The sequence below is a fragment of the Microtus oregoni genome, unplaced genomic scaffold (genome assembly GCF_018167655.1).
Source record: "Microtus oregoni isolate MIOR12 unplaced genomic scaffold, Mior012 000004F_ref0000308, whole genome shotgun sequence".
In the NCBI taxonomy this organism is placed as follows: domain Eukaryota; kingdom Metazoa; phylum Chordata; class Mammalia; order Rodentia; family Cricetidae; genus Microtus; species Microtus oregoni.
The window spans coordinates 5,087,250-5,213,497 of NW_024543063.1; the positions used below are offsets into that span (position 1 = coordinate 5,087,250).

General features: G+C 49.7%; 5 protein-coding genes across 6 annotated transcripts; 3 read left to right on the forward strand and 2 right to left on the reverse strand.

Annotated features, from left to right (window-relative positions):
• The first annotated feature begins 3,054 nt into the window (after nt 1-3,054).
• Nucleotides 3,055-49,238, forward strand: Per2 (period circadian regulator 2). Its single transcript, XM_041650315.1, has 23 exons — nt 3,055-3,183; nt 11,931-12,165; nt 13,106-13,168; nt 14,229-14,383; nt 18,425-18,546; nt 19,315-19,516; nt 23,237-23,288; nt 24,100-24,242; nt 25,826-25,904; nt 29,584-29,690; nt 30,168-30,321; nt 30,614-30,722; nt 31,396-31,515; nt 32,053-32,137; nt 33,711-33,873; nt 33,968-34,074; nt 35,432-35,596; nt 36,435-36,674; nt 40,323-41,128; nt 42,420-42,606; nt 43,459-43,651; nt 44,350-44,500; nt 47,140-49,238. The coding sequence occupies exons 2-23, from the start codon at nt 11,936-11,938 to the stop codon at nt 47,266-47,268; spliced, it is 3,762 nt and encodes a 1,253-aa protein (XP_041506249.1). The 5' UTR covers nt 3,055-3,183; nt 11,931-11,935; the 3' UTR covers nt 47,269-49,238.
• A 3,727-nt stretch (nt 49,239-52,965) lies between these two features.
• On the forward strand, nt 52,966-54,635 carry Hes6 (hes family bHLH transcription factor 6). 2 transcript variants are annotated; one of them, XM_041650222.1, is made up of 4 exons: nt 52,966-53,154; nt 53,232-53,318; nt 53,403-53,484; nt 53,717-54,635. In XM_041650222.1, exons 1-4 carry the CDS (start codon nt 53,074-53,076, stop codon nt 54,127-54,129), a joined length of 663 nt encoding a protein of 220 aa, XP_041506156.1. In that variant the 5' UTR covers nt 52,966-53,073; the 3' UTR covers nt 54,130-54,635. The 2 variants fall into 2 exon arrangements, with proteins under 2 accessions (XP_041506156.1, XP_041506157.1); XM_041650223.1 differs by having other exon boundaries at nt 53,403-53,444; nt 53,717-53,996.
• Nucleotides 54,636-72,232: 17,597 nt separating this feature from the next.
• Nucleotides 72,233-98,674, forward strand: LOC121447519 (ILK associated serine/threonine phosphatase). Its single transcript, XM_041650804.1, has 12 exons — nt 72,233-72,414; nt 80,803-80,868; nt 81,331-81,387; nt 83,614-83,733; nt 84,799-84,925; nt 87,585-87,691; nt 88,264-88,357; nt 89,658-89,745; nt 90,651-90,772; nt 96,184-96,303; nt 98,156-98,237; nt 98,428-98,674. The coding sequence occupies exons 1-12, from the start codon at nt 72,360-72,362 to the stop codon at nt 98,566-98,568; spliced, it is 1,179 nt and encodes a 392-aa protein (XP_041506738.1). The 5' UTR covers nt 72,233-72,359; the 3' UTR covers nt 98,569-98,674.
• Nucleotides 98,675-101,272: 2,598 nt separating this feature from the next.
• Nucleotides 101,273-107,700, reverse strand: Erfe (erythroferrone). The gene is made up of 8 exons (XM_041649483.1): nt 107,539-107,700; nt 105,542-105,664; nt 104,562-104,664; nt 103,671-103,933; nt 103,492-103,600; nt 103,315-103,405; nt 102,521-102,599; nt 101,273-101,371 (listed from the first exon to the last, which is right to left on the reverse strand). Exons 1-8 carry the CDS (start codon nt 107,698-107,700, stop codon nt 101,273-101,275), a joined length of 1,029 nt encoding a protein of 342 aa, XP_041505417.1.
• A 3,761-nt stretch (nt 107,701-111,461) lies between these two features.
• On the reverse strand, nt 111,462-122,098 carry Klhl30 (kelch like family member 30). The gene is made up of 8 exons (XM_041650573.1): nt 122,015-122,098; nt 119,501-120,346; nt 118,347-118,482; nt 115,989-116,075; nt 115,521-115,676; nt 114,406-114,594; nt 113,898-114,043; nt 111,462-112,862 (listed from the first exon to the last, which is right to left on the reverse strand). Exons 2-8 carry the CDS (start codon nt 120,272-120,274, stop codon nt 112,605-112,607), a joined length of 1,746 nt encoding a protein of 581 aa, XP_041506507.1. The 5' UTR covers nt 120,275-120,346; nt 122,015-122,098; the 3' UTR covers nt 111,462-112,604.
• Nucleotides 122,099-126,248: the final 4,150 nt, after the last annotated feature.

A 126,248-nucleotide genomic window follows, 5' to 3' on the forward strand; every position in this document is an offset into this window, starting at 1 on the left:
ATTGGTTTATAAAAAGTTTATTTTGGCCAATAGTTTAAAAAATTTCTGTTCATAGTTGGTTATCACCACTGATTTTTGGCCTCAGAGTGATTATTGCACCAGCATATGTTCCACAGTTCCTTTAAAGGCCTAAAAACTCCCACTAGGCTCCACCCCTTCCCAACAATATCACCTTGGTGACCTACTCTTTAATATATGGGCAAATTCTAGATCAAAATTATAGGAGGGCTTCACCTTGAGTATGGGGGAGTATGAGTATTACCGTGGATGTGTAGAGATCAATCATCTCAGACATGGGCCATTTTATAACTGGAAGGTAAAATGTCTCTCACTGGCTCGGGTGTTTGATTACTTTGTCCTTGGCTGTTGGTGCCATTTTGGAGATTGCAGAATCTCTGAAGGCGCCAAGCACATACACGATGTACAGATGTACATGTGGCCAAAATACCCAGATACACAAAACAAATGAAAAAATTAAGAAATTAAAAGTAACTGATACAGGGCATTGCCATGGACATTGGGTGTTATCTTAGACATGGGGAGCACATCAGATCTGGGGAGTATCTCACAGGTTATGCATCACCCTGGACACAGCTTTCTTGTTAACAGGCTGGCTGCCTTTCTGTGGGCTCCTTCAAAACTGTGAGGGTTACGAGTGGACCCCACCCTGGGAAGAGTCTCAAACCTCCAGAGACCAGAAAACCTGATCCACAACTCAGTTTTCAAGGCACAAACCCCGAGAGCCATGGCTACCCATCCCTCACCAAAATATATAGCACTCATCTTAGCCAAGCCATTGGTTTTTCTTCTAATGTCCGTATAGCCAGAAAGGTTGATGCTTTAATCATTTCTTACATGGCATGGTAGCAAATAGTTATTTTGGTAGAGGAGGGGGCTTCTGTTAAAACTGTGTCTTCATAGCTGGAGAGGTTGCTTAGTAGTTAAGAATGCTTGTTGCTCTTACAGAGGACCCAGCTTCCCAACACCCAAATGGCAGCTCACAACAATCTATAACCCAGACAAACCTGGGATATAGGGCAAGACCCTGTCTTAACAACAACGACACAACAACCTCAAAGACCAAGGAGGTGCATTTTTTGCATTTCTCTCCACATGCAGGGGTTAGCAAATATTTGTGGAGTGCAAGTTCCTTAACAAGAAAGTAGAATTCAACTGAGTGAGACGCCGAAGACAAATTAGATCCCAGAGAGGCCTAGAGTCCCACAGTATTGAATTCCTAAAGGAAATGATTTCTATGTCTTTCTAGAGGATTTACTGGTGGACATAAAAATGCTCAATTTAGGAGGAACTGTGACATTAGGCCGAATATGGAGCAAGGCATGAAGAAGCTGAGAGAACACGAAGAAAACTCTGCAGGCGGATGAGCTGTGTACTCTTGTTTCCAGAACAATGCACCTGCCATTGACGTCAATGTCAGCGAGGAAACAAAAGGCCCTTTGGGTGTGTGCAGGGTGCAGCTTGGCCTAGCTTTGCTGTTTGTGTGTTGGGGAGCGTGGTGAGGTGTCCATGTCAGCGGAACTAGAGGTACTGCCCTGCTCTCCGTAGTGTGGGGCAACATCTGGCTTCCCAGGGCTCCTTCAGGGAGAGCTGCTGAGGTGAACTTAGTATCTGCTCCATCTGCATCTGAAGAATTGTGTGTGCCTGGCCTGCCCAGGCAGAGAGAAAGAAGTGGCTCACACCCAGGAATTCTTCAATGTGGGTTAGCTGGCTGTGTAGACAAGTGGCTCAGTTTATTCACAGGCTCCTGTTTATAATGGTTGCTTTGTTTCCCATCCCTGGTTCGTAGGAGACCCCAGGGGAAGATCCAGAGTAGTGGATACTGCTGGGCTTCAACTCCTGGGCAGTGCCAAGTGCCCTTTTCACCCATCAAAGACAAGACAACCTCGATTTCCCCCGTCACACCCTTACACTTTCAGAGTCTTTAAATGGTTTTGTGTCATACAAGTAAATCTCGGGCCTCAAACCAGTCCCAGGGCAGTTCTACTCCCTCCTTTGCCCTTTGAACGGGAGCCTGAATGGTTGATATGCTTTCAGACACTGCTCTTGAAACAGCAAATAGCCTAAGCCGAGGTGCCACAGGGGCAGGGCTGCCCTATCCCTGGCGAGTTCCCTACCCTTTCACGCGAGCGTCTGCAGCTTCCACCTTGGAAAAGTTCTGATTTCTCAGATGCGTTCCCCATTTACCCATCCTCAAGTGCCTTGCCTCCATAGGGCCTGTAAGGTTAATAAACAACACCATCCCATTGGGTCACGTTCCCCTTTAGAACGCCAGTCTTTTCTCTCTATGCAATTGAGGGCAGGGGGAATCACTTCTTTTTATCTCTGTCCAGTTATCATGACCTTAATTCCCGAAGACATCCTTGCAACAAACACAGGGCTTCAAAAACAAGAAAGGTTACAAGGAAGCGTTGTGTTCCGGCCGACGGTCAGCCTGGGGCATAGGATGTCCTAGGTGGGTGTGCAGCAGCAAATCCAGAGAGGCCGCCCTGTCTGTCTTCCGGCGCCTCGCCGTGAATGAATGAGAAAGGAAATGAATGAACTGGGCTGGGTGAGCGAGGGGTGCCAGTAGAGAGCTTTCTCTGTCCTGCGGGGCGCCCGGATTGGACGTGTCGCCGCAAGCGGTAGGATGGTAGGCCCGCAGGCTCGCGGCCCCAGGACTCCGTGGGCGCGAATTGCGTAGAGGCCCGGCATAAATCCCCCCCGCGCCCGCACTGGTACGCGCCACTCCGCGCCGGACGAGCCGGCAGCGGCCGCGCCAGGTGAATGGAAGACCCGCGGGCCGGAAGTGGACGATCCCACTCGCCAGGATGCGGAGGGGCGCGCGAGCCGGCCGCGTCTTCATTGAGGAACCCGGGAGGCGAACATGGAGTTCCATGTGCGTCTTATGTAAAGGGAGCGACGGGCGACTCAACCAATTGACGCGCACCGCTCTCAGGTTCCGCCCCGCCGGTATGCAGATGAGGCGGCACTGCAACCAATGGTGCGCGCAGGGGCGGGCGCAGCGCGCGCGGTCACGTTTTCCACTATGTGACAGCCGAGGGCGACCCGGCGGCGGCGGCGGCGAGACAGGGACAAGCGGCTCCTGGCGGCTGCGGCGCAGGCCTGGCGCACCGAGTGACGGGCCGGGAGAGGAACGGACGCGCGGGCGGACGTGGCGGAGCGGTGAGTGGCGCGGCGCCGGGCGGTGGCGCGAACCGGGACGACCGCGGGCGGCTTACGTAACCTGCGGCTCGGACAGCTGGAGCTGGGGTCCTGCGCCAGAAGTAGGCGGCCGTGAGGATGGGTGCAACTCGGCAGAATGCAGACGGGACCACGCGCTGACCCTCTTCCAGCCTCACACTGCTGCCCCTATTTCTCAGGTCTAGGCACAGAGGTCGGGAAGGTTAGTTAGGCATCTTGTCGGAGGGAGCAGAGCCGTGGAGAGATCGCCACACCAGACTGCGTTTCTTTAAATGAGTTTCTTTATCCGCCACCCCGCCTCCACTCCCGTTGTGATGTCCAAGGGGGCCGGGGTCACTGCAAATTGTCACTAGGATACAGAGGGTCCCTTGAGAAGGGACTTCCTACTCTGAGTCCAGAGAGTCAAGTCTGGCCCTGGGGAAGGACCGCTGCTAGGCCCTGACCCCCTGCCGTGGGGGAGGGGTTAGCAGAGAAGAGAAAGCCCCCAGTGCTAAGTCACGCCTGGGGACCCCCGAGGTCAGAGGGACCACCTTGTCCACCCACTTTGTCCTCTGTGGCATCCTTGCCGGTACCGCTGTCTCCAGATGGACTGGGCGTGTGGCGGAGGGAGGGGGTCCACTCTGAGTTGGAGCAGTCACGTCATCCTTTGGGACATCATACCTTGGCTGTCAAGCACAGACATGGACCAAGAGGTGGGCGGTGGCCTGCTTCCCCTGCAGGAACCCTGGTTGCCAGGGTTTCTGTAACGTATACACAAGGAACCAGTTTGGAAAGGTGATTCATACAGAACAAGAGAGCCAGAAGGCTCCCTGGAAATCTTCCAGGGTAACCCCTAGCTCAGCGAGGCACAGACACAGGCTGGCAGGCTGTACCACTCTAAAACCAGGTCTGGCCGTCACAGGATCTGTTTCTCCTCCTTGGTCCACATGCTTCCTAGAGGTGCAAGCGGGAAGAGGACTTGTCCATGCTACCTTCCTCTACTGGGTCTAGGTGGGATTTGGCTGATAAGGGATGAGAGTCTTCCTGAAGTCTTGAATTAATAAATCGGGATTTTAAATCACACAGTCGCTTTCTGTTAAGTTGTTGAAATCGAATGAAGCCAGGGACTTCTTTGTTTTAATGGTAGCTGTGCAGGGTGCCAGCGTGGAGTGGCACTGTGGGTGGTTGCAGTTATCCGTCGCTGTCATCTCGGTGTGATTCACTGTACAGCACTAATGCAGCTCGCGTTTTCTGTGGAGGTCGGAGTGTTGGGGGGGGTGGGAGCCCCAAAGGGGGGAGCCCCACATCAGCCAGCAGGCAGCTACTGGGTACCTTGACTTACCCTGGGCCTCAGTTTCCTCATCTGAGGCAGTCTCTGAAATCTGATTCAGTTCAAGGGTTTGGAGGAGTTCCGCGTCTGTGGACTGTTTCCTCAGTGATAAGACGTTTCTGAAACTCTCTGCCTTGTGTTACATCGCGTCACGGTGTGAGGCATATCTGGTGTGCTTAAGGGAAGTAGGAAAGGCTCCTGTTGCTATATGGCTTCTCTCAAACACTGAACCTTCTAGAAAACCTTGGGAGGTGTGGGGCTTATCATAATGGTATGATTTCATTCCATCTCAGCGGCCCCTCAGCTCCAGCTCTGGGAAGTCGATGAATGACTGATGGGCCGGGAGCTTAGAGGCAGAGGAAAAAGCCACACTGGGTGTTGGTGCTGCCCTTGAAAATGGCTGATTAGGTGACTAGAAACACGTAACCCACCGCCCTGTGGAGCCCCTCTTCATCTAACCCTTGCGGGAAGCTGCCTACCAGCAGACTCCTGGGAGAACAAGCAAGGGTAGAGCCTCTGCTGGCCTGTTCCCAAGCCAGGGTCCTCCCCTCCGGGGAGCTGGCCATCATGTGAAGTATAATGGTAACAAACTGGTCACTGTAGGTAACTCGAGAGTCTAGAGCAAGACAAAAGTAGGGAGAGAGGCCACACAACTGACTTTTTAAAAAAGTGATGTGTGTGTGTGTGTACGCGCACGTGTGCGTGCGTGTATTGTGTGCATGTGGAGGTCAGAGGGTAACTTGAAGGAGTCAGTTACAGGGATCAAACTGAGATCAGCAGTCTCTGCAGCAAATGTCCTTACCCACTGGGCCGCCATCTTGCCATCCTCACATCATTATCTTACCACAGTGGGCTGTGTGAAGAAACAGGGCCTGTTCACTGCGACACCTGGTCAAATAGGATCAGCACAAGTCCCCAAGGGCAAAGGCCTGGGTTCAAGTAGCTTTTCCTACCTCAGCCATCACCAGGGCCTGCCATCCTGGCACATTATTGTTCTACAGCTTGGTACTTCAACATAGGTAAGATTAATAAGCATGTGGGGGAGTCCTTGTAAGGCAGCGTCCCGCCCGCATGCCTCCTTCCCCTCCTTATTTGGACAGCCCTGGCCACATTTTCCTCCGTTACCCAATCGTCACCATGGAGAGCGTGGCTGTTTATTTAACAGGACAAACATTTTCTCCAGATTACAGCAGGCAGGCCCCAGGGAGTTGGCTTCTACCAGGAAGTAGAAAACATGTTATAATATTTGAGGTTGTAAAATACCATGAGGCTTGCAGACTTGAGGTCCAGGCTGTCAGGTCCCTGTTATATAAAGTCAGGAAGCATTCAGAGTTTGCTGGCCTATGATTAGCCAAGTTCAAGCTGTTCTTGCAGACTAGTTAGAGGGGCGTGTTTAGTTCAGGGACACAGACCAAGCTGGGACCTTAGACGTCTGCATCTGTACTTTCAAGGAAGTAGGTTCTTTACTGATTTTCATTTCCCTCAGAAAATGTATTTATTTTCCTCTTAAGCAGGGGACAGGGAGTTGATAATAGCACTGGAAGCTGGCATTTTGTCCAGGCTCTGCTTTCCAGGACCTGTTTTTTCATGCTTGTTTGTTGTTTTTTAAAACTATTTATTATGGAAAATATGGCTAGCTACGATACTGTGAGCTCCCAGCAGCCAGCCTGAGGTACCCTCTCCCACCCTACACTCATGACCCCCTGCAGTTTCCTAATGTGCCTCTGTCTGCCTGAGGAGAATGAACATGGCCAAGTGACCAGGTCAACAGCCCAGCTTAACTCCTGGCCTCAGGCTGGCTTCTGTCCATAGGCGAGGCTAGTGGGTGGCTATGAGAAGGTGTGGGTTCAGGCCAAGAGGGTCTCAGCCAAGGTCTCCTTCTCCCTCCCAGAATCCTCCCTGAGACTGTACCCTGTTTCCCAGGGGCTGCTGCCCACCCAGCAGGGCTGGGACAGAGTGCTTGACCAGAAGGCAAAGTCTGCTTGGACCAGCAGCTGCTTCTGCCAACTTGGCAAACTGATGTCAGCTCATCAGAGCCATTCACGCTGAGCAGTCCATTTTCTGGAATAATGAGGTCTTGGAAGATTTAGCTTCAGTTTGTTGCCTTACATTTCTGCCATTCTTGCCTGACCCTCTTTTCGAAAAAATTTATCTTCCTCTTTAAGGTAACCTGGTGGCAACAGTGACCTTGTTCACACAGACCCCACCACCACCACCACCACACACACCCCAGGAATTGATACTGCCAGACACAAACTAGGAGTCCCAGGAACTGAGCAACACAGAACACCCATGGTGCACCAGGGGTGCGGTTGGGTAGAATGGGGTCTGTGTCCCAGTCCTTTGTATGCAAGCCAGAGGTGCTACCAGCTTGCTCCACAGTGAACTCCCTCACCCTCCCCCAGTTACTGTGTGACTTGCCTGTGCTTTCCTGTCATGACTTAGCTCCAAGATGGAAAGCTGTCCCTTGTCAGCCATATATTACATTCCAGATACATCAGACCGTTTAATCCTCCCAGCGCCAATGAGAGGGAGGGATTCTTTTTATTCCCATCATAAAGGTGGGGAAACATGGCACGGAGGCTAAGGAACTTGTCAAGACCACATAGCCTGGAAGAGCGGAGGACGACAGAGAGCTTGGCCCCCTTGGACTGCTCACTCAGATGCCATGCCGCCGCTGCTGCTCCGCCACCTTCAGAACCTAAGGCAAAAAAGATGGGCTGCTCACCTGTGGGGAGGACTGTGTGGATGAGATGGATGGGGTCTAGAGTCCTAGGGGTCAAGAGAGAACACATCCTGGTGGCTTCACAAGGACTGCATGCCCACTCGGAAGGCCTGGAGTCAACACAGGCGCTCAAGTGACAAGTCTTCATCAAGGGTGCCCTTGCCGCTAGGACCGCCTGCCCCTCTCTCCCAGTCCCCACTCACAAGCCCTGACCCACTGCTCCTGTATGCCTTCCAGAAAATTTTCATATCCAGTGTGCTCTAGTTCCTTGTTGGTCCCCAATGTTCTGGGTAAACCCCAGGAGCACTCTGTGCTCTAGTGTGCCGGAAGGTGGCCCTAGAGGTCACTGGGAAGCCGTGCCTGCGTGTGTGTCCTGGTGGTTTTAGTGTGATTACCTGGGCTCGTCCTGGACTCCTATAGCACTTTTATTGTGGGTGCACAAATTTGGGTGTTCCGGTGTTCCAGGCTATACTGCTGTGCCTCTTTCAGTGGGAGCACGTGCCCTGTGATGCAGAGTTCTAGACTATGCCAATCCCCTCTTCCTGGCAGTCCCAGGCTCTCCTGGCAGGTGCACAGAACTCCTTGGTGCAGAGTCCCAGGCACAGTACGTGCTATGCCCTAGGGGTCCAGCAGGAAACACTCGAACTCTCGCCTCTTATACACCTTGCTCTCTAGAGGGAATGGAAGCATCATCCTGATACAACCCCCCAACAGGGAGACAGAGATGAAGTTACCCGAGTATCTGAGGAGAGTGCTGTGGACCAGAGGCAACAACAGTGCGAAGTCTTTGGAGTGAGACTGTACACACAGGCCAGACTGGAGGGTGGCTGTATCGGTAGCGGAGATGCCCAGGCACAGCTGGACTTCAGAGTCTGCAGTGCCTTTTACAGACACAGTCTGTCCTCTGAGTAAGGGTCCCATCTCAAGCCTAGTATAAGAAACACACCGTTCACCAGAATCACTTCTTTCTCCCATTGTGTTGACTGCAGTGGGGCCAGGTGGAGGCAGTAGTACAGTCTGGAAGCTGAGGCTGGCATCTGGCCAGAGTGGTCACGTGATACAGGTATCACACAGAGACACCCCCCCCCACACACACACACCTATGGCACTGCTTGGGTTCTGTTGTCCCACAGACTAAGCACTCACAACTTGTTGGGGCATTTCTGTGTTTCAGTTCCTAGAAGGAAAGGTCACACCCTCCTTTCGGAGTCTCTGTGATAACATTTCCAGGTCCCCGTGGCCAGCTGTTCTCCACCGTGCCATCACTATGCAGTGGGTCAAATAACTTCTTCCTTTGCATTTTCCTGGTGCTGGTGGTCTCTCCATCAGTTCCTGCATCTCTGTAGGAAGATGCCCTCCATGAAGCCTGTGTGTAGCCACGCTGAAAGTCTCCTCCCTTCCTCTTTCCTCAAACTAAGCCTAACTTCCAAACTGCTAAAATAAAGTGAAGTGAAGGCCAGAAGTCGGTTTGTTCTGACTTGAGCTACGTTTATGTTGCCTGTGACCTGGGATACTGACAAACTCACTCTCTCTGTGACACAGCAAGTAGGTCCCTGTCTGGGGTGTCCTCCCTTCCCTGCACAGTCCTTCCTTACATTGGGCATAAACAGAGACTCCTGGTGCCTCAGCCTGGCACCCTCCTGCCTCCTCTACAGGTCGCGTGTTTGTTTTTTCCTCCTTGGGTACTACTATCGCTCTCTTTGCTCTTGAAAATACATCTTCCTCTGGGGTTGCTAGACTTTTATTACATGATTTTGCTGGCACCCAGGGCATTTGGAGATTGGTAGATTCAAACCTGTCTTTATCTCAGTATTTTAAGGCTTTTCTAGAAAACTATTTTCTGTGGGCAAAAATGGCTGTTTTCCCCGTGATTTCTCCTCCTGCTAGGCAGTGCCACCTTTCCCTTTTTAGAGAGGTTTGGTATGTGCACCCATAATCTCTATAATCCCAGCACGTGGATGGCTGAGGCAGGAGGGTTACAAGTTCAAGACCATCCTGACCTACATACCAAAAGGAGCAACAGGACAAATTACTTTCTCAGACCTCCCCTTGCCACCCCCCCCCCCCCCGTCACCACAGACATTTCTCCCGTCTTAACAAAACTGTGTCTTTTTTTTTTTAAATCAGTTCTGATGTGTTTTTGTCTTGGCCAGTGGCATTATCTCAGTTTTAGTTGCTTGTTTCATCAAACCTGTTGACTGTAGAATTTTTGTGCATGAGGAGAACTAGGCGCTGTCTGCTCTGATTTGCTCTCCTCTCTGTTGGTGGCTGTGTTTCTTTGTTGGAGATACATACATATATGTGTGTGTGTGTGTGTATATATATATATATATATATATTAATGTTATTATATATTTATCTCCATTCTCCTCTCTTCCTCTCCCATGGTCCCCCTGCTCCCAATTTATTCAGGAGATCTTATCTTTTTCTACTTTCCATGTATGTGTCTCTTAGGGTCCTCATTGTTCTCTAGTTTCTCTGGGGTTGTGAATTGTAGGCTGTCTTTCTTTGCTTTGTGACTAAAAGTGAGTATATGTCTTTCTGGGTCTGGGTTACCTCACTTGATATGATGTTTTCTAGATCCATCCATTTGCATGCAAATTTCAAGCTGTCATTATTTTTTTCTGTGTTTCATTATGTAAATGTACCACATTTTCCTTATCCATTCTTCAGTTGAGGGGCATTTAGGTTGTTTCCAGGTTCTGTCTATGACAAACAATGCTGCTTTGAACATAGTTGAGCACATGTCCTTGTGGTATGTATGATTGAGCATCCTTTGGGTATATACCCCAAAGTGGTATTGCTGGGCCTTGAGGAAGGTTGTTTCCTAATTTTCTGAGAAATCTCCATACTGATATCCAAAGGGGCTGTGCCAGTTTGCACTCCCACCAGCAGTGGAGGAGTGTTTCCTTTACCCCACATCCTCTGTTGGAATCTTCTTGAAAGCCCCACTTTGGCCTTTGTTACTTGTGGACAGACAAAGTCTCATCATTCAGCTGGTCCCCAGAAGCAACATAGCAGATTCTGTGTGGTTCCCATGTCCCTGGAGTTAACCCTACAGTGAGTAAGACCTGGAGAGGTGCTGGGTGAAGGATCATGCTGGGCCTTATGATGCCATCACCAGGATACTGACTGGATGCCACCTGCTTTGCTTCCTGCATATATGGCCACTTTTTTGGTGTGGCCCTTAGGTGACCTCAGGCTGTTGTGGCCCACAGTTGTCTGTCAGCATCTTCTCAGTGTTTATACTCTCCACTTGTCCTACTGGGACATGGGGGAGGAGGGGAGAATCTGTAGTGCTAGCCACTAGATCCTTGGGGTGTGGGGCAACCCAGCAGGATGTGAGACCCCAGTGCCACCCCTGTGAATTGCTGCTCCCATCTTTGCTACACCTGGATATGCCTTTGCTTGGTGGCAAACAGTAGGACCCTTTTGGGATTTCCTGGGCTCCTGAAAAACACACTGTTTTTCCGGCAGTTTTAAATGTTTGGTCATTTTACATGAATTATGGGGGAAATGGTGTGGAACGTGAATCTAGGAGGTATTCCTGTCTTTGTCCCACCCTGAGAAGGTTCAGCATGTACCGCTGCAGACAGGCAAGACCATGGTGGGCTTAGCACAGAGAACCTCTAAGCCTAGGATGGGGACAGGACAGGAGCGTCCTGGGTTAGCCTAGTCTGGAGCTGGCTGTGACCTGATCTTATGCAGCCCTGGGTGAATGTCCTCCCCTATCAGCTCACCTGCAGCATGTAATCCTGCATGCAGCACATGCACTGACTGTAATGTGACCTGGCTTGTGTCCGCCTTGCATTGGCAGCTTGTGTTTTCCTGACTGCCAGGAAGCCGGTGGAGATGCTGCACCTTCAAGGTGAGCCTGCTGCCACCACTTGGCCTCCTCACAAGAGTCAGCATGTCCCTAGTTTCTGGCTTCCTCATATGCTTGAGAGTAGAGGTCAGGAGGAGAGAGTGGCCAGGCATTTCTTCCTTAATCTGCAGTGGTCTGCATTTCTTTAGCTCTTTCTTCTTCCCTTAACCTCTTGGGTGGTGGTAACCACATCTTCCAGGCCAGCACCCAGCCCTTAACTGCTTTTATCTGTTTGCATAAATCTGATGCGACCCAGCCTAAGTGGCATCTACTTCCTGCCAGGATCCTGTTAGAAACATTATCCCTGGCCCTCCCTTCTTCTCCCAGTGACACATAACAGTCTCTTGTCTTTGAGCTGTGGACCAGCCTCTTGGAGGCCCTCACCCAACAGCATTCTCTCCAGAAGACCCTGCTGCCCTCAGCTTCTCTGTAACGCATGATGTGCTGTGGTGAACTTGTTGCTGGACCACGGTGCTTAACGTCACCTGGGGAGATGGAGATTTTCAGGCCCTGCTTACCATTTAGCATAACTATATGTCCCCCCTACCTGGGTGACTGTCAGTGTCCTTGTCTGTCTGCTGACAAGGTGTTAAGCACTTCCGTGGCCCAGCTAAGGCTCTCAGGTCAACTGTCTTCCTGATCCAGGGTCAGTAGGAGCTCAGGAATTGGGAACACATGAGCCCACAAGTAAATGACAGTTGTGCCATTGATACTGGAAATCAAACCCAGGGCCCCACACATACTAGATCAATGCTTTATACTATTGAGTTTCATCCCCGGCCTCACTGGTGCCTTTTAATGTTTGACCGCAATATTCTCTTCTTCACCAGCTGACATGAACGGATACGTGAACTTTCCCCCTGGTCCCACCAGCCCCACCAAGGAACCAGGGGAGCCTCAGCCCAGCCAGGCTGCGCTCCAGGAAGATGTGGACATGAGCAGTGGCTCTAGCGGAAATGAGACCAATGAAAACTGCTCCACGGGGCGGGACTCTCAGGGCAGCGACTGTGATGACAGTGGAAAGGAGCTGCGGATGCTAATGGAACCTTCCAGCACTCACCCGAGGTAGGTTCAGCCTCAGGCCAGACCCTCACACACAGAACACCTGTGGCTTCCTCCCTATTTTTCTGTTGCCCATCTTCCAGCAGCAAGTACTAGTACTGACTTGCAGGATTGCTGCACAGCTTAATTCTGTAGATGATATTTATTGGGGTCTGTCCTTCTGAATAATGATACTGCCGTCACTGCATTTCTGTGTCTGATACCACTTTGACAGACTGTCTGGTGAGATCTAGGAGGTGCCTGCTCTCACACCTACGAAGCAGGTCACAGAAAATGATTGCTCCTTTTGCATTTCCATCTCTCAATTCGCAATTCTCCTGCTATCTGAAGATCTTCTGTTCCAGTTTTAACATAATTTTCCCTTTTTTAAATTTTAATGTGGCCGGGCGGTGGTGGCGCACGCCTTTAATCCTAGCACTCGGGAGGCAGAGGCAGGCGGATCTCTGTGAGTTCGAGACCAGCCTGGTCTACAGAGCTAGTTCCAGGACAGGCTCCAAAACCACAGAGAAACCCTGTCTCGAAAAAAACAAAAAAAAAAATTTTAATGTGTATGGGTGTTTTGTCTTTATGTATATCTGTGCACCACTGTGTGCTTAGTGACCACAGAGGACATAAGAGAGCATCATCAGACCCCCTGAAACTGGAGTTACACAAGGGTGTAAGCAGCCATGTGGGTGCTGGGAATCAAACCTGGGTCCTCCGGAAGTGCTTGTCACTGAGCTGATTCTCCAGCCCTGATTTTTGTTTTGTGGGAAGACATGGAGACCATATATCAGGCATCAGGCATGCCTGGCAGGGACTTTATCCCAAAGCCATCACCCTATGCACCTGCTATTCTCTTAAAAGTCTCTGGTGTGATGTTCCTAGTCTGTTGTCACTGGCTGGATGCGGGGAGAGGCATATAGCGGTCTGACCCTGGGACTGTCATTATCTCTTCTTGCAGCCCTGATGCCTTCAGACTGATGATGACGGAGCCGGAACACAACCCCTCCACAAGCGGCTGCAGGTGAGACCCACCACAGCTCCCACCTCATGCTCTTTCAACAAGTTGCAGGACTTCCTCTCAGGCCAGGTTTGAAAGTAATGCGACTCTTTTAAACTTGGATAACTCTGTTGATTTGACCGGGCAGTCAGTGTGACTGGTGGCATCTGCCTTTCATAAGACCGCTGGCCCGGTCCCTCCCTGAGCCGGTTGTTCTTGAACACCTTGTTTCTCCCTACCTCTATTCTAGGCAGCCTTGCCTCAGACCTGGATCTTCAACAGGAACTTCCTCACTCTTTTGCAACAAAGTATCTGTGTGTTCACAGACACTTTCTTTTTTTTTTTTTTGGTTTTTCGAGACAGGGTTTCTCTGTGGTTTTGGAGCCTGTCCTGGAACTAGCTCTTGTAGACCAGACTGGCCTCGAACTCACAGAGATCTGCCTGCCTCTGCCTCCTGAGTGCTGGGATTAAAGGCATGCGCCACCACTGCCCGGCCACAGACACTTTCTTATCATCTGTGGGGCTGAGATCTCTCTCCCAAGGCCTGTGGGCACTTGGCTGTTGAAGACCCATCATTCTTTGGATACCGTCTCCTCTGCATAAACCAGCAGCAGTTCCTTGCTTTCGCTCCGATCTTCCTCTGCTCTCTCTCTTCTCCCTGGAATCCCCTTCTTAAAGGTCCCCTTTCCTCTCTTCTGTTCTCATGGTCCATACTCATGTCTCCAGGAGCACTTTTGTTGTCCTCACACTGTCCTTGTCCTTCTACATGGGGTGGGGAAGGAGACAGCCCAGTGGTAAAGCCTATACCACTATACCAAGGGTTGACTAACATCCCTCCTAAATGAGGTTCAGCCTGACCCCAGGGGAAGGATCTTGTTGAAAAGACTTCTCTCTCTGGGTGAGAACGGGGATTCTTATCAGTCTGTGGTTTCCTGGAAGGAGGGCATTTAGTCATGACTTCCTTGGTGACCACAACTGAGAAGGTGTTGCTGGCCTATGGTAAGGGAGGCCAGGGATGAATACAGCTCTCTCTGTCTCCAAACACTGCCTTCACATTTGCTTGTCTTTTTCTTGAATTCCACAGTAGCGAACAGTCTGCCAAAGCTGACACACACAAAGAGCTGATAAGAACACTGAGGGAGCTGAAGGTCCACCTCCCTGCAGACAAGAAGGCCAAGGGGAAGCCCAGCACGCTGGCAACCTTGAAGTACGCCCTGCGGAGCGTGAAGCAGGTGAAGGGTACGTGCACTTTGCACGTCTGCTCAACCCACTGAAACAAGGGGGGTTTTGTTTGCTCACTTATTCTTTGTGTGTATGTGTCTGTGTGTCTCTATGTGTGGTGGTGGGTGGCATGTGTGTTGCACATGCGTGTGTAAGTCAGAAGACAACCTTGTGGAGTGGGTTACCTTCTTCCATCTCTATTTCCAGAGATTGGACTCAGGAGGTTTGCACAGCAAGAGCCCTTACCCTCTGATCCATCTTTCCCAGCCCTGGAAACACATTTTTTGGGGTTTTTTTTTTGCCCCTAAAAATTTATTTATTTATTATGTATACAGTGTTCTGCCTGCATGTATACTTGCATACCAGAAGAAGACACCAGATCTCATTACAGGTGGTTGTGAGCCACCATATGGGTGCTGGGAATTGAACTCAGGACCTCTGGAAGAGCAGGCAGTGCTCTTAACCTCTGAGCCACCTCTCCAGCCCCCAGAAACACATATTAAATGTCCCAAACTATAGTATAAATAGTGTCAGCTTTCTAAGATCCAGCCCTGAAATGGCAGAAGGAAGCAATAAAAATACAATGAAGTTAATGTTGGTTGAGAACCATGGTTCATTGCTATATTCTATTAAACCGGACTTTTAGAGACAAAACCAAAAATAGGCAGAAACCATGGTGAGGGAGGCCAGAGATGAATACGGCTCTCTCTGTCCCCAAATGCTCTCTTCATAAGGCTCACATTTGCTTGCCTTTTCCTTGAATTCCACAGAAGTGAGCAGTCTGCCAAAGCTGACGATGGGTGGGAGAAGTCCATTTTCCTCATAAGCTTCCCGTGGTAAGGTCAGGTCTTCTGCAGAAGTCTTGCATAGTCTAGACTCTGAGATGTGTTTGGGACAATGACCATGAATTCAGAATGTTGGTCACACGCTACCATGAGCTGCATGGGTCAGAATTGAAGTACATTCCTGAGGTCTTATCCACCTCTAACCTGTCGCCTGAGAAATGATACAGAGGGGCTTTCTAGCTCTTCACGCTGGCTTTTTTGAAAGCAGGATCTCAGGCAGCCCATGCTGAGCACAGACTCACTACACTTGCAGTGTAACTGAGGATGATCTGAAATTCTAGATCCTTTTGCCTCCACCTTCCAACTGCTAGGATTATAGACTGTACTACCATATCTGGTTGTATGTGATGCTGGGGTCTAACTTAAGGATTTATGTAGGCACTCTACCAACTGAGCTAAATTCCAGGCATAGCACTCTGTGTGTGTGTGTGTGTGTGTGTGTGTGTGTGTGTGTGTGTGTGTGTAGTGTGTGTACCTGAATATATGCACCAAGTGTGTGCAGTGCCAGTCAAGGCCATAAGATGGCATCAGATCCTCTGGAACTGGAGTGCCAAGCAGTGTGAGTCACCCTGTGGGTGCTCGAATTTGAACCCTGGTCCTCTTAACCAGATGAGCCACATCTCCGGCCGCTTCCTCCAAGGCACTTTTTAATTCATGAACTCAACTCAGATGACTCATTTCCTGTTTATCTAAAAATGTTTACCTACGAAACCTTTTCTGCCCTGGTGATTATTTCAGCCAAGAAGGAAAGAGACAGGGCACAGCAGCACCACCCATCACTGGGTTCTGTCACAGGACAGCCCTCACCGTCATGCATGCAAGGTCAGGGGCAGCTCACTTAGCCATCGTAGTCTTGGGCCTTCAAAATGCAGAACCTGCTGCTGTTTGAGAAGACAGAATATGGCAGAACATTTTAACTGGTCCTGAAGTCGAAGACTGAGGCTTCTAAATAAGAACTTGGTCTACAGAGCTAGTTCCAGGACAGGCTCCAAAGCCACAAAGAAACCCTGTCTCGAAAAACAAAAACAAAAAAACAAAACAAACAAACAAAAAAGAACTTGGAAAAGAGCTGAGGTGATTCCCTATGTGGAGAGGCACTGGGTCATAGCACCCCAGCAGACTCAGCCCTCCTTCAGGTTGCTCCTGCCCAGCACCTGCATGGGTCAGCTTCCCCGTCTCCTGTTTCCCAGGCCACTGCAGTTGCCCTTGACTCCCAGACACCTGGGCACACTGCCCAGGCGGAAGGCAGGCAGCCCCTCCTGAGGCTGAGCCCTCAGTCCCTTGGATGGGCCATTCTAGGAAGGCTTAGCTGTAGGCATTGGAAGAAAGGCCCAGAAGCCTTCAGTCGGTTGCTAGGCACAGGGATATGAGCTTTGTGGCTGCTCCACTGGGGAGAAAATATCTTCCTATAGCCCTGGCTCAGAGTGCTGAGTGCTTAGACCCTTTCCTTAGTCCGTTTTCTTTCCAGCCACTGATGGTGGGGGCTGTCGCTGGCTATGTGATCCTTTACGATGAACTGGTAGAGGTTAACATCCCATGGGGGCAGGGAAGGCAGGTGCCATGGACAGGTGATGCGAAAATCAAGCCCCCCACCACCACTTCACCCATGTGTGGTGCCTGTGCAAACACCACCCCACTGTGCCATTGGCCACAGTCACACACATGTGCTGAAGGCTAAGTACTACATGTTACAAGCACACCTCAAAATAGACAAAGTCGAAAGGCTAAGATCTAGGCAGTGTGGCCTTCGCGGTTAGTATTACTGGCTTGTCTGAAGCCGGCAAGCATCTAGGCCAGGTGTGTGTCCAGCAGTCTAAGTATGAACTTGTACTTCAGACGGTCTTCTGTTTCTAAGTCTCTGGACAGCTTTTTGTCCATAGCAGGCAGGTTGCTGCTATTGATCTGGTCCTTGGAGCCAGCTGTAGAGGCATTATTCTCTGCGTGCTGGCCTCTGGGCACGTTTGAGTGCTCTCTTCAAACCTCTGTGTACCCCTTCCTAAGCTGCTGTCCCCTTTGGAAGATTGATGTGTTCTAAACAGTGCTGCCTGCTAGCCAGTGCTGGTTAGGCTAAACCTGTCTAGGAACCTGGTGCTCTAAGGCCAAACCCCACAGTAGAGACCCTGGCCTCTGCCTAAGGAAGACCCTGCTCTCTAGAAAGAGCAGCTCCGTGAGTCAGTCTGACTTGGAGGCAGCTCGCTCTCCAGGGACTGTTGGTTTCCATGCTTCATGCTTGGCCTCCGCAGTAACTTCAGAACGTGGGAGCTCTGCCAAATCAAGAACTTTCCTAAGCCTTCCAGCAAAGAGGACGCTCAGAAACCTACTAGGCTGTGAAGGTCGAGTAATCAACATCAGATAAGACCCAGCCATGGGTCCAAAGACCTCACCACCACACTGCAGGGAACACTTGCTTGGCTGGATCCCAGGGTCAAACTCCATCCAGGAAACTGCCACCATGGGCTCCGTCTAGAGTGCACGTGGAGCTATGGGGGCAGGAGTGGACTGACTGTTCTTGCTGCCATCAGAAGTGAGAGCTGCTGTGACTTGGCTCCCCCAGGATCCTACCAGAAAGGAACTCATGTCAGTTCATTTACAGGTGCTGCTCAGAGCAATTTCTTTCCAGTCTGGCTTCTGATAGCTGTTCCTCTTTCAAGTAGTGGGTTTCACCTGCATGGAAGTCCCTAAAAGGACCACTGAGGCTCAGTCAGGTACAGGGGCTGCTGCTGTGGTCCTAAGTAAGATCATTGTGGTTGTATCACACTTCAGAGCCATATGGACCCTTAGGACTTAAAGTAATGTATTTGTCAGTTTTTTTTTTTTTTTTTTTTTTTTTTTTTTTTTTTTTTTTGGTTTTTCGAGACAGGGTTTCTCTGTGGCTTTGGAGCCTGTCCTGGAATTAGCTCTGTACCAGGCTGGTCTCGAACTCACAGAGATCTGCCTGCCTCTGCCTCCCGAGTGCTGGGATTAAAGGCATGCGCCACCATCGCCCGGCCTTATTTGTCAGTTTTTAAATTTGTAAGAAGACCTGACGTGTCAGAGAACATCTCCGGTCTGCTCTTGAGTGTTGGTCACTCATGTTTACATTCTCTATATCCAGAATATTCTATCTCATCCCACTTGTTCATTTGAGAAAAATGGACCCCACCTGCAGGGGCCAGTGAGCGTGTGCTGTCACGTTGGTTTCAGCTGCTGAACACGGCTGTCATTTCTCCTGTAGCTAACGAGGAGTACTACCAGCTGCTGATGTCCAGTGAGAGCCAGCCCTGCAGTGTGAATGTGCCCTCCTACACCATGGAGCAGGTTGAGGGCATTACCTCGGAGTACATCGTGAAGAACGCTGTGAGTGTTTTGACGGCGTGAGTTCTCCCTTGGGTAAGCCAGCTGGTCCGCTGTCAGGAAGCAGGCCTGTTCCTCCCAATAAAATAAAGTCACGACGCTGGTGATTCTGGAGTGAAGTCATGTTCTAGACTTCTGCTCTTTCCTGGGAGATTGTCTTCGTCTCTGGCTGACTCTGACTCATAGCTCCCAGTCTTAGAGAAGCCCAGTCGTGGTGAAGCTTGAGGCTCCAGCTTTCTGTGGCTTCGGGATGAAGAGACAGATTCGGTGACCATCTGTTTGTCCAGGCTTAGTGGTAATAAGGTCCGGGTCAAAGCCCACATTTCTGAATATGTAAAGGCCTGGGGGGGGGGGGCGGGAGAGGCCACGCTCCTGAATTCTCAGTGAGAACAGACAGTAATACTGGGAAGAATAGTGGTGACCCTTGCCTCAGCCTAGCGTCTCAAACCTGCCAGCCAAATCCCTCCAAGGGGGCTGGCCTGTGATCAGAGGGGCAGACAGCTCTGCAGGCCACCCACATTACCTGAGAGAGACCAGCTGTCAAAGGTCACTGCTGTGCCAGGGGAGCACAGGAGCTGGGCAAGGCTGGCCTGATGTGCCGTTCCTGCTGGTGTTATGTTGGATGTCGGCTTCGGAACAGGAAAGTCAGCTTGGCCAGGCTTGAGGAGGCTCAGACACGCCCTGGTCGTCGTGTCAGGGTGTTCCCACTAGCCTTATATAACCGATCAGTTTCTACTGCCTATAATCACTGCTCATGTTCTCCGTTTCCAGGATATGTTTGCTGTAGCCGTGTCCCTGGTTTCTGGGAAGATCCTGTACATCTCTAACCAAGTTGCCTCCATTTTTCACTGTAAGAAGGATGCCTTCAGTGACGCCAAGTTTGTGGAGTTCCTGGCTCCTCATGATGTCAGTGTGTTCCACAGCTACACCACCCCTTACAAGCTGCCACCCTGGAGTGTGTGCAGCGGATTAGGTGAGGTCCTGGCTGCAGTGCCTCGTTCCCGCTAAGGGGGAGTGTGGAGAAGGCTGCTCCCCATCTCAGTTATGTCAGAATGCCCCATGGAGCCCTCCAGAGGAGCTAGCGTTCACTGATCTGTCCAGGGTAAGAGGCGAACAGTTGTTTGTCCCTAGAATAAATAGCCTTTTAGTAAACCCCAGAAAAACTTCAAAATTAGGCATTTTAAAATGAAGATACACTGAGTAGGACTCCTCGTATAACTGCAGTGTGGGGGGGATGGGGTGCATCCTGCAGGCAGAGGGATGTTAAGTGGAATGCCAGCTTCCTTCAGGCAGTTAATTCCCCCCATGACCTCAGCTGCCATAATGGACAGGTGTGACATTCATTGGGGTGACGTCTCAGGGATCTTCACCTGGACTGGAGTAAGGTTCATAAGTATAGATAATAAAGCTCTCTGAGCTTATGCGGCACTTTCCCTGCTCATTAACAGCAAGTATGTATGTCTACTGTGTGATCCACCTGTGTCCAAGCCCTTGCCCTTGCCCTTGCTCAGCCCCTCTCATCTGGCGTCCACTCTGTGCCTCCTTTCCCTGGAGCCAGTTTTGGCATTCTCCTTGAGCTCTTCCAGCTCCACCCCGAGCCTCGTCAGTCAGCTGTAGTTTGTGATTTGTCCCCTCCAAAATTTGTGCTAGAATTTGCTGATGTCACAGTACTGAGGTGGGACCTTGAGGTGTTGAGGTCATGAAGAGGGACTAATGCCTTTCTCCTGGGTCAGAGTCTCGTGTCAGGACTCAACTAGCCCCGAGGGGATGGTTCACTAAAGCAAGGCTGCCCCTTCTGCGTGTGCCCTCCACCCTGTTTCCACCATGATTTGAAGCAGTATATGGCCCTCCCCAGCAGCTCTTTGAACCCTTGCAGTGTTCTGTTGGACTTTCCAGCCGTTAGAACCATGAGCTATCATCTCCTAAGTCATCTTGACACGTTGTCATAGCAACAGAAACAGACTGAAACAGTACTGGTGCCAAGAACTGGGTGCTGCTGCAGTGGAACTCGGGAGTGGGGAGCAGCTGAACCGTTTCAAAATGCAAACCAGAAAAGGCCTGAGTGTTGAGGGCAGTTCTGGTGTGGGAGCAGGGCAAGACGGAAGGACTGGGGATAGCTCTGATTTGCATTCGTGGCTGTGACCAGCATGCTGATGGTAGTGTCGGGAATGGCTATTCCGGAGAGTGATCGCAGTCTGACCACATGCAGAGTAGAGAGGAATGCAGGGGTGCAGTCAGGCAGATTGCTGAAGGATTCCACAGGTAGAAGATGAACAGCAGGGGAGACCTCACCACAGGGAAAGCCCCAAAGGAACATCAGAGATCTTCGAGGATGCCTCTGATCCCTGCATCCACACATTGCCCTCTCCAGCTCCGACTGTGGTCCCTGTGCTGAGGGTGCAGCCCTCACTCCTCCAGGGAGTGTAAGCCCCAGAAGACACACTAGTGTGTGTACCCAGAGATAAATCCCTGAGTGTTTACACCGCCGGTTCTGAAATGCTTGGCAGCGTCCTCGTGATGCTGATTCTGCAGGCAGGAAGGCACAGCTTCCTCGGCCACAGGGCAGAACTACTGCAGAGAATATCACCAAGACTGTGTTAGGCAGTGCTGACGGGGGCTGCCTGCCACCCTGGGAAATCAGAGCAGCAGAGCCAACGGAGGCCAGTCACACTTCCCGGGAAAACCACAGGCAACCCTGACAGCTAACATTGCACTGAGCCCAGCAAGCCATGGGGCAGGGCTACTTGGTGCTTTGAGGGCCCATACCAGATGTGTAGGGGGTGGTCCCTGGGATAACATGATGATCCTACAGCTTTAAGACAAGGTCTGTGGGCCCTGGTTTCAGACTTGCCAGAGGCCTATCACCCCCTCCTTCTGGCCAGCCTTCCTCTGGAACAGTGTGCCTATCCCACACCTTCTCACTGTAGAGCAGATGATTGGCTTGAGTTCACACCTGGCCTTTGGACTTTCAGGTTTACACCAGAGATTATGGGATGGAATTGATTATAGTTTGCATTGGGAGAAGAACATGAGCTATGGCAAGCCAGATGGACCATCTGTGGTCTAGATGTGCACTGTTCTTTTTAAACTCATGCTGAACGCTAGGGTCACTTGTGGAATGCTGAATGACTTCTTTAAGGTAACTGAGTCACTCGGAGGGATTGGCAGGTGTGCTTTTGTTCTCTTGGGACTGGATTACTGTGACCTTTGGGTACCATGGCACTGGCAGCCCCTCTCTCCTGCCCTTCTGGCTACAGGCCTCTTGTGGTTAAACTTTGCAAGTCTGTTCTGTTTTGCAAGCTTATTGTAAAGACTCTGACCCTGGGAGAAAAGGGGCTGCAGTGCTTTCAGGTCACAGCACTGCCACTGGCAGAGGGTTGAGGGTGAGCTAGCCTCCACCATCATAGACAAGGCTAGACAGCAAAAGTTCCTTAGTGTCTATCCACACATGCCTGCTGATCACAGCCTTACGGGCTTTAATGCCCAGAGCTGAAGCTGTACTAAAGGCTGTAGCTTCCGAGGAGCCAGAGGAACAAGGACAGCACTCTGATTGCTCTGGCCTTGTCCCTGGGAGCTGGCAAGTCATTGATCTCCGCTTACACAGCAGCTTCTCAACCCTTGTCATCACCACCTAGACTCTGTGGCCAGCTTGAGGACCACTCCCGTCATCAGTTCCTCTCCTCCCCGTTCCCATTCTGTCAGCATCAGAGGTGGACACTGCCACTATGTCCTTCACCAGCATGACAAACGAACCCCTTCAGTAGGCAGCCTGGGGTTGATGCATCTTTTGTTTGAGTGTTTCCTCCGAAGGAGGTTGTCTACTTTCTTCCTAAACCCAGAGACTGGGCAGACCGTTAAACATTTGCCATGTGAGTTATGGGGGCATGGTCAGAATTGTGGAGAGGAAGTGGCTTGGCAGGTGGATGGACAGCTTAGCAGTCTGGGCCACCTCTCCAGAAAGAGATGAGCAGAGTATGGCTAACTAGGAAAGAGGGCCTTTTCTGGGGGCCTCTGCAGGCTGGTAATTCTGGATCATTTTCTATAACCAGTCATTTCCTGTGTTTCTTTATTTCTTTTAAATGAAAGAAATACTATGTATAAGCTGAAGTCTAAGGTCTTTTTAACCTTCAAACTATTACAGAGACACCTGCTTCCCGTTCCCTGACGTGAGGTCCAATGAGCTCACATTTCCCAAGACACTGTAAATGTTAAAGTGAAGTTGATATTTTCCAAATGCCTTGAGTCAATTCTATCAGAAGCAAGCATTTCAGAAACAGCAGTGTAAATACTCAGGGATTTATCTCTGGGTACACACACTAGTGTGTCTTCTGGGGCTGAGCTGCCAAGTGTGTCAGTAATACCACTGTGCACCATTCAGGAGTTTTAAACACATTTTGTAGCTCTTGCCAGAAATCCTAGCACTAGAGAGGCAGAGGGTGAAGGATTGCCTCAAGTTCCAGGCCGACCAGGGCTTTTAATAAAACCCTGTCTCCCAGAGGAAGAACAAAACTTCTCTAGAGTCCTGACTGTAACTTGTAGGACAGTCTGATTTGGTGCCCAGCACACTTCAGAACTGTATCGACTAGAAAAGCACTAGAAGAACTCATTTGTACTAGGGCCCACTCACGGTTACACCTCAGTCTGAGCCTGTGTTTGTTGACTTGGGTAAATGACTTTGGTTTTTTTCCTGCAGATTCTTTCACTCAAGAGTGCATGGAGGAAAAATCCTTTTTCTGCCGTGTCAGGTAAGTCTAGTCTAGTGTCCAGTCTTCCTGACTCAGAAAACAATAGACAGTCCCCTACCAGTACTTGTAGGAGAATTAGAGGTATATGCGTTGCCTGCTCCCCAGATCTGAGAGTGAGATCTGATACAGCTTCTATGGAGCCTATGGGAATCTCATGATATCTGTGCAAAGGGAGTGGGAAAGTCAATCTGCTCTCTGTCCCCCCCCCCCAACACACACACAAAGAGGCTCCACACTGGCCCTCTGTTGCTGAGGAAGACATTCCCTAGGACCATGGGCCAGGCAGTGTTTGTAGCCCTAAACGTGCGCTTGCATTTTTTTGGGTTAGAGTCACAGTGTTCCTTGCAGGCTCTTTGTAACTACCTGAGCATCCAGGACAATGTCAGCCGTGACCCCGAGGACAGTAGGGTCCAGAATCCTTCTAAGGACGCAACTTGCCTTTTCCAGTTGCTTTGCCCTAATCTAGCTCCAAATTGCTCAAGAGAAAGGCTGGAGATCTCCTACTGCCCGTTGTGTGGACTCTGACCATTGACCCCTTAATGTGGGTCTAATGGAGAAGGCTTAAGGGTGGGCACTCACCAGCTTCTCCAGTGGGTACAGATGTGTGCTGCCTTTGGTATGGCCTAGGTTCCCACTAGAGGCTTTGCTGTGGCAGCCTGGTTCAGCATCCTTGGCATCTGGTCCAACAAATGGAAGAATTGCTTAGCTCTAACTACCAGCCAGGGGTGGAGCTAGCTAGCAGGCCAAGACTTTTCTTTGTCCTGACTCAGAACCTTGACCCTCACTCCTCTCCACACTCCTCTCTCTACAGTGTTGGGAAACACCACGAGAATGAGATTCGCTACCAGCCCTTCCGCATGACACCCTACCTGGTCAAGGTGCAAGAGCAGCAGGGTACCGAGAGCCAACTCTGCTGCCTGCTACTGGCAGAGAGGGTACACTCGGGCTATGAAGGTACAGCCATGCCTGACCAGGGAGCACTCATGTTAGCCCATCCTTCTTGCCTTGATACATGATGTCTAAAAAGTACCTAGCTGCTCATCCGCCTTGGCCTTTCCCTAACCTTCTCAGCCTCCATCTTCCCTAACTTCCTCTTTTTACTATCTGGCTCTCCCCACAGCCGCTGAAGGTAGCTGTATCCATTTCCGTGTCCCTCTCCCATCCCCTAGCTATGCTGTCTTTGATCTACAAAGTGGTACCAGCTTTGACAGGTCTGAGGCTCCATATCCCTCCCTTCTTTGTCCCTCATCCTTGCCTCTGCTTCATGACATCTCAGTACCCCCAGAACCGTACTTAACTCCCTCAGCCTCCAGTGCTGGGCCATCTTTGTTCCTGCCTTGGCCCATCCTGACTCCATTTGGAGTGCCTCCCAACTGTGGTTTCTGTTGACCCCTGAGTCTTCACTCTGCACTTCCCTCTGCCTGGTTTTCCCTGCAGCTCAGCCTATGGCCATCCAGCCTTTCTAATGCTGTCCCACCATTAACGGCTCCTTAGGCTACCCTGCCTCCTAACAATCAGGCTTCTCCCGTGGAGCCCAAGGGAAGCTGTGCTGTCCTGGTGATCACCTTCTTGGGATCCCTCTTAAGCAACTGTTTTGTTTTTGTTGTTGTTGTTGTTTTTTTTTTTTTTTTTGATTTTTCGAGACAGGGTTTCTCCGTAGCTTTTTGGTTCCTGCCCTGGAACTAGCTCTTGTAGACCAGGCTGGCTTGCCTCTGCCTCCTGAGTGCTGGGATTAAAGGTGTGCGTTACCACACCCGGCAGCAACTGTTTTCTGACACCAGGGGTCCTTGTGCCTAATCCAAGGCCTAGCCAGCAGCTATTTATTTTCTGTGTATCAACTCAGGGATCACAGAACTTCAGATCCCCTGAGGGGTAGCCCCACCCTACTCCAGGAGCATTTAGACTGTTTTCCCTGAATTGTAATCTTTTGATGTTTTGTTCTTAAAAGTGATAGCTTACACTTTTCTCTAACACGGTGATGTATACCTACATCTAGAACATTCTCTTCCAAATGTGCATTAAGAATGTAGAGAGGAGGAACAGCTTGTAACCCCAAATTATAAGGGTCTTTTGAGAACCAAGGATTTTAGAATCTGATGGTGAGGAGCACACTGGATACATGACTTCGGTGTGGAATGTATTGTCTTTGGCCTCCCTGGAAACTGGCAAGTTTTCCAGGGCAAGGGCATTGGCAAACTCTAAGTCCAGACTTAGGACTTGTAACTCATTTTCTAAAGGCAGTTAGTTCGGGTATTGTAGTTTCATCTTACAAACCATGATGGCAGCCTTCAGTCCTGGGTCCACGTGTCTCAGGTAGCATGGCAGCTCCCATTGGCCACCCCAGAGAAGTTGAGGAGGCTGCGAGTGGCCAGCTGGTTGGGGTTCGCCTTGATGCTTCACGGCTTCACCACAGTGGCTCTGTTGTTCAGTCAGCCTTCTCATTTTCTCAATGGCTGCACGTTATTCTCAGCCCCTGTGGTTTCCCTAGTCAAAACACAACTATGTGTTTCTTAGAAGTGGAAATTCTGTTCTTGCAGCCCCGAGGATTCCTCCTGAGAAGAGAATTTTTACAACAACCCATACACCAAACTGCTTGTTCCAGGATGTGGATGAAAGGTGAGTCGTGTTCCACTGTCCACTCACAAACCCCTCTGGTGCTGAGTTTTCTTCTGTGGCTTTCTGGGGGGCCCACCACCCAGCTCCCAAATAAATCACACACGGAGGCTTATTATACATGTATGTGTGTGTATATTTCATTTATTTCATGTGCATTGCTGGTGTTTTGTCTGCATATATGTCTGTGTGAGGGTGTCAGGTCTTCTGGAACTGCAGTTACAGACACTTGTGAGCTGCCATGTGGTGCTGGGAATTGAACTGGGTTCTCTGGAAGAGCAGTCAGTGCTCTTAATTGCTGAACCATCTTTCCATCCAGCCCCTGTGTATTCTTACTTATTAATGCCCTGGACTTAGCTTGGCTTGATTCTTTCTAGCTTTTCTAACTTAAATTATTCTCACCTCACCCACCCCCACCTACAGACAGGGTTTCTCTATAGCTTTTGAGCCTGTCCTGGAACTAGCTCTTGTTGACCAGGATGGCCTTGAACTCAGAGATCCCCCCCCCCCCCCCCCCCCCCCCCCCCCCCCCCCCGCGCGCGCGCGCTCTGCTGTCTAGTACTGGGATTAAAGGCTTGTAATGCCACCACCTGATCCAACTACTTTTTGTCTCTGGGCTTTTTCCTTCTCTCTCTCTCTCTCTCTCTCTCTCTCTCTCTCTCTCTCCTTCCCCCCCCCCCAACGCCTTACTTTTACTCTTACTCTGTGACTGGCCCCTAATGGCCTCCTCCCTCAGTTCTCCTTTTTATACTCTCTGCTGGCCCTGCCTATACTTTCTCCTGTCTTGCTATTGGCTGTTGTTCAGCTCTTTATTAGATCATCAGGTGTTTTAGAAAGGCAACTAATCATAGCTTCACCTAGTTAAACAAATGTAGCATAAGCAAAAGCAACACATCTTTACATCATTAAACAAATGTTCCACAGCATAAACAAAAGTAACACACTTTAAAATAATATTTCCCAACACCTCCCGCTATCATTTGTCTGGGAATCAGTACTGTGATCTTCAGGTTATCAAATCCTGGGACAGGTGTTCAGTGTTTTGGATAAAAACGAACTTTTTTGCTTTTTGTGTTTGTTTGTTTGTTTTTCCAAGACAGGTTTTCTCTGTGTAACCACCCTGGTTGTCCTGGAGCTCGATCTATAGACTAGGCTGGCCTTGAACTCCGAGATTCACTTGCCTCTGCCTCCCAAGTGCTGGGACTAAAGGTGTGCGGCTGAACTTTTTTGCTTTTGACATCACTGCTGAAGACAAGGTTATGTGTCATTTTTACTTACCTGGCAGTCAACTAAAATATGTGACGGTACTGTCCTGTGACATGGTGATGTTTCAGTGAGACCACATACACTGCTGTGATTCTTTTACCTGTGACAAGGCTGTCATGATGTCATCCTATAGTAGTGTAGTAGCCACAGCTGTGCACAGCAGCACCGTGCTTCTGGCTTATATATTTATAACTTGTCACATTAGCAAGCCTTCCCCCTTGGTGCCCCACAGCAGCCTACACTTCTGTGTGCCCTGTGTTTCTTGATTACATCAGCAGTCATGCCTGGTGACCAACCTGTGCCCTGTGGGTTGGGCTTTGTTCGCCTGACCCTGCCGATACAACAGAATTGCCTAACGGTGCATTCTTCAGACTGTGCTCCGCTGATACAGGACATGTAACTATACAGGCGAGGAAGTGATTTGAAATCACACTCAAAATTTATAAGATTCAGTTGTGGTAGCACACACTGATCTCAGCATGTAGGAGGCTGAGACAAGAACCATTGGGAGTTCAAGATTCTACGTGAAAAAAAAAAGTGAAAGCAAGAAAACAAACACCAGAGCTTACAAGAAGTGAATGCTAGAGACAGGGCTTTCTGGAGACCTGGAGGTTGTTTCAGTTGAGCCCGCCTCTGTCCCCCTGTTTAAGCTCTGTCTCGTAGGTGATGGTACCATCAGGGATGGAGGAGATGCCATTAGCAGGACCTCAGCAGGAGCCTGGCTTCTGGGCTGCCTCCACATCTTTCCTCAGAGCTGCTCAGGCTTCTCACTGAGTCTGTCACGGAGGGTGCTCTCGCTGGTGTGAGCGGTCCTGGTGGACTCAGAAGGGCTTGCTTCTGAGCAGGTTGTCATCCACTGTGTGCCTTTCCCAGCTCTTTGACATGCGCAGAGCTGGAAATCAACCGGCTGTTGGGAGTGGTTTGGAGAAACGTGTCAAAAAAAAAAAAAAACCCACGGGAAGTGGACAGAGAACCAGATCAAGTCACCCCCTAGATTTTGGGTCCTCCTCCTCTGTCTACCTGGCCAGGGACATGGGTCCCCGCCTCAGGGTCATGCCACACTGCCTCCAGGAAGGTTCTGCTCTGTGGGCAGCCAAAGACCTGCCACCTCTGGCCTGGGGTATCCCAGGGACAGTATCAGATGCAGAACCTGGGACTGAGTGTACAAAGCCATCTAAGAGGCTGTCATTACTGCTTAGGTCTAAGGACTGTGAAAACTGCCATGTTTTGCTCCAGTTGTGAGGCAGGTAGGCAGGCCAGTGCCTGTGGGAGGCCGTCTGCAGAGTTCTGCCTAGTGAGTGGAACCCACAGGCAGGCCCCTTCAGGGAACCTTGTAGTCAGGGTCAAGTATCGGGCCCTTCCTCCTTAGTGTTATTCCTCCTTTCCTCTCCCAGCCTCTTGTCCTCTTCCTCTTTCCTCCTTCTTCCTCCCCTCCTGCAGTTGCTCCAGCCAGGCTTGTATTGGGAAGGCGCCAAGAACATTCTGTACTCTCTGTCTGAGAGGAAACAGGAGGCCTGAGAGTATGCCTCAGACACTGAGGAGGCAGTCAGAGTCAATCCAGATCCCAAGGAAGTTCTAGTCTAAGTGTTGTGCAGCAGGGCCTTCTGCTTGACAGAGGGGAAACACCTGCAGGAATGTCTAGGGGAAGATGAGACTGCCAGCCGAGCTGGATTCAGACAGAGCCATAGACCGCTGCTTTGGTTCCATCCCTACAGTGACCAAGGACCAGCCCAAAATGCCAAGGGGCCTCCGCTTTATAGAAGCACAGACAGGCACTCAGCAAAGGGTTCCAGCCAGTAATGGGGACTCCTAGGGGAGTCATAGGAAATCACCTGATCTAGGGGTCAGAGTGACAGACGACCTTCTGACTGAGAAAGGACAGCTTTCAGACAAAACCTGTTCAACCGAGACTCACATCAACTGATCAATATTAGAAAGATATCAGAAAAAGAAACATGGGCTGGAAAGATAACTCAGAGGTTAAGAACACTGGCTGGGTCTTCCAGAGGTCCTGAGTTCAATTTCCAGCAACCACATGGTAGCTTACAACCACCTATGATGAGATCTGTTGCCTTCTTCTGGTGTTCAGGTATACGTGCAAACAGAACACTGTGTACATAATAAGTCTTTTAAAAAAGAAAAAAACATTAACATACCATCGTGATGTATTCTGTTGGGAGGACAAACACCAGGCTGTAGCTGACAACAGCCTCCTTCCTGTCATACCCACAAGGACACTAGAGTCCTTGCCTGCTGCGAAGCTGAAAGACTGGCTGTCTCTGCTATGTTTCCGTTTGGGGGAATTGGGAGCCATGTCTATCGCTAAATGAGGAGATTCCCTAAGATGGCCCTCCCTCAGAGTCTGCCTGACATCTGTATTCCATACCCTGACTGCCTGCTGTCCCTCTCCTTACAGGGCAGTCCCCCTCCTGGGCTATCTACCTCAGGACCTGATCGAGACACCTGTGCTCGTGCAGCTCCACCCCAGCGACCGGCCCTTGATGCTCGCCATCCACAAGAAGAGTAGGTCGTCTTCTTTAAGCCCTGAGACCGGTGTGCTCTGGTGTTGGAAGGGGTCAGACCCACTGGGGATGCTGAGCCCTAGCGGATGCCCTACTTCCTTGCTGAGACCTGGTGTCATCAGCCCTAGGTGGGCAAGGGAGAAGAATACTCATAAAGGGCCTTGGCAACCCATTGATAGTATTGGTGTCCATGAATATGAGGAGACCAGCTGAGCTGTGGGGAAGGAAAGTTCTGACCATCCCTGGGAGTAGACTGCACAGGATCCCCCCAAGTGGATCGCTTGCACACGTGGGTAACACAGAGAGACACGTGTCTTGAAATAGGTGACGAAACTACCTCTGCTGGAAACCACCCAGGGGTGTTTGCCGCAGACACAGCAGTTGGAAGCAGTGGCTTTGAGGAGGTGACCTTGGCTAGCCTCTATGTGTCTGTTTTCTGCTCACACCCCAGCCCTAAGACCTGTTTCTTATCCCCTAGTCCTGCAGGCTGGCGGACAGCCTTTCGACTATTCCCCCATTCGATTCCGCACCCGCAATGGGGAGTACATCACGTTGGATACCAGCTGGTCCAGCTTCATCAACCCCTGGAGCAGGAAGATATCTTTCATCATTGGGAGGCACAAAGTCAGGGTGTGAGTGTTCCCAGGGTTCCACTCTGTGGGTTTTGGGGGATCCTGGCCTTCTCTCACTTCCCACCAGCAGGGGGGCAAAGCTGGGGTCATCTCCCTATTGAGAGCCACTGGCCATGTGGGCAAGGGATGACGTGCCCAAGTGGGAGGAACTCATCTAAGCAGAGCTGTGTCGTAGCTTGGGAGGGAGGGTGTCTGTGGGCTGGAAATGGAGATTCCAGCCTGAGTGGACAGTGTGGGTGCCACATTCAGGCTAAGACGGGCCCTTCTGATGAGACAAATTAAAATCATTCAGGGGCCCTTTGAATGAGGACGTGTTTGCAGCCTCCCCGTGTCCTGAGGAGAAGACTCCGCACCCCAGCGTTCAGGAGCTAACAGAGCAAATCCACCGCCTGCTGATGCAGGTGAGTATCACACTAGGAATGCTCTATTCTGCTGGTCTCCATGTCTGCCCAGAAAAGCCAAGTGTGGACTGTGTGGTTGGCCTAAGAGCTACCAAGTGCCCCCAAGTTTTCCTAGCCTTAGAATCTTTCGTGTATGAGTCATGACCTTGAATGAGCGGTTGAAGGCTGCCCATACCCCATAATTTCTAGTGCAATTTCTACTGGTCTAAGGCTCACTCTTCCCCAAAACACGATCACCCGCACCGGGGACTCAGTGACATCACCCTGCAGCAAAATCAGTTTAACTGCAGTCAGTCCCACAGCTGAGGTTGATGTCCCCTTCTTGATTATGGGAGACAAGGTATAACTAACTCTAGGTGAATCAGTCCTGGAGCTAGCTAGCTCTTGTAGACCAGGCTGGCCTCAAACTCAAAGAGATCCGCCTGCCTCTGCCTCCCGAGTGCTGGGATTAAAGGCGTGCGCCACCACCACCTGGCTACATTTCTTTTTAATGGGGTCTCCTTGGTAGCTGCATGCCTAGAGATGAAGGCCAGACAACCCAGGGTTTAAGCTCCCTCCACTATCTTCTCTGTGTGACCTTGGGCAAGCTGAGACCACTGTCTGAGCTTGGCTGGTGGTGACTCTTCTGTACTGTTCCACCATGTCCGCAGCGATGTGTATGCTCTTCCTGCAGCCTGTTCCCCATAGTGGCTCCAGTGGCTATGGGAGCCTGGGCAGTAACGGATCCCACGAACACCTTATGACATCATCCAGCGACAGCAATGGCCATGAGGAGTCTCACCAGAGGAGATCCGTACGTCCCTCTCTGTTCTTCCCCCAGGAGTGCAAGCTCAGCAGTGCGGGTCCTCGGTTAGGAAGCATGATCGGAAATAGCCAGGCAGTGTCTGAAGCCGGTGGCTCCATCACCTTCTCCCAGAGAAGGCTCTGTTCCCAGAGGTTTACTTCATGTTTCATGTTGAGGCAGCTACCCTGTAGTTAAACACATAAAGGAAAATGACTTCGGTGGACAGAGCAGGGGAAACAAGCTTAACTGGAGGGTGGTGAAGAAGCATCAGCATCCCCTTGGCTCTGTGTTATCCTTGGGGATCGATCATGAGAGCTGTAGCCAGCTCCATCTGGCTCCTTCAGGATTTCCAAATCCATGTTGGCGTGTAGTAAGTACACTCCGTGATGGGCATGTGTGCAGCATGTGCGAGGCCCTGCGTTCCACTCCCGAAGAGTCACTCTCCGTGCTCCTCGACTGGTGTCGGCTGTTCTGTTCTCACTGCGGGGATGGAGGGAAGAAGGTCTCCTAGAATGAATAACGTGTTCGTTATTGTTTTTCTTCAAGGGAAATTTAAAAAATGGTGGCAAGATTCAAACCAAAAGTCACTTTTCTCATGGGTCTGCAGAACAAAAGGAAACATCCGTTGCAGGTAAAAAGATGTCCTCTGGCTACTTCCTCACTCCCAGGAGGTTTTTCTCACTTTTTCTTAATAAATAAATATATTTCTTCTTTTCAAGAAGAAAACAAAAGAAACCACACATTCTTTTGCTTGTGTCTTAGGATGGCAGAGAGAAAGACATGGGTCTTATTGCTCTATTTGAGGACTGGGGAGGTCACCTCCTGGGTGTGCTTTACCCCATTGATATAGAGATGAGAGATGATGTGAGATCCTTCTGTGTGTTTGTTGCTTTATTGGTTGATAAATAAAGCTGTTTTGGCTAATGGCTTAGTAGAGTAAAGCCAAGGTGGGAAATCCAAACAGAGGGGGGGGGGGGGGAGACACGGCAGAGTTAGAGAGATGCCGTGTAGCTGCCAAAGGAGACATATGCCAGAACCTTACCTGTAAGCCACAGCCTCATGGTAATATATAGATTAATAGAAATGGGTTAATTTAAGATGTAAGAGTTAATAAGAAGCCTGAACTAATAGATCAAACAGTGCTGTGATTATATAGCTTCTGTGTGATTATTCAAGTCAAAGCAGTCTCACTTACACCCCATCCTTGTTTAGCAAAGAAATAAGAGCTGCTCTACTGTGTATGACCAACAGGTTCAGATCCTACTGTTCAGAAAGTCCTTGTTACCCTATGGACCAGTAGGGCATGGAGTGTGGGTTTCCTTTCCTCAGGACAGCAAGCATGTGGCTCCTGTGAGCACAGACAGAATCCACAGCCTGGTACCTGGGCAGCAATTGCTGTTTCATCATTGTCACCATAAGTTGTGTTTGAAAATTGGCCCTGGTGGTTCAGTGGTTTGAGTCTTGTCACCTTTCTTCCCTAGATCCTAAAGCAGAGAGATCACAAATTCCAGGCAAGCCTGGGTTCCATAGTTTAAGGCCAGCCTGCCTCATAGGTGACTTAATGAGACCCTTTCTCAAACAAACAAACAAACAAACAAGCAAATAAAGCCAGACGTGATGGCACATACCTTTAATCCCAGCGCTTCGGAGGTAGAAGTAAGCAGATCTCTGTGAGTTTAAGGCCGGTGTGGTCTACGTAGCAAGTTCCAGGCCAGCCAGGGCTGTGTAGTGAGACTCTGTCTCTATGTAAATAAGTATCTAATGATGGGTAGGCTACAGAGCGGTTCATGGTAGATTACCTGGTCCGCATGTGCAAGCCCCTATGTCCCTATCTTCAGTCTCGCCTACCCTGCTCAGGAGACTAAGAGAGCTGGGTTCTGATTGGCCACCAAGCTCAAGATGTTAAGATCCACCCTCTTCCACCTAAGCTCTGAGCCCTGAGAATGGCCCTGGCATGTGTTGTTAAGGCCAGAGAGAAACAAGCTCTGCCTGAGTAACAGATGACTCCAAGCTCCTTCTCAGAAGCCCTGCAGCTGCCAGCTGACGGGGCTTCTGGATGCAGACTGTCACTGGGTTCCGTGTCAGTACGTTATGGATCCCTACCCCTGCCTTCGAGCAGACTAAAATGCTTTATAAATACGGGGTGGTTTCTTTGGGCAGATGAAAGGTATTAAATAGAAAACTTTTATTTTGTTTCATTTCAGAAATGCCAAGCAGCCCCCCAGCTCAGGTGAAAGCTGTCACTACCATAGATAGGGACTACTCAGGGGCGAGCGTACCCAAGGGCAGCTTCCCAGAGGAGCTAGCCTATAAGAACCAGCCTCCTTGCTCCTACCAGCAGATCAGCTGCCTGGACAGTGTCATCAGGTACACAGGGCACTTATGACCTTCCCCGCCATTGCTATCATCCCCACCCACACCTTCCCACCCACACGGTGCCTTCCAACCAACCCTCCTCCAGGTACCTGGAGAGCTGCAATGAAGCTGCCACCCTGAAAAGAAAATGCGAGTTCCCAGCCAACATCCCATCCCGGAAGGCCACAGTCAGCCCTGGGCTGCACTCTGGAGGTATACTTTCCATTATGGGCTATCTAACCTGGGACCCCTTAAATCTTTTTGTGGAGTCAGAAGTCATCATAAACCCTCATGTGTCCCCTTTTTCCTCCTGAATTAAGTTTTCATGCATTGTAGATAAACCAGCAAAGTTTTTAAATGACCAGAGTGGCTGGAAAGTCAATACCCTCCTTCAAGGTCAAGGTGATGTCTAGACACAGAGTACTAAGTGTTGACAACAGGGTCCAGAAAGCCTCCTGGTGGCCAAGGGACAACCCTGAGTTCCATTCCATTCTATGGATGTGCTAGCCTCTGTTCTGGGAAAAGCACCTTTCTAGCCTGTCTATAAGATCCTATCCCATCTAGAGGATCTCTGTCCTGTCTAGAGGATCCCTATCCTGTCTAGAGGAGCCCTAGCCTGTCTAGAGGATCCCTAGCCTGTCTAGAGGAGCCCTAGCCTGTCTAGAGGATCCCTATCCTGTCTAGAGGAGCCCTGGCCTATCTAGAGGACCTCCGTCCTGTCTAGAGGATCCCTAGCCTGTCTAGAGGATCCCTAGCCTGTTTAGAGGATCCCTAACCTGTCTAGAGGATCTCTGGCCTGTCTATAGGATCCCTGGCCTGTCTAGAGGAGCCCTCGCCTGTGAACACTAGTGTTCCCCATGGCTATATGACAGCTTGGGCTACTTAAACACTGTGAATCATGACCAGGGTCAGAAAGGAACCCCACTGGATGTAGTGGCACATGCTTACAATCTCAGGACTCAACAGACCAAGGAGGATACTGAGTTGGAAGCCAGTCCTGGCTACAAACTAAGACTTTGTCTCAAAAAAGTACAAAAAGAAAAAGAAACAGGGCTGGCAAGATGACTCTGTACATAAAGGTGGTTGCTGTGCAAGCCTGAATTCAATCCCCGGAACTCATGTAGAGGCTAGGAGAAACTGGCTCCACAAAGCTGTCCACACACAACAACAACAACAATAAAAGTTTAGAGAAGAAATAGGGTATCCCATTTATAAAATGAAGCAAAAGAGAGTGGAAGGTCATGCATGGAATAGAGTGACCAGCCGGATCACCCCTGACTCCTGCTTATTGAAGAAGTCATTGCTCTACTCCAGAGGACCCTGGCTCAGTACCACCACAGCCATCTAGATGCTTCCTTCCCAGAGGTCCTGGGCTCTTAGTGTGAAGTTCAAGTTGTTCCTATGTCATCATTTCCTCTTCACCTCTCTCCTGAGGACAAGCTGTCATCAAGTATTGTGGGGTGGGGTGTAGCCAGCATGGGCCCCACAGGACCCTTGCATCTCCAGATCCTTAACCAGGCAGTGGCTTTAATCCTGCATATGTGTTTGCATCTGTTTTTCTCTCATCAAGACGCAGTTCGGCACTCCAAGGTGACCAGCCACACAGAGGTCAGCGCTCACTTGAGCTCCCTGACGTTGCCAGGCAAGGCAGAGAGTGTGGTGTCCCTCACCAGCCAGTGCAGCTACAGCAGCACCATCGTCCACGTGGGCGACAAAAAACCACAGCCGGAGTTAGGTATGCCAGAGGTTTTAGGGGAATATCAACAGCAATCTGAGTTTTAAAAAGAAACTTCGGAGGCTGGGGAGATGGTTTAGTAGGTAAGAGCCGTGCAAGCGTGAGAACCTGGTTCGCATCCCCAGCACCCACATAAGAAGTGGGCCGTGGTCAAGAGCATGCCTCTGACTCCACTGTGTCCGGTAAAAGATATTGGGTACTTAAAATTCAGAGGCGACATGTGGCCAGCTAGGGCCCAAGTACAAGCCCTTGCTGTGCTCTGGTGCCACCTGGTGGCAGTTATCTGCCCTAATGTCTGTCCTTAAGGTGCAGGCCCTGCTTGGGACCTTTTCTCTGCCCAGCCTTGCCTCCTAGCAAAGGTGAGCCTAGCAACCATTGCTATGTAGGGAAAAGAGCCAGAGCACATTGTAAGAAGGCTGATCGTGACTCAGCGTTCTTAATAAAATGTGTCTTTGAGGCTGGAGATGGATCAAGTTGGTAATGTGCCTGCTGAACGGGCATGAGGTCCTGAGTGGTCACCATGCAGGGCCCTGAGCCTTGGAGGGTGTAGCACTTTGGCCCTATCCCTTGTGTAGTGAAGCTGAAGGCAGCTTTGGAATGTCTTCCAAGTGGAAGTCCACAGCTCCCAGTTTCCTGTTGCCCGTAGGCCTGATTCCCGACCCAGTGGATCATCAGGTCTCTGCTTGCCGCTTTCTGCCTGTTGCTGGGACTTCCTTGGAAAGCTGAAGTAGGCATGGGGAATGTTGCCCCCGGCTGTGGGCATCAACTGGGTGTGAGTGATCTGTACTGCAGGTTCCACTGACAAGCTTTTGCTGACCGAGTCTGCTTCTTGTTGCAGAGACAGTAGAAGACGTGGCCAGCGGGCCTGAGTCCCTGGATGGTGCAGCCGGCGGCCTCAGCCAGGAAAAGGGGGCTCTGCAGAAGCTGGGCCTCACCAAGGAAGTTCTGGCTGCACATACCCAGAGAGAGGAGCAGGGCTTCCTGCAGAGGTTCCGGGAAGTGAGCAGGCTCGGTGCGCTGCAGGCTCACTGCCAGAACTATCTCCAGGAGAGGTCCCGGGCCCAGGCGAGTGAGCGAGGTGAGTGCTGACCTGAACTGAGTGTGCCATCTCTAAACTTTATTCTTTTCTAAGACAGGGTCATGCTGACCTGTTACAATAGTCCTCTTGCCTCTCTGCAGTTACGGGTGTGGGCCTCCTTGCCTGCTCAGCACTGTCTTGAGAGTGCTGCATCCAGTGCTGGCTTCACACTGAACTGCGCCCAGGTCGGAGGTTCATGTGGAGTAGCCATCGCCACTTTGGTGGCGATGCAGCCTGGGAACACTTTTGAGGATGTAGCCTCGCGTTCCCAAGCAAACAATACTGTAGACAGTTGCAGAACCCTAGGCTAGCTTCAGCCATTTGTGACTTGGGACTTTTATCTAAACCCTGAGATAAAAAGCTAAGTTTAGCCTGCAAGGACTAAGCATGGTGCTATGGAACCTTAGCAGGCAGCTCTTGGAAATGGAGGATAACTGTCCCCTCCGGTAGACTCACCCTTCTGACCTGGGACTGCCCTGTGGACAGCCAGCCTCAGCCAGACCTCAGCCAAAGCCATTAATGTAAAACTGCTAATAAATCCCTGGGGTGGTTATGTTCAGGAATGGAATAAGATCCACTCTTGCTTGCAGGTTTTCTGTTCCAGGAGCCTGGTTCTTGAGTCTGGCCACCTGTTCACACACTCACGATAGGATCAGGCTCAGGCCACACTCCCACCTGGCTCCTGTGCCTGACCACTTTGTTTGTAGCCCCAGAGACAGGGGCTGCACTGGCCAGACATACCAGGTCTTTTGGCTCTGGAGCTCTGGTCCAGGGTCACAGTGACCCCAGGAGACACACTGCAGGGAACTGAGGAAGCTGTGATCTCTTTTAAGGATTTTATCTTTTCTTCTGTCTTTCTTCCTTTCTTCTGAAGGTAGGAATTGAACCAGGGTCTTCAGCGAGCCTGCTGCTCTGTTCCTGAGTGATAACCAGACAGGGTTGCTTTTCCACGTTTCCTTCTCACTCTCTTTCCCCAACTCACAGTACTGCCACATCTAGGAGCCTTGGTGGAAATGATAGGAGGATACCCTCCCCAGCCCTGAGCAGACCCAGTGTGCACAGTTCCAGTTCCCACCGACCCCTAGACCCAGCTGTTTGTACAGTACATGAACCACCCAACGTTCCAGGCAGCCCTGACACCGCTGGAGCTTAGCATTTTAGCCACTGTCCTCTCTCTCTCTCTCTCTCTCTCTCTCTCTCTCTCCCTTTTTTAATGTTTGTTTGTTTGTTTATTATGTATACAATATTCTGTCTGTGTGTCTGCAGGCCAGAAGAGGGCACCAGACCGCATTACAGATGGTTCCCATGTGGTTGCTGGGAATTGAACTCAGAACCTTTGGAAGAGCAGGCAATGCTCTTAACCACTGAGCCATCTCTCCAGCCCCCTAGCCACTGTCCTCTCTTGAGGAAAAAACAACAAACAGGGGCAGAATGGTACAACCTTCCCTTACGGGGCAGTGTGCTTGTGGGCTGCTTGTCTCAGTATGCAGTAAAGGTGTGGGACCCTTGTCCCAGCTCATAGATGCCCCTGCATACCTATTGCCTTAGACCTGTTGTTCTGCTGAAGTGGGAAGAAAGCAGGCTCCCGGGACGCCCCCCAAGGAAGGCACTAGGAGTGCACAAAGTTCCTCCTGCCACAGTTGCCCCCCTTATCCTCTCTCCAGACACACCCGTGAGGCGGGGTGTGTTCCTGGGCATATGTGACTGTTGGTCAGCGTCAGCACTGTGACAGAATACCGAAGAGGAACAATCGATAGGGAGACAGTGTTTATTTGACTCACGGTTCCAAAGGTTTGCAGCCATCGTTGCTTAGCCCCGTTGGTGCAGAACAGCACTCCATGGCAGGAGACAGTGGCTGAAGGGCTGCCCACCTCACAGAGGGCAGGATGGGTCCTGTATCTTAGGGCATGCCCCAATAGCCTAGCTTCCTCGCAACTAGGCCCCACCTCCTAAAGCTGCCACCTCCCTCCCTCCCCCAGGACCAGCAACTGAGCCTTCAGCATGGATTTTCAGGGGTACTCTAGACCCAGGCTACTGCTGCCCCCCAACTCTCCAGGGGCAGAAGGAACATACAGGATCTCTTTGGGAACAGTAGTGGTAGGCTAAGTGAAGCCAGTCATTCTGCTGTTTAGGGTCTGTCCATCAATATGTATTTTTTTCCTAAATATTGGGCTAGCAGAGAATGCAAGTTTTTGTTTTTCAATTTTGTTTTTGCACAAAGAATCTTTTGATTCTAATTTTTTGAGAATTCCATAAAATGTTTTTTTATATTCACACCCCCACCACCACCGGCTCTCAGAGCCATCCCACCACCCTGCACACACCCTGTGTCCTCTCCTCAAGTCCAGTTTGTATTCTCATGTACCCCTAGGTGTGAGGCCATCTGTGTGAGAGTGGTGGCCTACTGTGGGCCACACCCTTAAAGAAAACATGCTCTCCCTCCCAAAAGCAGTCAACTGTCCGTAGCTCCTCATTAGGACCGGAGATCCATTTGAACCCCTTCTGCCTCCATGATTGCCTGGCTTGATGTTGTGCAGGCAAACACAGCTGCTATAAGTTCATGAGTATAGTGGTCCAGAAGACCTGTTTTGTCTAGTCCTGCCCAACTTCTGGCTCTCTCAGTCTTCCCATCCCCCTATTTGATCTTGTTCTCCGATCCTTGGGGTAAGGTTTATGTAGATGCCCTGTTTGTGGCTGAGCACTCCACTGAGTCACTCCACTTAGTTGTGAGTTTCTGTGTTAACTGCCAGACAAAGAAACTTCTGATGATGTCTGAGAGCTGTACCCGTCTGTAGATACAGAGATACGAATTTGGAGGTCAGTTTGTTACTATATATATTTAGCAAAGCAATAATAGTAAGTTTATAACTGGGACCTGGGATCTCACCAACATGGGTTCTTGGTCAAATCTGCAGTATCAGACATACCTTTCCTCCTGTGGAGGGGACCTTAAATCAAATCAGAAAGTCGTGTTTGAGCCGGGCGGTGGTGGCGCATGCCTTTAATCCCAGTACTTGGGAGGCAGAGGAGGCGGATCTCTGTGAGTTCGAGGCCAGCCTGGTCTACAAGAGCTAGTTCCAGGACAGGCTCCAAAGCCACACCCTGTCTCGAAAACCAACAACAACAACAAAAAGAAAGTGGTGTTGGTTGCCCCCAGAACATTCATGCCAGTATTGTGCCCAAGGGCATTTCTTACCATACTGGTGATTATGGTAGTTCATGGCTAGATTAGACTGTTGGTAGCGTTCCCCCCAACAACCTACATAGCACCTCCTAGTACTGTGAAAAGTAGGCAGCAGGGAGGAGGCTTCCTGATCCATTTCAACTTGATTTCTCCAAGGACAAGGGACCTTTAAGCCCCTCACATGAGAGAGGACGTGGGACTTTGAGGGGAAAGAGAGGACTATGACCTATGAGTAAAGATGCATCTACAAGTTGGTGGAATTTGGTTTTATGAAAAGCCTCTCATTTTACGTCTGTCAGTTCCCCTCACTGGCTGTGGATTGAGAAAAACCAAGTGTTGTCTCCAGGTCTGTGGAACTGAGAGGTGCCATCAGTTGCCTGACATCCTACACTCTCTCTGAGTAGACGCAGTAGGGCTTGCAACTACTTTGCAATCTTTACTCTGGTTGTTTTTCTGCATTTTAGCTACCCCAGGACTAAGAAATACTTCTGGCGTGGAGTCATCTTGGAAAAAAACTGGAAAGAACAGAAAACTGAAGTCCAAGCGTGTCAAGACTCAGGACTCTTCTGAGAGCACAGGATCTGGGGGACCTGTATCCCACCGTCCTCCTCTCGTGGGCCTGAATGCCACAGCCTGGTCCCCTTCTGACACATCCCAGTCCAGCTGCCCCTCTGCGCCCTTCCCTGCCTCAGTGCCAGCTTACCCTCTGCCTGTGTTCCAGGCACCTGGAGTAGTATCCACACCAGGGACTGTGGTGGCCCCACCTGCAGCTCCCCACTCCAGCTTCACCATGCCTGTGGTGCCTATGGGCACCCACCCTGAATTTGCAATGCAGCCTCTGCCATTTGCTGCCCCCTTAGCTCCAGTCATGGCCTTCATGCTGCCCAGCTACCCCTTCCCACCAGCAACCCCAAACCTGCCTCAGGCCTTCTTCCCCAGCCAGCCTCACTTTGCAGCCCACCCCACACTTGCCTCTGAAGTAGCTCCTGCCACCCAGGCTGAGTTCCCCAGTCGGACCTCGATGCTCAGACAGCCATGCGCTTGTCCAGTCACCCCTCCAGCGGGCACAGCAGCCTCAGGCAGAGCCTCCCCACCGCTCTTCCAGTCCCGAGGCAGCAGTCCCCTACAGCTTAATCTGCTTCAGCTAGAGGAGGCACCTGAGAACAGCATTGGAGCCATGGGGACCTTGGGGACCATAGGGACAGCAGTTTCCGGTCTGGAATGCACGGCTGGCACTTCTTGGGATCGGCAGCCAAAGACACCTCCAGCTGTAAGGATGCCGTGCTCTGCCTCCTTCCTTCCAGGCAGTAGGCTGGACCGCACGGTGGTCAGCGCACACCCTCATATCGGGGCTTCTGGATTGGGTGCTTCCTGCCAGCCTCAAGGCCTGGGTTCAGGCTACGGTGACTTTTCTGGAGTGTGCGATTCAAGGTTATGAGGTCCTACCATGAAACATTCTTTGAGCCCTGTAGGGAGCACAGGAAGATGGCAGATAAACAGATGAGGGGACCAGGAATAGTGTGTGACTGTGGGGTGCATTTGTGAGCCTCACATCTCTAATGAATCCTAAAACTACTTTAATTTTGGGGAATGCAGTGGTAGTGCACACCTTTAATCCCAGCACTTGGGAGATAGAGCTAGGTGGATCTCAGTGAGTTCGAGGCCAGCCTGATCTACAGAGTTAGTTCTAGGACAGCTAGGACTGTTGTGCAAAGAAACCCTGCCTTAGGGGAAACAAAAGTGCCTTTAAAAAACAAAACCTTGAGACAGTTTTTATCCCTGGCTGGCCTGTTTGCTGTGTAGACCAGGTTGGCCTCAAACTCAGAGATCTGTCTGTTTCTTCCCTGAGTGCTGGGATTAAAGGCATGCTCTTGCCTGGCTAGGCTTCAAAGTTTAATGAAGCCCAGCATGGGGAAAGGGGACAGGCTCCAGCCTGCAGTGTCCAGGAGCCTGCCTTGTGGAGTACAGGCCTCTGGGGCTCACAGAGATGAGGAGGGAATTTCTGTTTTTAGCTCAGAAGCCAGTGTTCTCTGGTGTAGTAAGGACCCTGTCTAGTTAATGGTCTCTGGCCATAACAATAGCCAGAGCCAGCCCCATGGACATTCCAGGGGGATGGCTGCCTTTGCAAGGCGTTGATGCTACTGTTCAGAAAGTGGAGCCGGCTAAGCTGGCAGAGGGTCTCCCAGAGCCTCTCTGCCCTCTTAAGACACTAGAACGCAAGATGCTTCCCAAGCCAAGCAGCTCCACTGGGGCTCAGGAGGCTGAGGAGCATCATGGTGTGTTTCCACTGAGTCCAAGCCCTGCCGTCTGCTGTGACTCTTCTCAGAGGCATATTACATTGGGTGGTGTTCATAGAGTATCAGCGCGACCCTCTCCCCACACCCGTAGCTGTAAAATCTGCTCACCTGATAGGTAAAGAAAAGGCTTGCTCTCCGTGACTGATCTTTGCACAAAAGCCACCCAAGGCATTCCCTTGGCTCCACCTCACCATATTGTGTGTTGTGTGCCATGCTGTCCCTAAGCCTCTATGAGCATCGGTGTCTTTTTTCCTGTTCCTAAAGTGCAACGAGCCCTCCGACACCCAGAACAGTGATGCCGTCTCCACATCCAGTGACCTGCTCAACCTCCTGCTGGGTGAGGACCTCTGCTCAGCCACAGGCTCGGCACTGTCTAGGAGCGGGACCTCTGCCACCTCAGATTCTCTGGGCTCCAGCTCGCTGGGCTGCGACGCATCCCAAAGTGGGGCAGGTATGTTTGTGCTGAGGGCACAGGTGTGTGCTGGCCAGTGTGGGTTTGGGTTGTGTCTAGAAGATTCTCATAGAATGTTCGGTTTCTGGCCATTCTGCATGGATGCAGCGCTGCCTGCCCTACTTAGCAGAGCAGACAGGCCTTAGCCATCAGAATTCAGGATTCTATCTGTTAGCTTCCAATTTCTGTGTCAGTGAAGACCTCGTATCCGTGCCAGCCCTTGTTGGGCCAGTCGGTGGGTTCCCTGGACATTGGTTCAACCTCCTGAGTTGGGTACACATATCCAGACATGACTAACCATCAACTTCTGCTGGCAGGGATCATCCACACGTGCCCTCAAGCCTCCAGGGGCAAACCTGCACATGGCCATCCTCAAAGTCCTGATGCCTTTTCTGCCCTAAAGTGAATGTTCCCTAATCTGCTCACAGGCTTCTTTGCCTATGGGTAATAGCTAGGCATTAATAGACCAGTAGTACCCCTTCTTAGGACACTTCTGTGAGCCTAAAGATAGACCAGAGTCCACAGGCAGTGAGAACTTGGGGCAAAAGTCAGGGTTCCAAGACAAAGCCCTGTCTGAGCTCAGCTTTGCCCCAGGCAAGAATCACCTCCTTGGTGCTGGCAGGTGTCCTGAGTTCGAATCATTGAGGTTATTGAGATTGGAAAGCCTAGGGGAAGTTGGGCCAGCACAGGCTGTCATTACCCAAGGAACCCTGCTCTCCAGACAGGCTCCAGCCTGCAGTAGCCAGGAGCCTGCCTGGTGGAGTACAGGCCCATGACTTCATGTAAGCACATTGTACAAGAGTTGCTTTTTTATGTCAAGGTTGTAACGATTTGCTTTTCACGTCTTTGAAGGCAGTAGTGATACAAGTCACACCAGCAAATACTTTGGAAGCATTGACTCCTCAGAGAATAATCACAAAGCAAAAATGGTCACAGACACGGAGGAAAGTGAACAGTTCATTAAATACGTCTTGCAGGACCCCATCTGGTTGCTGATGGCTAACACAGACGACAGCATCATGATGACATACCAGCTGCCCTCCCGGTAACTGTTGGCACCTCCTGGGAAGCCTGAAGGGCTGGGTAGGAGTTTCCAACACCAGGGTCATCCAGGCAGGAAGGATGTCTTGTGGAACGCTGTCTAGATACAGCAGAGGCAGTAGAGAGATACGAAGCTCCTCCATGATGCCCCCACTGGGCCTGCAACAGCCCGCTTACTGACCTGGGGCAGTTAGAACCCTGGAGACCACCCTCCTGCCAACAGCACACTGCACTTTAGCCGTACATTGTTGCCATGTTGAGCTGTGTTACCTCACCCACCTTCGGGGTAAATGGGATGTGTCTGTCTAAGTTGAAGAAACCGAGAGTCCGGGTGGGTGATCAGCCCATGTCTGTGTTGTTTCTGGACCCGCACAGATCCTAAGTGCAGGTCAGCCTTCGCTGTGAAGCTGCTGAAGCTACTGCCTTTGCAGAGCAGCCCCAGACAGGGGGCTCAGAGAAAGGAGGGGGAACCCTGAGGTTCCTAAAGGCAGCAGGTACTGGTTAAGGAAATCGTGACCTTAGTTATCATTAAGAGAAAAGACTAGAGAATGTTTCCTAAAGAGACTAAGTTAACCTTAAACAAAGTGATTTATCTCAACGGTAATCCTCTGCCACGACATTATTGATATTGAAAAAATTGACAGAAAATGAGTATATTGTCACTTCAATCTGTGGCTCACCTACACCTAACTCTTCATGAAGGGATCTCCAGTCGGTCTTGAAAGAGGACCGGGAGAAGCTGAAGCTGCTGCAGAGGTCCCAGCCCCGGTTCACAGAGAGCCAGAGGCGAGAGCTTCAAGAGGTTCATTCATGGGTCCAGACTGGGGGTCTGCCTGCGGCCATCGACGTGACAGTAAGTTTGCAGAGCCCTACTTCTCACACAGCACTGAAAGGCTGCAGCTGGGGTCAAGCATGGTAGCACATGCCTATCATCCCAGCACTTGGGAAACTGAAGCAGGAGGTTGGAAAACCAAGGCTAACCTACCAGACATAGCAAGCCCTGGTCTCGAGAAACAAACAACAGAACTTCACTGAAGAGAACCCTTGTACTGTCTTCCTGGTTTATCTGTAAATATCACGCTTCTAAATTTGAAATTGATTAAAAAAAATAAGGCAGAAATCCTTAATAAATAAATAAATTTAAAAAATAAAAATTAAAAAAAAAATAAGATACAGTAGAACACATTTGTAGCCAGCACTTGGGAGCCTGAGGAAGGAGGGGCGCAAGTCTGGGTCTCATCTGGACACACAGGGAGAGCTGTCACAGAAAAGAGGAAGAGGAAAGAAAAGGGAGGAAGGGAGGGAGAGAGGGAGGAAGGAAGGGAAAAGGCTCTAGGACACTTAGGTGTGACTCCTTCGAAGGTTTGAATGGCTAGCCTGAACAGCTCACTGAAGGGAATGGCCTCCCTTTCTACCATTCTGATTTCTGTTTCCCAATACAAACATCTCTCCGCCCACCCTGCTCTTCCTGTCCTGGCCCCTGGTCCTTGGAATCCCAGAACTGTATGTGCTCCCCCGGCTTCTGCTGCTACCTGCTGACTCTCAGGTAGAGTGTCCCCACTGCAGTCCAGTGGTATGAGAGCAGCCACCTCCGTCTCCAGGCCATGGCTCTCAGTCTACAATGCTAACAGCTCTGGTTCCTGGGCACCAGGACTCCTCTCTGGCCTCCGGGTTCCCAATGCTCAGCTTGGTGTAGGTTCCCTTGTTGATGTTTCCCACCACTGACTACAGCTAGGGAACACTGACTGTATCCTGACACTCTCAGCTCGCTGATAGAGGCCCACCTTTCCAGGCTGCTAACCCTGGAGCTGTCCAATACGCCTCTCCTACTCCCTCTGGTCATTAGCAGATCACATCACTCAACTTTGAAAAACATGGCCTGCATGACAGGGCAACCTCGCACTGTGCTCTCTGTTCACCCTTCTCCCGGAGACAGATGATAATAGGCGCCTAGGGTGGTTTGAATGAGAACGGCCCCATAAGGCTCCTGTATTTGAATGCTTAGCCATTAGGAAGTGGCACCATTTGAGAAGGATTAATAAGTGTGACCTTGTTGGAGTAGCTGTGGCTGTGTTGGAGAAGAGTGTGTCACTGGGGGTGGGCCATACCAGGCCAAGTCCCCATCTCTCTATTGGCCTTCAGATCAGGGCTGGTCTCAGCTACTTCTCCAGCACCATGTCTAATGGTCTAACTCTAAAACTATGAGCAAGCCTCCAGTTAACATACTTTCTTTAATAAGAGTTGCCTGGGTCAAGAGAGCAGTGACTAAGACAGTCTCCACTTAAATCCCCTCTAGCGGTGCCCCATTCTTAGCCAGAATAAGTGGCTTCACCGTCAAGCTGACCCACCACCTCCTATCTTACCTCCCATTTCCCTGCTTTCTCTTGGCTATCCTGGATCAAGCAGGTAGATACCTGCCCCAGGACCTTCATACTTTCCGTTCCCAGAATGGGATTGTGGGAGTCATCTTTCCTCAAAGGAGCCTTTGTTTTGCCATCTTCTTGGGTCAGGAACTTGAGAGCAGCTTAGCTAGCTGGTTGGTTCTGGCTCAGGATCTCTTGGGAGGGTTTTTTTGATGTTTGCATGCACTGTGGAGGCTAAGGGACAACCTAAATCTACTTGAATGAAGCCTGCTGTCTCCTATTAATCCAGAGCTTGACAGGAGAACTAGAGTATCTGGGCAGTAAGTCCACCTGCCTCTGCTTCCCAGCTCTGGGATTACAAGATCACACTGCTACCTCTAACTTTTTTTTTTTTTTTTTTATGTGGGTTCTAGAGAATGAACTCAGGTCCTGAGGCTTACAAAGCAGCACTTCACCAGCTGAGCCATCCCTCCAGCTCTTTTAAGACAGAGTCTCACACTGTAGCCTAGCTGACGCGGAACTCAGAGCAGTCCTCCTGAGGACATCTGTGTCCCAAGTGCTGGGATTATAAGCATAAGCCACACGCACGATTTGTGAAGCAGAAGGCAAGGTTTGGCTGAGGCTCCTATAATCTGAAGGCAAGAGGATCTGCCTCTTGGGAGGCTCCCTCACAGGCCAACTGGTGCTGGCTGCAGCAGGCCCCATATCTCACTGTGGGTGCTTAGATGTCCGCAGGACGAGATGTCCACAGAACGTTCCTGTCGTGCCCTGAAGGCCCAATCTCAGATGTCTCATGTCCCAAGTCGAAGTACTCTTGAGGAGAGAGAAGTGAGGTTCTATCCGTTGAGGGAGGAGTGGTCTTGACAAAGACTTTGGGGTCACTTGACCACCGCACATTTGTCCTTCGCACTCACGTGCCCTCTTCCGCTTGAGCACATGCCAGGGAACACATTTGATGGAAGTCACTGGTAAAGGACTCATGACTAGGAGCCAGCTTCCTGGGCCAGGGGGTGCCTCTATGATCAGCACCCTCCAGGTCACGGCTACCGTTCCACCTACCTTGCTGAGTGTGAGTGATGGCAAATTGCAGCTGCATTCTTCTTACTCACGTCGCCTTCTTTCTTTGAAGGACTGCGTTTACTGTGAGAGCGAAGGGAAAGGCAACATTTACCTGCCATACGAGGAAGACAGTCCTTCCTTGGGACTCGGTGACGCCTCAGAAGCCAAAGAAGAGGAAAGCCCCAGGAAGGAGGCGTAGACATAGCCCCATCCCCAGCCAGCGATCTCCATTAGATGGTGCTCGGAAGAGACGGGGATCTTCTCATTGTTTCTAATGAAATAGATGTGTACTCACATTGCTTTTTTTTGTTTTAGAAAAAAAAAACCAAGCCACCATAGTTTTCTGAAGGTGTAACAAAACTGTGGGGAGGTTTAGGAAGAAATACGTTTTTGTATTGAAATATAAATATGGAATTTGGGGAATGGGGTAAGATTTGTCATCAAACTTGTCATTGAACTTGGGGGAGACTGAGATCTGTGTGTCATGGAGTTTGCCTCAAGGCCCTCAGAAGTCCCTTGACCTCAGTGAGACCCCTTTCCAGTGTACCAATGTCCACTGGCCCCTATGGGTTGTACTGAGTCATCACACCATGCTGTGACACATAGCTGGGAAGTCACATGAAGCTCTCAGCCAAGGGCCTGGCTTTCTAGAACTTTCCCACAGTGTGACTGTATCAGATGGAGGGCTGCTTTTTAATCTAAATTACTGTGCAGTCCTGCTGCATGCTTGTTCACCCACCAAGTGGAGAGGACATCTCTGCAGGCCTCCTGGGTGTATTCCGGTAGGTGGTTTGGAGCACAGGGTGGCAGCCTTGGCTTCTGGCCCTGCAGTGGCCAACATTCCAGTCTGATGTGCTTCTGTTTGTAAACAAAGTTGAAATGCCTGCTCTGGACTAATGGAGCTTAGTGATTTCTGTGACCAATGCCATCAGACTAGCGCCCTCCCCACTCCCGTACATTTCTGTGTCGTTCGTGCATACATTTTAGACCGTTACAGCCAGTTTGCAGGGAGGTGTGGTATCAGTCTTGTCACCCTATCTGCATGGTGGCCTCTGCAAACCAGGCTTTGCTGTCGCGGGGACAAGACCATATATATTCTTTGGTTGGAGTCTCCTTGACAACAGATCCCAGCAGAGAGCAGCCATTGAACACAAGAAGGAGGGGCAGATGGGGGAAGTGGCCTCCATGTCCACCTTCAATGTTCTCCGATTTACACGGAGCTCTGCCTCCCCGCTCTACTCCTGGCTGACCCTCTAGCTCCTGTGGCTTCAGGTCTCTGTCACCACATCTGTCTGTGCTGCTGGCTTTCAGATCACTGGAACCCTTGGGGAGAAGGGAGCCTCTCTGCTCAGTTCTGCAAAACACTATACTGCACCAGACATCCAAAGATTATTCCGACAGACTTCTCTTGACCCCTGGTGTGAATGAGAAGTCACCAGGGAGGAGTCATTGACTTAAGAGCAGACAGAGTGCATCAGAAAAAGCAGAGTTCCTTGGATCTGGAGTGGCTGCCAGAACATTGTCTTACTGCAGTTGGTTTTCATAGTAAAGCCATTTGATGCCTGAATATTAACCCTATTTTTCATAAAAACAAGAACTCTATTTTTTTTTTAATTAAGACAACACCACCTTTGACTGAGATAAGGTAGTAGCCATAATTTAATGGACGTTCGGGGTTACAGACAGCCGCCTCCCTTAGCAGTCGGATCGAAAGGGTAGATAGATGGTGGTCTAAGCCTACGCTTGTTCCTTAAACACAAAACTGCCAAAACCTTCTCTCTACTATCGTGAATGTTTACCATCAGCATTATTTTATGATTATTTAATATATAGTCCTCGATTGTTAACTGCTAAGAAGTTGACTTCCTAGGATAATTTTGTGACTTTGTTTACAAGATGCTGAGCATCCAGTCCTGTTTCCTTTAGAGTGTGTGCTTACACGGGTGTCATGAGACTCTGTTTTAAACTGAGCCGCCTTTTTAATGTAAATAAGCTCTCAGAGTTTGTGCGACAGTTCGTGAGCCTTGCCGGACAAGCGGTTTGTTCTTGTGCAAACCAAACGTACCTTCCTTCACCCAGTGCAATATGTTTGTGTGACTGCTTGTGTCTTTTTATGACTTTTTTTGCCTTTTAGAGAATTGTTAAATAAAGCAAGTATATTTTTATTTTCAATTGTATGCTTTGTTTGTTGTGATGAAAGGGATCAACCGAGGACCTCATGCAGATTAAGCGTATGCTCTACCACTGACCTATACCCTAGCACTGTATATATTAACATAACATAGACCAATAAATAGACCAATAAACCAAATAGAATGGCATTGTCAAAAAATGTTATTAAGAACTTCAAAATGGTACATTAAGAAATCTTCAGTCCCAAAAGCCAACTCATCACTCCGTGCATGGTGTTCTTACCTGTGTGTCTCTCATGTGCCCGCCTCCCTGGCCCATTCAAGCCCTCAGAAATTTCCCATCATGCACTTCTAGCCAGGCATTCCACGACACCTCTTTTCTTTTGATGTCTTTTCACCTGGACATAACTTAGCAAATCCACTGGGCTGACCCTCCACTTAGCATGACTCCCAGGCACCAACTCTCTCTTTAATCCTAACCTTTGGCTGGTTGCTTATGTGCCAGCCTCAGGACTGAGAGCAGAGAACTCACATGGGTACCATGCTAGAAAAGTCTTATATACCCTTCGGATCTGTATGTAGGCATCACTGGGGCACAGGCCTCCTACCCTGGCTATTCCTGACTGACAGCTTGTGAGAACTACTCTGAAGAGGCCTGCTTCCCTTTCCTCTCTCCATACCAGGGTCCCAGGGACCTGAGCAGAGGGACAACATGACACTGGGCCTCATGCTCAACTTGGGGGGGGGGGGTTGGTCTGAACATGCCCCCTGACTGTAAGTGCTGATCCAGCGGTCAGAAACAAAGTTTTCCTGGCAGGTAAGGCTGTTTCACTGACTGAGTCTTTGGAGGGCTCCCATTGTGCCTTGCGGTGTAACCCGAGGGGCAATCCCTCTCCTTTATTTCCAAACCAAAAGGAAATTCTCTTGAGTCTCTGGGCAGATTGCCCACAAAGTACTTGGATGTCTGCAGGCCGGCTGCTGCCTTTGTCCCTCTAGGGATTTATAGCCTGTTATTTCTGCTGCTAACTAGTTACCCTGTGGCCACTACGGCCCTGCCCGGCCTCTACTGGCCTCTGTTCCTGGCTCTAGGGGATCAAAAGGCCCTAATGCTCAGGAAGTCTGCATGCAGGCAAACTTTGAAGGTAGGTTATGATCCAGAGGACAAATGGCAGGAAGTAATAGGTCAGCTGAGGGAGGTAGACAGGAGAGGGGGAGTTTTGTAGGCTCAAGATGGGGTGGTCAAGCTTCTGGAACAGCAAATCTAAGCCACCTGGCCAATGAATTCACTAAAATAAATTGAAGCCGGCTTAGCAGGTAGGACCTCAAGCAACCCCTTTCCCCCAGCCAAGCCAAAAAGCATTTCCTGACTCATACATACCCAGCCCTGTTTCTACCCTCTTTCCTTCCAAGAAGACTGTCCAGTCACACTGAGGCATACCCCCAACTACTTAATTTCTCTTCCCCTCGGTTCTACACGGCATTCTGCAACACACCGCAGCTCACACAGCACTGGACAAAGCCTTGTCATCCATGACGGATTCCCACACCTAGGAATGGGCTACGGTCCCATTTCTCTTCCTGGGTAGCTTTGCTTCCCCTGGAGTTCTTAGTTGGTTTTAATTCCTTGCTTGCAGTTTGCCTTTTGTGGGTCTCCTTTGGCCCCTCACTTCAAACTCTCCAATCAGGGGTCCACTGGTATTTCCAAGAGCCTGTCCGCAGAGACCTTATGCTGTACCAATAGGAGCTATCTTTTGGCCTTGCTCATTTGGATACAGGGAGAAGTACAAAACCGTTTGTGAACTAGGGAGCACAAAAACAAACAAACAAACCAAACAACTACCAAAGGTTGTTTTTGCCTACCTCAAAGTAGTAGAAACTTAAAGTAATTATTTTAGAATCTCCTTTACTTGGAAGCTAATAGCTAAACAGTAGTTTCAAACCAGCTGTGGCTAACTCCACTGGGCTCATTCTCACCCCTACCCCTGTCTAGGAGTCTTACCACTAGGAATGGAGGACTCTCAGCAGCTCCTGGAGGGTAGTGGAAGAGACCCAGGCTTTTTAGCACGTCGGGAATATCCAGATGAGTGGTACTTGACTGGGGGAAGCATCAGGAACATTTCAGAGGTAAAAGTGAGAGAGAGCAGGAGTGGTCACTAGAAGGTGACTGTGACCATCGAACTTCAAATCTCTCAGCTACCTCATGCTACCTGACACCTTTGGAGGCTCCTCTGTAGTAGAGCCACAAGGTGTCTGCCAGACCCATCTTTAAGAGGGTAGAGGTTTTCCCTGCCCAGCCACTCCAGTTCCTGCCTGGTCTTCCCTTCTTGGGAGCCCTTCCAGCCAGGCTGATGAAGACCTAAAGAGAAGAGGCTCCTACTGAAGCGGTGCTTAGTGGTGCCCAGGCCTAAGGATGGAGTACCCAAAGGACCGGTGGGAGCCGGCCCTGTGTTCCAGCTCCGAAGTAGCTGCAGAAACCAAGAACAATGCAGCAGAACCGGGATTCCTAGGGTGCTGCCTGAGGGCGCGTTCTCGCCGCCCTTGCACACCGCCACCCCTCCCGCGCTGAGGCAAGGCCGGCAGATGGACCGACGACGACGCGGGGCTTGGGCGTCTGGCCGACACAGGCGTGCCTGTCGCTGCCAGCGGGACAAAGCCAACGAGACAAAGGCGCGGCCAACACCTGTCGCTCCTGGCCAGGCTGACGCTTTTCTCTGCCGAAGCGGCTGCAGCTGCCAACTGTCACGGGCATCAAGTTACCGGGGCCAGACGGCAGCCTCTGCCTGTAGGGCCCAAAGATGGAAGAGGGAGGAGCCGAGAAGGGCTGGGCTCGGGGCAGAGGTGGGGGTAGAGTAGGGGGACACGAAGGGGTCTCGCGGGGGAGGGAGGTGGGCATGAAAAGGGGTGGGGAGCAGGGAAATGTGAGCCCCGGATGGGGGTGCGGAGGGACTAGGTGGTACTGGGTGGTGAACCAGGAAGGAGAGACATGGAGCTGGAGTTGGAAATAGAGAAAGGCAAGGTAAGTAAGTGATTGGGTAGGTGACTTAGAAAGAGCCCAGAGAAAGAGAGATTGCGGCCAGAACGACTGCGGACCTCGGTATAAGAAAGTTACAGGTGTCCCCATAAGTACACACACACACACACACACACAAAAAAAAAAAAAAAAAAAAAGAAAAGAAAAGAAAAAGAAAACCTCAAAGGGCCAAGGACTGTCCCTACTCCTGCTGCTAGGTTGGTCCCCACTTTTCCCGGACTTTGCACTCTCGCCACCCGTGTCCAAAGCCCCTTCCAGGTCCCCCTTCCAGGGCTTGGACTTGACTTTGGCACTGCCCCGCCCGAAGCCCACTTTGGGGCCCCAGACTGGACTGCTGTTCTCGAGAGGCACTTTCGGTGAATCAAAGGAAGCGAATGCACTGTAGGGATGGATGGGTGAAGGGGTGGGTGGGATGGATGGCGATGCGGACCGAAGAATGGATAGCTAGGTCCCAGCTCACAGGCTGGCAGATATGGGCTCACAACTCAGCAGAGGGAGGTACAAGTACACAAGCAAGACAAGCCCGGGGTCACTGTCCCGGAGTCCCGCCCCTGCGGGAGTGGCAGGAGGTCGGGCTGTGGGCTCCGCCTCGCCAGCTGCCAGAGGCCCGCGGGGCCTGACAAAGCGGGCCACTCTCATTGGATGCGGGCAGCCTCGCGGCTGGCAGCTCCGGCCACGCACAGCCAATCGGTGCATTGACATGTAAATAAGTTGCTATTAAAGGGGCGGGACACCGCGGGCCGGAAGACTCCGAAGAGTTATTGAGGCCTCCCGGCTGCCACCCGCCTAGCAGGGTGGTTTGCACTCAGCTCCCGGCGCCGGGATCCGGGCGCTGCGGACCATGTCTCCGCCCCTGGCGCCCAGCCGGGACCGTGCTGGACACGAGGATGAGGATCGTTGGGAAGGACGGGGGGACCGCAAGGTGCGGACAGGGGCCGCGGGCGGATGGGCTTGCGGGAGGCTGCGCGGGCCCGGGGCTCAGTGGCCCGCTTCCCACAGGCCCGGAAGCCCCTAGTGGAGAAGAAGCGGCGCGCGCGGATCAACGAGAGTCTGCAGGAGCTGCGGCGGCTGCTGGCCGGCACCGAGGTGCGGCGGGAAGGGCGCCGCGGGAGGTTGCAGAGTGCTCGCCGGAGCTCTCGGAGAGACTCAATTCCCTTCCCCTCTGCGCAGGTGCAGGCCAAGCTAGAGAACGCCGAAGTGCTGGAACTGACGGTTCGGCGCGTGCAGGGCGCGCTGCGGGGCCGGGCACGAGGTGAGTGGTGGCGGGGACCCGAGGGCTGGGGTTCTGACAGGACACGCCTGCCAATTAGGAGCGCAGACGCCACGGCTCCCGGAGCCCGGGGCCTGGTCCAAGGCTAGAGCTCCCCCATCACCCAGTAGGACACTCCAGTGTGTCTCCTGCGTGAGTCCCGGATCGTCGGAGTCATAGTAGTCCCTGCTCATGGTGGGGGACGCTGCTCTCTTCTTCCCACCCTCCTGCACAGAGCGGGAGCAGCTGCAGGCGGAAGCAAGCGAGCGCTTCGCTGCTGGCTACATCCAATGCATGCATGAGGTGCACACGTTCGTGTCCACGTGCCAAGCCATCGATGCCACCGTCTCTGCTGAACTCCTGAACCACCTGCTAGAGTCCATGCCACTACGCGAGGGTAGCAGCTTCCGGGATCTGCTGGGGGACTCCCTAGCGGGGCTGCCTGGAGGCCCTGGGAGGAGCAGCTGGCCTCCTGGGTCCCCATTGTCCAGTCCCCCAGGTCCCGGGGATGACCTGTGTTCTGACCTAGAGGAGGTCCCAGAGGCTGAACTAAATCGAGTGTCTGCTGAGGGGTCGGAAATTGTACCTACAACCTTAGGCAGCCTGACAGCAGCTCGCTTGGCCCAGAGTGTGTGGAGGCCTTGGTGACCAACAACACTAACCAGGGACCTGTGGAGGGTGGGCTGCCCTCCGTAAGTCTACTCCCTCCCTGGGTATCAGATGATGGTGGAGACAGCCCACTCTTTTAATGGATGGCTTGCATGCCAATCTTGATGGCCAGCCCCTGCGGTCCCCTAGACCTGTTTCTTGAGGGAATCAACTTCATGGACCCTGTAGCTCTGGATGGGGGGAGGGAGGCTACAGAAAGGAGGGAAACTCCTACAGAGTTGCCACGGCTCCCCCAAATCCTTTCAGGCATTCTGAGGGACTTAGGGCAGAAGTGGTCAATCCTGAGGCTGAACTAAGTGTCCTGAGCAGGGACACCCAGGCCATAAATAGAAGTTCAGATTTGCTGCTTCTGCCAGGAGACCAGGGGAGGCAGGCACATTCCTCAGGGTCACTGAGAGCTGCTCCCTGTTTGTAAGACACTTCAGGGTATGAATTGGGTTGCCGTCAAATGCTCCAGTTGCATTAAATAAAGAGCTTTGGAGTTAGCCGCCGCGGTGTACTGTCATTGATGTGTCAGAAGTGTGATGCTCTCTCCGCACGCAGTTCCTGCCTCCAACACCCGTGAATATCCATTGAAAGCATTTGCCCTTTGTCAGCCAAGAGCACTCACCCTTGTGCTGATAGAGACACCCCCCGCTACCGGGCAGGTCCTCTAGGTTGGTCCACTTTCCAAGGAGTGTGTCCTGGAGGATCCCACTAGCATGGGTTCTGTCCCTGGGCTGTTCTCTCCTGAGCCCCAGGGACAGGGCTAGTGACTAGTTGTCATTCTTTGCCTTGGAAGCCTCTTCCGAAGGCCTGGTTTAAGGTTCAAGAGTATGGTGTGGATGTTAATCTTCCTTAGGTTGTCACTTTTTTAAAAATGCCTTTTGTGCTGGGCAGTAGTGGCACACGCCTTCACTCCCGGCACTTGGGAGACAGAAGCAGGCAGATCTCTGAGTTTGAGGCCAGCCTGGTCTTGGAGAAATAAAGGAGTGTGTGTTTGCATATGTGTATGTTTGCATGCATATGTGTGTGCGCACACATGCGTGTGTGTGTGTGTGTGTGCATGTGTGTGTTATAGGCATGCATGAGGTAGAGGATGATTATTTTGGGGAGTCCTGTCCTTCCCCTGTGGTTTTCAAACTTGGGTCTTCAGGCTTGTTTGGGAAGCCTTTTTGCTATCTGCGTCATATTGTGGACTCGGCTTGTCACTCTTCTTGATCATAGGAATTTCCCCTACAGCCTGTACAGAGACAAGGAGCGCCAAGCCAGTTGTCTTGAAGTAAAAGTGCCCTGGCTCCAGGCAACTTGGGCCTGAGGTTAGGCCAGACCGTAGAGGTTAGAATGCTCAGATAGGAGGAGGAAGCTGATGGTGGGCAGCTAGTATGTCTAGAGCACTCCATAATCAGTTGGCATCAGTCACTGGCACCAATAGAGAGCCTCCCCGCCCCTCTCCAAAGTAGATGGTTTTCAATGGGCTCCAAGTAGGTAGGCTGACATATTAAGGTTTAGGATTGTATTCTGGGTATCTTCTTAGAGACCATGTGCCTTTAAGAGAATCTTCATCAAAAGCTGAATAGCAGTTTCTGGTCCCCAGAGTGTTTCAGCATTTGGGGTTCACTTCTATGCCAGGATAGAGTCCATGCAGCATTGGGACTAAGCTGTGGACAGCTGGAGGAATGGAAATGTTATCCCTGGGGTTATTTCCATCAGCCCAAACTAGGGTAGAGTTCTATAGGGACATGGATAATGGGTCCTCTTGCATGGCTTCTGTCACTGTCTAGAGGCCAGAAGTGCTGTGATGCCACCATTGAGAGCATTGCCCAGGGACTGCCCAAGGAGCATCTCAGCTCTCGTAGCAGTACTTGCATCTTCTCACAGGCCCCTGGACAAGGGAAGGGCCTTACTCCGTTTGCAAGGTGACCTGGGATAAATGTGCCACCGGGCCTGGGACCTGCTCAAGGTCAGAAGCCACCTAAGCATAGGGCTGTGAAATCCTCAGGCACAATCTCTTTCTCAGAAGCGGAAATAGCTTATGAAGTGACAATCAGCTGGAGAGTGTTATTTGATAGGGCACACGGGGTGGGGGGGGGGATGGGGGGGGCACAGTTTCCCTTTCAACGGTGGCAGCGCTGTTCCACCCTGCCTTCTTTCCCTGCGGCTGCCGGGCCCCTTGGCTTCTTCACAGACATCCTGCTAAGGCATTTGATGGCCTGGTTTCCCCTTCTCTGGAAATTGCCACCATAACCCAAATCTCTGATTCTGTATTTTCTATAACAGCCACAACAAGTGACCATGAACTTGGTGGCTTAAAAGAGCACACGTTACCAAGCATTCCCAGAGGTTGGGAGTCCAAAGCAAGATTCATGGAGCTCACACCAAGGTCTCAACAGACAGGGCTGTGTGCCTTGTGATGGTTATTCTTGGTTGCCAATTTGACTACATCTGCATTTAACTAAAACACCTGTAAGGGATTTTTCTTTTCTAGCGATCTTTAAAAAAATTATGTGTATTTTTTATTTATGATGGCTCTATCTGCATGTATGCCTGGATGCCAGAAGGTGGCACCAGATCTCATTATAGATGGTTGTGAACAGCCATGTGGTTTCTGGGCTTGAACTCAGGACCTCTGGAAGAGCAGTCAGTGCTCTTAACCACTGAGTCATTTCTGTAACAACCTGGGATTTTTTTTCTTCCCTCATCTTCTCTACTGGTTTCTCTTCCTTCCTTCCTTCCTTCCTTCCTTCTTTCCTTTCTTTCTTTCTTTCTTTCTAAATGTTCATTGGTGTTTTGCCTGCATGTATGTATGTTGGTCAGTTTGTGTGAGGATCTTAGAGTTACAGACAGTTGTGGGCTGCCATGTGGGTGCTGGGAATTGAACCCAGGTCCTCTGGAAGAGCAGTCAGTGCTCTTAACAACTGAGCCTGCGAGCCATCTCTCCAGCCCCAGGATTTTTTTCTTAATTAAATCATTTGAAGTGAAAAGACTCACTTTTCACGCGGGTCTTTTAGAGTAGGAAGATACACATTTAGTTTGAGCCGCATTTCCTGCTGGCAACCTATTTAAGGACATGGAAGAAGGAAGCTTGCTTGCTTTGCCTGCTTGCTCTCGCACTCACTGGTAAGTCCACTCCTTCACTAGCACTAGAACCTACTTCTTCAGGATTCCAGTGTATACTGAAGACCAACCGAAACATCCAGCCTCTTGGACTGAACAATTACTGGATTCTTGGACCTTCCATTGGTAGACAGCCATTGTTGGACTAGCTGGGCCACAGCATGTAATATATTTTTTTAAAATCCCCTTTAAATATCTGTATCAATTTATATAGCCACAGATTCATTCTATAAGTTGTGTTCCTCTAAGCCGGGCGGTGGTGGCGCACGCCTTTAATCCCAGCACTCGGGAGGCAGAGGCAGGCGGATCTCTGTGAGTTCCAGGCCAGCCTGGTCTACAAGAGCTAGTTCCAGGACAGGAACCAAAAGCTACCGAGAAACCCTGTCTCGAAAAAAAAAAAATTGTTCCTCTAGAGAGCCCTGTTTAATACGGATTTTGGTACCAGAAGTGGTTATGGAGCAGCAGAAGTATAAGGCTGAATTCTTTAAGTCTCTGGAACAGGGTTTTCCGATTTGCCAACAGCTATAGTTACCAACGCCTCTTTAGCTACCAATGCCTCTCCCAGCAGCTTGGAGAGCACTGAAAGCCCATGGTGGGTGTAACCTATTTTGCAAACTTAATGAGACAAATGTATTTGATTATCCTGACTGACCAGTTATGAGAGGCAACAGATTTGGTAAGTCTGTATATAAAATTTTGACCAATTTGTGGGAAAAAAGGAAAATGATGATGTTGTTCGATTGTTCCTAGTATCTTTGGATAAACTGACCAAAAAGGAGTGGGTTCTGTGATAGGATTAACCATGTCTACCATCTCCTGCCTAGCTATTGACCGTTAAGCTTTTTATTAAGCCAATCAGGTGTCTTAGGCAGGCAAGGTGAAACAAATGCAACATGTCTTTACATAATTAAACAAATGCAGCAGAAACAAATGTGACACAGCTTCACACAGTTATAGTAATATCCTGCAGCATAAACAAATGTAAAACGCCTTTACCTAGTTAAAGTAAAATTCCACAGCAAATGGGCTTTAAGGGTGTGTGATAATGGTGGAGGGAACATTAGAAACTAGACCAAACTGAGCTTACTGATATGGCCCCACTGAATGAAGAGTCTAGGTTTAATATGGAATTTTGCACAGTCAAAAAAAAAAGGTGTCAAATTTTTGTTTGAATAGTTGGCCGAAGCATTTGTCAAAAAGATGACCTACAGAAAAGAAATTGGAGATGCTTGGTATCTCTTGACCTGGTGTTGATAAAATGATTTGAAGGCTCAGGAAAATTGTAATACTAGAGTAGGGACACTGTGTAAAACCTGATCCTTGCCGGGCGGTGGTGGCACACGCCTTTAATCCCAGCACTCGGGAGGCAGAGGCAGGCGGATCTCTATGAGTTCCAGACCAGCCTGGTCTAGAAGAGCTAGTTCCAGGACAGGCTCCAAAACCACAGAGAAACCCTGTCTCAAAAAACCAAAAAAAAAAAAAAAAAACAACAAAAAAAAAAACCTGATCCTCCACATGGGAAGGCCCAGAAAAGCCCTTCACTAACCACACAAAACAGAAAATGGTGAGTGGGGCACCGGTATACTAGATCTTTGCTGCCACCCTTTTCCTTGTGCCAGACCTTAGGGTTGAAGATGCCACTGCTCAGTTGGGTGGATTAAATGCAATGAGTTTAATTGGGCCCCAAAATAGCAGGGGCCAGGGGCCAGCAATGAATCACCAAAGGCAAAGCCATTGTAGTCACCATAATGGGCGACAGAGACAAAGCAATGTCCATAATAGCTTGACCTGGTCAGCACAGGCAAAGTGATTTTCATGGTGGCATGATTCATATGGATCTTTTGTACTGGCTAATCAATCATGATGTAGATAAGAAGCCTGCTATATTTGCTTTGACCTATAAAAACTCTTGGACAAATGAAAGGAAGGCTCCATTGGATCACAGCAACAGGTAACCTTGGCCGGTGAACCAGTTTCCAGACTTGAGCCAGTTTGCAGATTGAGAACCCCTTGAATGAAGGGGTGGCCAGGTTCCCCTGAGGAAAGACCTTGATAAAATTCTTAAAATGTTTTACTGTTAGTCTTTTCTCCAATCCTTCCCCAGAGGGACCTATCACTTTTTACAAGGATAGTTGTACACTAGGAGAAAGAAAACCACCAGACTTTCTGGGGCCTATTGGTGCTAAATTGACACTGATTCTGGATGATTCCAAGAAACATTGTGGCTCTCCAGTTAAACAAGTGGCTTATGTCAGGTGACTAATGGCATTTTGGCTGAAATCTGACTCATAGTAGGTCCCGTGGGTCCCCAAAGTGATCCTGTGGTTATTTCCCCAGTCCCAGAATATATAATTGGGATAGAGATACATCTCACATTGGTTCTCTTACCTGTGAAGTAAGCGCTATTATGGTTGGAAAGGGTAAATGTGGCATTTACCCCAGAAAATGGTGAATCAAAAATTAGTATTGCTTCCCCGGAGTAACTGCAGAAATTAGTGCCACCATCAAGGACTTGAAAGATGTAGGGGCAAGCCAGGTGGTGCTGGCACAGGCCTCTTAGTCCCAGCGCTCAGGTGAAAGGAGCAGGTGGACCTCTGAGTTCAAGGCCAGCCTGGTCTACAGATCGAGTTCCAGGACAGCCAGGGCTGCACAAAGAAACCCTGTCTTGAAAACAAGCAAACAAAAGGAAACCTAAAAGATGCCGTGGTGATGGTTCCCCACCATATCTCTCTTAGACTCGCCTTTCTGGCTAGGTTAGAAGACAGAGGGATTATGAAGAATGGCAGCTGACCATCAAAAGCTCAAGTCATGATTTCAGTTGCAGCTGCTGTACCAGATGTGGTTTCCTTATTAATACATCTCCTGGCACATGATATACAGCTGTTGATCTAGAAAAAGTCTTTTCCTTAGAACCTGTCTGTAATGACCACAAGAAGCAGTTTGCTTTCAGTTGGCAAGGCCAGAAGTTTACCTTTACAGTTTTACATCAAGGATATATTAACTCCACAGCCCTGTGCTGTATCTTAGTTCGAAGTGGAGGATTTCAACAATCAAGTAGATAGGACGACCTGGGGGACAACCAGCCTCTTTCCCCAGCCATTCTTGTCATTGCCCAATGGGCCCATGAACAAAGTGGCCATGGCGGCAGAGATGGAGGTTATCCATGGACCTGACCATGTAGACTGTCACTCACCACGGCTGACCTTTCTAAAGCTGCCACTAAGTGCCAGATCTTCCAACAGCAGACACCAATGCTGAGCCCCAGATATGTCGCCATTCCCTGGGGGTGACCTGCCAGTGACCTGGTGGCAGGCTAACTCCATTGGAAAGGACAGCACTTTGTCCTTCCTGCAGTAGTTAGCTCTTCTGGTTATGGATTGACTCCTCCTGCACATAATGCTTCTGCCAAGGCTTCCATTCATGGGCTTCCAGAATGTCTTATCCACCATCATGGTATTCTACACAGTATTGCTTCTGACCAGGGAACTCAGTTCACAGGCGGAGAAGTAGGACAGTAGACCCACGATCATAGAATCTACTGGTCTCACCATGGTCCCCACCGTCCTGAAGCATCTGGCCTGAAGAAAGATGGAATGGTCTTTTGAAGGCACAATTTTAGCACCAATTACGTGGCAGCAGCTTGGAGGGCTAGGGCAGGGTTTTCCAGAAGGCAGTATATGCATTGAATTAGTGTCCAATATATACTACAATTTCTCCCATAGCAGGATCCATGGGTCCACCCACTATCACCTCTAGTAAAATCCACTCAGAAAATGTTTGCTCCTTGTGCCCACAACCTTAGGTTCCGCAGGCCTAGAAGTTTTGCTTGCAGTTGAAGGAGCCATACTGCCAGGAGCCACAATGGACAATGCATTGAACTGGAAGCTCAGACTTCCCCTTGAACACTTTGGGCTTCTGATGCCCTTAAGCTCACAGACTAAGAAAGAATAACCGTGTTAGGAGTGACTGATCTAGATCACCAGGGAAAACTGGACTGCTTCTCCACAATGGAGGTAAGACAGTTTTTGCAGTTAAAAGCTTTTTCTGAGAAAGACTACACTGGGTGTTGGGGATACCAGTGTAGTCACCGGGAGCTAATAAAGACTTTATCTATCTATCTATCTATCTATCTATCTATCTATCTATCTATCTATCTTTTATGTGCACATTTGTCTGTGTGAGGGTGTCAGATCTCCTGGAACTGGAGTTACATTACAGACAGTTGAGAACTGTCATGGGGGTGCTGGGATTTGAACCCTGGTCCTCTGGAACAGCAGTCAGTGCTCTTAAACACTGAGCCATCTCCCCAGCCCAATAAAGACTTTCTACTGGCTTACACCCACATCTGACTGGTTTCTTTGGTGGATACCTCATGATGCTCTCATGTAGGGAATGTGAGTGTCACAGTTCTGGCGTTGCAAAGATATCCTGACTTATGGGGAAGCCAGGCTATACTTGAAGCTGCAATAGGACAACCCTGGAGGCAGAAGTCACAATAGGACGGCTCAGCCCTGGAGTAAAAGGTGTCCTGACTTGTCAGGAAGCCAGGCTACCTGAAGCTGGGGTCAGGTGGGGGATGGTCTCCCCACAGGATATAGCAATCCTGCTCTTCTTCTGGAGAGCCACTACAGCTGAGCTCTGCTCTGTTATCTTAAGGGAACACCCTAGCAGAGTTATCTGCTGCTTCTTCTACTGCCCAAGATGTTACTTCTGTTGCTAACACTCTGCAAACCGGGAAGCCCCTGCAGAAATACAGCAATCTCCTCCGGCTCCACAAAAAGTTACTTTTTCTGCTCAGCCTTGCTAAGCACCCCCTTAGGGAGTATCCCAGCAAGGTTCTTCTGTTCTGCTCAGCCTTGCTCAGCCCCCCTAAGGGAGCATCTCAGCGAGATTTTTCAGCTCAATCCCCTAAGGGATGTCCCTTAGGTTCTTCTATTCTGCACCAGCAAATAAAGATTGTCACCCAAGACTCTTTTGAGAAAGGGATTTATTTGGGAATGAGGAGTCCAGGAGAGTGGCTGCCTCTGCCAGGGGAGTAAAGGATACCCTCCCTCCAACGGAACAGGCAGAGAGGCTTATATAGGGCTTCTTAGAGGTGGAGCTTTCCCAGGGAGAAGAGAGATTGGTTAGTTTTCCCTGCTCAGGGATTGGTTAATTTAGTTGGTGGGGCAGAGATGGCTCTGATTTCAGGCTCAATCTGTGTTTCTTTCACTGGTTCTTTTTTTAGCCTTTTGACTCTAATCTTAGGACCAGGGGATATTTCTTTTACTGGCTCTGTTTCTAGGGACAAAGTGTTGGACCCTGGAGTCCAATCATGGAGGAGGAGTCGCCCCAAGCGACCATTCTCACACCACAGTTGATGTAAAAGCATGAGGATTTTTATTAACTCTGTCGCGACAGGGTCTTTCAGCATTTGGGAAGCCAGAAAGACTGCGAAAAGCTGGTACAGGCTACTTTTAAAGCAAAATGCCACAGAAACAAGGGGGGAGTCTGGATGTTGTTCTTTAACTATTATGATTGGCTTATTTAAAGGGTTTTTACCAATAATTGGCTGGAGAGAGGTTGCCAGATCAGGTGAGGTAAGAGGAAACATTTGAGGGTTACTTTGCTCCTTTCCCAGGGACTGAGTCAAAACATCTGTGGACATCTGTGGGTTATTTTGTCTTAATTTCAAGAACAGAGCTCTATTTGGGTAACACTCACAAGGACTCAAGGAGTTCCCAACAGTTCAGTATGTGCATGTATAGTTGCTAAGTCCTTGGTTCCCAGGGGAGGGGGGAGCATTACTACTGAGAGGCCTCAACTTAAAGTTCTATAAAAGTGTATTTCTTTGGCACTGGTTTCAGAGTCAGGGCATATTTCTTTGGTCTTGGATTCAGGGATAAAAATGTTTCTTTTCAGATCTCCTGAGTAAATTGGAAGCATGGGGATCTTGGGAGAGGGTTGAAGGGGAAGGGCAGGGAGGAGAGCAGAGAAAAATGTAGAGCTCAATAAAAATCAATTAAGGGGGGGGGGAAGATGTTTCTTTTCCTGGCTCAGGTCTCAGATCCAGGGTGTGTTTCTTTTACTGACTCTGGGTTCAGAGTCAGGGTGCTTAGTGATTGGTTGGTTTCTTGTTCCAGTTGGTCCTCTTACCCTACATCTCTGACCTTCATCATTGACTCTTCCAACTCTCCACTACTTTCTACTTTTCAGAACTCTTGTAAATGCCTTGGGACCATCTGGATAATCTCCCTAATTTTTAATATTTGACTTAATCTATAAATGTAGTAACCAGTATCAGCCCAGAACCCCCAAGACAAAGTTCTCAACACAAAGGAGATTTATTTGCCCCAGAGGTATAAAGGGCAGGGAATAAGAGACCAAGACAGGAGATAGAGGACAAGAGAAGGGGCGAGGGAACAAGGGAGAGGGGGAAGGGAGACAAAGGACTGCCTCTGGATAGAGAGGAGACAGATGTGGGCCATAGGTAAATGACAGTTTGTAAAGGTAAAAGGGGAAACCAGTGTTAGGATGAGTTTGTTAATTTTACTTGGGCATGTTAATTAAGGTGGCTTAAAGGGGGTTTTTGATTGCTGGACTTCAATGCTTTGATAGTTGGACCTTGGTAGTCAGCCTCAGGAGGAGGCAGTGGCCAAATGAGGGAACAGACCTTGGTGGCTAGCTTCAGGAATGGAGCAAGGCAGAGGGAATGGGAGAGAAGGGCAAGGCCTGCAAAGCCATGCTTGCTGTGCTCCAGCCTGTGTTTGCTTTGCTCAGGCTGGCCAGTGTCCCTTCAATAGTCACATCTGCAAATCTGCACTTTCTTTTCTTTTTTCCAATGATAGAGATGGAACCCTGGGCTTTGGTGATGCCGGGTGAGTGATCTATGATCAGGCTCCAGCCCCAGCCTTTGCACAGTCTTCTTTTGCCATGTGAAGTAACAGATTCATGAGTTCTGAGGATGAGGGTGGGAGCACACTCTGCCTGCCACATCCAACTATGTCTTGGTTCAGGTACTCTTCCTTCCATGCTAAAGTACTGTGGCACCAACTTCTCACAGGGACACTGGGTCTTGTCCCCTTATTCGTGCATTTTACATGGCATAATTTCCCCTTTCTGGATTGTTGCTCTTACTGACATCTGGAAGAAGAGTAAATAAAAATTCCTGGACACACTATCCCTTGCTGGTCTTGACTTTTCTGGCATAGGAGAAGCAAACTTCCCTGAAAGAGGCTCCTTTGCATCTGCCACTGGCATTTCTGAAGCCAAGACTTCTCCACTCCTTCACTGACAGCACTGTCATGATCCTCAGAGGATGGTGACGTGGCTCAGAGGTTAAGAGCACAGGCTGCTCTTTCAGACTATCCTGAGTTCAATTCCCACAACCACATGGTGGCTCACAACCATCTATAATGGGATCTGGTGCCCTCTTCTGGCCTGCAGGCATACATGCAGGAAGAACACTGTATACATAAGGAAATAAATCTTTTTAAAAATTAAAATAGAAAAGATCTCCAGAGAAAACTGTTTCTTTCATTTAATTTAAGAAAACAAAATGGAATGTTTCACAAGATGGAGGCACTTCTGCTCAAACTCCTGATATCGGGATGTGCTGAAAGCAGAATCAGCACCTGGTTGTGACCAGCAACACCCTGGCAGCAGGCAGCTTCCATCAACCAGGAGGAGCTGGAGCCAAAATGTTTGCAGGGACAAAACAAGCCTCAGAAGGGTCATTATGGCCAGGCTCTAGGCTTCTCAGCAGAGGATGGTCTCCAACATACCTCACCACACACAAGTCACATATGCAAGCATCAAGGGACTCTTCCAGTGACCATGCCTCCCACCAGGATCTTCTGCCTCTGGCTTGGCTCTGACCTTGGTGACCATTGAGTATCTGACACCCTGGTTGAGCTGGCTAAGCAGAACTGAGCCAGTGACTAGCTCGCCACCATTCCTCTCAAGGAACATGCACTGCAGAGTCAGCACCGACTCACTGCCCTTCCTGGGATTTGCTGGGCACTGGACATGCAGAATTGCAATCTTATTTGTGCAGCCTCTGCTCTACTCACTGTGAGCAAATCCTGCCTCCAGGGAGGAGAGAATTGACTCCACAAAGTTGTTCTTTGACTTCTACAAGTGCGCCATGGCATACGCACCACCCACAACTTGTCAATCAATCATATATATATATATATATATATATATGATGTAGGATTCCCCTCTGTATGCTTTAATTACCATTACTGAATAAAGAAAACTTGTCTTGGGCCTGCACAGGGAATAGAGGTAGGCGGGGAAAACTAAACTGAATGCTGGGAGAAAGAAGGAGGAGTTAGAGAGAAGCCATAGAGCCGCCGGAGACAGACATGCTGAAACTTTGCTGGTAGGCCACAAGTTCGTGGTGATGCACAGATTAATGGAGATGGGTTAAATTAAGATGTAAGAGGGGCTGGAGAGATGGCTCAGCAGTTAAGAGCCATATGGTGACTCACATCCATTTGATCATTAAGATCTGGTGCCCTCTTCTGGCCTTCAAGCATACATGCAGATAGAACACCGCATACAAAATAAATAAATCTTTAAAAAAATTAACATGCAAGAGTTAGCCAATAGGAAGCTAGAGCTAATGGGTCAAGCAGTGATTTAAATAATACAGTTTCTGTGTGATTATTTTGGGGCTAAGCAGCCGGGAACTAACAAGCACCCCCCTCCTCGTCCAATATATAAGCCAGGGGTAGTAACACATGCTTTTAGTCCCAGCACTGGAGAGGGAAAAGGGAGAAACTCAAGTTGTGTGAGTTAAAGGCCAGCTTGTTCTACACAGAGTTCCAGGACATCTAGGGCTAAATAGAGAGCAGCCTGTTTCAAAAACAAACAAACAAACAAATAAAAACAAAATAATCTTAAGAGGCTGGAGAGATAGCTCAATGGTTAAGAATACTGGTTGCTCTTGCAGAAGACCCCCAATTCGGTTCCCAGCACCCACAAAACTGCCCACAAATATCTCTAACTCCAGTTACAGGGAATCGGATACCTTCTTCTGGACTCTGACAGCACCAAGCATGCACCAGGCATGCAAATGGTGTGCAAACATGCAGGCAAACACATTCAATATGTATAATAAAATAAATAATACTTTTAAGCTAAAGTAAAAATTAGTCAGGCAGTGGTGGCTTACACCTTTAATCCCAGCACTTGGGAGGCACAGGTAGACAGATCTCTGTGAGTTCGAGGCCCTACCGGCTATGGGACTCCGCGAAGGTCCCTCTCGAGCCATATCTTACAGCTGTCACCCCTGATTTCCTTCTTTTCCTGTCATCCCACTTCCCATTAGTACACCATTAGTAAATTCACATCCCACTGTGGTGTTCCTTGCCACTAGGGGAGTCTGCCTTTGGGAACCCGGAGGACCTACATAATCACTGTGCCAGAGCCTAAGTCTTGGCAGGAGGGGCAGCCGCGCGCGGGGCCTCCTGGGAGATGCAGTTCCCGTGTGCTCCCAGAGGCCTGTGCGCGAGCAGGTGCCAACGGTGCCAACGACGCCAACAGTGCCAACGATGCCAACAGTGCCAACGACGCCCGAGGGGTTGGCAACCGAAAGAGGAGCAGCCGCATCCTGCTGAGCTGCTGAGGGATCATTAGGCTAGCCTGAGGCAGGGCCTGTGTTTCCAGAGCCCCTGGCCACCATGGCAGTGGTTTACCACCATTGGTGAGTGCCCCTCTTGTCTCCAGCCCCAACCTCCTTAACCTCCAACCATCTTAGCTGTGCCTGTAGCTGCCTAGGTTTGTAGCCACACGGTGAACCTTCCCCATGCTACACCAGAAGCCCCAGCTTTCTCTCCTACGCCCCCACCTAGAAAGCTTATTCCCAAGCCTCCTCAACCCTGCTCGCCCTCCAGCACACTATTCCCCACCCCCGCAGTGGGAGCCTAGTGCAGGTAACTTCCCCTTGTCCTTCCGTTGCAGGATCTGAGTTTCCCACTTACTGGACAACACCTTAGTTGCTGTATTCACCATGCTGAGGGAGGCTGCGGACATCCTGCCCGGAGAAGCAGGATGCCCACAGGAGCATGCCACCTTCACCATGGTGAGTGCTCTGTGGGAGGGGGGCCAGGCTGAAAAACCTGGGAATGGGAGGCCAAACGCCCTTCCTTCCGTCTCTTCCCCTAGTGCTCCCAGATAGTGTCTGCTGGTCTTAACTGGTAGTTGAAGAGAAACCACCCAGTTTGCAGAACTGAGAGCCAGCCCCGGGGCACTGCTCTTACAGGGGGATATGGGGATGCTGGACAAAGTAGGGGGAGAGAAATACCATTGCCTTTGGGATGGAATGTAAAAGCTTCAGGGCTGGCGTTGAGCCCAAACTCTTATTTGTTTTCTAGCTAAGGATGCGGTGGGAATGAGAAATCTGAGACTTCCAGAAGATCCTGGCTACCAGCTGATGCCTCACCCAGAAACCCCCCAGGTCTTGCCAGCACCTGACCTTGTTTTTTGTCCTGTAGCTAGGCCTTGGCCTGAAACCCATCTGCACCAGTGCTCTGGTCCCCGGGAGCTCTTTTGGAGGCCTGGCTGTCCCTGTGCTCTGCAAGAGCAGACAAGATGTGAGTCTTGCTGGGTCCCAGTCAGTCTTGAACTGGGAGGAGAAGACTGTGGAGTCTGGACATCCAACTTTAAGGGTGCCGTGAAAAATCACTGGGGAACAGCCTGTGTCCCTTTGTGACTAGGAGGAGTTTCAGCAGGGAATTCAGCCTTGTCCTGGGGCCCACAGCCTCTGACTTAAGAATGTCTCACTCAAGTGTCAGGGTGTCAGACACAAGGCAGGGACGAAGGTATGAGCCTGATTTGAGGAAAAGCTGAGATGCCCTGAGGAAGGCTACCTGAAGGAGGTAGCCATGAGCCAGCCCCACAGGACAGGGAAGTCTCAAGGGTGGTGGAGGACTCAAGGGTGGTGCAGGACTGGATTTGCCTTTCAGAACCCAATGGTCTGATTTTCACAGAATATTGCTATAGTAATTTGATCCCTGAGATAAAGCTCCTGTCCTCCAAACATGGACAGGATGAGATGTGGGAAGGGTAGCACAAAGCTCCTCCTCAAAGATGGTTGTGCTAGTAGGGCTCCGCAAATGCTGTCTTCCTTCTGTGGTTCCACTGGCTCTCCTCCCTTCCTCCTGGGTGCCGAGCCTGTGCGTCCTGCATCTCGATCCTCTAAGGCTTCCTGGCAGCAGCTTCCTCAGAACGGGAGGGTTAGGCATCCCATCCAGTCACGCTCCCTACTGTCCCTTGGTGAGGGTGCCAGGGGACAGCACCAGAGCAAAGGTGGAATGTGGTGCTTGCACACCCTCCAGGGTTCACCCTGTGTAAGAAAATCAGCCAACGATGTCTGTTGCTGTGTAACAAACTACCCCACAATTTAGCAGCTCAAACATATTACAGGTTCGGTGGTTTAGGAGTCCAAGTGGTTCATGGTATCTCTGCCTGGTGGGGTCTCACAGGCTAGAGTCTGTGTGTGCTTAAGCTGTGGTCTCAGGTGAAGGCCCAGCCAAGAGGAGATGCTGTCACAAGTGCAGTTGACAAGATTCAGCTCATCTCTGATAAACCGACAAAGGGTCTCATTTTCTGCTTTTTGGCTGGAGGTCTCACTTAGTCGCTAGCATGGGCTTATCGACAGTATATATCTCCAGTGCATTGCCCAGTGTGCCAGGTGCTTCTCACCTGATCAAAGCAAGGGAGAGCAAATGAGGAAATGACCTCTTTGTCATCTGATTTGGGAAATTCTGGGATGTTTTGCTCTTTGTGAGAGTTCAAGCCCATACTTAAAAGGGAGCAGGTCCACACTGAGATGTGTATACCAGGAAGGGGGAGGCATTGAGGGTCACCTCATGGTTCATCTCTACAACTTGCCATGATATCAAACTCTTTTGGTGTCCTCGGCTGTCTTGTAGACACAATACTGTGTTCAGTATCTTGTTACCCTAGTGTCTGACTTTTTAAATACTGGAGTCCTTTTACACACACCCTGAGAAATGCCCAGAGAGTCATAGGCACATGCTTGTTAGAGCTGTCTCTGGTCTCATTGACCCCTTTTCAAGTCAGCTACTTTTCTTGAATTTCCTTATGACATAGAGTATCTAAAGCTGGGTTGCTAGGCTGCCTCCTCAAAGAGTAAGCTTAGGCCCTCAGTTGATGCTTCAGAGGTCCCTTAGGAGTAGACTAGGGGAAATGATGAATACGCACGAGGAGAAGTCTGCCTTGGTGCCCTCGCCTGTATCCACAGGGGCCACACAGATAAGGAGGCTTGAATCACAGCAGAGCCCATTAGGAGAGCATACCTCTCCTGTCTAACTGCTCTTAGTGAATATGTAGGTTCAGACTTGTCTGGAGCTGTTGCCCACAATGCTATGAACATTTCTAGCCATCTGGTGAACACAGATTTTTCTTTCTGCTGGGAGATGCCCAAAGATTGGATTATTGGGTCAAAAGCTATCTTTATAACAATAACGAGCTATCTTAACTCAATACTCTATTTTGCTGAGATTGAGTCCTGCTGTGTAAGCCAGGTCAAAATTTACCATGAAGACCAGTGTGGCCTGAAAGCTGGAGTGATCCTCCTGCCCCAGTCTTTCAAGTGTTGGGATTACAGGTGTGCCACCATCTCAACTGGTGAACAGTGATCAAATACACACCATAGAAAGGTTACAAATTCAGCTGGCGGCGGTGGCACATTACTTTAGTCCCAGCACTTGGCGGAGACAGGCAGATCTCTGAGGTCAGCCTGGTTACAAAGCGAGTTTTAGAATGGTCAGAGCCACACAGAAAAACCCTGTCTTGAAGACTGAAAACTCCCAAAAGGTTACAAGTGTGGATCATGGTGCTAAGCACACTCGTGTCTCAGACATCACAGAAGGAACACGGTGGAATGGAGTTCTGCGAGAATTCTGAGGACTTTAAACACAAGCCTTGGAATATATTTTGATAACACCTCCAGAATACCAAGAACAAATGCTGACACGGATATGGAGAGCGTGCACTCCCATTCTCTGATGGTGGGAATGTAAAAGGCAACAGCCATGTTGGGACACACTTCCAACACTAGGTATATTTTCACTGTATAACCCAACAAATGCACTCTTGTTGTCTGAACCAAAGAGAAAGAACATGGACGTTATGATGGTTGACATTGGGGGTCAACTTGACTGGGTTAAGAGATGTCCACAAAATTAATAAATCACATGTTCTGAAGCAGATCATGAGGCTCTGATCTAATGAATGATTTAACTCATTGGCAGGTTTAACATTTTGATTGTTGGCAGGGAGTGGGTTGGTGGAAAGTGGGAAGTGGAGAAAGTAGGCCACTGGGGGCTTGTCCTTTGGGATTGTATCTTTCCATGGCTCTTTCCTGTTTCTGTTCTACTCTGCTTGTTCACCGTGAAGAACCTCCTCTACCACATACTCTCATTGCCATGACTTTCTTCTGCCCAAACATGTTAGTCCAAGTAACAGACTAAAGGAAAACTATGTAGTAGAGAAAATGGAATCTGTCAGGGACTTGCGGTGCTCTGATCACCTATAACTATTTCTAGGGACTTACTGGAGCCCAGAGATCTAGAGACGGTAGGAAAATTAACACGTCATGTCCAAAGGGGTAGTAATCCAAGCCCATTGGATGTGGATGAAATTATGAAGAGAGAGAATAGAAGAGAATTTAAGATCAAATCAGGGCTGGGCGGTGGTGGTGCATGCCCTTAATCCCAGCACTTGGGAGGCAGAGATAGCTGGATTGCTGTGAGTTTGAGGCCTGTCTGGCCTACAAGAGCTAGTTCCAGTCTCAAAAACCAAAAAAGTCAGAATTCCAGTTACCAGGAGTAGTGACACAGACCTATAATCCTACCACCAGGGAAGTAGAGGCATTGTGAGTTCAAGACCAGTCTGGTCTACCTAGCAGGTTCTTGTCTATACAGAAGGAGATAATTCCATCAAATAACAGAAGTTGAGTCTGTGAAGAAATGAAGTAGTGAATAGGAGGAAAACCTGAAGAGATGTCCATACATAAAAGGGAAAGACAGGCCAAGTGGCAAACACTGCCAGAATTCATGTGGAACAACGTCTGTTTGCAGGAGAGGGCAAGTTATCAACAAGCTTAGCAAGAGCTGCTTTGGAGACATAGTAGGTGATGTCGAGTTGGGGTGGCCCGAGAAGTGGGTGAGAGGTGAGGACAGGAGACACAGTGCTGTTATTTCAAAACCCTGCAGCTGTCATGGAGGAGGTGTTTCTGAGAGCAGTGGCCCGGAGGCTTGCTGGGCAGATCTACCTACGACAGTCAGACAACACTGGAACAGATTTGCAGTGGAGCCATGATTTATGTTGCCTGCTGCACCAAGGGAGTCCACACAACACGAGAAACACAGGTAAGGGGTTGTTGGAAAGGACTGGTAGGATCTGGGTGTGTGGCCAATTGATTTGAAGGTGCGTTTAAGGAAGTGAGGTCTTTTGTGGGTTGTATGTCAGGAAGAGGGGGCAATTCTATGACTGGATCTTTTCTGAGACCAGAGAAAATACACAGAGGACATAATTGGTAAAGCAGCAGCAGTGTTCGATGGCTGAGATGAGGGATGCTTGCTATTTTTGTGGCTTGGCCTGTGTTGGTGTCTTCTCTGGTCTCTATCCCAGTGGAATAGCGGAGACTCATCCTGCTCCCGGTCGGTCAGAGGCTGCTTTGCCTGCTCAATCACACTGGGAACAGCGGACAGGTGCGGACCTGCCTCCCTTCGTCCTGCATCTTCCAGGGTTCACTCCTGACGCCCCGGCCGCAGCACACGAGACGGCGCGAGTGCAAGGATGACTGCCATTGTCATGTGGGACCAAAAGCGGGTCTGAACGTCAGGCTGGGCTTCACTCCGCAGCTCCTCCCGGGAAACACCATATCAACTGTCAAGAGGATCAGACGCCCAGGCCAGAAGCGCTTTTGCGCTTGCGCAGCCCAACCACGCCCCCCGCGCGTAGCACTCTGGGGCGGCGGCTGCGCGGCGCGCGATTGGCAGGGTCTACCGCGGTGACTGACGGCGCTGCCGTCGCCGCCGCCGCCGCCGCCCAGGGTAGCGCGGAGCCTTTGCTCCACCGCTCCGCCGCCCGCCGCCATGGACCTGTTCGGGGATCTGCCGGAGCCCGAGCGCGCGCCGCGCCCGCCTGCCGGTAAGCGGCGTGGGGAAGAGGGCGGCACCGGGGTGCGCGGCCTCCGCCATCTTCGCGCCACTGCCGCCTCAGCCTCGGCCTGTGCCTCCCGGGGCCTCAGCGACCGCGCGGTTGTCGGGTCCCGGCCTCGCGTGGGCCACGCACGAAGCCCCGCACCGAAAGATCGGGGCACCCTGAGTTGAATTTGACCACAGCAAGACCCAGCCGGGTGCTCTGGTCCCGGGCCTAACTGCGTGCTGTAAACCCCGAGAACTTAGAGAACAAGTTTAGACTCCCGTTCCCTCGGTGCGGGACTTGCACGGTCAGTGCAGGGCGGTGTGGTCGGCCAGCCCGGGAGGCGTGTGCAGCCCACGTTTTGGGAACGCCTTTGGCGGGGAATAGGAAGGTAGGGAGGACCCAACCTTTGCCTCCGGAGCGTTCAGAAACCCTGAGCGCCTAGTGGAACGGTACGTGAGGTCTGATCAGAGAGACTGGGGAAGGAGGCGGCTTTTAGGGAGGGCTGCCTGAGATGGAGAGCCTGATGGTTTGCAGAGACTCCAGACAAGCAAACAGTGTGTTCACAAGGGAGGGAGGGCTCACATCGCCAGCTTGCCGGAGCGTGGCCGGCTAGCGTGGGGGAGTGCTGGGGCTTGGGGTCACGAGAAGGCATTGTTCTGTCCTCTTCAGGGCCTGTGTTTTGGCTTCTCACCTGCGCACCCCCAAAGCTTTATTGAGATGCTTTGTAGTGTCCTCTTTTTGCCGTTGCTCCGGGCTAATGGTACCGTTACTTGCTCCCACCAACCATTCTGATGGTAACAGGCGCTTCTAAGTAACTAGGTCTTGAGTCTGTGAATTTGAATGTGACTTTTTGAAGCTAACCACCGTGAGAGTTGTGAATAAAGCTGGCTTTATACGGGTAGTCTTACATCTGTCATTGGAGTAGATATAACCTGTAACTGAATGCGCTTCGGGCAGAATTTAGATTACCAGGTGTGCCTGGACATCTCTCATCATGGTAGTTCCTGTTGCTTTTTATACGAAATTAATTTGGGTCTTTTCCTAGGTCAAGGCTCTCTTGACATAAAACCTTACAACTCCTTATAAAAGCTTGGGATTTAGTAGATGGAGTGCAGAGGGCCCTTCCTGCCTCCCTCTGCCCCTTTGCCCTCCCAAGCTCAGCTTTCAGCCCAGGCTGACCTACTTGCGTAGAGGTGGTGGGGTATTTAAGATCCTTTGTCCCTAGGAGTGCCTTTGGGAAGTGCTTCTTGTTTACCAGGAGGATGCTCACACTGTAACCGTGTATTCTGAACTTTTAAAAACAAGACAGGCTTTCAGAATTTGTGGCCTCAAAGGAAGCTGGGGGCTAAATACTAAAGAGATTGGCAGAATTGAGATTCAAAGTTACTGTGGCAAGCTGCTAAAACAGACTAGATGAACCTAGCCCTGGGTAAAGCATCTGTAACCCCAGCACTCTGTAGAGGCCCAGACAGGAGGATCTTGAGTTTCAGGCCAGTCTGGACCTCATAATGAGACTTTGTTTAAAAAAAAACAGCAACAGTGCCCACAAAATAGCTACCAAACACTTTAACAAGGGAAGGTTTTGTTTTAATGTGTACAAGTGTTTTGCCTGCGTGTATATTTTCACCACCTATGTGTCTAGTACCTGCAGAGGCCCAGAAGGGAGTAGGAGCCCCTGGAATAGTTAACAGACAGTTGTGAATTGCCGTGTAAATGTTGGGAATTGAACCCAGGTCCTCTGAAAGAGCAGCCAGTGCTCATGACTGCTGAGCCATCATGTCTAGCTCCAAAATGATTTAAATTTTAATATGATTTAGATTGTTTAAAAATTAATTTGCATACCATGCTGTTTATCAGTCTAGCTGGTGGTGGTGGGACCTGGGAAAATGGAGCCAATAAAAGAGGCAGACGAAAGTCTCAACTTTGTTCAGCGCATCAGTCAGTTTATACTCTGAGGGTTAAGAAGAATCACATGAGTAAAGTGTACAGTCACAAGGACAAACTGCACATGGCAAAAATGTGTTTTCCATAGAGGCATAGAAACATTTGAGTAGTAGCAGCAGGCAGTAATCTGAAGTAAAATCACTCCTGTCCACTACACCTGGAAGGAGTATGGAAACACATTCCAAGAACAATTCTGTGCCTTAAAGAAACTGAGGTCACAAGACTCGACTTGTTTTCTTAGAGTGCTTTCTCACAGCACTCAGAATTCTCACAGGGCTCCATTCTGAGACCATGTTCCGACATCATACTTTGCTCCAGTAAATCATGTGAGTTGCTAAGGTCAGAAGGGTGAGACTGACCACACATGATCCATCCATGCATAATGGATCAGTGTAATAGTTTTCCAAAATAGTACTGGGATCAAAAAAAAAATCCACCCGTTTTCACGAATTGTGTGGAAGTGGAGCATGACTGTGTCTTCAAATCTGACTTTGTACTGCCCTTTTGCCTTCAGGAACTGTTGGCTTGTGTGTGTGTGAGCCTCCTATAGCTATTGTATGGATAAAGTACCAGTACATGGCCCAGGTTGGAGCACATAGTCAGGGTGTTGTAGAAGTTGGCTAGTAACATCCATGAGATGTGCTCTGTAACAGCAATTTAAAACCAGTTGAAATGATTTTGTAAAAAAAGTACCAAGTGTATGGTGGAAGATGATGCCACCACTCAGCACATGGGCATGTTATGTTGAATTTTTGGTTTGTTTTTTAGTATCACATCTTATATTCACACCCACAAGACTTACATTTTTATGACCTGTAAAACATGTAGAAAGTATGTTATATGTTTTCAGTTGTTGCACTAAATTAACAGATTTTGCCGCAGGACTTAAAAAGATTTTGGTAGTTGAATATATCAATTAAAAAAAATTTCCCTAAAAGATGTTGCTTATTTATAACAGTAGTGGAACTTTTCTCTTAGGTCCATAAAATGCTTTCATGAATTGTTTAGTTATGTAGAGTGGTAAACTTGTTTGGTTGTTACACCAGTACATTCAAAACTGCTGGTCAGAATGGAGCTAGAGCACTTGCCTAGTATGTGCAAGCCCCTGGGTTCAGTCAGAATTGCTACCAAAAAGCAAAACCTGATTGTCAGCCTGGGGCTATTGCTCAGTGGTAGAGCACATATTTAGCATGAAAAGTCTTGAGTTCAATTCGCAGCTCTTCAAATAAAACTAATGTAAATTGTTCAGGACTATTTGTTTGACAAGCTAACAAATTGTGTGTTTTAGGGACTGGTGTAAAGACACATGTTTGTAATCTCAGCAGTGGCGAGGTAGAAAAGGCAGATCTCTGGAGTTCAATTGCTATCAACCTAGTCACATGGATAAGCTCTAAGTTCAATAAGAGACCTGTCAAAAAAAAAAAAAAGTAAGATAATGCTGGGTGGTGGTGCATGTCTTTAATTACAGCACTTGGGAGACAGAGGCAGGTAGCTCTCTATGGGTTTGGGACTAGCCTGGTCTACAGAGTGAGTTCCAAGATCGCTAGGGTAGCACAGAGAAACATCATCATCATCAGATAGCATAGAAGGTCATCGCCTTCTAAGCCTTCACACACACTAGTACACATACCTGCATACACACATGCATACACACCCACAGACAGGTATAGTACTTACCTCCATGGGTATTTATTTTAAAAGTATTGGAAATACAAACATAAAGGTTGAAATATCAGAAGTCGTATTACTTCTAAAACTTAGTTCATAAGCAAGAAAAAATGCCAGTCATAAAAAGTTAAACTGAGAAACTAATAATATTTATTATAATGGATTAATATGTTAATATCTAATGATTGAAAAATTCACAAAGACAACCCCTTAGTGCAACTTTTAATCCCAGCACTTGGAAGGCAGAAGTAATGAACCTCTTTGAGTTCAAGACCAGTCTGGTCTAGGTCTACAAGTTCCAGGACAGTCTGGGCACATAGTGAGACGCTGTCTCAAAAAAGAAAAAAACAAGAAAGAAAAGAAAAGAAGAAAAAGTCTCATCATAATATATAATATCCAGTAGACATAGTGCCATGCCTGGATATAGAGATAATGGGGAGGAGGGAATGAGTGACATTAGCTATGACTGGAAAAGTTCACAGTTCATTCTTTATTAGTGTTATGGATCAAGGTTGCATCGTGTCTGGTGGAAGCTGACAACTATATCACATACTTTGGATTTCTATTTATTCAAAATAGTGCAAGGTTTTGGCTAATGAAAAGTTCCATAGTATAGTGTTTATGACCTGTATCTCTTCCTGACATTTTGTGTAAGCCCAAGTGTGGTGTTTATAACTTACAGTACATTTTAAAGGATTCGAATACAAACATCTGTTTGACCATATCACTAATATGAAAGATGGCCAAAGAGATCCTCATGAGCCTGGGGTTATGCTGTAGGAGAACTGTAAGGGTATGAATTGGTCTTTGTAAAGTCCAAGGCAGGTGCCCAGCAAGAGCCTACACTGGGAAATTAGCCAGCTAGGTTTGAATCTTCATTATTGGCCTTGGTATCTCAGCTTCCTCTTCATCGAGTAGTATCAATACCTTATAGTAGAATTATTATAGTAATCAATTGATTTAAAATATTTAGAAACCTCAGTATAGTGCTTTATAAGCACCGAGTATTTTGTTTTATATCTAATTCTTATTTGTGGGCAATGAAACGTGAGGTAATCTCACCATGTTTAATTGGTGTACTTCTGATGGTATTCTAGAGTGAGAAAGAACAACATACTGTTCTTTGACAGTGCTGTTTGAACACTCTCAGTGTTATGGCTGAAGAGGAGGACTAGGCTAGCATGAAGCAGTAAATCTGCTGGGAGGAGTGTCTGTAAGGACTGAAAATACACGTTACCTGTATAAAGACAGCTTTCTCTATTGGACAGTGGTAGTGGAAAGACCATGTTTAGATGAGAAGGGCTGGTTGTCAGGTTGGCCTCTTTGCTGTAATATACATGCCTCTCAAGAGGCGGCCAAGCTTGGCCTGGTGGCTTGGCCTGCTGGTGTCCTGGCCCGCTGAACAGGGTGTGGTTGTTCTAGATTATCTCATTTTTAAAAGATTTGTGTGTATGGGCATTTTGCCTGTATGTGTGTATACCACATGTATCTGGTGTCCCCAGATGTCAGAGGACAGTGTTGGATTCCCTGGGACTGGAGAGTTATGAATTGTTTTGAGTCACCTTGTGGGTGCTAGGAATTGAACCCGGGTCCTCTGCAAGAGCAAGTGCTCTAACTGCCAAGCCATCACACCAGCCCCCTAACCCAATACAGTTTTGAGTGTCAGGGGAATGGGCATTTTGATTGTTGGGCCTTTGGAAGTGAGCTGATAGACTATTAGGGGTTTGAAGAGGAATTCTTACATAGAGAAGAACTCTTTAATGCTCTGCTTCTTAGGATAGAGTGGCTCTTTGTGTCTGTAATCCATACTTGTCAATTCGATGTACCACAAATTATAACAGGTTTTTTTAAAGCTGTACTGAACATGTGCAGGCTGGTTTCTAGTTATACTTGCTTAAATGATACAATCTAGGAGCCATTTTTGCAGTATTTATTGTGTTTTGGGTACAGATATTCTAGAGACATTGTGAAGTATACCGGGCATTGTTGGTGTGTTTGGGTGAGGTGACCTGTATGTATGAAGCAGTCCTTCACTAGTACCAAGGGGGCAGCTCTGCTTTCTGCTTCCATACACTTTGTGTCTCTTGAGAAAAATGAAATCATTTGTGATTCCTCAGTTTGTTGGAATCCTGACAGAGCATATCTTCTCATTTGTAATATGGGAATAAAGCAAAAGAGATTTTGTTAGCTTTAAGGGGGTTGTATATATTAAGGTACTTCTGACCTAAATATCCCCAAGACATTCCTTTCCTTGGAATTGATAAATTCTAATTTTTGTTTTAAAAGAGGAGAATTGGGCTAGGGAGATGGCTTGGTGGATGAAGTGTTTTCCATGCAAGTATAAAGATGAGTTCAGATCCCCACTGCCTATGTAATTGCAGGGTGGGTGTGATGGTCTAACTGTAATCCCAACATTGGGGAGGCAGAGATGGATTTCTGAAGCAAAGTGTCTACCTAGATTAGCTAAATGAGCAAGCTCTAGGTTCAAAAGACCCCGTAGAGAGAGATCAAAGAAGACAGCTAGCATCTACCTCTGGCCTCCATGTACACATATGGCACTTGAGCACACACACTTAAACACATGTAGTCATAGGGTAAAAAGGAGAATTGATACTCATCTGTCTTAGTTAGGGTTTCTGTTGTTGTGAAGAGATAGCATGACCATGGCAATGGCAACTCTTACAAAGAAAAAAAACCATTTAATTGGGGTGGCTTATATTTTCAGAGTTAGGGTTAATTGGGATCCAACATGGTGACTTGCAGGCAAAAATGGTGCTATAGAAGTAGCCAAGTGTTCTATATCTTAACTTGCAAGCAACAGGGAGTGGTCTGTCTCACTGGGCATGGCTTGAGCATATATGAAACTCAAAACCCACCTCCACAAAGGTACACTTCCTCCAATAAGACTGTTCCTACTCAACAAGGCCACACCTTCCTAAAGTGCCACTCCCTGTGGGGGACCATTTTCTTTCAAACTACCATACCATCTCATCTTTATATGGAGACCAAATCATGATATTGATGAACCTCTTGAATATAAATTTATTTAAGTGAACTGACTTAAATGAGGACATTTTTGCATATGGTCTAAGAAACAAGCAATAGAACAAAGGTTTGAGTGTTAGGTCTGTATATGATGGGAATTGAACCTCTGGAAGGGCACTGTAGGAGGTAAGCATGCTGTATAGTGGTCATCTATACCCAACCATACATTCTAAAAACCCATGTAGATACTAAAAATGTAAAACTCTATGTTCTCGTTCTTTTTGCATAGTTTTGTGATAAAGCTGAGTTTTAAAATGAAACACAGGAAAAGATTGACAGTAACTAATAATAAAATATTCATAATATATCATTAGAAGTATGTGCTTTGGGGGCTTGAGAAACTGGCTCTTGCAGAGGATACAGTTTTCTATTCTCAGCACCTACATGATGGCATGTAACCATCTGCAACTCTAGTTCCAGAGGACTCAATGCCCTCTTTTGACTTCTGGGTACTAGGCATGCACATGGTACACAGATATACATTCAGGCAAAACAGCTGTACACATAAAATCAAATAGATGTAAAAAAACTTTTTAAAGAATTCTATGCTTTGGGGACATTATTAAGTAAAATAAAAGTTGCTTGAACATAAATGGTGTAATTCTATGGCTGTCAATCTGATAACTAAGATGGCCACTAATCACTAATGGCTTTTTAGTGGTTAAGTGACAGGCAGCATGGAGAGCAAGGATTCCTGGATGAAGGGATACACAGTGGGTGAGGCTGAGGGCAGCACAAGGGTTCATAATGCTAACTTAGAGTAATGTGCAGTTGAAAACAAGCTGTTTTGGGAGTTTCCCACAGAGTGTAGTCAGGGTCTGCTCACCCCACTCCATCAGCATGTTCTCCCCAGATTTTTGTCTTAGTTCATATGTTTAGTAGTTTAAGAATTTTGGAATACTTTTAGAAGCTGGGGAGTAAGGAATAGTGGTCACATTTTATGTGAAAATGGTAATGGGACATAGATATTTAGAATTTAAATCTTCAGATTCATAGATTGATCAAACAAACAAAAAAACCCAAACCAGAAACATTCCTTGACTTTTTTGGAGGCCTGTCCATCTTCAGCTGTCTGAAACTTCTGTTTTCTCCACTGATTCACTTTGCTGGTGACACCAAGTTATAGTAGGTTCTCCTATTGCAGAAGTCATCAAAATAGCATTCAGTAATTGGGGGCTCCCTCTGCTTCTCAGCTCCACATTGAGGTACAAAAATTGTCTTCTCTTTTAAGAGAAGATTTTAGGAACAAGGGTACATTATGTGTAGTTTAGTGGTAGAACACACTCTTAGCATGCATTCCATGGGTGCTGGGGTGGGAGGAAAAAGGGAAGAAGAGCTAGGAGTGGTGGCACTCATACACCTTTAACCCCAGTACTCAGGATGCAGAGGCAGGAGCTCTGTAAATTTAAGGTTAGCTTGGTCTACATTGAGAGTTTCAGGTCAGGGCTATATGTTAAGACTCTTTCTCTCCCTCCTACTCCCCCCACAAAAAGAAAAAAATTAATTTGACACTTACTAGGGTGCCATTTCATTGTTTTTATGTTGACTGTGATTGTTGGAAACCGGCCCTTCCATAGTAAATAGCTATCCAAAGGAGATTTTTAAAAAAGTCTGTTTAACCGAAAGGAGAAAGTCTGGCTCATAGTAATCAAACTCAAAGCAGGGAGGGCACAGAGTTCCTGTAGAAGTCTGTCCTGGATAACCGTCTGCTCTCTAACACGTCTTCTCTTTTAGGGGTAGAAGCACAGGAAGGATCCATGCTCTCGGAGGACCTGCCCCCAGCCGGCAGTACTGATTCAGGTACAGTCTTCAGGCTTTCCCAGGTGTGTGTCAACATCTACTCATCCTGGGATTGTAGTTGTTTCAATCTTTCTCCCTTTCCCCCATTTTTAACACACAGATGTTTTAGGTGTTGGCTGTCTTTAAGTTTTGAACCCATGGCCTCAGGTAAGGCAGAAAGACCTGCAGTAGCTAACCCTGAGAAGTGCTGCACAGACATGATGAGCAGTTTTCTCTGTTCAGTTCAGTATTTTACTAGTTGAGTAAAATTCAGCTCTTTAAGACAGAATTTCTATTTCCTTTGAAATTATAGGACTTTAAAATAGGTTCCTGATATTATTCCCTGCAGAATGAGTTGCACTGGATTGACACAAGTATTGAGTTTGTCTCAATAACCTGTTGCATAGGTGTCCTGGTGGGATGGATTCTGAAACTGAAGCCTGGTTGTTCATTTTGGACTCACTCTGGGTTCTTCTGTTTCAGGATCTGGGGGACCTTTACTATTCGATGACCTCCCACCTGCTGGCAGTGGTGATCCAGGTAGGCAAACAGATTCCAAGGTATGGATGGAGATAATCCTTCCTTTGTGGCTGTGTAAACTGTATCCACAGGTTTCAGCAGGAATTTGAATGACATTGAAATATAGAATAGGTAAGGTCTTTTAAAAGTGAACAGGCACCCTCAGGTAGAGACAAAGATTAGAGACCTCAGCACTGCATTGCTATATTGTTTCTTGTTTTTAACTTTGGCTTCACCTGCTAGGTTGACTTTTAGAAATTGAGATCCAGGCATTGAGATACCTGCCTGGAATCTCAGCATTCAGAAGGCTAAAGCAGAAGAAACTTGAGTTCCAGACTAGCCTGGGCTGCATAGTGAGCCTGTAGATGATGATGGTGGTGATGAAAAAGGTCAGAAATTCACTCTGAACTTTGATATTAACCTTTAAATTTTTAAAATATATTTATTTATTTATTATGTTCTGTTTGTGTGTATGCCTTCAGGCCAGAAGAGGGCACCAGACCCCATTACAGATGGTTGTGAGCCACGATGTGGTTGCCAGGAATTGAACTCAGGACCTTTGGAAGAGCAGGCAATGAATGCTCTTAACCACTGAGCCATCTCTCCAGCCCACCCCCCCCCCTTTAAAAATTTTTTAAATCTATCTTTTGTTCTCCACAGACAGATAGATGACAGTGTTCTGTTCTTTTTGTGTCCTGTTAGGGAGGAAGGAAGAATGATGGGTATACTGTTAGGTTATAGACAAAGACTGGTTATTCGTCTAGTTGACAGCCTCTTGCTTGGAGTTGTTGTGGTATAGATTGGGGAGAGACTGTGGGTGATCCTGTTTTGTGGATAAAAGTTCCATTTGTTGCCGAGTAGAAAGAACACTTGTTACTTTTTCAAATAAGTTTTTGTTTCACAGGTTTATCCCTGTAAAATCAGTAGGCTTACTTAGAAAAAGCATTTAATTGTCTTATATAAAAATGCCAAAGTTCTCAGGGCTGTAGACTCATACCAAAAAGTTATAGCATGTTTGTATTAGTCAGCCTTGAAAACTTCCTAACAAACTCAGTGCTGTTAATTATATAAGGGTTAATATGCAAAACAAGTGTTTTAGAGATTTAATTTAAAGATGATTTAAGAATACTAATGTCTTAGTTATTCATGGGACAGAAAACAGTACCAACTAGAAGAGTTGCACAGCACTGTTTTGCATATATAATCTGTGCCCAATTTTTGGATTGCTTGGAAGACTGCTCAAGTGGGCAGAAAGCATTTGTGGGAGTTGACCATGTGCTAGACTGTAAGGTAAGTCCTAGTGAAGAGTTTTCCTGTACAGACATGTCCTGTGGTGCAGTGGACTTCACCTGGAGGTCAGTAACAGCAGCGTAAAGTAGAAAGGGTGCAGAAAGGAAAACTGGGGCTCAGAAAGGGAGCAGCATGATGCTGATGGAGAGACATTGGGAAACTCTTGTAAATTGCCATGACATTTTCTCATTAAGGTGCTCTTTTATGCAGGGTGTCATGTATTTTGTAATACCATTGTGGAAATATGCTCTTTTTGAAAGTCGTTGAATCTTAGCACAGAGCTTTTTCATTTTTGGTGAAAAGTAGGTTGAATGAATGGCCATAGAGAACACTTAACAGACATTTGACATAACAGACACCACAATAGATGGTTTGTTTCTTGTCCTTATTGACATTCACGTAGTTCCTGAAGATGGTATACTCTCACCATGTTGTGGATGAAGAAACTGTGGCTAGAAGATTGGGAACTGAAGCTAGACCTTATGTATTCCAAACACATGAGCACTGCAGGGGCAGTTAGGTATGGCCTGAGTAGAGAGGTAGGGACAGCTCTAGGAACACTCTGCCTTTTAATCTCATTTTGAGCCTCCTAGGAACCTGTTACTTGTTTGGGAACATATGAGTTTGCATACAGCTTTTGGAAATTTCCCTATCAGTCTCTAAGGGTCTGTGGATGTAACACATCATGAATCTGCTACAGGCTATAAGTTTAAGTTTGTATACAAAGTTCTGCTGCAGAGAAGTCTCTGGGACAGAGATTCTCAGGTTCTTCATTCTGCATGGATGTGCCCTGTCTTCTACCTCCCCAACCAGAAGCCCTAGGCCTAGGCACTGTATGTGCTGGTCCTTGTCTAAATGCCTTGGTGTGTCTAGGGCTTGACTGGATGAAGCCTGGTCTGCTGGTGACTCTTTCTGCAGTCTATAGCTGTCTCTGTCTGGCTTTTACTTCATTTCTAGGTTCTCTTGCCACATCGCTTTCCCAGGTGGTGAAGAATGAGGGGAAAGGAGCAAAGAGGAAAACTCCCGAGGAAGAGAAGAATGGCGGTGAAGAGCTTGTGGAAAAGAAAGTTTGTAAAGGTTTTCAGACAGTTTGAAAACAAATGTATTAGATTTCATACCTTAAACATCCCAGAGCAAAACAGTCCTGGCTTCCTAACTGTAGTACTTGTCTGAGTTTAAGAAGTGGGCTCAACCTCCTTTTGCAAATAATTTCTAAGACTGCCTTTGCTTTTCATGTACTTGCCTGACCTGACAGGAAACCAACCACTTTGCTCCTCAGAGTTGAGAAGGACCTATGCTTTTTCCCCTTATTTTTCCTCAGAAATGACTGACTTTTGACCATCCATTCTGACTACCAGTCTTTGTTTTAAAACTCTTGATTAGCTTTGTATGAGAGAAATGGCTGTGGACTTTCTCTTCTCGTGCTGACTGAGAAATGGCTATAGACTTTCTTTTCTCGTGCTGACTGAGAAATGGCTGTGGACTTTCTCTTTTTTCATTCTGTCATTCTCCACAAGTCACCCCAGTGAGAGTGTAGTAGTGTGGTGGCAGTGGCCAAGAGCATCTCTTCTAGAAGTGCTCCAGGAATCAACAGAGAACTTAAACTAGCCGGAGTCTGCATTTGACACCTTCCATACTACAGCAGACTCCCTGCCCCTTCACTTCCTCAGGTGGAATAAAGTGACTATTACACTGTTGGCATCCTAGAGCATGCAGATGTACGTTTTTCAGGGTCTCCAGCAGAGTATTTGGCAACTCCACTGATTTGAATTTCTTAGAAATGGGAGTTTTCTGTCCTCATTAAATTGTCACCAGATTAAATTTACACTTAGGGATCTTTCCCTGGTCCTCAGTCCCACCTCTGCATGAGGCAGCACTTGTTTGACTCTCACCGCCTTAGGTGGAGCTCTTCTATGCTTGCTACTGACTTCACATGTCTGCCACAGCTCCTTGCTTTCTGGCAGAACTTTGGTTGTGGCTTCTGACTTATAACTAGGGAGATTCCCTGAGGTCTATTGCTTATTTGTACCACCATGATGTTGCTGAGCAAGGCCACCATAGTACCTCTTATTTGCTCTGGGACTAGGGCTTCTAAAGGGTAAGGCACAGTTTTGTATTGGCTTTTTGTTTTTCTTTCCTCAGCCTCTTCAGTGATCTTTGGTCTGAAAGGCTATGTGGCAGAGCGGAAGGGTGAGAGGGAGGAGATGCAGGATGCCCATGTCATCCTGAATGACATCACTGAGGAGTGTAAGCCTCCATCATCCCTTATGTGAGTATTTGTATTCCCACAAACCTGGTTGACATTTGTTTCTCCTCTGTTCTACTAAGCTTTGAACTGGGTAAAGGTGGTTCTCCAAGAAAGACTGATGCAATGAATGGCTTGCTTTTTGCATTAGAGGATCTTAGATGGAAGAACTTATTTTGAGGTATTTGTTAACATCTTAGGATATTTTTGTTGTCACAATGGAATAGGCAGTTGCTATTGGTATTTGGTGGGTAGAGACCATTGCTAAGCTTGGGACTGCCCCTCAACAAAGATTTTTGTGCAGCCTGAACTTTCAGCAGAACTGTACCTGAGTGGTAAGTGGGGCTTACTCCCCGCTGTGGACTCCATGGTGTTGTACTCTTATAGTGACTGGTCAGCCCTGGCAGAACTCTCTTACTCTGTGTCCTAGATGGATTGGAAATTGCTGAGTAAGGTCTGCAGGAAATGTGGGTGTGCTGCTACATGCTTGTCATCCTATCTTGAAATCCCAGTACTCAGTGGATGTCAAGTTCCTAGCAAGCCTAGAACTACAAACTGAGGGTCTGCCTCAAAACAAGAAAACAAACCCAGCAGAGTCTGATGGCGTTGGGAGAGGCCTGTACAGATAGATAATAAGGGCCCAGAAAGACCAAAAAGACCAGAATGGCCTGGAAGAGAGAAAGCGGTGGTTTTGCAACTGCACACAGGGAACTGAAGCCTCTGATCAGTTCTCAGACCCGGAAAAAACAAGCAGACAGTTGCACATTGCATGACTTCTGCTATATTTATAGTATCATGGCTTGAATAATTAGATAATTTATCTGTAATTTCTATAATTGAGAATTACATAGTGTACATACTGTGTATTTCCCTGACTCTAGTTGATCATTAATATACAGTATGCTAACAGCTGTTGTCCAGCTCATCACTATGGTGATCATGACAGAGATAACATAGTTTCAGCACCAGGAAAGCACCTTGGGGAATGATGATGGCAGATAGGTACATAGTGATTTCAAAGCCGGGATAGGGCTTTGGGGAAGTCTCCCCAGATAATACCCAGCTGTACAAAAACAGGTTGCAAGTTTGTAAGGCAGATAAGGCTTGTTTTCTCATTTAGCATGTCTTACATTACAAAACAATTCAAAGAAAAGGTGATCTTTTTTTTTAAATTTTTTATTGCACTATATATTTTTCTCTGCTCCCCTTCCTTCCTCTGCTCACCTCTCTCTGCTCTCTCCCGTGAACCGCATGCTCCCAGTTTACTCAGCAGATCTTGTGTTTTTCTCCTTTCTATTTAGATTCATGTATGTCTCTCTTAGGGTCCTCTTTGTAAGAAAGGTGATCTTAACACTAAAATCATTTCTCATAGGCAGTTTTCTTTCTATTGTTTTTTTAAATTAATTTTTATTATTGTGTATGTTTATGACATGGACAGAGGCTTTATACATGGTTCCTGTGTGGAGGTCAGTGGGCAATTTTGTTGGGTTGGTTTTCTCTATCCATTGGTTCCAGGAATTGAACTCAGGTTGTCAGGCTTTTGAGGTAAACTCTTTACCCAGTAAGCCAACTAGTTGGCCCCTGAACTAAGTTTTTATATTTTGGAGACATGGTCATACTATGTAACCTTGGCTAACTCAATATGTAGATCAGGCTGGACTTGAACTCACAGAGATCTGCCTGTCTCTGCCTTCCTAGTGCTGTGATTAAAGGCATGTGCTACCACACCTGACTCCTAAGTAGCTTTTTTTTTTTTAATGGCTTTTACTATATATGGGTTTTCTGACAAAAATTGAATAGGAAATAGGAATAAGACTATCACCATAAGCTTTGAAGTTAGATATTATTCAACATTTAAGTAACAATCCTGGAACTTCTCTCTTTGCTATTACAGACATTTTTGACCAGAGTTTTGGATGAGTAATTTTGTTTTCTTGTTAAACAAAGTCTTATTTAAATGGGATAAAAGTTCTGAATTCTAATTTCACTCTCCGAAAAATCATTTTTTAAACTTTTATTTATAAAAATATGTATGTATATATGCACCCCGTACATGCCCAGTGCCCACAGAGGGCTTTGGGTCCCCTGTAATTAGAGTTATGGGTGGTTTGTAAACTACCATCTGGTGCTGGGAACTGAACCTGGGCCTTGTGCAAGAGCAACAAGTGCCCTTAACTGCTGAGCCATCTCTCTAGCTTAGCTTACTTTTAGAAACAAATGGCATTTTGTTTTGTGTTTTGAGACAGAGTCTCACTCTGTAGGCCAGACTGGTCTTGGAACTCACAGTGTAGCCTAGGCCAGCTTCAAACTCTTAGCAGTTCTGCTCCAGCCTTCGTGTTTTGGGATTACAGGTGTGTACTGCTATACCAGACTCAAATTTGAGTTTCTAACAATTAAAATGCATGAAAGTTACTTAAATATTTCTCTCTTAAATGTTACTACCTTTTCTCCCATTGCATGTCATTGTCACTGGTATCTCAACAGTGTGACTTGCTCTGTCTGGATGTTCATTGTTTGATGTGGTGATGCCTACGTGTAATTCCAACACTCTGAGGCAATTGTAGTTGGATGTAGAATGGGCTAAATATGGAGCTCCTGTCTCAGAATTAAACAAAACAAGCTTCAGTGAAGAGGTGTGATCATTGCTTTAAGAATGTAATTGATTTTTAATTCATTCTTCCAGTACTCGGGTTTCATACTTTGCTGTTTTTGATGGACATGGAGGAATTCGGGCCTCAAAATTTGCTGCACAGAATTTGCACCAGAACTTAATCAGGAAATTTCCTAAAGGTGAGACTGAGAACTGAGTGAACATTTGATTTTTCTCTGCTGTTGCATAGCAGAGTCTGTCAAGTAGCTTGTTGTGCTTTGGCAATGCACTGATGGGCCTGGAGTATAGCACAGTGGGTTGTTTACTTGCTTATCATGCATAAAGTCCTAGACTCTCTCCTCAGGACCACATATACTGGGTGTGATGGTTCATGAGGCAGGAAATCTCAAATTAAAGGTCATTCTCAGCTACACAGTGAGACCAGCCTGGGCTACATGAAAATGTATCTTAACAACAACAAAAAGTCATTGGCTTTTAAGGAGTGAACTTAGGGGTCAGAAGTAAGGGGCTATGGGGATAGAGCATTGTATCTTGGCTTCTTGTCAAGTATCTGGGATGCGGTTAGTGTCTTGTCTGCTTCTACACTGGGAAAACCAGTACAACTAAATTCACACGACGCTCCTACAGGTGGGGAAACAGTGTTGATAAGGACATGCTTAGGAATAAGAGTCTATGTAAATGACTAACAGAACCACAGTAGGCAGCAGTCTTCCCTCTTGAGAGGTTACTCTGTTTGATCCTTCTCCACCAGGAGATGTGATCAGCGTGGAGAAAACTGTGAAGAGATGCCTACTAGATACGTTTAAGCACACCGATGAAGAGTTCCTGAAGCAGGCTTCAAGCCAGTGAGTATAAGTCCATGCAGAATGTTAAGTGTGTGGTATTTTCCTGAACACTGTCCAGGGCTTGTGATGCTATTTAGCACAGTGCTTCCTGTCTCAAAAGTACCTAGTATCATGTATGCTCTTAAAACCATTAGCTAAGAGAATGTGGAGTCAGTGAGATGGCTCAGTGAGTCAAGATGCTTGCCATTAATTTCATGACCTGAGTTCAGTCCCTGGAACCCACATGATAAAAGGAGATACTCTCCCAAAAGTTGGCCTTGCCCTTCACACACATGCGCACACACATATGCATGCGTGTGCACACCATTCACATACATACAATAATAGTTTTTTTTTTATCTAATAAAAAAAAACCAGGAAAAGAAAAAGTGCTTTTTAAACAATGTATGTTGGGTTGCAAAGATGGCTCAGTGGTTAGAAGAACTGGCTGTTCTTTCAGAGGGCTCAGGTTCAGTTTCCAGCACCCACACGTCACAGCCATGTGGCTATACACAGATTACTAGAAATGGGTTAAATTAATATGTAAGAGTTAGTTAATAAGAAGCTAGAGCTAATGGGCCAAGCAGTGATTTAATTAATACAGTTTCTGTGTGTTTTGTTCCTGAGCAGCCAGGAACAAAACAAGCGACCTCCTTACTACAAATATGGTGACTCAAAACTATGTAACTCCAGTACCAAGGGATTCACTGCCTCCTCTGGTCTCTAGGAGCCCCAGGTGTGCACTTGTACACGTGCAGGCAAGACACTCATACATAGAAAGTAAAAACCTTTTTTATAAAAAAAGATGTGTTTCTGCATAATAATAATGAAAGATTAGACTGAGGCTATGTTAGAAAGAATTATTTGGCATTTGTTTTCATTCTTGAGAGAGGATTTTACTGTGTGTCCCTGACTAGCCTGGATCTCAGAGCACTGCCTGCCTCTGCCTCCTGCTTCCGGAGTACTGGAACTGAAGGTGCACTCCAAGCCCACTCTGGACTTCAGACACAGCATAGGGCAACCCAATTAGTTCAGCCCTTTGACTCAAGAGTCAAGGAAAAAAAAACAGCTTCCCTTCAAGGGCACACCTGCAGCAAGATTCCACATCCCCTTTGAGGTCCACATCACTTGCTAATAGTGTTGCCATGGAATTCCCAACCTTTGACACAGAGGGGCAGGGAACTCTACCCATAAACAAACCATGAAGTAGTTTAGAGGATACAGTCTGTTTTAGTCTGACAGACTTGCTGCTTGGCTCTGGAAGTTAGTTTCTGGACATTTGCCATTAGTAAGTGACTATGTTTCTGATATGTTTCCCCAGGAAGCCTGCCTGGAAGGACGGATCCACTGCCACGTGTGTCTTGGCTGTGGACAACATCCTATATATTGCCAACCTTGGAGATAGTCGGGTATGTGGCTCTGTATCACCTGCTTAGGTGACAGCATGTCTTAAGGAGAGAACCTCAGCAAGTGTTGTGACTGGTTGGGCTTTCTAATGGGGTTGCTGTAAGGAGTGATCCAGTGTGCACCTGGAAGGAATCAACAGCTGAGCCAAAGGCCAGTCTGTTCCCCCATAAGACCCTGGGCTATCTGTTTTAACAGCCAGATCCTCTCCACACCCCCCACCCCCATCCCGTGTATGCATACTGTTAAGTGACGCTATGGTTTAGAGTGAAAAATCAGTATACGAGTAGCTTAGACCTCATTTTTCTGATCTTAGTTGGTATTAAATGAAGGATTAACACTGTCTTTCAAAACATTGTGACTACAGAGTAACTTGAACACGTGAGTGGGAAGTAAAAAGTCAAGCCCATTGCAGAGCCCAGGGAGAAAGCCCAGGGTAGTGTAGGAAATGGCCTTGTGCAATGGCATGCTGCTTTTCCATCGAGCTCTGGGGCCCTTCAGTTGTCGTGCTCACACTTAAGTAGCCTCTACAACCCCCTCTCCTCTAATGCTTGGGGTGCAGCTGTGATCTTCAGGTGACAGCCTGTCCTCGTGGAGCTTATGTTTTGAGAGTCTCAGTAGAGTAGTTTTAGTATCTCAGTGTTTAGAATAATGACTCCACCAGAACGGGCAAGAAAGTGTGCCCTCAAACCCAGACCCAGTCTGAGCCCAGGTTCTCCCGGGATTTATGCCAGAATTGACACCAGAACTGGGGATTTCTCACCCACAATGTGTTTCAACAACTTCCCTATCTAGTGTCTCTCTGATGCTGGATTCTGATTGAGTGTGAAGTCATTGTTAAGTCTCTCCCTTCGACTAGTTCCTAAGACTGCTCACTGGATTTTATGGCTTGTGATCTCTACCTTCCCAGGCAATCTTATGTCGATATAATGAGGAAAGTCAAAAACATGCAGCCTTAAGCCTCAGCAAAGAGCACAACCCAACTCAGTATGAAGAACGCATGAGGATACAGAAGGCCGGAGGGAATGTCAGGTATCCAGGGGAATTATGGGAGTCCTAGGAACTTGAGGACTGATAATGCATCGTACACAGAAGTCAACATTTTGAGGCAGTGTATATGGACGACCTGTAGGAGTTCATTTGTATCTTAGGAGAGGCACAGAATGAGCAAGAAATAATGTCTCCCTAACTGATCAGAACTGTCTCAGGTCAGTAATGACCACTTACTAATTTCATTGTGTCTGAGAAGCTGCTTAAATACTGTCCTTGTTTGTTTGATTGCTCTTGGTTTTTGATATAGGGTCTCATGTAGCCCAGGCTGGCCTTGAACTCATTCTGTAGCCAAAGCTTGACTTTAAACTCCTGATCTTCCTGATCTCCAATTCTTCACTGCTGGAATTCCTGGCCTGCCTTACTGTGCCTAGCTTAAATACTGCCCTTTGTTGCACTGAATAAATTATTTCCACCAGGGAGAAAAATCCCAAGTTAGAAAAACAGATTCAGAGCTAAGTGTGGTAGTACCTGTAGTCTCAGGGAGGCTGGGACAGTAATAGTTAAGTTCAAGACCAACCTAGGCAATGTGGTGGGCGCTGCTTCAAAAATTTGTTAATAAAGTGATGTCTTTGGGCTGTGCTGTTGCTGACTTGGGATTCTCTGACACAGAGGACTATGTCTGGCCTGGTCTGTCCTCTTCAGTTCATCCACCACTGTCATCAAAGGCCATGTAACTGCTCTGTTTGATCACTTGTGTCCCCGGAGCCTAAATGAGTACTTCAGTCTTGCCTGCAGGGATATTCTACCACAAGGACAACAACTTCTGAATATGACCATAAATGTTTTCTGGTTCTTTCTGCAATTTGTATTTTATTTATTTATTTCTTATTCTGTTGGAGATAAATGTTCAGAGACTGGTTTTAGGTAAACTTCTGGGATGTTTTGAAATTGAAAGTCCTGTGGCTGAGAGCCTGTCTGTGTTGGGTTAACTTCACAGTCTCCACTTCCTTCAGAGCTTTGTTGAGGGGCCTCAGTGGATGGGGCTTGAACAAGCTGTTCCTTTGAGAAAACTGGGATGAGAGGCCAGAGGCTGGCAGAGCCTTTGTCCCTGAGCAGTGGTCTGCTCTCCTGCCCAAAGATAGGACTGGTTCTCTTCTTCTTCCCGAGTTTTATTAAAATTTTCAAACATACAGAAAAATTACTTAAAAATAGTAAAGCAAATTTTATGATTTCCCGCTGGTTAGCAACTGCTGTGTTGCTTTTTGTGAGTGTAGGGCTGGAGTAGACATTTGCTGTTGATGTGTGGACACCTGACATCTGTGCATGCCATAACTGGGAATTTCATACTTGTGTGCTACGTATTTTGTTTTATGCACCCTCCATCTCCTTTTTTTTCTTTAAATATTTATTTATTTATTATGTATACAATATTCTGTCTGTATGCCTGAAGGCCAGTTGAGGGCGCCAGACGTCTTTACAAATGGTTGTGAGCCACCATGTGGTTGCTGGGAATTGAACTCAGGACCTTTGGAAGAGCAGGCAATGCTCTTAACCACTGAGCCATCTCTCCAGCCCTCCATCTCCTTTTAAACCCTCTTTAATATGTCCTTTCCAAATTGCATGTTCTCCCACCCTTTTATTTTCAAACTTGAATTTCATATTAGGCTTTGAACTATATTAGTCTAGTCTAACAGGTATTGAAGCCACCCACATTCTGAATTAACAGTTTCTTCACTGTATCTTTCCAGCTATTTCCCACAAACTCGAAGTTAGAGTTAAAGCCTTCTTTTGATTCAGGTTGTTGGAGCTGGAGAGGTGGCTTAAAGTTAAGAGTGCTTTCTGCTCTTAGTGAGGACTTGGTTCAGTTCGTAGCTCTCATACACTCAAAAACACCATAACTTCAGTTCCAGGGGCTACAACACCCTCTTTTGGCCTCCATAGATATGTACATGCACACAAACACACACAAGTACATACACCTTAATTTTAAAAAAAATTCATGTTTAGATTCAGTTTTTTTTTTTTGGAAAAGATGTTTATTTTGGCCTGGCATGTACCTTCATAGCCACCCTGTTACCATGAACGCCCAGGGTTTGATTGACAGTGCTGAAAATAAAGCTATGGAGCTGCCCTGTCCTGCAGGAGACTGCTGTCCTGAGTCTCAGTACTCAGCTCTGTGCTCATGGCACTGCATTGTACCCCCCTGTGTAATCAGCAGAGGGGCTGCGGAGGCGTGTCCATTGTGGTTCCTCTCAGCAGCCATCCTCCCTCTGTATCCGCAGGTACTCTGTCAGCAGCTGTCTTCCCTCTGTATCTGCAGGTGCTCTATCCGCAGCCATCCTCCCTCTATCCGCAGGTGCTCTTTCAGCAGCTGCCATCCCTCTATCCACAGGTGCTCTTTCAGCAGCTGTCCTCCCTCTATCCACAGGTGCTCTTTCAGCAGCTGTCCTCCCTCTATCCGCAGGTGCTCTTTCAGCAGCTGCCATCCCTCTATCCGCAGGTGCTCTTTCAGCAGCTGTCCTCCCTCTATCCGCAGGTGCTCTTTCAGCAGCTGTCCTCCCTCTGTATTTCAGGTGCTCTGTGAGGAAAGGCTCTCATGAGTACAGTGGCAGGATTTCTTCTGAAAAGTAGGGGAAATGTCTTAAGTGTTTGTTCAGAGTCTGGTCCTGGCCTGGGGTGGGGTAAGGGTTCTGTCTTTTTTCTGCTCCCCACTGTGTGTCTTATCTGTGAGTTGTTGTGTGAATTGTGCTTTATGGGTGTGCTAGGCTGTTGCAGGCACAGCTGCTGGAAGCTACTTTGGGTGTCTTCACTATCCTGCCCATACTTGCCGCCAGCTTTAAGAACCAGATCCTGTGCTGAGTGCTCATCTCATTGGGGCATTAATTCGTTCTGAGTTGGTTCAGGGGCAAAGTTAAAATATACTATACACGTAAAATTACATGCTAGATAGCTATTTATTAACCCAAATTTCTCATTACAGCACTTTTTCTTCTTTGATTTAATATTTGTAGTTATTTCATTTCCTATTGAAAACCTGGTTTGTAATAAAAGTGTATGTTTTTGTCTAAATAGCTTCAAGATCATAGTACAAAGTTAGCGCTGTTTAAGAATTTACATGTTCCTTGGTGTTTTGTTGCACTTGAAAGGTAATTCACTGTAGATGTGCTGTCACAGTGCTGGGTGCAGCAGTGTCCGACTGTGCTCCGGGGATCCTATCAGTGCTGTGCACAGGTGAAGGGACTGTTGAGTGTGCTTTTGTTACTACTTTGCTTATTTTGTTACTACCTTACCTTACGTTCAGTTTTCAGTTCAAGGCTTTTTTCCTCTATAAGTTGCATCAAAGATTGTGATCTTTCTGCATTGTTGGTGGGGATGGAGAATGATGCAGCCACTGTGGAGACTGCAGTTCCCCCAGGTCACATGGGCTCACACAGGACTCAGCAGCAAGTCCTGTACACCAGGGGTTCTCAATCTGTGGGTCACTGCCCCACAATTTAGGAAGGGTGAGAACCACTGTTACTCCATGTTCTCAGCCACAAGAGGGCAGCAGTATGGTATCCATTGACAAGACTGGAGAACGAACCTGTATTTATAAAGAACTGAGTATTACTAAGCTTTCAGGAGGCGTGAAGGCCTCATAGAGGCCACATGGATGAATCTTAAGGACAGTGTATGGAGTGACTAAGCCAATCACAAAGAACAGACACTATGATTCTCCCTGTTGAGGACCCAGAGTCCTAGAGCTTGGGATTAGAATGAGCCTTCTTGGTGGGAAGAGGATGAGTTAGTGGTTCTCTTAACTGGGAACAGAGATTTATTTAGTTTGGGCAGAGAGAACAGTCTAGGGGTGGACAGTGGTGATGGAATGTCTATAATGCCACCAAACAGTTTAAAATAGTTAATGTGGTTGTGTATCTCTTACTCCCTTACCACATAGTTCAAAACAAATCGAATGAAGGACATTTAGAGAGGCATGTTTTCATCCCTGTTTACTAATTTTTTTTCTGGTGTTTCTTTAAAAAATAAACAACTTTGTACGTGATCATTACAATGAAGGCAGTGTGCTGCAGGGGTTCCTCTGAGAGCACAAAGAGAAGTTGTTTTACAGGGAAAGATCTAGCCAGACAGGGAGAGAGGCTTTCCAAGACACTGACATGGCAGTCCAACAGTGCAGTGCTCCTGGGCCTGGGCTGAGTGCTAGTCTCATGCCCTCAGAGACCAGAGTGTATGTATAGTCATGCTCATGTTCCCACTGGCTTTCGGCACCTGCTTTCCAGGATGGAGCTCCTACCTGCAGCCTAGCCGCACACAGCAGAATGGTAGGCTTTGCACATGCTAGAGAAGTCAGCAGTCTCCTACTCTTTTCAGTAGCCAGCTGAGCCCCAAATCCATGAAGAGCAGCAGTCTTAGCTTGGGAGGACTAGAGTAGGAAGGCTCTGCACACGGCTGTGGTCTGAGGGCTGCAGAGGAGGTGCTCTTAAGTGTGGAGCTGCTTTCTAAGCTGAGCACCCCTACTTTTCCTGTTGAGCATTGCTCCCAGGTACTCTGTTCCAATTCAGTCTAATAATATATGTTCTAGAATGCTCTGTTTTTCCCAGGTGCCAGCAGAAGTCTTTAGGGATTAAAAACATTTAGGGTGGTGGAAGTGAGTTGCTGTGGGTGACAGGCTGGACTAAATGCTATAGTCTCCAGGACTATAGTACCAGCCCAGTAAGGACTCCTGTCCCACTTGTCTGCCTGTACAGCGTCTCAATTATGACGTAGGAACCTCAGTGATACTGAGCTACCACACTGCTTTGGCATTTACTAAGTCTTTCAAATGGTGGCCTGAGGGCCTATGTGGTCACAGTGAGAGCCTGGGCTAGGTTGATTCTTGGGGACAATGGAATTCCACACTGGTTCTCTTGGTTCATGGTGTCTGCCTGAGGTGCCTTTTCCTGTTTACATGTCATCTCCTGTTTCTTCCCTGCCCCTCACCAAAAAGTCTGGGTGAAAATATGTGAGTGTGATTGTAACACTGCTGATGTGAAGAAAGCACTTAGGCATCTAGGGCCATAGCCTCAGCGGTCCTTTGAGCCTAGCCTAGTTCATTAGAGTGCAAACCACGCTCTTTCCTGGCCACCTTAACACAGGCTGCATGCTCAGTCATTTAAGGAGGGGCTTAGGACCCACCCCATCCTGTCAAGATAACTGAGCCTGGGAAATTGGGGAAGGGGTGTACTACTGAGATTGTACTGAGGTTCACTGTTGAGCCCACCAGCGATGAGGATGGATGGTGCCAGTTGTCACAAGTGTACAGCTATGTGAGTTTCCAGCCCCTAGGGGAACAGGACCTTGTCTTGAAAAAAAAAAAAGAACTATCAGGTCCAGCTACCATGATCTCCGAGTTTCTGCTTTGGGGGACCTTTGGCCTGTCAAATGAAAGTCTGACATTGTTCCCCTCATTTTAGAGATGGGCGTGTCTTGGGCGTGCTGGAGGTATCCCGTTCCATTGGAGATGGGCAGTACAAGCGCTGTGGGGTCACATCTGTGCCTGATATCAGACGCTGTCAGCTGACCCCCAATGACAGGTAAAAGCAAATGATCACCAAAAGCGTTGGTGTACATGCACAGGGCCTTGTTTCTCTTGCTGTCTTTGCTGGAGGAGTTTGGGGTGGGTAGGCAATGCACCTGACCTTGGGGTGCAAAGCCAGACCATGGTCTCTGGTTTCATAGGGTCCACGGTGGTCAGGGAACAAATGAGATGAATGCTTGGTTTATCGCAGGAGTGTGGAAGTTGTGCTAGGAGGCTTTAGCAGTAGGGGAGGGGCATCCAGACTCATATCAGCCCGCTCAAGTGACTAGCCAGGTTTGTGCTAGTAATGGTGGCTCCGGACTTGATGGATTGTGGGGGGAAGCGGGGGAATGGGAGTGGAAAGCATTTTGGGGACAGATTGAGCAGGATCTTGGGTTTTAGCTCATAAATGTAGAGTTACAGGGGCAGAGGCTGAGACAGACTTCCTGTTCAGGTGTTGCCTGTTGCAGGTAGATCAGGCATAGGCTTGTGAGGGCAGCTCAGGGAGCCTAGCAAGGATGTCTGAGGACCAGGCTACAGAGCAGGAAGCTCTCCTGACTCTTAGCAGGATGGTGAAGGCTGAGCCAAACTGAACAGGAAGGAGTGGAAGGAGCTCAGAAAACAGGACTGAGCTGAAGCAGGGTGGGTGGCAGAGAATAGTAGCCATATGGCAGCCTCCTGGCACAGCTCCCAGGCCTGCCAAGAAGTGCCCTGCTCTGACACCTGCCTGCCTGTACCATGTTGTTAGCCATCCTGGGGTTTTGGGGTATGTTTCTAGAGGCCGCTTACTGGATTTTCTTGATAGCTTTCTCTGCCCTGGGGCTCTACTTTGCTTTCATAACTCCTTGACTGTGTTATAAGTACATGTTGTATGATTGATTACTCTGAATATGACTGAAAATACTGGGAAGAGTAGCCTGCTTATCTTGTTTCCACTATGTCCCAACCTCGGGCTGTGTGCTCAGAAAACATGGCTGGGCACATGCCCTGACAGAAGAGGGAAACTGTGTACAGGATAGGAAGCAAAGGCAGCTAACTACCTTAAAGCCAGGCCAGGACAAGTGTGGCTGCCACAGTGAAACATGGATGCTCAGAGTCTTCCTCTGGTCATCATGGGGAGCGTGAGCTGTGTTCAGACTAGAAAGTGGGGTATTCACTTTTGAATCTTGGGCCCTCAGGAGTGAAGCACCACCCAAGGATGCCTCTCTTAGCTTGCCCTTAGCTCTCCATCCTTGGGCCTGTGGTGGCTGATCACAGGGTATGTTCACTACATAGCTGCTTGCTGTCGCATTTGTCCCTGAAGTGCCAGAATGCAGCATCTCATGTTAAGGTCTCTGATTCTGTTTATGGGTTGGGAAGAATATAGTCCCTTTGTAGTGAACAGCATCCCACCCACAGCTCAAAAAAGAACTTATTTCTTTTGCCTTAAATTTTTTTGGCTGCTCTGTTGTTGGATAGATACAAAGTTGCTGGTTTGGTTTGGTATTTTTTTTTTTTTGAGACAGAATCGCACTGTGTAGACCAAGCTAGCCTTGAAATCCTCCTGCCTCTGTCTTCTGAGTGCTGGGATTAAAGGCGTGTACTACCAATCTCAGTTGATTTTGGTCTTTTGAGACAAGGTCTTTTGTAGCCCACCTGATGTCAGACCTGCTCTGTAGCCAGAATGACCCCTTCTCTACCTCTAGACAACCAAGATCACATATGTGTGTGCCACTATTCTTTTATTTTTGTTTTTAGGGTACTGAGTACGGAACCAGGGCCTTCCTTATGTTAGGCAGCCAGCCACTCTTCCACTGAACTGTCCCTTAAACCACCTCCTGTTCAAGAGCTTGTGGCTGAAACCCCCTTGTTTCTTCCTAATATTGTAGGTTCATTTTGCTGGCCTGTGATGGGCTCTTCAAGGTCTTTACCCCAGAGGAAGCTGTGAACTTCATCTTGTCCTGCCTTGAGGTGAGACATCTTAGAGGGTGTACCACTTGTCTCCACTGCTCGCTACTTCCATAGCCCCTGTGTCAGGAGTAATCCTTGTAGCCTTTCAACATAAACCCTATTGGGGGCTTTTGTTAGGGACAGAGCAGGCCCTTCCCTGGTTGTAGTGTCTTGGGATATCCTGGTCACTCAGATTCCATCCCTTTGGTAGGATGAAAAGATCCAGACCCGAGAAGGGAAACCTGCTGTTGATGCCCGCTATGAAGCTGCATGCAACAGGCTGGCCAACAAGGCAGTGCAGCGGGGCTCAGCAGACAACGTGACGGTGATGGTGGTGAGGATAGGACACTGAGGGCCAGCACATGCACTCTTGACTTGCAGGTTCATTTTGTTTGTGCACGGTGTGTGTACTCCTGTGGGACTTCTATGGTTGTAAATAAAGGTTTCTTTTTTTCCTAGTCATTTGAGTTCCTTTAATTTGCTTTGAGTGACTGGTCCTGGGTTAACTGTTGGCTTTAGAATGTGCTCTGGGACTGTCCTTGTCAGAACCAGACAGGCCCATGATGACTGTCATGTAGGTCACATGCTCTCACCCTCATTAGAACTGCGTTGGGGAGTGGGACCTTGCAGTGGGATGATGGGTGGCAGTCAGGCTTTGTTTGGTTTTCTGTACAGAACACATGTTGAGCAGTTCCAGCAGGAACCCAGGTGCGGCTGGAAAGGAGACCGTAGGTAAAGGTACCTCATGGAGTGCCAGTCCCATCAGCCTCCTAAACAGCTACATTCAGCTCACTCTCATTCCCTTAAAGGACTGTTTTGGCTTTCACCCAGATGTCACCACCCACCACAGCATTAGACTCACTGTCAGTCTCAGGACTTATATTGGGGGCCTAGTAAGGTCCTGCTGCATAAAACAAGGTGCAAGGAACAAGACTTCTGGCCTCCGCATTCACATGCTCACACATGAATGTATGCCTGCACATACTACATACAAAAAGGAATTATTTTTAAAATAACCGAATGTGGGCCCAGTGCACTGGCTCAGCTGGTAAAGATGCTTCCTGCCAAGCTTGGGGACCTAAATTCAATCTCCACAAAGTGGAAGGAGAGACCCACTATCGTAGGCTATCTCATCTGACCTCCATTTCCACACCATGGTATGCATATTTCAACTTCCCAAATAAATGCAATTAAAAAAAAATGTAACTTAAAGAGCATCAGTGCTACCCCTTCTCCGGGGAATGAGACAGCAATCCTGCTCGGAGACTGGGACCAGGACAGCCTGGCATATGGAACAGAACGTCACCTCATCATAAAGCAGAACACTTTAATTCAGTAAATTCTGTAGTAATGCAGGAATCATTCAGTGCCTCAGAGGTTATGACCCTTGTCCCTAAGTGCCACTGTCTGCTGAAAGACACCTGTAGCCTTCCTCGTTAGTAAAAGCCTCCCCTGCCACCTTCAAGGGGAGCCCCAAGACTGGAGGCATCTCTCCCTCTCTTTCCAGATCTCACTCCTCACAGTCTTTGGTGAGGTAGGCTGGAAAAAGAAGGTAATGAGCCTCAGATCTGTCCTTCATTGTCACAGCTTTGTGTGATTCAGTACATAAATACATTCTTTCAGGCAGTAGGACACAATAAATACTTCTAAGTTGCTGTGTAACACAGTGTTAAGATATGTGCTTAATGAGGCTTTCTCAAGGGTAGAAGATAACTTCTCTAACATGTCTGTGCCCACTGGATACAAAGTGAAGTCCAGAGAAGGGTGTGCCTACCCCATGTCCTTATCAAAGTGCCAGGGAGTCAGGACCCAGGCCAGTACAGTGCTTCCTGGTAGGGTGGGTACCAGCCCTACTGAGAATCGGGCCAGGCCCGCTCATGGACAGAGCCCTCCATTCCCTTGTTGTGTGTTGGCAGCCTGCTTCGGGGGAGAAGTCTGATTATAGAAGGGCATTAGGGTTGTTGTAGTAACCTCATCCTGAGGTCAGCTAAAAGACGAAACAACTGGCAATTACTACTCTCTTGCCCCTCATCCCAGGCTTGAACACTCCTGCTAGGCCAAGAGATCCCGAAGCATCTGGTGGGGATGGATGTGCTGGTGTCAACTCTTCATTAGCAGGCTATGGGACCTTGGAGGTCTCAGTCCTCTCCACTGGCTGTGTGGAGCCAGTCCTACATTTTGTTAGAAATGAGACTGCATTGAGACAAGCTGGAAGGCAGCCCTGTACCTTCTCATGGGAAGAGTCCTCAACCAGCTTCTTCACCACCAGGCCACCCGCTCAGCCAGACCACGCTCTGCAGCAGGAGTGGGTCTCAGGAGGGATGCTTGTGAGCCAGAGCTTCAGAAGGGTTGGGAAAGGGTAGCCTTTGTAGGGGTGAAGATGGCTTGTCTACGAAAGGGATGGCAGAGGAGTACAGATCCCATATGTTTAGGGTGCCCACTAAGGGGCCTGTAATTCATCTTTCTTACCCTAGAAGTAGAAACTGCTGCCAGGCCCAGGCTCCCTGGCCCGAGTCCCTAGGTCCTTGAGGTTACACTGCAGGCAGAGGCATGTAACTGTGGCTGTATATGGACCCAGGAATCTGTAGACAGGGTGTGTAGTCCAAGAAGGCCTGGGCTCCCCTACTAAGCACTAAGGACCTACAATCATTTCCCCATAGCCTGCCTTGTACAGGTACCTGTTCCAGGTAGTGGCTTTGCTATATTTCCATACAAAGTACTGAAGATGCTGGGCCACAGGAAGGAATTTGAGGCTGTATGGAGACACAAGGGTGCCAGCTCTGCAGCTGGGGGTACAGCAAGTGCTACTAAATATGCAAAATGGTCCCAGAAGAGCCAAGCGGGGCTTATGATACCCACAAATTGCTGTTGGTTCTGGGAGAGCCTGCTTCCTTCCATTACCTCATCAGGAATATGCAGGGTCGCTGTGCTGAGAGGTCATGCAGTGCCCAGTGTAGAGGTCCAGTGGGCTTTCTCTTGCACAGAGCCATTGTCATTTGACACTGTAGACATCAGACCACTGTGCTTGGTGAGGGTAAGAGCCCCCACAGCAGCCCTCACAGGCCCAGGAGGATGGCACTGAAGTGGGAGCCGCTGCGTACCGTGAGGGAGGAGCCGCTGGCGTTGTCCAAGAAGACGGAGGTGTAGTGTCCTGTCTGCAGGGAAGGGCATGTGTCAGCAGAGGCCCTGGGCAGCCTGCAATGCTCATCACGGGTCATTGTCCACACTGTGACCTACTCCGCCCCACATGGGAGGAGGGACAGACCTAAGTCCAGAGCCCATGTTAACTAGTCTGTGCTCAAAACTAGTAAGTACATCTGGCTCTTACTCTTACTCTCTAGTGTTCCATATCTCGGTTATGGAAGCAAGCTCCTACCCAGGGCCCCGCTGGGGTTAAAGAGGCTAGCTAGCAGGGTTTTCTGCGGCACAGCTTGTCTCCCAGGCCTGCCATGACTGCAGTCATTGTGAGCACTGCTCCAACCTTCTGCCCCAGTGTGGTCCACACATCAGTAGCCTAACACTACCTGCCATAGTAAGGATTGAGATCCTCCCAGGGTATTTGCGCCTGAGGTCCCACATGGCACATGCTCCCTTAGAATTCAGCAGAATTCGTGCTTCCAGCACTACAACTGGCCTGAGCCAAACCCCCATCCTGGAGCATAGCAGAGCTCTGTCATACGTGAACAGTCATTTCACGCACTTTCCTTTTTAGTAAATCTGTTTTGACATCTGCATCCCTACCACTAGGCAGATCACAGTTGCAAGAGACTGTCACTGAGGTTCCGTCTAGGAAATAACTGTCCTGGGCCTCCAGTAGTCCCAGAGGGCTCAGGCATCAAGTTCTGTGACCACCCTCCCGGCCTCCTGGGAGGGCCTGGGTGGCTGGAAGCACCTATCACATCATCAGATTCTTTGTTTTTTTTTTTTTGTTTGTTTGTTTTTTGTTTTTGTTTTTTCGAGACAGGGTTTCTCTGTGGCTTTGGAGCCTGTCCTGGAACTAGCTCTGTAGACCAGGCTGGTCTCGAACTCACAGAGATCCACCTGCCTCTGCCTCCCGAGTCCTGGGATTAAAGGCGTGCGCCACCATCGCCAGGCACATCATCAGATTCTTGTACGGTCTGAAAGTGAGACTGTTGTCCCCCAACACAGGTCATGGGGCAAGAGCTGGAGGGAGAACGGGACCTAAAGCCTGGCTCTTAAGCCAGCCCCAGCACTTCAGTATGTCTGAGGGTGCTATGCCCAGTGACCCTGAACACCTGCCAACCCCCCAATAGCTCCTGCATGGTCAGCACAGCCCCACACACCTGCAGATACAGGACACCATTTACTGAGATGGTGAAGAGCTCGCTGCTGTGCTCCATCCCCATAACAGTCTCCAGGGAGCTGCACCCAAGACAGAAAGATGGTCAGCCTGTCCCCAGGCCTCACCAGCTTCATGCACAGTGCCCACAGCAGCAGCATTCAGCAATCGAGGCCATGTACAGTGAAGTGCTAGGTGCAGAGCCATCATCCCTAGGAGAGGGCTGTTTGAATCGGGTCATCAGAGGGAGGAAAGACAGGAGAGACTGGAACCGTGCAAAGGGCACCAAGTCCTGGCTCTCCGATGGGAAACAAGTACAGGCCAAGATGGGAGGCAGCAGACAACACAGAAAGTCCTAAACCAGATTAAATCTGAGACTTTCCCTGTTCATCCACGCACCCTCCAGCTGTGCAGAGCACCTGCCCTGTGCCTGGTCCCAATTCCAGGTGCCAGGCAGAGTGGGCCACAGGCCCTGTTCTCATGGATCAGATGAGGCCCACAGGGTGGACACCGCCAGCCATGAGCAATTTAAATCATTGGGGGAAATTTCACAGGTGAGGTGCGGAAAAGTGACCAGTGAAGGACCTCATGGAATTCCCCCCAAAGCCCTTTCAGATATGGCACTCCCTCTGTCCTCTGAGTGAGTGTTCTGGTGTCAGGAAGAGTCAGAAAGGAGGCAGAACAGAGAAGGTCCTGGGAAAGAGTTAAGCAGGATGGGGTCGGGGTCCCCCATTCCCCAGTGGTAGTAGGAATAGAGGAGGCTCCTCTACATTGACATGGGCGCCCACTCCCACTCACGCATTGTGCTGACAAAGAGACTGGATGCAGATCAGCAGCCGCAGACGGTCCCGAGGTCTTAGTGGTCCTCTTCGCGGCTGCTCTGTGAGCGCTGCAGGGAACACAAGCCGAGGTGGTCACATGAGTGCTGTCAGGGCCAGGGCAGCAGGCACCCCACCACCATGCCCCGGGCCTCACCCACGTGCAGAGTGGCGGCGAGAGCATAGAAGCCAGACACTGGTGCGGTGTACTGGCCACTGGTCAGGTTCAAGCCTGGGCCTCTGCTGAAGGCTCCCTCGATGTTGGGCTAAGGAGCACACAGGCGCGGTCACCTGGGGTCTGACCCTGCTCCACCCCGCCAGCTGCGCCCCACTTACCAGGTAGTAGACTCCGAGCTCATGAAGCGCGCGCCGCTCCACCTGTGCATCTCGGCGCAGGCGACAGTGGAACGCGGCCTCTACGTGTGGCGCCCGTGGGCCCTGGGTCAGGGCCGCAGCCAGCACCGCCAACAGGGCACCTGGGTCCTGGTCGTGGTCATGCTCCTGGGTGGGCGGGACCCAGGAGGGGCTGCCCGAGGCTGGTGTGGTGAAGTCGCTGGTGCAGTGCTTGGGCTCCGTGCTCTCCCGCTGCAGCACTGCGCCTGACACAGAGCGGTCAGTGGACCACCCTGCCCGCCGGCCCATAACCCTGGAATGTGGGGACTGAGGCTGGCCGACCCGTGAGTCCTGGGGACACTCCTCCCTGACCCTGCAGCTGCCAGTTTCCCTCCATGTTGTCTGCTTTAAGCTCCAGCGGGCGCATATCCAGAACCCAGCACCCTCGTCCACCCTCGTCCTTTAGTCTCCTCAATCGGCCACACCCATATTTTTGGAAAAGTTGTGTATAGCCATTATTGTGGCTACAGTGGAGATAACACAAAGGCTCTTCACCTGCTGGAAATGTATTTAAAACAAGCTGCGGGATGGAAGCAGTTCTCCCTGGTACAGCCAACTTCAGAAGATAGGAACAGCCACTCCCCAGCCCTGGACTGGTCTCATATCTTGGAGATGGGGGTGCTGGTCCCCAGTGAAGAACAGTGAAAGGCAGTCTGTCTTCCTCCATGAGCCCTCTGCCTGCCACATTTCTCCCACCCCCAACCTGCCCCATGGTAGATAGGACTGTCAACTGGAGAGCAATTTAGCGGGTGCTTGCTGGGTGCCGAAGTCTGCCCAGTAGAGATGCTCTTCTGGCTTACCACAGAGCACGTGCCCTCAGGGTGGCACCCTTACCTTTCAGCAATAGCTGGAACTCCTTCAGAAGAACTTCAGATGGGATAAGGGGGCCTGGGGGACCCTGAGGACCTGGTGGCCCTGGGGGTCCTGGCAAGCCAAGCTGGAAGGAAAGGTGGGTGGTGAGAACATTTGAGGGGAGGACAAGGATGACCCCTACTGCCAGGTCCTGCTAGAGAGAGGCAGGCAGGAGAGCTCCCACGGTGGCTGTGGCCTCTTCCCTTCTTGGTGGAGGTCCTTTGGGCTCTCATATCCCTTTGTCATCAAGCAGGGAGTGAAAGCCACAGGCCAGGGAGTGTGCGGATGGGTTTGTGCCCGTATGAAGCTCACTAGGGCTGGCACAAGGCAGGGCAGACTCTGTATGCGGAAGAACATTGCAGCTGCCTCTCCTGGTGTGATTCCCAGAGAAAGGACCATTCCAGGCTGCTTCTGAGGATTTGCATCTCATCCTGACATGCGAAACACCAGCAAGTCTCCACTGCACTTGGTTCTGGGGCCCCTGAAGGAGTTTGTACTGGTTTGGGTCAGAACCTAAGAGAGGGGAGGCACATCCCTGCATAGAGAAGCCTGGGCAAGGTCAGGTGGCTAAGGGTGCAGGGCCAACCCAGCACCTCTCAGGCAGCCAAGGCTGACCTCGATAGAGAGGACCGACTCACAGTAAGGCCCAGCCTTGATCCAGAGTCACTTTGAAGAGCTCAATGCATGAGTCACCAAGTGCCAGCTTCCTGCCCAGGCCAGGACCATACTAAGAGGGCCTCCTGTATCAGTCTGAAGGTACTCTGATTCCCAAACACATGTTGGGCATGAGGGAAAAGCTAGGAGGACCTGGCATCCTAAGGGTATAGGGTGAATGACTGGAACCAGGCTTCTAACTCCAGGCTTGCTGGACCCCGGCTTCATATGTGATTCTTTCCGTGGCATTTGCTGTTGGGGACAAGGGTACAAAGGGGCTGGTGAGTGTGGTAACACAAGCTGCTTACCTTCAGCCTCCTGGCCTTGGTCCTGCTCCTCCTCTTACTGTTGATGCCCTTGTCACTCTGCCTAACGAAGAGCATCCAGGCATCCCGGGGATCCACATTGTGTGCGTGCGCCGTGGTTGGCTCCTAGAACACAGATGGCCACGGGCTGGTTGGTTTGCTCTATGGTGTTGCTTGGCAGCAGCCTGAACCTTATCACTTGTGTTCCCAGAGGTAGCATCGTTGGTGTCATTGTTATCGTCATTGTCATCTCCCTCCCACCCCCCTGCCCATCCCCAGCCCATGGAGGACGAAACCTCACTGCACTCCTGGGAGAGCCCAGGCTGCAGGAAGGTGGGAGGTGGGACTCTTTAGCAGGTGCTCTGAGACACATCTTCCTGCTCTTCCTCAAGATATACTAGGACAACATCACCACCCTTGAGAGCCACCGCCACCCACAGGTGCTCGGGGGGTGACTGTGAATCACGGCTGACAGCAGGTTCTCTTTTTCCTCCCCACAGTCAGAAACAGCAATGAGAACCAGCCTTGGGTCACTGTGGGTGCTCATAGGCCATGATGAGCAGAGGGGCCAGGTGAGATGCCATGACTCAAGGAACCTTTATCTTTCTTAACTCCCCCCCCCTTTATTTTTTCATTTTTCAAGACAGGGTCTCTCTGTAGCTTTGGAGCCTATCCTAGAACTAACTCTCGAACTCACAGAGATCCTCCTGCCTCTGCTTCCCGAGTACTGGGATTAAAGGCATGCACCACCACCACCCCAGCATTCTTAACACTTCTAAAACACTGGCCCAAGTAGTCTAGATCTGAAAGGAGCCTCGTTTCCTGGCAGAGGCCTTTGGCAAATCAGACAGTCAGTGAGCCTCAAGCAGTCTGGGTCCCACACAGGGCTGCCTCCCCAGCTGGCAGCAGACTCCAGTGTCTGATACAGAGACGCAGGAACTCAGAATGACCCAGACCTGTGCCTTGTGGGTCACAGGCCAGACTGCTATGCTGGCAAGATGGAGGCTTCCGTGCTTCTTCCTGGACTGGCACCCTCATTGGAAACGTAGGACACACTGCTTCCCATTATAGGTCACAATCCTTCCAGGGGGACCAATGAGTTGTGTATGGGCTCAGACCCGTTAGCCATGTTGGTCTGGAGTCCTAGGAGTTGGCTTGGGGCTGGGCAGCTGCCCTGGCCAGTCATGTTCCAGCTATAAGGAAGCTGGTGACGGCCTGACACTCCAAAGAGGGTTCAAGACCAAAACCCCACTGGTAAATTCCAGCCCACTCCTGCTTCCTGTTGGTTAGGTCTGTGGGGGAGGGGGGAATACCGACCCAGAGGCGGCTGGGTGAGGTGGGATGAGATGGTGGAAGGGACCTTGGGATACCTTGCAGAAGGAGCCCAGGGTTATGACCATCTCCAGCTGTCTTAGTGAATGTTTTGTTGGCCTCTGGGGTGCCTAGGACAGAACTCTGGCCTGGGGTTTCCTTGTGACTGGCCCACAGGGACTCTTCCATGAGCCCTTGCTTCCAGGGTTGAGTGGTTTCAGTGAGAGCTGCCAATTCGCGCTCTGCAGCCCTTTGGTCACACCCACCCCAGCCTGCATCCCCCCCCCCCCATCACACACACACACAACCCCCCACCCCAGTATTTCAGGTGGAGATCTTGGAGAGAAGGGAGGGGCAGAGCCTGGTTATATCAGTCCTTTCTCACGAGCAGTTACCTAACACCTAAGTTAGAAAGTCGCCTAACAAAAAGGAGCTGGGTCTGAGAGCGCCTCTCTTCTGCTACTCTTCCAGTTTTGCTACGAGCAAGTTATCTGCTTCTCACACCTTCCTCAGCTTCTCCTACTGGCTTAGTAGAATTCTGCCGCCAAAGCCACCGCACCATGCTGACGGCGCAACCACACAACCCTTGGTCTCACTGAGCCCCTGCCAGGGCATTTGGGGTGCTGGACACCTTCCTGCAGTCTCTGGTCCCCTGGGACAGGGAGGTCTGGGGCGCGGGAGCATCTTACCGGTGGGCTGTCGGCAGGCGAGGTGGGCAGGTCGTTCCCGGGCAGCCGCGGATGTGCCTGGTTCCCCCCGGGCGCGGCGGGCTCCGGGAGGCCCATGGCGGCGATCAGGCTGGCACAGGTGAGCAGCAGGAGAGCTCCGGCGAGGCTGTGAGCGGAGGCCATGCCGGCGGAGGCGACAGCGGCGAGCGAGCACAGCGGGTCAGGTCCGCGCCTTATAACGCGCTTGAATCCCCCGCCTCGCACGCGCCGCCCTCTCCGCCGTCGCCCCCTTGCGGCTCGGGCGGGCTCAGCAGGCACCGGGGACCCCGAGAGAGGGCGGGCGCCGGTGGAAGTCCACCTCCTCTTGCGGCTAGCCTCTGTCCTTCTGCAGCCCAAGGCCAACATGTCGTCTCTTAACCTGCACCTTCAGCTCTGTAAGACCCCCTTTTCTCCAAGGACACTCAAGAACCCCACTCCACCATTCTGCGTGTCCTCTGAACGCCCCAGGCGCCCTTCCATTTCTCCAGGTGCCTTGCAAGTCCTAGGCCTTGATGACTTGGAGTATGGAGCCCCTCATGGCTCCTCCCTTTCAAGCTTGGGAACCCGGAACTCTTGTGAAGTGCTCCTGCTCTTTCCCACGCTGCCACCAGATGTATCTTCAATATTGGAGCTTTTCTGACTCCATCGACAATGCTAACAGCTACAGAGCACTGACCCAGCCTGGCAGGAAGGACAGACCCCTCTGATGCTCTAAGGCAGGTGTAGGGGCAGATGGAACTCAGGCTGCCCACGGGGCATCCAACCAGGACAGATATGGTAAACCCTGAAGGCCTGATCTGGGAGAAGAGCAGGTGGTCTCCTCCAAATAGGCAGGCCCACTCTTCCTTGGGCAGCTATCATTGCACTGGCTTGAGATAAGCCAGCACACCTGGCTTTATTTGGGTTTGTTTATTTAGTTAGTTTTAATCTTAAATTCTGTGTGTGTGGGTGTGTGTGTGCGCGCGCGCGCGCATGCATGCGCGCGCGCGCGCACACACATGCACACGTGAGCACATGTGCCCTTAAAGGCCAAAAGAAGGAATCTGATGAGGGGGCTTGATTTAGGGAGCATGACCCTAAGATGTCAAGTGGCCTTACTTCCGTCACAGCGAGGGCCTCAGCTGAAGGGCTGACATCAGGATCTGCTACCATGTGAAAATAATTATTTTTCCAGTGGACTGTCCTAGTGACATCATGGGTTCTTCCAGAGGGCCCAGATCCAATCTGTTCTGGTGCTGGCATGGCTTCCTGGACCCTAGCTCAAGGTAATGACTCAGCCCAGCCCAGGCCCATGGCCCTGGGACTCTGGGCTTTCAGGAAAGGCTCCTGATTGTTTGCAGGGTCCCATTTGAACACAAGTCCCTCTGGAGGACAGTGCACAACGAAGCTCACGGAGCATTAGAAATGGGGTCCAGAACCCACAGTACTGATGGAACTATTATTCAGAAGTGGAACCCTTGAGGGTGGTGCCTGCATCTGGGTAGAGCTGCTGAAGGAGTGGCCGTAGGACAGGGCAGGCAGAGCTTGGAGTGACCTCCCCATGTGCCTTCTCTCCTGGCAGAAATCTAATCCTCATTCTTGTGCCCTCATGTCATGGCCTTGTCCAGGCTCCCTGGCAGTTCAGCAAGCCAAGCTTTCCCAGGGTCCCACTTCCTCCAAAGGAAGGCTGTTGGCTGCTGAGGTCATTGGGATGCAATCTCCGTTAACTCAAAGGCACCGGGAGCCTGCCCGAGGCCAACTACCTGTGTGGCCTCTAGAGCACAGGCAGATGGCTGTGGTGTCACCTGGTCTACCTACCACATGGATGGACCATCCGTGCTCAGATCACATGACTGTTCCCGTCACATAAATGAAGAAAATGGAGCACCGAGCTGGGGAGTGTCAGGGAGTCACCAAACGAAAGCACATCCAGGCCTTACAATCAGCGGCTCTGTGGGCTCCGAGTGCTCCTTTGGGCTCTGAGTGCTTCTGCTTGCTCTAAATGCTCCTGAAGACTCTGAGTGCTCCCAGGACATGGAGGTTGAAATAAGAATGGCCCCCACAGGCTCATGTATTTGAATGTTTGGCCACCAGGAATTGGAACTGTTGGAAAAGATTAGAAGGATTAGGAGGTGTGGCCTTATTGGAGAAAGTGGGTCACTGAGGGTAGGCTTGGAGGTCCCCAAAGCCCATGCGAGGCCTCGACTCCCTCAGCCTGAGGATCACAATGTAGCACTCAGCTATTTCTCCAGCACCATGCACGCCACCATGTTCACTTCCGTGATGATAATGGACTAAACCTCTGAAACTGTAAGCCAGCCGCCCATTAAATGCTGTTCCTTTGCAGGAGTTGCCTTGGTCATGCTGTCTCTTCACAGCAATAGAACAGTCATGAAGACACGGGGTCTCCAAGTGTTCTTGAGGCCTCTACAGCTCTGAGGGCTCCTGTAGGCTTCATGAGCTCCTGAGGACTCTATGTCCTCACTAGAAGCCTCATTAGCTTCAAACATCTAGTTCTTGTTCCCCTTGGGGCCCTGAGAAATGATTCTTTGGCTGCCTGTGGCCTTCCCCTGCATTACATGTGGGTCTGTCTACAGAAGGATCTCATGAGTGACCAGTGTGCCCGAGTTTCTGTGTGGTGTGCTGGTGAGTATCCCCTTTCCTGCCCATCTGTGTCCTGAGGGTGGCTTTATTGGACTGTGCCAGCACCATCTTTCCCCTCCCTAGGTTCTGGTTGGTTTGGCCAGGGGGCGGCACTAGCAGGAGATGGGGACAGGAGAGTTAGGGACATCTTTCGTATGTGTCCCTAAGCCACAGCAGGCACTGTGGCTATAGCTGTGCTCCCCAGCAGCCTCTCAGCACCATTCACCGTCTTCCTGTGTCCCCAGAAGCAGGTGGTCAGGGTACCCTGTGTTGCTAGCTCTTGGCATTTCCACAGCCCTGCCTGGACTCCCTTGAAGCTGGCCCCCAGCTGGAGATGCCCTTTAGACTCTAGGCCTGATGAGGCACAATTCAGCAAAGCTGAGGACCATGCCCTGGACAGCATGTGTTCCCACTCCAGGACTTCCCCCGCTCACACTTGTCCCGAGATGCATGGCCTTTCCAACTTCCTCTTTCTTTCTTTCTTTCTTTCTTTCTTTCTTTCTTTCTTTTTGTGGTTTCTTTGAGACAGGGTTTCTCTATGTAACAGCCCTGGCCGTCCTGGAACTCACTCTGTAAACCAGGCTGGCCTAGAACTCCCAGAGATCCGCCTAACTCTGCCTCCCTCATGCTGAGGTTAAAGGCGTGCACCACCACTGCCTGGTCCAACTCCCCATTTCTGATTAGAGTCAGCTGCACTCTTTCAGCCTTTACCTTTGAACAGCTCTGGGATGGCAGGCTTAGAAAACACAGTAGGCCATTTGCCGTGGGCAGAGCCCTGGGATGGAATGCTTGGAAAACACAGTAGGACATTTCCCCCGGGCGCAGAGCCCTGGGATGGCTCACTTAGGAGCCAGTCTTTCTAATCCTTCTAATCCTTTCAAACAGTTCCACTCCTGATGACTAAGTATTGAAATGGCCTATGGGAGCTATTCTTATTCAAACCACCATATCCTGGGAGCACTCAACCCAAGTCTGGATTCCCTTCTGTTAGAAGCCAACACCCATATACCTTGCCCTTTTTGATCTCTGAGTTAGTCTAGGAGCAAAGTGAAGCTGGACTTACAAAAGCAGGATGGAACTGAGTTCTGTCCTCAGAGCCCAGGGTGTCAGGGGCCACTCTAGTCCCCTGGGCTGGGCCTGGAGAAGTCCACATGCGGTGGGAGCTGGGGCCACTCAAGGCCTCAGTGGGTAGTAACTGGTGTTGGCCCAATCAATTCCCAACCTACAGTCTAGGTCCTCACTAGACTCTAACAGACAGACCAAGTCACTCACACACAGTGAGAGTCCTTTATTGTTTGGTTACAAATCTAGTGCTTCGTTCTGGAGGAGAGGAAGAGGGAGAAGAAACAAAGGGAGTAAAGATGGGAGGGAGGAAAAAAAACACAGAGAATATGTGGAGACTGAGCCACACACAACCTTAGTAAGACTAAAGTCTCAGCCAGACCAAATCACATCCCGACCAACAGACGAGCCCATCAGATATTAGCCCCAACCCATCCCAGCAGATCACTAGGAGCAAACTTCTGGCACAGCCAGGGGCCATCTCCAGAAGTCCCTGAAGACTAGGGTGAGGGGTCGCATATCAGCTATTTACATTATAATTTATAACAGTAGCAAAATTACAGTTATGAAGAAACAACAAAACAATTTTATGGTGTGTGTGTTGGAGGGGGATCAGCACAACATGCGGAACGTATTAAAAGGTCTCCGCATTAGGAAGGTTGAGAGCCACTTTCTAAGGAGATCCTCCACTGTCTTACTCTCCTGCCCCGTATCACATCCTCGTGTCTCCTCAGTGGCTGCCTTCTGGTGTCAGAGCTACCTTCATCCCAGAAGCAGATCTGTAAACATGGTACCAACATGTAGAAGCCAGGGATGGGGAGAACCTGGCCTTTATCTAGCCACCCCATGCGGGGTGTGTGTGTGTGTGTGTGTGTGTGTGTGTGTGTGTGTGTGAATGTGGAATCTGAGGAAAGAGGGGAGAGAGGAAGCTGTGGACGTGGTCAAAGAGCTGCGGTGAGCACCCAAGCTTGAGGTCCTGGCTCAGAGTTCTAGGTACCCCATTGAACCCCTAATTTGTGCAGCTTCCCCCTAAAACCATGGATGGGTAGAGCAAGAAGAGCTGACACTTTGGAGCCTGTTTGCCTGGCGAGTGTAGTCCAGGACCCCTCAGCTTCCTTCTCGGAGGTCTTCAGAGCTCTCTCCCCTGCCAAACGTTAGTGTCAGGGTCTCGTTCTCATCGCTGGTCACCAAGTTTGGTAGCACCGGAGACCAGAGCTGTGTCCTCAGCTGTGACATCTGTGACATCTGATATTGAGCCAAGCCCAAGCCCTGGAGGGGGCAGCAGCTCACAATGAACGGAAGACAAGCACAAAAGGAGCCATTCTGCACAGCAATGTAGAACTGACCCAGGAGCTCCTCCCTCCCTAGTGCTCCTGACCGGCACTGGGGCTGAAGGGCTGCGTCCACTTCGAGATGTCCAGAAAGATGGTAGAGGCCCCGTGGTAGAGCCAGAGACGGGGTAGGGAGCCGTGGCGGGCCCAGGAATCCCTCACAGTGTCATAGGCCTCCATCTCCACGTGGTAGTCACCGTCCATGCCCTGCCAGCGGCCGCCTGTCACATACAGCGCGTCACCCAGAGAGACCAGGGCGCCGTTCTCATGTAGGCTGTGCTGAGACTGCACCTGTGGATGGCAGCTGTCAGGGACCAGTGGGCAACTGGAGGGTGGAAATAAGGATGCTCTTGGTGGGGCTGGGGACAGCCAGCTGACCCTGAATCCCTGAGCTCATCCATTGCCCACTGTGTTTATACCAAAGGCTTTACCAGTGAGGCCATGGTCTCTCACCAACCTACGTCTAACAGGCTGTCTCTCTCCTTCAGGCTCTGGTGTCAAGGATAGAAATGGGGTGCTGAGGTTTGAGCCCAGAGCTGCCTCCAGTGGAGTCAGTTTGAGCCTTGGCTGCAGTGCAGCTCTCATGGAGAGGACAGATGGACCAGAAAAAGCCTGCGTTGCCTCCGCGTGAAGAGGCTCGGGGAAGCAGCCCCCTGTCAGGGCTCACTCCCTACCTCTTCCGCTACCGTAATGGGGCCTCCCATCAGGGAACATTGAAACCAGAGGGCAACTGTGGGCAGTGGGACTCAGTGGGCCCTCTGTCCTCAGGCTGGCTCATCAGGATCCTGGGACTGGGAACTGAGAGGTAGGTGGACTGGTACAGAACATCAGCCTGAAACTGAGGAGAAAGGCCAGGCTCTGGTTCCTTGCGATGGAGTCTGGACACGCTCACCTCCTACCCCTTCCTGGGCCTACTGGCTAAAAATGACGGGCAAGTTGAGATGGCACCCCCACCCTCTTAGCTCAGGATCCGCCTGCTTTTGATCTCCCATGGGGTGAGATGCTCACCGCCCCACAGCTAACAGATGATTCTTCCTTTCTATCTCTGACTGCCCCAGAGGCACTCACCCTGAACATGGATCTGATCCCTGAGAAGGGAACACAAGAATTCAGAGGAAAGGGACTTGACAGTGACCAGCAGCTATGTCTCCATCGTCCCTGGTACTGTGGGACCACCCTATTTTCTAGAGAGAGCCTGGAGGCCTGCCCTGCGTCTCTGTTGGCATCTGAGGCATTCCTCCACACCTCCATTCTGTTGCATCTCTGGGGTATCAGGAATTCAAGACTCCACAAGGGGTGGACAGAGGGAGGCATGGGGAGACTCACCTTCTGCCACAGGTTGGCCCCCGGGTCATACACGTAGACTTTCTTGGTGTTGTCACCAATGAGATAGAGGGCTCCATTCAGGGCAGCGCAGCGTGGAGAGGACAGGTACTTGGGCAGGAAAGGCGAGGCGATCACACTCCATGCATCTGCCGGGCACATGGATGGGCAACTTCACCAGGAGGAGGGGGCAGCTCCTCACTGGGGAAGGTCATGAGGGCTCCGCTCTGAGGGTTCCAGAGCTCCAGCACCCTCAATGCCTATGGAACAAGCTTGGGCCAGTGGGCTGTGAGGCCTTGACTGCCTCTCACTGGGCCGTGAGGGGTGCAGGAGGGGGTTGACCTGGCCGCCCTCCCGCCTCGTTCCCACAGGCTTCGGGGAGTCCCTGAGGCTCTGCATCTATCCAACCCACACCTCCCCACGTGGCTGTCCTTCTGCCAGGTTCAGAAACTACAAGCCCCACCCGGACCTGTTCCCTTGGGAGTCCAGGCCATCAGGGAGGCCTGCCCACCTGTCACGGGGGTGTAGCACTGGAGAGCCAGCCTGTTGTACTTGCAGGCGCTGGAGCCCACTAGGTAGAGGCGGCCCTGGCAGCTGGCAGCAGAGAAGTTGCTGACATACTTGAGGGCTGGGCTGACGGGAGTCCAGCTGTCCGTGTAGGGGTCATACCGCTCCACCTCTACCGCATCCAGGGCGGTGCCTACGGAAGGATGTCCTTAGCTGGGTAGGAGCTGGGCACTGGGGTCTAGACATAGGAGAGGGTCCTGGAAATGTAGGGTGGCAGAGATGGCTCCAGGGCTCCAGGAAGGAAAGGTGAACGATGGAGGTAGAACCTGGGGAGGGAGTGAACTGGGCCCCCCTCATAGGCAGGGCCTTCCCAAGACCACACCAAGAAGTGGTATGGGGGTGGGATGGTGGGCACTGGTCCCTAGGGCAAGTCCTGGGAGAATAGGTTGTAAGGCATAAAACTATGGCAACAGCCCCCAGTGGAGTGGATGAGCCAATTGGAATAACTTATTATGAGGTATGTGCACCTGTGAGACCCCAAGGCATGAGTCTCTGGGCACCCCAAGGTGCCTGGGTCTCAGGTCTATGGGTGCTCTTTGTTTCCTGGCCAGGAACACAGCAATTATTAGAGAAAAAGGCAGTCCCCTAAGGCATTAGAAATGGCTTCAATTCACTGTCGCCTGCGGCTCTTCAGGGCCACCTTTGGGTCTTATTTTAATATTCATCTAGCCAATATGCTCTCCAGAGAAAGTCTTTGCTGTAACCCTGGGGCGTCTGGGTGACGAGGTGGTCCCTGTGTCAGGCTGATAGCTGCATGGAGGTCACTGTGGGTCATTCACTCTCAAGACTTTCCAGTGACCCTGAGCTGAGGTTTGAGTCCCTGTTTCTGGGGTGTGTCTGATCATTCCTGCTGGTTCTGGGTCTCTGAGTTCTCCAGGACAGGAAAACAGGGGCTGCCTGTCCAAGATGGCCCAGACAGGGAGTCTGAGGACAACCTGCATGGGGTTCACTGACCCCAGAAGGCAGAGAGCTCTCCCCAGCAACATCCCCAGTGAAAGATGGGGTGGGGACCATTGGCTCTAGGAATGAGGGGCATGGTGACAGGGAGAGAGACCTCACCACCTATAGCATAGATCTCTCCATTCAGGGCTGTACTGGCGTGGTTCGTGCGGGCCTTCAGCATGGGTGCCACAGGTTTCCAGACAGCTTCCTTCAGCGGGAAGCACCAGGCTTGGGTGGTTGACCAGGTGTCTGTTTTGGTGCCCCGTGAGCCACCTGCCAGAGAGAGGTTCAGTACACACAGTGGTGGCTTTTAGCACCTGTCAGAATTTTTATTCGTTTGCTTTTGACTTGTTTTGGTTTTTGCGTGTTTGCGGCAGGCTAGCCTCAAGCTTGCTGTATAGCCATGGATAACCTTGAGTTTCTGCCCCATCTCTACCTCTGGAAATCCCTCACTTTCAGATGTGTAGAAAGGTCTGGAAGGTCTTAGTAGACTTTCCAGGTTCCTATTGGGCAGGAGAGTTGGTTGGAGAGGCCGGTGCAGTACCAAGTTGTTCAGGGGATCCTTAGGAGCTCTGGGCCACCCACCTGTGACATAGACATCACTGTTGAGTGCTGCCAGGGAGAAGCCCCACTTGTGGTAATCAGGGAAGTCCGGGAGTGCCATCCACTGCCCTGGTGGGAGAGGGGCAGAAGGTCAGAGTGGCAGTGTTTCTGCAGGTCCTCTGCTCCCCCGACTGCCCTGGCTCCATTTTCAGAAACTGAGTGCAGGAACGCCCCCCCCCACACACACACACACTAGTGATGAAGAAAACAGGGTCAGAGACAGCCTGGGGTGTCCCAACTCATTGCTTTCCCCATGGCACCCCTTAGAGCCTGGGCACAGACTGGACGAGAGTGGAACAAGGGTATAAAAGATCTGCAGGCTGCTGGCACCCTGGCCTGAAGCCCACCCTGCTGACCCTAAATGGACCTAGTCTGCCTCTGTCACAGAAGGTATCGACCGTGTGTGTGGGCATTACGCATCCATTTATCCATCCATCCCGAGCCTCTCTCCAGTTACAAGGCAGACAAGATATCCAGAGAATGAGACACCAGCCTTGCAGCAGGCAAAGCGGAGTCCAAGTCCTGGCTTGCATGCACCCGTTAGACACGGTCCAGCCTCGGCTTCCCTGTCTATAGAATAGGGGTGAACTGGATCTGAGAGATGGCCCAGTCAGTAAAGATGGCTCTTGCCATCAAGGCTGATGATCTAAGTTTGATCCCTAGATGTCACATGACAGAAGAAGATAACCAATTCCCACAAGTTGTTTCCACCTGTGCACCATGGCGCCTGCACACCCCATAGATAGATAGATAGATAGATAGATAGATAGATAGATAGATAAAGAGAAAGATGGATAGATGATAGGTGGATGGATAGAAGATAGATAGATGATAGATAGATGGTAGATTGATTGATAGATAGATAGATAATAGATGGATGATAGATAGATAGATAGATAGATAGATGATAGACAAATAGAAAGATGGATAGATGATGGATGGATAAAAGATAGATAGATGATAGATAATAGATAGATAAATGATAGATAGATAGATAGCTGATAGATGGTAGATTGATTGATTGATAGATAGATGATAGACAGATAGATGATAGATAGATAGATAGATAGATAGATAGATAGATAGATAGATGATAGACAAATAGAAGGATGGATAGATGATGGATGGATAGAAGATAGATAGATGATAGATAATAGATAAATGATAGATAGATAGCTGATAGATGGTAGATTGATTGATTGATTGATTGATAGATAGATGATAGACAGATTGATGATAGATAGATAGATAGATAGATAGATAGATAGATAGATAGATAGATTTTAAAAGATGTGATATGAGATATGGGACTCTTGGAAAGTGCCCACCAGTGGAGGCTGTTAGGCTGCTGTTGCTGTTGTGAGGGACAGAGCGATGAGGAGAGCTTTGAAAGAAACCATCATGAGATCATAGGCGTGGGAAAGTCAAATCCTATGAATGGACTCATTGCAAGTGTTTGTGGGAGACCAGGCCTTGGGGAAGTCCCCTGGAATACTGTTGACTGTTTATGACAGTTTGGGAACATGTAGAATTCTAGGACTCATGGCGAGCCAGGCCTGGCGCCCTGGATGGGAACGGAGTGTCCCCTGATTCATGTCTGTGTCACCCCAGGGTGAGGATGGCCCAACAATCAGCAAACCGTTGTTGCCAGCCAGCTGCTCTCTCCTGACGTCAACCCCAAATCCCTACTCGTCAGTTTCTGACCTAGTCTGCTGGCTTTGGGCTTCCTCCAGCCCGCCAGAGCTACTGCAGTGGGTGCTGGTGACCTGCTTTAGTCCTGAAGCCAACCAGCCCACATCAGCTCTTTCCCAAGAGCCCTCCTGGGCAGATGGCCGGTGGGATGCCCTACTACCCTTCCCCAGGCCTCTTTACAACCATGGGAACCCATTTCACAGATGAGAAAAATCAAGACACACCCAGGGAGGTTAAATGATCTGTCCCAGGGTCACATTGGATTCCAGTTTGGGCTGACGCAGAAGCTGAACTTTAACTCCTGGGCTGTCTGCGCCCTCTTAGCTCCCATTTCCCCGCTAGAGCATTGGTTCCCACACTGGGTGCACAGGGCAGGGAAACCTAAGGCAACTAATGGGCTGAGACACCCACCCAGCCCCCAGGGCCTAATTAAAAACCAGAGGTGGGGCTTCTGCCAGAGGGAGAACAAACTAAAAGTATTGCCCAGCTCCTCATAGCCTCCAGGCTCCCCTGCTAGCCTGGTAAGGTCTGACACTCAACCTTCTGCAGGTAGGGCTTTGTCAGGTCTCCCCTTCTCTGGATACCTCACTGGCTCTACCCCAAGGTGGTGCATGGATCATGTCCAAGACAAGCATGGCAGGTACTTACTGGCCTTGGTGTTGTAGAAGGCAAAGTTCCCAGTGTGGTGGCTAGGTTCTTCACCACCCTCCTCGTCCTCCTCCAGTGCCCGCCCTCCTACGACCACCAGTACCTCCTGCATCTTCTGTGGGTGGCCAGGAAGTTCCTGTGGGTGGGAGCCAGATCAGAGTGGCCAGCTACTGTCTGTCCAGCACAAGGGCCCATGGGTGTTGATCTCTCAGTGTCTGTGCTTGAGGTTAGGTGGGCCTTAGCGTGTGCCTATGCATCTGTGAGCCCCTGTGCCTGCATGTTTGCATGAACTGGGCATGGTGGTGCACACCCCTGCCTTGTGAACGCCCCTACCCCACGACTACCCCCACTCCATCCACACACCCTTACCCAGGGCACACCCCCAACCTGTCCATACCCTTATCCCCTGCACGCCCTAACCCATCTATACCCTTACCCAGGGTACACCCCCTGACACCCCCACCCTATCCACACTCTTAGCCAGGGCACACACCGACCCCATCTACGCCCCCACCCTGTGAAGAGCCGTGTCTCTCAGAAGTCACAAAGGGCTTTCCCAGGTACTTCCGATTACCCTTGGGGCAACCACAGCTAGGCCCGTCACTCTGTCAGGTCCCGCCTGATGCCAGCTCACTGCCAGCATGAGCAGGACTGGAACTCCATACAGGTTCAGCTGGAGCCTCAGGAGCCCTTGGTGCCAGATACAGGCCCACAGTGCAGCTGGGCCAATGTCCTGGATAGTTTTCCCTCGTCATCCTCCCATCCATCTCCTATGTTTCCCTCCTGTTCACCTTGTGCCCAGCTCTGATGCTGAGTCCTCTAGGGAATTCTTCCTGACTGTCTGTCCTCACCAAGATGCCCCTAGAATCTCCCCAGTGCTGCCCTTTCCACTGTGCAATTAGATCTGTATTTAGACTCATCCTCACTCAGCGGTAGGCTTCTTAAAGATAGAGACAGGTCTAGGTTCTTCCCCGGTACTCAGAGCGAGGCACACCTGATAAATGAACCGTGATGCTCTCTCGGGGGACCAGTCTTAGCAGGGAGCCATACTCAATCGGGCACTTTGAGGGTGCCCACTCTTTTCTCCCCATGCGGGTGGGAATTCTAGGCTCCTCCTCCACACCTTGACTGGAAGTCCCCTGCCCCTCACTCACCCCACTGTGGCCCTGGGACAGGGCCTCCTGGCATGCCTCTGACTCCTGAATCAGCGGCTCTGTGGCCAGCAACTGCTGTACGCAGGGCCTCGGGACAGCATCCAGATGCACCAGGCTAAGGAGCTCGGGCAGATGGGCAGACCGGTCCTGGGGGTCATGGCGCACCCAGCGCAGCAGGGCCTTGAGCCGACTCTGCTCCGGTTGTACCTGCAGCAGGTCACTGGCCAGACAGGTGGCCAGCCGGTCTCTAGGCAGCTGCAAAAACTCATCCTCCTGGGCCACCGCCTCGAAGTTCTCCCGCAGGAAGGCCCAGGCTTTGGCCGCCACGCCTAACAGCCCCTGCTGCTCCCCAAACTCGCAGATGCCCAGGCAGTTGGTGGCGTCTAACTGCTGCTGGAGGTATCGGCCACAGACCTTCTGCACAGTGGGGAAGTGAAGGCGTGAGGCAGTGCGGGTCAGCACCTCCACGTTATTCTGGGTGATGGTCAGCCGGCCTGTGTACACAAAGTCCACCAGCTGTGCCACCGCAACCGGCTCTACGTCGCGCAGCTCCACACGGGCTGAAAAGCTCTCGGCGAAGTCTCCGCCAAACATGGCGTGGAAGTAGGGGCTGCTCAGAGCCAGAAGGCTGCGGTGGCAGGGAAGCTCCTGGTTACCAACCAGGAGTGTGACATCAGCCAGCTTGGGCAGGGAACGCAGACGCTGAAGGCCGTCCAGCATGTCTTGGGCATGAGAAGGCAGATGGAAGTCCAGGTTGTCAAGATTCCTCACCATGATGAGTGCCCACAGAGACTCTCGTGGCCTACCCTCTACCCCAGAAGTAGAACCTGGGGCTCGCCTGAGCACCTAAGTAGGAAAACAGGGTCAGATATGAGAGCTACCATCTCATTCACCTGTGATTCATTGTATGACTGTCTGGGCACCAGTCATTCCTACTCCTGGCAAGTGCCCTCTTACTGCATGTTGCCAGTGTGGGGGCATTTTGGGCATCTCACATCCTGCTCTCTCCTAGGTCCTCAGCCCCATGGGCAAGCAGACTGCTGCTTCCACTTTACAGGGAGGGAAAGGAGGGTTAGATCTACTAGTTAGATCTACTAGTTAGGGTTAGCCAACTAGTTAGGGTAATACTGAACCATGTAGAGAACACAAGCGCTAGGCCTCCTATCTTCCGTATCACAGACCTCTTGGGCTAGGAAACCTCTCTGCTCCAAGCCCCCTAAAGGCTTCCTCTCTCCGGCTCCATGTTGCTGGGTAAGCCACTGGAGGTGTCTTTAGGTTTTGCCCTGCACCATAGGTTTTCACGGCCTGTCTGCATGACCTTGCTGGGTGACTTGGTTGAGCCACATCCTCTCTGGTCCTGTTTTCTTGACTTCTGATGGAGAGACTGAAGGTGAAAAGGCTTTGGGTCACCCTCTGGGACAGTTCCTATACACAGCCACTTCCTGTGCTCACATTTGGCCCCACGGTCATGCTGTCAGGCAAGTGCTATCATTTTACAGAGACACTGACTGTGTTATCTGTTCAAGACCACAGAGCTGGGAAGCGGGGCAGCCAGCAGTGGAATTCAGAACCAGGCTTGCCACTGGGAACTCAGTTTTAACACTGACAACTTTCCCATCACGTTGTGTACGTGGCCTGTTAGCGGACCAACTTCTAGACTTAACTATTTTCATGTCTGGTATTTCACCCAAAGGAAACCACCAAAGAAATAAATAGTCATTGGTCATAGCAGGGCATGCCTGCAATCCCCACCCTCAGAAAGCTGAGCCACGTGGGGTTACCAGCAAGCTCCAGGCCTGCTTGGATTACATAGTGAGAACTTGCCAAAAATATTCTTTTAGAAAGAAAGAAGGGACGGGAAAATCAGAAAATCAAGGGACAAGTCGTATCCAGGGAACTGGCAAACCACAGAATCTGTGACTGGGGTGGGCTCGGAACTTGAGGCCTATGTCCCAATCCCTGATGCAATCTCCTTCCTACAGCACAGGGACCTACCTAAGGACTTCTTCAGGACCAGGCCTGCAAAGGGAGACTCAGGGACTGGTGACTTCAAGGCCCCCATACCCACCAGGAATCTATCCTGTTTAACTTCTTGAGGAGGCCTCTGACTGGGGTTACAATGTATCAGCTGTGACCTATGTAGGGCGGGCTATGCCCAAGCTAACACCCACAGTTCTTGCATTCCGGTCATTGCTGGGCTCTTTGGCTACTGACTAGGGCTACAGTGGTGCAATCAGGCCTGTGCGCTCAGCACCTCTCCAAGGGGCCTCAGAGATACCTGTTGCCACTGACTGCAATCCACAGAGGCTGGAGGGTAGAGGGGAGTTTAGAGTCTTATGAAGACTGCCCATGGGTGAGAAGGCAGAAGGGCAAAGGCTTTAATCTAGCCTGGCTAATGTGGCTCTGGCTACATTCCTAGGGTCCAGCTTCCCTCTCGGAACTCATAGGACCCCCAGGAACTCCTTGCCTATAGAGGACTCTGCTAAGCTTCTCCTGTAGATCCCGTGATCTTACCTGATAGTAGACTTCCTTGGGGTCCCTTGCTGAGATCGTAGACCAAAGGGCAAGACTTAGGCTGAAGTGTGGCCCACAAAGGAGGCCTGCTGGGCTGGGCTGGGCTGGGCAGGCCACGTGGGAATTTAGGGGTATTTTTAGCCTCTGTATGGAGGGAGGGGGAGACTGGAGGAGGAGAGCGTGAGGTCACAGCTCTTCGAAGACTGTCTCCTTTGAAAGCCCACATTGTCAGCATCACACAGGAGACGTCTGGGTACCCGAGTGCTAGAATGGACAGGAGGAAGCCTCTCGAGCAAGCAGGTGCTTTGATTCATGTCCCAGGCAATCAGGTTGGGCTGAGGAAGCTGAGAACATGAGATGGAGACATGGCAGGGTGGAGACGTCAGGATTCTGCCTGCACCTGGGGCCTGTGGGACCCATAGAAAACCGCTCAGGGCTGACACTAAGGACCTTCATCACTGTACCAATGGGGGCCCAGGTAGCCACAGTCCCTCTGTGGAGTGGGATGGTCACATCACAAGTAAGCACAGGTTGGTCAGCCTTGTCTCCAAGTTTGAAGTCCACAGTGGTGGCTGGGGAGGCTTCGGCAGCAAAGTTGGTGCTCGGGGTAGTGACGAGACTCCCTGACATCCGGGTGCATGGTTGGGAGAGACCGGGATTCTCCCCACATGATAAACAAAGCCTTGGTCTTGGGCTGCCCCGGTGTTTCCCTCTATCCTGAGTGCTTCAGGCAGCTAAGAAATGGGGGGGGGGGGGGGTCATCTAAAAACAAAACAGCCAAGGTTTGCAACCTTCCATGTAGTGCTTGGTTCATGGGGACACACTTCACAGAAAAAGTCTAGGATGCTTATATCAGTCAAGGTCATGTTGGGTCAAGGGACCTGAGGAAGGGTGAGAGTCAAGTTTCCCAGGTAAGGGGCTTCAGTGCAGGGTGGGTGACTAGCCAGGGCCTCACCACCCAGTCCCTCCTTCCTTCTCACACGTGGGCTTTAGTAACATGGTCATTGTTGTGCTGCTTCCGGAGGTCCCTAGGGATGGAGCTGACGCTCTCATAGACAGGGTCCCAGATGGCTTTGAGTGACGTGACAGCCCTCCTGGCAAATTAGATATTAGACTGCAGGGGATGCGTGGTACCTACTTGGCCAGTAACAGCTGGAGAAGTTCATGAGCAGACCCTATAGCCTTGCGCCCAGGAGAAACAAGAGCACCACCAAGGGAGCCCCAGAAGGCCTAACCAACTCCTCACGTTGGCAGATTCCATGTGCAGAGGATCCCTGGCACTTGGCCCCAGGGCTTTCTCCTTCGCCCTGCTTCTTTGGCACAGAGTCTCTCTCTCTCTCTCTCTCTCTCTCTCTCTCTCTCTCTCTCTCTCTGGTATTTAACTTCACATGGTATAGGGGACCCTCATGGGTGTCCTTGTCTGCTGTGCATTTGAGGCCACCAAGGAGAAGACACCAAAGCGAGGTGAAGGCTTTCTCACCGCCCCGTGTACACAGTCAGCGCTTGCCTGCTCCGTCTGGAGGGAATGAGGAGCAGGAACTATAACACAGGCGCTGTCACAGGGAGCTGGCTGTGCTAAGTGAGCAGGTTTCCCAGCAGACTGCACGGGCCTTAGAGGCCCAACAGATCACTGGATGACAGACCTGGCAGAAGACACAACACTGGGGGCTCTAAACGACAGACTGCTTCCAGGAATTGGGACTTTAAAGTAGGCCCATGGTGATAAAAATCACACACGTTTTTGAAAAGTATAAAGATATAAAGCAGAACTCTCTAATAGCAAATGACAACACCCCTCACGGACAGTCAGCCATGAATCTGGATGTGCGCACATGGCCGGCTGGCTGGCTGGACGTGTGCATGTCACTGCCTTGATCACTTGGTGCTGAATCATGGGTTTTGTGGAGATTGGTTTGAAAACACGGGTTTAAATTTCATCTTGACAGAGAGATGCCTTCTTCCCAGAGCTGGATGTGACCCCAGGCACAGCTCCTATTCGTGGACTTTTGGGTCATCTTCCATTTTGGACACTATGATGAAGAGTATGAGCTATGCAGGTATAGATATTTTCCCAGAACAGATGCTGAGTGTCAGTTCACCAAACTAAAATGCGCCACTAAAATCTTCAAAAGTTTCGAGTCACACCAGAGGGACCAGGGACCAGGCCTGGAAGAGGCACGCTTGCTTTTGCAGGGTGTGTGGATATTCCCGTGGCTGTGGGGCCAACCCAGGACAGGGTCCCACAAGTCAGACTGCCTCCTACACTTCAGGGTTTATGTTCTGACTGGTACACAGTCTTTGGGTGCATGTGAGATTGACTTGGGGAGGGGTTGCTGTAAATGCATTCTCTTCTCTTTTACCCGTTAGCTGCTGTTCTCCATGCCGTGACTGGCCCTTCTTCAGTCCCTGTAGAGCGGTTGCAGTACTTTTCTCTCAAGCCGTGCTTTGCATGTGTGAACAGACAGGCTTCTCTGTTCTTTGGTCAGAACCACCTTGCTGGATGGATACTGCTCTATATTAAGGACACCTCAGGTCAGAATCAATGTCCTTTCCTATACTCCCCTGCTGTATCTGTCAGCTATTGCTGTGGAACAAGTTGTCCCCAAATCTAGTGTCTCAAAAGAGCAATGCCACACAAGTACCATTTTGAGGTGGTCCTTTCAGAATGTCCCATCAGGCTCCACTAGAGAACCTTCAAGCCTTGGTCATCTAAAGGCCGCTTTGGGGTAGGGGACCTGCTGGGCTATGTAGAGGAAGACTGGATCCCCCCCACACCTCCCAGGTCTCCACAGAGTCTCTATGGCTACTGGCTTTCTGTAGAAGTGATTTGTCTGTAGAAGTTGCCTTCCATTTGGGCCACAAGCCTAGGTTTGAGGCCCCACTGCCTCCCCTGCCTGGCACCCCATCTAGCTCTAGGTTCCTCAGATCTTCTTGGGTGTCCCTGAGAGTCTGAGTCTGGCCTTTTAGCTGAGAAACTGATATCCAAAGGCCGTGAGGACTGGGTGTGCCCACTTCTTGGCTGGGCTCTGTGATTGTTGCCCCCACACCCACCCACAGCTCTGCCTCCTTCTTTGTTGCAGTAACTACCCTACAGGTGTCCTTCCCACTGTATCTGTCTACCCATGGGAGTACCACAGGCTAGTGAGCATCTGAGCTTACAGGGAGCCTCTGGGCAGAACCTCTCACCCACCCACCAACCCTTCAATCCCACCAGGACCTGGGATAGACAAAGCAGCATCAGCACCGCATCCCTGATCCCATGATGCTGGGAGGAGTCTGGATCCTCTTGGGGTTAATATCTTGCCCCGATGCTGCGGCTGCTCTGAAGGAGTTGGGGTCTGAGTGTCCACTCCGTGTCCAGGCTCTGTAGACCCAGGCAGCTTTCCCAAGGGCTGGGGTGATAAGCAAGTGCTCACCAGCCAGGAACAGGAATTTTATTTAGCAAACACACATCCTGCTTTAGCTCCCAGTGAGGCTCTAGAAGCAGAGGAAGCCAACAGTTGGGTAGGGGGGTTCACCAGTCACCCGGGGAGCAGGTCCCAGGGTAGGCTAGGGCTGTAGGCAACTCGTAGCCAGGACCAATGCTAATGGAATTTGTGGCTCTTTCCGCAACAACACCCTTTACCCACGCCAGTTTTATCTCCCTGAAGGTCCCTTTCTGTGGAACCCCTGCCTAGTCTTTGGTCTGAGTGGGCTCTGCTCCAATCAACAGCCCCAAAGGTTAGGGCTCCTTACTCCCCCTAGTGGTAATGTGGGGACACTGCAGGAGACTCGTGGAGATGGCCTGTCCTCATTGAGCATGCCTTTGCTTCAAGGAGGTTGGCTGCAGATCCCCTTCCCGTGCAGTCTCCTCACAAATCCCCCTAGCCCAAAGTTCCCACGGGTTCCAGCCCAGTTCTTCTGGGTGGTGGCTTATTCTTCTGCATGCTGCCGGAATCTGAAGACAAGCCAGCCTTACAGCCAGCCATCTGGAGGCTTCCTCTCTAGCCCCTGGCTGCTGTAGCTCTCTATAGTACCTGGAATCCCCAAGGGTGTTTGGCTCCTTTCTCTGTACCTAACCGGGAATGGGGTATTATGGAGGTGACACCCAGATGCCCGTATGAACACCCCTGGTATGTCCTACCCTCGCTGAATGCTATTCCCAGAAACTCAGTTTACCTTCAGAGGGCGCCAACCTCTCTGCTCAGAGGACTCCTCACCTCTTGGTGTCCCTGCTCATGGGACCCTCCTGTGT

Excerpts from the sequence above, each read along its gene's own strand:
- Per2 (XM_041650315.1), top strand. The coding sequence starts at position 11,936 with ATGAACGGATACGTGAACTTTCCCCCTGGTCCCACCAGCCCCACCAAG. Across the intron at positions 19,517-23,236 it reads GAGTGTGTGCAGCGGATTAG|ATTCTTTCACTCAAGAGTGC; the intron begins GTGAGGTCCTGG and ends TTTTTCCTGCAG. Across the intron at positions 30,723-31,395 it reads TCCACCGCCTGCTGATGCAG|CCTGTTCCCCATAGTGGCTC; the intron begins GTGAGTATCACA and ends CTCTTCCTGCAG.
- Hes6 (XM_041650222.1), top strand. The coding sequence starts at position 53,074 with ATGTCTCCGCCCCTGGCGCCCAGCCGGGACCGTGCTGGACACGAGGAT. Across the intron at positions 53,155-53,231 it reads AAGGACGGGGGGACCGCAAG|GCCCGGAAGCCCCTAGTGGA; the intron begins GTGCGGACAGGG and ends CGCTTCCCACAG. Across the intron at positions 53,485-53,716 it reads GCTGCGGGGCCGGGCACGAG|AGCGGGAGCAGCTGCAGGCG; the intron begins GTGAGTGGTGGC and ends CCTCCTGCACAG.
- LOC121447519 (XM_041650804.1), top strand. The coding sequence starts at position 72,360 with ATGGACCTGTTCGGGGATCTGCCGGAGCCCGAGCGCGCGCCGCGCCCG. Across the intron at positions 81,388-83,613 it reads TGCTGGCAGTGGTGATCCAG|GTTCTCTTGCCACATCGCTT; the intron begins GTAGGCAAACAG and ends CTTCATTTCTAG. Across the intron at positions 83,734-84,798 it reads GGAAAAGAAAGTTTGTAAAG|CCTCTTCAGTGATCTTTGGT; the intron begins GTTTTCAGACAG and ends TTCTTTCCTCAG.
- Erfe (XM_041649483.1), bottom strand. The coding sequence starts at position 107,700 with ATGGCCTCCGCTCACAGCCTCGCCGGAGCTCTCCTGCTGCTCACCTGT. Across the intron at positions 105,665-107,538 it reads CGCCTGCCGACAGCCCACCG|GAGCCAACCACGGCGCACGC; the intron begins GTAAGATGCTCC and ends TCTGTGTTCTAG. Across the intron at positions 103,601-103,670 it reads AGCTCGGAGTCTACTACCTG|CCCAACATCGAGGGAGCCTT; the intron begins GTAAGTGGGGCG and ends TGTGCTCCTTAG.
- Klhl30 (XM_041650573.1), bottom strand. The coding sequence starts at position 120,274 with ATGGTGAGGAATCTTGACAACCTGGACTTCCATCTGCCTTCTCATGCC. Across the intron at positions 116,076-118,346 it reads CTTCTACAACACCAAGGCCA|GGCAGTGGATGGCACTCCCG; the intron begins GTAAGTACCTGC and ends CTCTCCCACCAG. Across the intron at positions 114,595-115,520 it reads AGAGATCTATGCTATAGGTG|GCACCGCCCTGGATGCGGTA; the intron begins GTGAGGTCTCTC and ends ATCCTTCCGTAG.